The 144,179-nt window shown below is 38.8% G+C and overlaps 1 protein-coding gene across 2 annotated transcripts; it reads left to right on the top strand.

The window, feature by feature from the left end:
* The first annotated feature begins 50,219 nt into the window (after positions 1 to 50,219).
* Positions 50,220 to 113,528, top strand: SoxN (SoxNeuro). Of its 2 annotated transcripts, none has more exons than XM_065228191.1 (3): positions 50,220 to 50,649; positions 64,162 to 64,431; positions 108,776 to 113,528. In XM_065228191.1, exons 1-3 carry the CDS (start codon positions 50,462 to 50,464, stop codon positions 110,184 to 110,186), a joined length of 1,869 nt encoding a protein of 622 aa, XP_065084263.1. In that variant the 5' UTR covers positions 50,220 to 50,461; the 3' UTR covers positions 110,187 to 113,528. The 2 variants fall into 2 exon arrangements, with proteins under 2 accessions (XP_065084263.1, XP_065084264.1); XM_065228192.1 differs by having other exon boundaries at positions 50,222 to 50,649; positions 64,165 to 64,431.
* Positions 113,529 to 144,179: the final 30,651 nt, after the last annotated feature.

The following is a 144,179-nucleotide window of genomic DNA, read 5'->3' as shown; positions in this document are numbered from 1 at the left end:
GCAACTCGTCACTGTTCATGGATGTATCGCTCCCTCACATCAGCAGACGGTTCCGCTAGTTTTCATTCCGATCACAACAAAAACAAAATCGTTGTTTCGAAAAGTCTGGGAGGAAATTCTGGAAGCAGCAGGTATGTTTTTTGTTATTGAATGAAAAACCACATAATTCACCATTCTACATTTCATGAGCTGTTCTTTGGCATCATCTTTTATTCAAACTTAGCAGTTTAATTTTTGTGATTGAATGAAAAATCACAGAATTCAGCGTTCTGTACTTCATGAGCTGTTCTTTGGCATAGTCTTTTATTCAACCAACAGCTATGGTTTTGTTATTGAATGAAAAATCACAGAATTCACCATTCTTTATTACATGAGCTGTTCTTTGAGGAAAACCTTTTATTCTTTGACAATTGCAATATGTGTTTAAGAATATATTACAACAAATGTGTGATTTCTTTATTTCTAGATGCGATTTATTTCAAGATATAGTTCAAAACTATGCTGAGTTTTCATTGCCAGATTACTTAACCGCTATCGCTACTAATCTTGGATCTAAGTAATTATGTAGCTGCGTCACTTATGATATGATAAATAATGGATTCCAAACTGTGCTTATTAAATAAACTATATTTGTTAAACTTGTATCATTTTTTATTCAACGCTTAGCCTAATTCAAGCATTGTTTACCTTGCTCAAAACAAGTTTCTAGAGTTGCACAGCAGCAAAGTATTTTATGCCTAACGTCCATTATGCCTAACGTATATTATGCCTAACGTCCATTATGCCTAATGACTTTATGCCTAACGTCCATTATGCCTAACGTCCGTATGCCTAACGTCCATATGCCTAACGTCCGTATGCCTAATGGGGTACACTCGTTGCCAATACTGTACTGAATTCGGTATTGATTTGAGGAAGGATAGATTTCGCTCAATGCACTGCTCCATGAATAAGGTGGTCCTTATGGTTGACACGTGACAAGTTTGCAGTCCCCGTGCACTAAAAAGTGCATTGCAAGCCTTCGGAAACTCTAAGCGAAGAATTTTCATTGTCATATACAACAAATATTGTGGTTTGGCCACACGCCTGTCTTGACGACGAGTTTCACTAGATGCCAACAAGAAACATGTCACCCGAACCCCTGGCGTGGTGCGACATAGTGGAAGCGTGTGAGCATAGTTGGAGCATATACCCTATATCATTTAAAAATCAGCTAGGGAACTGACTTCAAAATGAAGCATTTGTTATCTGGGTCGAGCTAAGATGTAATAAATAGGTATTGGCCAAAATCAAAAGTACTTGGAACACGTTCAATTTTAGATTACAAGCGCAAGTACAGGTACTTAATAAAGCATGGGTTATGATTGATTAGGTGAATTAGAGCTTTTAATAATTTATTAAATTAGACTAATGAGATATCATAATCATCAAATGAACTTAATTAAGAAACTTTAGAAAGTCTAATTACATTGAGCAGATTAACAAAAGAATTCCCGCCGGGATGTTCTGAGGCATAACATCTCTGATCACGCCTTCCTTCGGATGGGAAGTAAAGCCGTTGGTCCCGGGTTCATGAGTTGATGGGTCGATAGGTAGGGTCCAGGTGTGGGAGCTGCCTTCCTGGCACGTCGGTAGCATTGGTGCTCAGCACGGAAAACAAGATCGACGGAAAAAACAAACCAAGGAAAAAAAAACAAAAGAATTAGGATGCGGGGGTTCGCTTAGAGAGGCAACTAACCTTTAAAGTTGTAGAATAAATCTTCTTATTTAGTCTTGAACTTTAATAAAAAAAACGCAAGCAGACCTATAGCATTAAGCAGATTAACAAGGAGAGGAATAGTTTAGGAAATAAGTAAAAGTAGAGGTTTGTGAAACTTTTAAACTTTTGGAGATATTGTATTCCTCTGAGTTTGTTGTACTCGATTACTATATTACTCTCGCAATACGCGAAATCTCTTAAATATGCGATTAAAGAATTTGAGTTAACTTATTTCTTAGTGATCAAGTACTTACATTTGTAAACAGCAGTCAATGTTAATCTATGAACTAAACCCTACGTAAAATCGATCTTTCCTTATGTGGTTGTTGAAACTGATTTCTTTGAGCGTCCCGTAAAAGTCGAAGTTTGTTGGGAACAGCTTTAGCTGTAATTTAAGTTTTATTTTTAGTAATATTATCAATTTAATAATATCAATTACCTACAATTTTTCAGTTTATCTTCCGACTAACTTCCTATAATGACTACAAATGTTAGGTTAGGTGTTCTGCTATAAGGAACAAATTTATCATTGTTATTAATATTAACTTCAACATTTACTTTATTATTTACTTGCAGTTTATCGAACTGAACACTTATTTACTATTTTTTTACCTTTTAAATATTATAACTAGCTTTAATTAAATTAACTGCCTGCATAAACATGACTTGCACTTGACGAACTTTTTACTGTCAATGTTTACATTTTGTTTCTTTCGCCTGATCTTCCGTGTCAAACCGCGATGACATTTCTTCGTTACAGCGGGTTCGGCAATGGTCATCGATGCGCGTAGCTACCCTCTGGTAACTAGCGATCGTTACGCGCCGAGGGGTACTCGTCGTCACAATCCCCCGCCCGTAAACCATTATGTTCGGCTTCCGGTTTACCACCATCTACGACGTCGAGTAACGCCAGCTTTACCACTGGTCTCCGTATTGTTCCGTTCGCCGTCTGCACCCACGCCTGCCGAACCCGTCCATCCTTTCCTTGAATGACCTTATCCACCTTCCCTCTGATCCACTGATTTCGTACCGTATCGTCCACGATCAGCACCAGATCTCCTTCCGCTATCTCCTTCACTTCCTCGAACCACTTCGACCTTCTCGAAATCACAATGGGCAAGCTTCCATCCACTGTTCAAAGTTGCACGATAATCCACGGGCATCGTTGGACGTTGTTTCACTCCACTTGAGCTCCCCAAGAGAAAATGGTTAGGGGTCAAGGCTTCCTGATCGGCTGACTCTAACGGAATGTACGTGAGCGGTCTCGTGTTGATCATCGCCTCAGGTTCAATCATTACCGTTTCCAGAACCTCGTCATCCGGCCGTCGTTGCGCTTCCAAAATGGTTCCATTCGCTCCCACACACCACCCATATGTGGTGCGGATGGCGGGTTGAACGACCAACGAGTCGCAGAGTTGGTGAAGGTTGTAGCCAGATGATTGTTGCGTTCCTCCATCTCCCGTTTCAGCTGATTGTTCGCACCGTGAAAATTCGTCCCGTTGTCGCTAAATATCTCAGCCGGTGAACCTCGTCGTGATATGAATCTTCTTACAGCCATGACGCAGGATTCCTTCGATAGACTGTGAACAACCTCCAGGTGAACAGCGCGGATAGTCAAGCAGGTGAACAGTGCTATCCACCGTTTAACGTTGCTGCGACCAACCTTGACCAGTACTGGGCCAAAATAATCTACGCCTACGTATGTGAACGGCCGTACATACGGAGTTAGCCGGACCTTCGGCAGCGGCGCCATCGGCGGCGAGCGTGGATAAGCGCGAAGAACTCTACACCAGATACAGCTTTCGGAGGCTTTCGTAACCAGTGATCTCAGTTTTGCAATCTCGTAGAGCTGCCTTATCTCGTTGACAACTGTTTCACGATTGCAGTGACGGAAACGGCGATGGAATGAGTCGACGGGGAGAAATGTGATTGGATGCTTGCTGGACAGAATTACCGGGTACTTGGTTCCGTACGGTATCCATTCAGCATTCCCCAATCGGTTACGTTTGCGTATCACTCCATTCTTGTCCATGAACGGCCACAGCTTGTATATTGTACTAGACTTCGGCAGTATTCCATGTCGAGCTTCCGGTTCTCCCATCGTCGTTTTAAGAATTTCTATTTCCAATGGGAAGATGTCCATCTGCGCTAGTTTCCACAACGAATTTTCGGCACGTGTCAATTCGTCCTGTGTTAGAACTCCTTGAACCAGTACTTCTCTCCGCTGCTTACTTACTTACTTAAGTGTCCTGAGCGCCATCCCTGGCGCAAAGGGCCAACGTGAAAGATCTCCATCCTGGGCGATTGTTTGCTTTCGCCTTGACCTGGGCCCAGGTCAAATTCCGGTCGACTTGCTTAATCTCCTTGTTTAGGCTTCGCCGCCATGAGCCCCTGGGTCTGCCTCTGCTGCGATGTCCGGCTGGATTCCAATCCAGCGCTTGTTTGCAGATTTCATTTCCGCTCTTCCGTAGAGTGTGGCCAACCCACCTCCACTTACGTTCCCGAATTTCTGTCGATATCGGCTTCTGGTGACACCGTCGATGGAGCTCGGCATTCGAAATCCAGTTGTGAGGCCACCAAGCACGAATTATATACCGCAGGCATCGGTTGATGAACACCTGCAGCTTCTGTGTGATCTCCGCTGATACGCACCATGTTTCGCTAGCGTACAGCAGTACAGATTTCACGTTAGAGTTGAAAATTCGGATCTTCGTGCGGAGACTAATCTGATTTGACTTCCAGATGTTTCGTAAACTCGCAAAAGCAGCCCTTGCCTTCTTGATCCGTGCACCTATGTCACTCTTGGTTCCGCCGTCCGACGCTATCTGGCTGCCAAGATATTGGAAACTTTCAACCTTCTCCACTTCCTGACCAGCTACCGTAAAATTGGATGGATTTCCCGTGTTGATATCCAACGATTTAGTCTTGCTGACGTTGATGTTGAGACCTGCCGCTGAGGAGCGTTCGGCGAGATCGTCGAGCTTACTCTGCATGTCAGAACGCCGTTGTGATACTAAAGCAACGTCATCCGCCAAATCTAGGTCGTTTAGATGCTCCATTGTAATAGGCTGCCAGAGCAACCCACGGTTCGGCACACGGTCGATCGCACCAACCATTATCTCGTCGATTACGATGAGGAACAGTAGCGGTGATAGAATACATCCTTGCCTCACTCCAGCGACTACCCGAATAGGGTCAGATAGGGCTCCGTTGTGCAGCACCCTGCACGTGAAAGCCTCATACTGAGCTTCGATGAGGTTGACGATTTTATCCGGAACTCCCTTGCGCCTTAGGGCGCCCCACAGGTTTTCGTGGTTGAGTCGGTCGAAAGCTTTTTCGTAGTCAATGAAAACCAAGTAAAGGGACTCCTGAATTCGTTGACCTGCTCCAAGATTATGCGGAGCGAGACAATATGGTCCACACAGGATCTTCCAGCACGGAATCCCGCCTGCTGCCGTCGGAGAGTCGCGTCGATCTTCTCCTGTATCCGGTTGAGGATAACTTTGCATAGAACTTTGAGAACACAACACAGTAACATAATGCCACGCCAGTTATCGCATACAGTTGGGTCCCCCTTCTTTGGGACCTTCACTAAGACGCCCTGCATCCAGTCAGCCGGAAAAGTCGTGGTGTCCCAGATATTGCAGAATAGTTGATGCAACATTTGTGCAGATAGCATGGGGTCAGCTTTGAGCATCTCTGCTGATATGCGATCGACCCCGGGAGCCTTGTTGGATTTCATGGTTCGGATAGCAGCTTCGATCTCCGGTAGGGATGGCGCCTCAGAATTGACGCGAGTGATGCGTCGCACTCTTGGCGGTTCATGCCGAGATGTTGATGGCTGGTTGACCGACGAAACTTGTAGAAGCTGTTCGAAGTGTTCAAACCAGCGTTTCAGCTGATCAGTGGGGTCGGTGAGCAACTGACCAGTCGCGTCCTTCACTGGCATCCTAGGATTCATCCTTGCTCCACTCAGGCGTCGTGAGATATCGTAGAGGAGACGGATATCGCCTGTTGCTGCGGCTTTCTCACCTTCATCGGCTAGGGAGTCCACCCACGCTCGCTTATCCCGCCTACACGAGCGCTTCACTTCCTTCTCGAGAGCCGAATACAGTTGGCGGGCCTGGTTCTTCGCTCCTCTGGTTCTCGCCCGCTCTATCGCGGCTTTTGCATTTCTCCGCTCCTCTATCTTCCTCCAGGTGTCATCCGTGATCCACTCCTTTCTCTGAGCGCGCAGCTCGCCCAGGTTGTTTTCACTCGTTTCAGTAAAGGCATCCTTGATCGCCGTCCATTGCTCTTCTACGCTGCCACCATCAGGAATATCCGCAGCTCTGGTCTCCAGTTCCTCGACGAATGACCTTTTTACTGCTGGATCTTCCAATCGGCGTGTGTTGAATCGCCGTCCGAGCCGCTCCTCCCGCCGCTGGACCCGCGCGATACGAAGGCGGATCTCTCCAACGAGGAGATGGTGGTCAGACGCGATGTCGGCACTGCGTTTGTTCCGAACGTCAAGAAGGCTCCTTCTCCATTTTCGGCTGATGCAGATGTGGTCGATTTGATTTTCGGTATGTCCATCACGGGAAACCCACGTGACTTTGTGCACTGGTCGATGGGGGAAGAGCGAACCCCCGATCACCATGTCGTTATTGCCACAAAACTCTGCCAACAGCTCACCGTTTTCGCTCATTTCGCCAAGACCATGGCGCCCCATGACACGCTCATAATCCGTGTTGTCGGAGCCGATCTTCGCATTGAAGTCGCCGATGTAGATCTTGATGTCACCTCTCGGAATTTTATCCACGACTGCATTCAGTTGACTGTAAAAGTTCTCTTTGTCCTGTAACTCGGCAGCATCGGTTGGCGCATAACATTGGATTATGGTTAGGTTACGAACCCGCGTTCTGAATCTGGCAACGATTATCCTCTCATTGATAGGTTCCCACTTGATGAGCGCCGCATTTGCTTGGGCGCTAAGCAGGAAACCAACTCCACGGTGGCGGGGAGCGTTTTCACCTCGAATACCAGAATAGAGTAGTACCTGTCCCGACGGCAGCTTGTGTTCTCCAAAGTTTGGCCAACGGACTTCGCTTAGTCCCAGGATTTCGAGCTTCATGCGTCGAGCCTCGCTGGCGAGTTGTGCCAGCTTCCCCTGTTGGGCTAGCGTTAGTACATTCCATGTTCCAATTCTTGTCCGTTGTTTTGCGCTAAAAGTCGTTGCCGTAATATCAGTCCGTGATCTTTCTCTATTGGTTTCTGTAACAGTTGTAAAGTTTCGGGGACAGTAGGTAGTTAGCCTAAGGTCTCCTATCCGCCGTGATGGGGCTGCCATCTTGGGTATAGCTTTCGGGGATAAGCATTTCTTGTTTCAGCCGCTGGATGCCAGGCAGACGCTGTTTGAGCCGCACCTCCATGGTGGACAGACGCTCAGTTATTGTGTAGATGGGGCTGCCATCTTAGATTTAGCTGACACAATACAGCATTTCTTATTCAGCCGCTGGATGCCAGTCAGACGCTGTTTGAGCCGCACCTCCATGGTGAACAGACGCTCAGGCCGTGTAGGCCGAACCCGCTAGGGGCCCCCTTCCCTGTCAGCATATGACCAAAGCTCCCACCGGGGTTGGTTACCCGATCTTCGCTAAGGTTGCTCATATCCCAGGAGACACCACGAGGAGGTAGGGATAGGAGTTACTGGGTAAGAGGCTAATGGACCACTAATGGGGTCTATTTTATCCTTCAAGTACTCGCGGTACTGGTGGTACGCATTACCCAGTCGTTTGCCCCGCTGGCCAATGGCCAGCGGTGATGAAAAGAATATGATACTTTTACATCATCCCATCTCTCCGCTGCGACCGCTGAATATTATTGATGAATCGATGCACGAACGCCATAGTTCTGTGTAGCTTCGTCCACTTACTGAACCTATTTGTATTAATCAGCAACTCCGGTACATAACGATGCACATTGCAAGCAATTAGCTCTTCTTCAGTGGGATTTATCGGTTCATCACTGCCTGGCCAAGATTCTTCCGGTTGCCTTAGAAAATCTGGCCCACGAAACCATCGGCTGTCAGAGCTGATATTTGGACCGGAACCCCATTTGGTTGCATCATCCGATACGTTCAATACCGATCCAATCTTCCTCCATTCGCTGACATCTGTCGTGGATAATATCTCCCCGATCCGGAACCCCACGTACTGGTGATAGCGGCGTTGGTCTGACCTAATCCATGCGAGAACGGTGCTGGAATCTGAACATAGTACACGCTTCGTTACAGGGAGAGCGTGCATGTCTACGATGCTGTTGAGAAGGCGTGATCCTAGAACAGCTGCTTGAAGTTCGAGTCGTGGAACCGTCAGCATCTTCAACGGAGCTACTTTTGATCTCGCTGCTACAAGACTAACCTCAAGACCCTGTGTAGTTTCGACCCGGAAATACGCAGCACATGCATATGCAGATCTGCTTGCGTCTACGAATACGTGGACTTGCAAAGATGAATACGTTTTCTCAACAGCGTCTGGAAAATAGCATCTCGGGATTCGCAGAGTGTCCAGGTTTGGAACGAGATTGATCCAGTCCCTCCACTGCAATCTCAGCTTCTCGTTGATTTGATCATCCCAACCAATACCTGCCGCCCATACATCCTGCATCAGTATTCTTCCGTGGATCAGGAAAAACGCAATTAATCCCATTGGATCGAAGAAGCTCATTACTGTGCGTAAGACTTCTCGTTTCGTTGGGATATAAGACTCATCCAGAACATGCTTCAGGTTGTCTCGCAAGGAAACCGTATAGGTAAAGGTATCACTGCTCGGTATCCACTTCATGCCTAATACCGACTCGATTCGTTCATCTTTTTCCGCTCGGATATCCTTCTCCGCTGTCGTTGATTCATCTCCCACTTGCGCTGCAATCGCTGGATTGTTGGATAAGAAGTTACGGATCTCAAACCCTCCTTTGGCGTGAATTTTCTTGACCTCGCTGCCAATCTTCATTGCTTCCTCCACAGTTCCGAAACTATCCAGGTAATCATCCACGTAATGGCGATGGATAATGGCCGCTGATGCTCGTGGAAAATCCGCTTCGAACTCTTTTGCGTTCAAATTTTTGATGTACTGAGCGCAGCTCGGCGAGCACGAAGCCCCAAAGATAGCTACGTTCATGACGTAGATCACCGGATTTTGACCTGAACGGTCTCTGAACAGGAATCTCAGAAACTGACGATCCTGAATCCGTATGAAGAACCGATGGAACATTTCCTTAATGTCACCGGTTAGAGCAAAACGGTACAGTCGAAAGTTGCCAATGACCGACGGAAGAGATGTCAGGAAATCAGGACCCTTCAGCAATGCCGAGTTGAGTGAAACACCATCGACCGTAGCAGCTGCATCCCAAATAATCCTCAACTTGTTCGGTTTCTTCGGGTTCAGGACAATGTCCAGTGGCAAGTACCAGCATTGATCTGGATCGGTAGTTGACAATTCATAATCCGTAGCCTTGTGCGCATACCCCTTTGCTTCGTAGTCTCGTATCTGCTGCCGAACTCGATCATACAGAACAGGATCTTTATTGAGGCGCCTCTCGAGTGAGCACATTCGTTTGTACGCCATTCTATAGCTGCTTGGAAACCGCAAGTTGTCCCACTTCCAAAGCAAACCCGTTTCGAAACCTCCGTCGACTCTTCGGGTAGTAGATTCCAGAAGCATCCTTGCTCGCTTGTCTTCATCGGATTCCAGCGGAGTAGAAGGGTGTGATACGCCGATGTTGTCCAGTGTGATGTAATCACGAACTAGTTGGTTTAGTTCTTGCTCTGGATCGGTCCATCCTCCAACATGAAACCCACAGACAACTGTTGATTGCGGCTCTGACGTACATCCGTAGATGCTCCACCCAATGCGACTCTTAGCGGCAATTGGTTCTTCCCAACTTCCTTCTCTGATTTTCAGCAGCACGGTGAGTTTCAGGTTGTCAAGACCGATCAAGAGTTTTGAGAACACCTTCTTATAGTTCTGTAGTGGTAAACCACGCAGATGAGGATATTTTCTAGATATTTCGATGTAGTCCATATTTTGCGAGGGAAGCAACAATCCGCCGACGGTACGCGCATTAACCAGTATGTACTGCTTCGAAAATCCACTACCGGAAATCTGAGCACTGATCCGCCTTGAATTTGGTTCGCTGCGCTTGATGTTACCAGTCCATTGTAAGTTCAGCGGCTCCGTAGTTCCCTCTATTTTAAGTTGATCTGCAACCGAATCCTCCAGCAAAGTTATCTGCGACCCTTCATCGACGAAAGCATAGATGTCCACCTTGCAGTTCTTCCCATATAACGTAACATGAACGATTCTGAAAAGCGGTCCTCTTAACGTCTTCAACTCACTAAGTTGACTTGTTGATACGGCAGCCTGCACGATTGTGCTTGAGGAATGTAAGAGAGAATGGTGTTTGAGTCGGCAATCGTTGATACCGCATTCCTTTGCTGTCTTGCATGGCCATTTTCCATGGTAATTCAAACACGACCTGCAAAGACCGCTCTCATGTACCGCCTTCAATCTTCCGTCGATATTCATCGATTTGCCGCATTCCGAAACCCGGTGTCCTTCCGCTTTGCACACCACGCACGGTTTCTTCGGTGTTCGCCTACCTGCTGAAGTATTGCTGCCGATTGGTTTGTTCTTGGACGACGATTCTGGCTCTGCGTGTGTCTGGACAAATGAACGCTCCTTGACTTTCGACTTTTGTGGCTTCGCACATGGGAAGTCATCTGCTACATCGTAAGCAAGTTCTACCAAATTTGACATGAATATTCCAAACGTACTCAAGTCCACATCTTGATTCCTGCATTTGAAGGCTGACCATTTGAGCCGATAATCAACAGGCAATTTGCCCACCATGTCATGTAACAGTGATGGGTTGGATAGATGTGCCTGATGTCCCACATTCTCAAGATGCTGAACCAAATTATCCACCGCCAGTCCAAATTCGATGATACTCTCCACATCATTTGCCTTCAGCGGTGGTAAATGCCGAACTCGCTCTGTCATGCAACGAATGAGTGTTTCTGGTCGTTCGTACCGCATCTCCAAGGTTTTAATGACGTGTGGTACGCTTGTGGGACAAAGTAGTCGACTGCGCACTGCTTCAAGGGCTGAACCCTTTAGACAGCGTTGAAGGCGGATGAGATTTTCGTCGTCGGAGAAACCGCAAGTTGTAGTAGACCGCTGGAAGTTACTGATCCATATTGGCCATTCTTCCGGATTACCCGAAAACATCGGTAAATCCTTCCCCATCACCTGCCTAGCAGCCAGCTGTCGATTTGTCGGGCCATCTGTGTAATCTTCTTCTTTATCGCTCCTTTGATTGGTACGCACATTACTACACGACACCGGTTGTCCATTTCTGCTACCAACTCCTGTCTCGCTTTGGCCGTTTGCCGTCTGATTGCCCCGAAATTAAACCGGATGCACTGGAATGTTTCGTTGTTCGTTTCTGTCGGTAATAGGAATCAACACTTCACCCATATTCAACGAACGACTTCCATGACCCGCTCCATCAAGTACACGAGTGTGTGTGTGAAGACGATTTTCTGACACACCCACGTTGGGGTCGTCAGCAGAAGCTTGTAATCTCGAATCTTCTCCCATATTTAGTTGGCCAAACTTATCAGCGAAATGTCGATTATCGAAAGCATTCGCGTGAGCTTGCTGCCCTTTATCCGCCTGGCTAACAAAAGGTTGTATGTGGGGAGATTTTGTGTTGGAGGCAACTTTATTTTGTATTGTTAGAGGGGGAAGATCTAAGCTCCTATCTGTCCTAATATTGGCTGATGATTGATGGTTAGTATTTTGTTCAAGGGGTACCTGTGTTGGACCACCGCTAGAGTCAAGTGCTGACGTGAACTCCTTTATCGGTCCCGCTGTCTGCTGCGTCGACTTCTTTAGCCAATCCTCCACTTTGTCCTTCGAATCGGTATCAGTACCAATCAAACTACTTCTGCTGCTGCCATACTCGGACGCCTGCCGAATTAGCTTAGCCTTCTGCTCCGCCGATTGCCTCCTAATCGCCATCTGCTGCTTCTTGTATTCCCGCTCATCCGCAATCTTCTGTCGTAAAGCGGCCTTAGCTTCGGCGATCCGCTTGGTTTCGATCGCAAACTCCTTCTCCTGCATTTCCTCTTCGAGCTTCCGTTCGAGGTCTTTCAGTTCTTTCTCGGCAGCCAACTCTTCTTCCTGGATCTTCTGCTGTTCTTCAACCGCCTTCAGCTCAAGTTCCAATCGAGCCCGTATGCTGGACGAAGCACTTTCACCAACCGTTTTCTTCAACTTCCTGGTGACTTTACTACCGGCCGAAGACTTCGCCGTCATCTTCTTCGGGACTTCAAGATTCTCCGATTGTTTCACCGGTACTTTCGGCTTGGCACCTTTTGCGTCCGATTTCTTGGCAACCGATTCGTTAAAACCTTTTGCCGTACCGGACTTACCTCCATCGGATCCGTATTGCTTAGGATTAGGATTATCATTCTTCTCCGGAACATCGTCTGTTCCTTCCTTACACAGGGGTCCGCAGGTGGGACAGTACCATTTCCGATCCTGAACACTGGCACTGACCTTCGCACAAGAGTAATGGTGCCACAACTGGCAGGAATCGCACGCCACCATGTCGTCATGTTCGTCGGGATTGGTACATAAAGCGCAATTGCGTTGCACTTGCGAATCATCCCCATTATTCTCCATCGTCCGGAAAATGTTCGGTGAAAAATTCTAAAAGAATGTTGAAACTGATTTCTTTGAGCGTCCCGTAAAAGTCGAAGTTTGTTGGGAACAGCTTTAGCTGTAATTTAAGTTTTATTTTTAGTAATATTATCAATTTAACAATATCAATTACCTACAATTTTTCAGTTTTTCTTCCGACTAACTTCCTTTAGTGACTACAAATGTTAGGTTAGGTGTTCTGCTATAAGGAACAAATTTATCATTGTAATTAATATTAACTTCAACATTTACTTTATTATTTACTTGCAGTTTATCGAACTGAACACTTATTTACTATTTTTTTACCTTTTAAATATTATAACTAGCTTTAATTAAATTAACTGCCTGCATAAACATGACTTGCACTTGACGAACTTTTTACTGTCAATGTTTACATTTTGTTTCTTTCGCCTGATCTTCAGTGATGCCACATTTTTTGGATTTTCAATCTGTATTTTCATCGCAAAAAATCTTTTTAATCTGTATCTTCTCTGACAAAAATCTGTAAACAAATCTGTAAAATTTCTTTATTATGGTCTTAGTGCAGCTTTACATAAATCTCCATTGAGTTAATTCATAGTTCAGAAGGACTTTGTTCAAAGTTTAGAATCTTGAAAAATTACTAATGGTTGCTTTCTAAAGAATTTGTCTATTTGAAAAATCCCCAAATCCTACAAAATTTTTGCTAAGCAATGTGTATCTTTTCTATAGATTGAAAATATAAACATTAAGTTCCAGTTGTCAGAGGCGAATCTGTTTCCGGCTGAAGATTTTCTTAATGAAGTAACTATCACAATTTCTTGAATTTTATTTTTTGTATGTCTGTAATTACGAAAACCTTTATCTGGACATTTGCTTTTTTTCAACTCCGTAATTTTTCAATAAGTTTTAACACAAAACTTTTACTGAAAGTTTAGTTGAATTGTATGCAATATTCCAAGGGGTGTTCAACTCGGCACACCTTAATTCGTGCCGAGTTATTAGTTGTGTCAAAAGCTGTGGCAAGCGCTCTGCCGAACGTACCTATCAAGGACAATTAAAGTATGCTTATCAAGGTGTTTGGCAACCATGAAAGTTATGACTTTTGTAATTTTGTTTACATTCTCAATTTCTCTGATGGATCATGGTAGACATTCACCTCCATTCTCATTAGATCGTTAGCGGGTCGGGAGGTGGAAGAGGAACTGCAAACCATCAAACCAATACGGTGTTCAAGCATAGTTCAATCTCACGCTTGGAGCAACATCGTCGAACCAGTTTTAAATCATCTGATCGACTCAGAAGTGCGTGTCCTCAAAGATATAACCCAAGTCTATCGTATCGCTCGTAAGATGCTTTCCCCTGAAGAACTGTCATACGTTGAAAATAGGACCACAGACTTCAGCGGAAGCACTTTATCATGCGCCTTAGATCTGTATAGAACTCGAGAAGATACCGCCCAATCCAGTCAGCTCCACACAGATGACAAACGTGGGCGATTCGTGATTTAAGAGGATGTAGCATTACAGATACACCTTTCAATATTCTATGGACATCGCTTTAAAGTCCTGTGGTTGTCCTATCAAAGACCACACCAATTAAGACTAATGACTGACAAGAATATCCGTGGAAAAATGCAGGAGAAAATGTGAAAATTTCCGTCCCGAAGATACTCGGCAAGACCGGGAGGCAAATCTGGCCGCCCCTAGGATAGTTTGTTTTCTTATTTATTGGTCATTATGCATAACAAAATTGTTGATGTACCTCAACTCTCGCAGAAGATATTGCTCTGATCCTTTGTTGTACGCTTCGAGATTGCATACACACGACAGTATCAATCGTCTTGACTGCCGTATCGACAAGACGCTCTGGGCCGGCCATGGTATACATAGATGAACTCGACTGAAGTGAGGCCCCGATAGAAGCTGTTCTAGATGAAAACACGATCCGCTGTGATTTTTGCTGTGATTCGGAAGAGACGGGCTTAGTTTTGTTAGGTTTGAAGAGGTTCACGATTCAGACAATACTTACAGAATTTTTCGAATGATCCCCAACACCGGTGGGTATCCGTTTGTCGTTTACAACTTCTTGATTGAATCCTTGTATCACCAGTATTATGTATGACATTCTCTCACTAGTTTCGTTTGTGAGTAGTTCGAGTAGTAAACCTTAAAAACGATTGGCAAAATGTTAACGCTCAACAGTGGTGCCGTTTTATATTATATTGTTTGTGTCTTCCTTATCAAATTGTTCCTTAATGCGCCTAACAATGTGTCCTGCTGTGTTTCGGCACAGTGTGCAGATTTGATTGCCCCTTGCAATATTCTTTATTTCTGAAATTTTGTTAATCAAATATCAATATACCTAGTTGACTCTTCGACAAATAGAAAGGGAAACTACTATTTCTTCCAACGAGAAATCAGAGCACCTGAACATCAGAGGTCCACTCAAAAGATACCAAGTCCATTTGAAGCTAAAACAATGATTATTTATTTAGTGAAAAAGACGATTTGGGTTTGATGCTCAGATTGAATTCAAGCTGTTCAAAAGTAATAAAAGATTATTATTCGTATTTAAAAAATATAAAAAATAGTAAAACATATCTTCCCTTTATTTGAAAAATCTGAAAAATCTGTATATTTTTGAAAAATCTGTAATCTGTATATACAGATATCTGTATCAAAATATTGACAAAAATCTGTATTATTACAGATAAATCTGTATATGTGGCATCACTGCTGATCTTCCGTGTCAAACCGCGATGACATTTCTTCGTTACAGCGGGTTCGGCAATGGTCATCGATGCGCGCAGCTACCCTCTGGTAACTAGCGATCGTTACGCGCCGAGGGGTACTCGTCGTCACAGTGGTATTGATGCATGTTTAACTTTTCGCGGCTGTCGGAATCAACGCGCCTACGTTTACGGAGCTTACGCAGAAGTGATTCGCAATGCGGTAGAGCTCACCAAAAGTTTTTTTGAGCTTCTGTAGTATAGAATTTGTTCGCACCGGTGCGGTCGCAAAATTTTGAAATGATTGATACGTGCGGTAAAATAACTAAAATGAAACAAAGCTCAACAGTAAAATAAGTAGAATATTAAGGGAAGAAACCAAAATTAATCAACTTGCCAAATAGGCTATAACATTTATTTTGATGGCACTCTTTAAGTGATAATAAGCTGTTTTTTCTCTACGGTTGTGGTACGGCGTTCACAATTTGCGCGATTTTCGTATCTTACGTAATTTAGATGTTTAGCTCTAAATGGTTTTACTGAATCGAGGTCGTTCCTTAAGCTGTGTTGGTACAGGTTAAACCTTTGCCGACTGTCGGATTCAACGCGCCTACGTCTACGGAGCTTACGCAGAAGTGATACGCAATTCGGAGAGCTTGTCAAACGCTTTTGAGCTTATGTAGTATAGAATTTGTTCGGTGCGGTCGCGAAATCTTGAAATGATTGATACGTTCTTTAAATTAACTAATTTGATGCAGAGCTCAGTAGTAAAAAAGTAGAATATCTAGGGAGGAAACCAAAATTAATCAACTTGCCAACATAGGCTATCACATTTATTTTGGTGGCACTCTTTAAATAATAATAAGCCTTTTTTTCTCGCTTCGGTTGTCTCGCACGACTTTCGGAATCCGCGCGGTTTTCGTAACTTACATAATTTAGATACTTCGTTCGAAACGGATTTACTTATTCAATCGGTTTACTACGCGGATGTATCTACGCGCACACGTCACAGCATTTCTTCCATAACTATCTTGAAACAATACACACGGAATCCAGTGTTCAAGCGGCCAACATAGGATAGTCCTTCTGCTGTTTTGTCAAAGATAGAAGCAAAATTTATTCAAATGGGTCAAGTCTTGAAAACTAAGCTGTCACGCAGCTCCAGCTTGATACCCAATAAAAAAAGGAAGAATTTTTTAATTTACTGTGGAAAATATCTGGAGCACTGGAGGAAAACTTTAATGAAATAGCAAACAAAAGTTTCGCATTTCACGATAAAATCCACTTTCAAGTTCCATAAAGTTTATAAAAAGTAACAACAGAACGTGTTGACTGCTTAAGGGGGTATTCCCAATCTTTTGCCTTTTTTCGGCCTGTTTTTCAATTAATTTTTTTTCAAGGAAAATGAATAGTAATGCGCCTAACTCTTTGGGATTCTTGTTTATTGAACATTAAAGTTTACAAATAAATTTTTTTCGACATAAAAAAAGACATTATTGACGTCACAAAATGGTGGCAAACAGACCCCTGTTCGCCGCAAACGCCTGGACGGGCGAAGACTTTTCTCTGGAACGGCTTCATCTGAAACAGATTTCGTGATGAAATTATAATCTGCATAAGATTCTCTGGAGCTTCTCCCGTTGGCAGCAAAAAATCTTGCAAATTAACAAAATGGCGGCCATATGAAAAAACAGGCGATTTTTAGCCCGCTTTTTTGCAGCTTTAAGGTGCTTCAAACAATGTTAAATGTTAATATTTTTGGCTGAAAGTGGGAGAAGCTCCAAAGAATTTAATAAGGAACAAAATGCGCAAAGATTCAAGTCAATATCTCTTATAGTTTCTGAGAAAAATCTTCGCCCGATAAAAAAAATGTGGTTTCGAGAAAAACGCGTTTAAAGTTTTGACTTTAGTTAAAACCATTTGGGGGTTCTTACCATTAGTCAGCTATGCCTGGACACCGAATTCGCTGATCGGAAAACGGCTTGGGGGGATGAAAGTATATAGTCTAAAGTACAAAAAAACGTGAAAAAAAAATTTGATTTTTTGAAAAAAAAAGATCGGGAATACCCCCTTAAGAAGCTAAATAAAGCACAAGAGGAACTTCAGGCTCCAAAAAGTACCGATGCGTGCTCTTAGCAACTTGAAGTTAAAAAAATAAACAGTTCCATAAAGCACCACTAAGCACTTCTTAGGAACTGCAAGCAAGGCTGCAAACATGGCCGCAACAAATTTCCGAACGAATTCCCTACGGAACTTCTTAGCAACTTTAAAGTGGGCTTTTATCAGGACTTTTGGTTACTTGGGAATCCCAAGATAATCTAGGGAGATCTGAATAGCGCTCTGTGCAAATTATGGGGAGATATTTCTGGATTTATAAAGTTTTAACCGTGGATTCATAGTAAACTATACCCAGATTTGGATTTACAAATCTATCCCGATCTACTACGATTTGCCTTAAATTTCTCAGCTGGGTGTGGAATCCAACATTACAAGTTTTCCTAGAAAATAAATATAATCTGACAACACATTTGGCCCTCGGCGATTGCAGCTATCAAAAAATAAATCGACTTTGACTCAACTTCCACTAATAATGTTCATGTTCAGATTCTCCACTCGCATTGCACATATATACGAAACTTGCCAACTTTAATAATTCTCACTAAAACAAAGCGAAAAACTTTGTCGAAAAGTAGAAATTGACAGCAGCACCTAAAAGTTTTGGGCCCTCAACATGTTACGAAACGAGCACAGAAAACTACACCTTTGCGCCACCCGTCACAAGCCATACATATAGCGAAAAGTCAAAAACTTTAAGACGTTATAAATTTCCGCCACAATGTGCTATTGCTGGGTTGAGATCTCCGTTAGCCTGCAAACGGTGGTGGCTGCGCACGTGGGAAGCTGCTGGCACTGGGGAGAACGACACACATTTCCATTTTTCTCACAAGAAGCAGGAAACTTCGTCTTGTGGCATAGGATGACGGCATTTCCATTCCGTAACATGCCAAGCGGAGGAGAAAAAAAAAACACCATCATCCTTGCTAGATCCACCCACCTTCCACTTTGAAGCCCGCATCATCTTCTGCTGCTGAACTCTTACCGGTTCCATACGTGTGTGTGCCACCGCCGACCGTCGTCATGCATATAGGTCCGTCCGGTCCTTTACAGCCGATATCAAACCGGAAGTCCTGCCATGCACAACCTCACATCCGTTCGTCTTCCCGTCGTCCGTCGTCGTTTGGTTTTTGGTTGGTGCACGCTACCGTTTGCCACTTCCGTTCCTCCTTCGAAAAATTGAAAAAAAAGGGTAAAAAGAAGGTAAAGCAAAGGTGCTAAAGAAGCGGGCAGATCCATAAATTTTTAGTCTTTCCCCCCGCCTTTTCCTTGCCCACATCGGGCAGTGGTTGGTGCAGCCACTGTTGGTTCCATGGAACAATCGTAGAACAAACTTATGGGATCGTACCGTCTGAAGGTGACAGTTTGGGATATCGCAAGAACAAAACAATATAAATGGATCAACATTTTTCAATTTTCTGACTAGAAATAGATTTCCTTGTGTGGCACAACAGTCCCATTAGCAATTTTGGCAAAAATGAGTTATACATTGGAATTGATTGTCAAGTACCATCACCGAAAAGTTTCATACTTTGTTCAGGATAAATATGACGTGAAAAATGCCAAACTAAGTTGTCTCATCAAAAAAAAAAAAAAAAAACAAAAAAAAATCAACAGCGTTTCTCTCAGCATACTATTTTAATAAATGGGACAGCTATGCTGAAAAGATATTCGGCACTAGCGAAATGTTGTCAAACTTTGAAAATAATTTTGACCAATATTGCGTGAAATTTGTCTGTGATATGATGATGATATGATAATGATAGTGGTTTACGACATATTTTAGCACGGAAACTAAGTCCGACAGCAGTGGGCTCTCTACTCTGTTTGTCTTGATCAAGCTTAATAACCTCTGATTGTCCTCAATATGTCGCTGTATGAAGGGCCAAAAACGGATTGGGTAGATTGATAGGCAAAGTCCCCTATAAGCATCTACGTAGCAATAAAGAATCTCCTTCCAGCAGCTTTATCAGCCAATTGGTCAAAAACACAAGCCCCCAGACAGGAAGATGCCCCAATGAATGGGGAGAAGAGCCCACCCTCTATCCACGAAATGTTATCAACAGGGAGTTGGCATTCCCACTCTCCCGTCCAAATCGCTTCAATCGGGTGCCCTGGTGGACCGTCCCTTCCCTTTATATATGTATTTCAATGTATATACGAGTTGATTGTTATGATTATTGTCAATACTCATGTAATACTCATCATCACAGAATCCAACCTTGAATCGTAGACCAGGCCCATCAACAATACACTCGTTCCGAGAAGGGGCTCATGGTTATCTTCTTCTTCTTCAGGTTCACTCACCACCCGGAATGAAGGCTCGGTGCAGTTAGTAATATCAAACAGTGTTACATGCAAACGAAAAAGAGATACAACCAGGATTAGTTTTTTAAAGTCATAGTCATCTGCATAACCAACTAACCATATCTCAGTGACATTGTCTCACTCTGAACCTACATTAAAAGTTATTTTGTGATTATATGGTTACTTTGGTACTCACATGAAATGTTGTGCAAGTACCACAAGTTCAACAACGCCCAATTATGGACAACTGAATGTTAATACCATTTACTTTTTAAATCAGCGTACATCAACATGATAATCTTCTAAGAATGTATAGAGATAAAGCTCAAAATACAGTTTATAAACATCAAACTGTCCAATATTGGACCCTGCCAACACACGGCGCCTGCACGGTAATGTGGGCCGTCAGAATGGTTCATCGGTTGCGAAGTAAAGTGCTTCTCAAACTGAAGCGATACATTTCTCAATTTTTCAACGTTATCCTAACGTAAACCTAAACTTAATATCACCCATATGTCCACGCCCGAAACCCATCCACCACACAAAATCAAATAAAAATGTTTCTGTATGACAAACACGTCCACACATAAACGAGAATATGGGTGTATATCTTCACTGTAACAACTACGGGTAATCATCGAAAGTACTTGCATTTTACTCAGGCACTTTTGAGCAAACTGCAATCACTCTCTCATACTCAAAATGTACCACGACCAAATTGGCACAACGACGCCCTATACGCTATCTGATCAAAGCGCAGGGTGCGTGAAATTTGTTAGTGATAGTGACAAAACTCAGCGCTTCCGGCAGCCACTGCGATTTTTGGCACAATATATAAAAACTTAAATAATTTCCTCGTTGAATGCTTCTAGATTCATCAAAGTCGGTTAACTATTATTCATGAAACTATGGCATTTTAAAGTTGGACAACATTTTGCCTATCGGAATAAAACTGTGCTTGCAAAAATATAGGCCTTGATGCTAACAGGGAAATAACTTTATCAGACTTCATGAAGTGTCTTACAAAATTGTCTTGAGCATGAGCATTGATGACCTACAATTGCTTCTCCACGGTTTACCATATCTGTGACCAGTGAAATTTGCACAAAGAACCAAACACATTGATTTGGGACTATTAATTCATTCACACAGCGTAAAATCCGGTGAATTAGTGATTTCAAGATCAATAACAGTACCAGCGACGTGCTAACGGTTATCTAGCAGAGGATTTTTATGGAATATGATGCGATCTTTTAAATCTTGATAAGAAAGTAATGTAACTTTATCAACCGAGTAATGTAAAGCGGCCTTGGATCAAAACCATGGTCTTCTAGACAGTAACCAAAAACGGTAACCATTAGGCCACCAAGCCCCGTACATCACAGAAACCACTGCAACCAACGATCGCTTAAGCCCGGTGACATAAATACAGCTGTGCTTTTGAACAATTTTACCTGTTGTTGTTACCTGTTGTCTCACTTTCCGGCAAATTTAATATTTTGTAATCGTAAAATATAAGATATTTGTAGTGCTTTGGCGAACGTTTCAGCTCAATTGATCATAAGTTAACAAAGTTACATCATGTCAAAGTTGACCATTTTGTCTGAAAATCGGCATGCGCTGCTATTTTATCGAACACAACTGTATTTTCAAATGAAAGGCGACCCCGGAAGAATCCAACTATGTTTTTGAACCCGGATAAAACATAAAGGGTTATACGGTCAAAATTTGGTCAATATCAACTTGACGTATTTCTTTCAATTTTGCATTTAAAAAACCTGAACACCCCTCATTTTGAAGGTGTGTGTGTGTAGAATGTTGCTCCTATTTTGATTTTGGAATTCACTCTTCAGTTGTCAAAATGCCGTCCAAGCAAGAAGAGCAGCGTATCAAAATTTTGCTCGCGCATCGCGAAAATCCGAGCTACTCGCACGCAAAGTTGGCAAAATCGCTAAAAGTTGCCAAATCAACCGTTACAAATGTAATTAAAGTGTTTGGGGAACGTTTGTCGACAGCCAGGAAGTCTGGATCGGGGGGAAATCGAAAACCGGAAGCCGCTGAGACGACAAAGAGAGTTGCCGGTAGTTTCAAGCGAAACTCTAACCTCTCTCTCCGAGATGCCGCAAATAAGCTGGGTGTATCGTCTACAACCGTGCATCGAGCCAAAAAACGAGCCGGACTATCGACTTACAAGAAGGTAGTGACTCCAAATCGCGATGATAAACAAAATACGACGGAGTTGGTTGGAAATGCTAACATGAAGCTTTAGTGTGATGATTTATTAGCTAGAGAATGATCTTTAGAAGAGGGTAGGTGGATAGTTCCGTTAGAGTACGGCAGTATGAAAATTGAATAGAAGTTGATGAGGTAGTGATGAAAACGTCGCTAGAACTATTCCACAGCCGCAGTCAGTTTATGAGCAACAAGAGGGACGCACATTTTTGCCTGTGGACTTGGAGACATACTTCAAGTCCCCGCGTACATCGTACGGGCTAGGCAAAAATGTGCGTCTATCTTGAAAACTGTCGCTTTAATGGCCCTTCGCTCATTTTCAACTTCTATTCAATTTTCATACTGCCGTACTCTAACGGAACTATCCACCTACCCTCTTCTAAAGATCATTCTCTAGCTAATAAATCATCACACTAAAGCTTCATGTTAGCATTTACAACCAACTCTGAAAATCGTTAACTTCGCGTATGAAGTAACATAAAAAACACTTTGAATGTTTGAAAATACGACGGCCAAAGCGCGATCCCGGAGGCTGTACACGACGATGCTGACGAAGTTTGACTGCGTGGTAATGGACGACGAAACCTACGTCAAAGCCGACTACAAGCAGCTTCCGGGACAGGAGTTTTATACGGCAAAAGGAAAGGGAAGGTAGCAGATGTTTTCAAGCACATGAAACTGTCAAAGTTCGCAAAGAAATATCTGGTTTGGCAAGTCATCTGTACCTGTGGCTTGAAAAGCAGCATTTTCATAGCTTCCGGGACTGTCAACCAAGAAATTTACGTGAAAGAGTGTTTGAATAAACGTCTGCTGCCTTTCCTGAAGAAACACGGTTGTTCCATACTGTTTTGGCCGGATTTGGCATCTTGCCATTACGGTAAAAAGGCCATGGAGTGGTACGCCGCCAACAACGTGCAGGTGGTTCCCAAGGACAAGAACCCTCCCAACACGCCAGAGCTCCGCCCAATTGAGAAATACTGGGCTATTGTCAAGCGGAACCTAAAGAAGACCAAAAAAACTGCTAAGGGTGAGCAGCAGTTCAAGGCAAACTGGCTTTCTGCGGCGAAGAAGGTGGACAAGGTGGCTGTACAAAATCTGATGGCAGGGGTCAAGCGTAAGGCCCGGCAATTCGGATTTGGAAAAGCGGAAGCCTAACTGAATATTTTTCCTGAATTTTATACTAATTGAACTTGAAAAAGAAATTTAATTTGATTTTTTAAATAAACGATTTCACCGATTTACACGCGTTTTCCCTTGACCAAATTTTGACCGTATCACCCTTTACGTCATAATTTACTAACAAAATATTTTTTTCAGCACAGTTTAGACCAAGTTTTATAAGGTAGTGAGCATGATTGACCGGCCACGGTTGCCACTTCGTTATTACCAGATCAGTTGAAATTTCATCGAGAACCAACAGACATAACATACATCCTCAATGTATACAAACTGGTGATCCCAAACTTTACTATAGACTAGAGATGGGCGATCCGCTCCCGAGCTGTTCAAAGACCCGATTCACTAAAGTGAACTGATGACCCGCGGTTCATTTTATAGGAACCGCAGTTCATTGGCTCACTGGTATCACAAGTCTTAACCATTAAATCGGTCACTTATGGGCTGCTTACACTTATGATAGTTTACTAGCTCAACCAGCTCAACCAACGAGCGCGAATTTCATTTGTTCCTGAAATCTACAGTTCTAGTAAACTAGCGCTTCGGAGCGAAGTACTAGTTGTCTCTATCATTCCAACGCAAATGTTGCTCCGCTTCACTAATGCGCGCTTAGATCTGAATACACCATTAAGAAGGATTCCGTCCTAAGCGATATTTCATGCGCAGGGCGAGATTCTGCGAAGGTACGAAAGACAAAAAAGTACTAGTCATCTCTCATGCCAACGCAAACTGAATACACCATTGGTGATTCCTTGGAGAGTTCAAAGATGACCGTCATTATGGGATATGCTGATATACTCTATCACTTAAGGTGTATTCAGACTTGAGCGAGAGCGAGAGTAGCGGAGCGGACTTCGGGTATTCGGGTGCGCTCGGCTCTCTGAAGATGACTTGATTGCTACCACGCCACAGCGGGCTTCAAAACATACGTTCTCGACGTTATCTTAGAAGCATTATTTAATCTGCAGTTCAATTAGAGATCTCCAACATTATTACTAATCAACCAGAAGAAGTGCCAAAATACCCAGAAAACATTATGCTGGTATTTGATCGATAGCAGGTCTTTGGAATAATGCCTGATCAACCGTCTATCTTGATAGAATATCTTTGATTCGTGATGTCATCTATCAAATTTTTAGAAATCTGCAGAATAATTCCGAATTGCCAAACTATCATGCGAACATTATGCACGTATTTGAACCCTTTAAGGTCTGTGGAATAATTCCTGATCATCCTGCTATTTTTTCGGAATATCTTAGACGCACGATTTGAGCTATTGAACAATATGAGATCTTCAGAATAATTACTTATCAACCAGAAGAGTGCTGATGTACCCTGAGAACATTATGCTGGTATTTGTTGAATTGAAGGTCTTTGGAATAATTACATCTGTGGACTTTAAAACATTCTTGTAATCTTCAGAAGAGTTCAAAACAATTCACTTTAATTTTGTGTATTTCACATGTGTTTTGAAACTTTTTTTTTTAACTCAGCAAACATCATAAATACTCAATAATTGTCAAAAATGCAAACCTTTGAGAAGCTTGTCGAATTGTAAGAAAAATCACATATAAGCAGAACTTCCGAAATCTTTTTAAGAAATTTAGTGTTGCATTGTGAATGTTATTAAATTTTTCTGAAGCTCACGAAGTTCTTTGAAATTTACAGGACTTTGCTAAAATTGTATTTATTTCCTAAATTTCTAAGATCGTCTTTTGAAGTGTACAGAAATGATAAAATAATGTATTATTGAATTATAAGAGACGGTGGGTGACCCGTGCTCCCCCTTGCCCATTAGTAACACACGCGGATGCTAACCTCTTCATAGTAGCATGCAGAAGTAGCTAAGCTGCGCACTCTTCCATCTAAAGGCACCGCAGCTCGAGATGTTTTTATGACAGGTGGGCAGGAACTCACGGTCTCCCAGTGTTGGTGAGTTCTTTGCCGTTAATGTTCACGAAAAGTTCACTATTTTGCCATACAGAAATTCAAAACAAAAAATTGTATGGGCGGATTTGGACAGTTTTCATACGACCGGAAGGTGTATGCTGGTCACAAATGCCGTGCAAAACTGATTTCCTGCGCAATTAATCAACCTTTGATGTGAATTTCGTTAATAAACATGAGGAGCATTTCTTATAGCAAAATTTGCCATAACAAAATGGGCATAGTTCATTTTAGTAAACAAACTAATACTTCTTCCTTGTGTGTCACCTTTCATGCAGATTCTAGATGGCAGTTCATATTCATAACTCAATGAACCTTACTGTTTTGCGCACTGGGTGTAGCTCTCTCGCATATATTTTTGGTGGTTGCTGCATTTGTGGCGTTTTCAATTGAAAAGTAGAGCCATGTTGTAAGCTACGGATTTATTGGTTTAGATAGACTGGGTCTAGTATAAGAGAGAAGTGGTTTCAAAACAAATTGTCTTGGCAACCTATGCCTAGATTATTGCCAGCAACACTACCAATGTAATCAATGTAGGCGCTGCTAGATTGGCTCTGACTTTGATAGTTCGTTTGGCTCTAAACCATTCAGTCCACTCCTCTCTTATACTAGACCTTCTCTAGTTTAGACTACTTTTACGATTTTATGTAGTTTGAAGCTTATATAACTCTATTAGCTATATCTTTTCTGATTTTGAACTTGTCTATAATTTCTATAATTTCAATGTGAGCTGAAGAGCTGTTTAAAAGAATCGACTCCCTTTAGTGAGCTCGATGGGTCGTATCCGCTCAGCCAGATGAGCTGTTTTGACCACATCTACCAAAGACAGTACCAGCAACCGGTGGAACTAACAATTATCCACGGCCCATACAAATTTAAAAAAAAAATTGTATGGACAATTGTCTACGCAGGGGGAGGGGGGGGGTCAAGAATCCCAAAAAATTGTCTACGTAGTTTATGAACAGCAGTGATTCTATCACGTGGCTTGATGCTGTGGATCGAAGCCCGTGGAGCGGAATGCTTGTGGCAGTTACAACACCTAGCCACTGCCACATTGCTGTGGCTGGTCTCTCGTCACGATCTTGACAAGATGTTTGTTCCATTGGTTATTTTGCTGCTTGTTACCATTTCGTTCCGTGGGGTTTGGCTCGAAGGAACCCTTCAAGCTCTGTCCACCTGGTTCGGACTTGCTCTGAAGGCTCTCGTCGCTGCCTGCATCGATTTCGTTACATTGCATGTCTATTCCGGGATGGCGCAGTCCATCGGTTTGTAATAAGGTATGGTTACCTTGAATGCAGAGGTTTTTACATTCGTACACGTAATTTATTTTCACTCAATTTCATTGTGAATCAGTTTTGACCAAACCTATTCAATAAACCGTGTTTAGTTTACCGTAAAAAATAATTTTAAAAAAATCCGTTCAATGTCACCCCATGTCACGGTTCCATACGTGGTTGGATAGCGGAGGATGGTCTTCTTGCCACGAAACTGCTCACGTGTGCCAGTAGTTGCGAGCAAAGGCCAGAGCAGTCATTGAAGTTTAAAGAGCACACCATACCAACTCAGCAGCAGCACGAAAAGTGGAAGGCAAGGGACTGACAAAATATCCCATCTTCATACTCAGCCACTACTACTGCACCTCGACCAGTCGTCGGAATTAGGGCCGGGAACGGACGGTGAAAAGCTGAAAGTTTTCCTCACAAGATAAGAAAATGGGTCTTTGTCGGCCATTTTTCTTGCTGCGAAGCTCTCCTCCCCCTTCCCGACTCCACTAGCTTCTTCCAGTCTTTCTGTTCGATATTTACCCTTCTCTAGCTGCAACCGCCAAGTGGTGGTGGAAGAACTTTTAAGGTCTGTCGTCTTCATTTTCGTTGATCTTTAGCAACTTTTCTTTTTTGTCTCGAACGAGCATCTTGCGAAGGAGCTCGAAAAATTTTGTGACCTTTTGCGCCAACTCCATGGAAAAGGGTGGCTGCCTCTAAAAGGGTTGCAACCATGACCAAGACAGGAAAATACAATCATTTATCCTGATGATTAATAGTTTAATTAGAATAATTTACACTTCTTTCTTGTGCCATTTGTTTTTCGGTCCTTGTCTTGTAACTGGGACGGAACGGGTGTGGTGGTCTTTTCTTTTCCTGCTTTCTTGGAACTCAATTTCTGTGGTTTCAAAGGTGTAGGAAGTGCAAAGTTTGTTGTATAGAGGTTTGGATCCCGCCAGGAACAATTAAGAACAAGAAGTTTGCTGGAATTGAGTGATGAATGGTGGTTGGACCTGTGAGGAATTAAGCGTCCGGTTTGTAACTAATGATAGTTTCCCAGAAGAGCCTTGCTTCTTGAGTATGCCATTAGCATTGCCTACTCGCCCATGACGTACAATTTGAAGCGCTTTATCGGAATCCATTTCAATCAATCCCACGTGCAAAAATTCCAACTCTGGCAATCAATTAACATCCCTCGTTATTTTTCCTCTCCAAATCCATCCTATATGTGACAAAACAATTTCATCCCTCGAGTGCAAAGCCGATAATCCGTAATGAGGTGAAAAAGAACGAATGAACCTGAACCTGCCGTTCCTTCAGCATCGGTGTGAGATCCGATTGGCATGTGATTGACTGCTACAGCAGCATACCAACCGGCAGGGGGAAAAGACCAATGATAGGATATTAAGCAAATCCCAAATCGGTACATAAATGAAAGGATTAAAATATTTATGAAAATTACTTTCTTTGATGTGTTCGCATCCTTTCAAATTCGCCTCACCAGCAAGGCGGTCGATGACGGCAGTAAGGCGCAAATGAACCGCGTCGTCACATCGGGAAATGGGTGTATGGCAGCCGTACCTTTTTCCCATTTTCATCAATTCATCCATGCGCGACATTTTGCACTGCCGAGTGAGCTCATAATATCATCCGCGCCATGGGAGTGCCGCGCCACCGTGGTGACATTTCTAGCCTCAGCAGCTTCAGTCAAATCCTCTAGGAGGAAGAGGTCACGATAGTAGGTTGAGGAGCACAGCGACAGCCGAAATGGAAAAAAATGCTCGGCAAAGGTGCAACGGAGTTAATCCGGGAGCAGATCTAGTTGTGGCCTGCTGTGAGATTATTGGAAACACCTTATGACAGAATTTTCTGCTTCTTTTTTCGACGTCACCTCTACTACTGCTGGGTCTGCTGCACCAGTTGAAAGTGGAAAATTATCCCACTCCGCAGAGTGTTTGCTGGTGTTTATGGAAACGACAATCCTCTTGAGTCTGCGATTATTGGCAATGCCAGACAGCGTGGTTCTTCTACAGCAGCGTGGGGCATTTGTTTTGAGATGAATGTGGAAAATATGTTTTGTACGATATTGATGAAAGAAAAATAGTTATGCTTGAAAGTACAGTGTAGCTCAAAATGGATCGTACACCCTAGAAGATTTTTTTTTAAACATGGTTGATAGACGTATCTTTCTAAATCGGTGCTGGTGATTGAGCAGATGTTTATTTATTTATTGCTATAATTTTGGTCTTTATTTGAGGAGCCTGTATGAAGTAAGATTTATTTTAGTAAAACGCTCGATTTTCAACTTTTTAAACATGCCAAATACTGAACCAGAATTTTGATAAATTTATGCTGAGTCAGCTGTCAGAAATTCAGAGATGTATCTTTTTAGCTTATGCTTTTAGAGCCGTTTTTTATAAAATTTAAGTGCTGCTGTACGATAAATTTTGAGATACACTGTATGTCAGATGACACTGGTTTACTATTTATTCACTAATTTTAAGTGGTTTGTTGGCTGAAATCGAACGGAATAGGCCGCTCTCCTGGGATGTGTAAATCTTGTGCTATCATAATGTAGCGCATCTGATATAGCAAGTATGATATATTCGGTATGATATGTACTACCGAAGCCTAGTGCTAACTATTTCAAACTAGGGAAACAAGATTTTTTTTTCGTAATCAAAGGAACGAATCTTTGTGGAGATTTACAGTTTCATGGATGGGGAGAGGGAGAAGGTGGTTTGAAATATGATTTACGATATAAATATTTCATTATTCCTAAAACATGAACTTATTCCTATCTTTTAAATCTGTCATCAATTGTCCTTTTATGAAGAGCTTTGAGTGTTGGTTTATTTCCCTTTAATTCCGTTATAATTTCTTATTTTTTGACAGATACGCGTATTTCGTCTACTACTTGCAGACTTCATCAGTGCAAAGTACTCATCACCACATAAGCCTAGAGCCTCCTTTTTGAAACCTCGTAGTATATAGTCACATCGGCATTATGAACAGAGCTCCAATTTCCTGGTTAAACCAAGTGAAATATTTTGGATTGAAATTGACCAAAAATTAACTTTAAATATCACACTGAGGGCATTCAAGCCTAATTTAACAAATATATAAAATGTTTGTATCATTAAGAAATCCATAATTTGCCTAAAGAATAAACTTCTAATATTTAAACAAGTGTTTAGACTGGCCATGGTTTATGCTGTTTCAATACGGTCTAGTTGTTGCACTACCAGGAAAAAAGCATTTCAAAGAATGAAGATGATTTTTAAGTTACCTCCCTGGTACAGTACTACCGAGGTACATAGAATGTCCAATGTTGTCTAACAAAATAATTAATAATTTCAGGCAACAATCGTTTCAATGCTCAATTGCAACAATTAATTCCCTTTATACTTAGATAAGATTTAGTTTTAATACTGACATGCAGGTTTAAAATACTGAATTGCCAAGGCAGGAACAATATAAAAACACTATTGGTATTCATATCATAACAATTAAGGCTAATAAGTTACTATAGTAGCTTGAACACCTTGAAAAAACATAAATGTAACTTAATTTGAATTTAGAACAAATGAAGGGCTTTTAGAAACCCATATTTTCAGGTATTTGACAGTTTTCCAAAAACTGGAAGTCACCGTCTTGAATTCCAAAATGTCATCAATCATCTATTTCCGGCCTCTAGACATTGTCCTCGTTCCTAAAATTTCCTTATGGTGATATATTTGAAAAAAAAATCACTATCCGGAAGTCACCATCTTAGATTCCAAAATGGCGTCAAGCATCTACTTTCAACCTCTTCACGTCATCTCCGCTTCGAAAATATCCAAATTGTGGGATTTGGCACAAAGTCATGTGAACACTAGAGCCGCGTAGTGAGAAAATTATGAACTAATATGGCCAACATCCGTAAGAACATGGTCACTTGAACAACTTTGCTTAAGACAGTAACCTTCCACAGCCACACTACACTACACGATCTATTTCGCAGCCGCAGACAGTATATGAGCAAGTCAGAAATACCTCAAAACATTGTGCATTGTTCATTTGATTAGTATCGTCGCATTAATGGCCCTTCGATCAATTTCAACTTCTGTTCAAGAATTACTCTGCCGTACGCTAATGGAACAAAATCAAAAAATACAATCTTCAAAACTTTTTCTAGCTATTAAATGATCACACTAAAGCTTTATGTTGATATTAGAATAGCACTTACTCCCAACTCTTATGCTACGTGGACTCCATATAGGGTGTCCCAGAATGTCTAAAAAATTTAAAAAAAACAATAAAGTAACTCTGTTTACAGCAAATTTGATTTTTATTTCGTGTTCATGTCCTCTATAGTATTCTCTTACAGTTTAATGTAGAAAATCCGAGATCCGATCAGTCGTAAGGCATGAAGCGGATTTTGATCCCTCGCTTCTCATTAGCTTCAGCACAGATGCCTTTCCAACAATTTTGGATACATTTTCCCAGTCTTTCGCAAACTTTGTAACGGAATCCGCTGCCTTTACATGTTTCCGCAAATATGCTTTGGTCAGGGCCCAAAAAGTTTCGATTGGCCTGGTTTGGGGACAGTTTGGCAGATTCATCTCCTTGGGTACGAATTGGACCTTGTTGACTTTATAACAGGCTACCGTGTCCTTGTAATAATGAACCGACGCCAAATCCGGCCAAAACAGTACTGGGGCGTCGTGTTTGCGGATCATGGATAACAGACGCTTTTATAAACTCCCACGCACGTAAACATAGGTTGTCATTGTCTCCGATGTCACAAACGGTTTGGAAAGCATACCACACTTACAAATGGCTTGCCAAACCATAGCCTTATTGCCGATTTTTTCGGTAAAAATCGACTTATCAGCGTCGTCAACACTTTGGCCATCACTGATCACCAGGAAGTTTTGCAATTAAATTTAACGTATGATTCATCGTCCATAATCACGCACACCGATTTTCCGCACAGCAATTGGTCGTATAACTTCCGAGCCCTCGGTTTGACGGATGCGGCTTGTTTTTCACTCCGTTTTGGCTTCTTTTGCTTCTTATACGTCTTTAAAACTATTCTTGCCTTGGCCCGCTGGACGTTACTCTTCGAGGATTCCACTTTTTAGCCACATCTCGAACTGAAGCGCTTTTCTTGCGAGTGAAAGCTTGCACGATTTTCCGGTCAACAGGGTTCGGTTCACGTCCAGATTTTTGCTTGTCCTGGAAAGTTGTTTCATCACCATACTTCCAAATCGCGTGTCGAATGACTCCGATGCTTACACCTTCCAATTTCGCTAATTGACTCAGAGAAATTTTAGGGACAGTACACCATTTGTGCACGATCTGTTAACGCTTTTCCAGAGAAATGCTTCGTCACGGAAATGTAAATAACCAACACTTGCGATACACGAAACTGTTGGTCGAAATGTGAACAAAAATTCAGCGTGATAATCAGCTGTTTAAACGTCATCTGAAACAAGTAGCGGTGTTCCAAAGTCGGGCTTAGACATTCTGGTACACCCTATATATGCGGTGTCCTTATATGCGGGCCGTATCATGCGCGTATATTCTAGATAGAGCTGGAATGATGGCGTAACAGCTTTTGTAAGCAATGACTTCTCTTGATGATTTCTAGACAGTCAAGGCTCGTCTACGCAAATCAACATTCCCATCGGATAGGAGAAGACTTCCCCTACCCGATGGTTTAGTCATTACTACCCAACAAACAATTTTAGCTGCAGATTAGCTTATACAGCCAAAATTTGCCTTATGCAGCTAATTTTTGCCTGTATAAGCTAAGCTGCAGCTAAAATTGTTTGTTGGGTATGCCCTGCACACAAGAATACTATAGAGATTAGCGACGTTTAATGCACGCACACTAGCGGGAGCATCGCCGTGTACAGTTGTTTATTATTTTCCTCTGGCTAACCTAGAAAATGTGTGAAATTAGATCTTTCAAAAAGAGTTTGACAGTGATTTGTTATGTAATTTCCTCAGATTTTCACTAACACGCTCTCACATATCGCACCAATACAACCGGACGTGCAAATCTCAATTGTCTAGCATTCTGAGGACTTTTATCACCTGAACAACTTTCTCTAAGATAGCATTTTCGTACACAGTTAGGATGTTAAGATATAGCAACTTATGCAGAAAGATCATATGGACGCTAGCGTCACCTAGTGCGATAATTATGAACAAATCTGCATAACATCCGGAAGACCTTGGTCACATGAAAAATTTAACTTGAAACGGTACTATCAACGGGTGGAAACTAACGATTTTAAATTGGCTCACTACTTGACTAGCCTATTGGTCCCAAGGGAATCGATTAAAGTACCCCATTCTAGTCGAAATTCTATTACTACACTATGTTTGTTTTGATTCGCTATAAAAGTTTGACAGATAAATTGAGGGGTTCGTGGATTTTCCTATGTTTTGAGAGGTGCATCGATTAGCTTGGGACCAAAGATAGTACTAGAGCTGAGCCAAAAAGTTGAGCACTTCGGGACCTTCTAGTCTAAGAGTTACCTCTATGGTACTATGCTATACGACCATGTTCACGAGATATCTCACACTGGAAATATCATGAACATGTACTACTTTTGCTCGCCACGTTTTCCGTTTTACGGTAAATTGTTTTGCATTAAAAGTGGTACTTGTTCATCAGGCATAACATTTTTGCAGTTTTTCAGGCAAATTTCGTTATTTTTTTAGGGATCACATTTATTTAACTCTTCTGCAAAACATTTATACAATTTAGATAAGAAAATTTAATAGACAGATTTTATTATTAGAGTATTTTAAATAACAGCTTCTCCTGTAAAACATTTTCTCTCGCTACACAGCAAAAAATGAATTTTAAAGGGTGTCCCACATCAAATTGCATCACGGATAAAAACGCTGTAGAAAATTACCTATTGGGTTTAAAGTGTATTATTTACACTGTATTCTCGCTGTCAGTTTTTCTAAAGTTGAAAAAATGGCGTCACCCGAAAAGCATCGTCGCGAATTGATTTTGCGCAAGCACCTGAAAAATCCTCAACTCTCTCATCGGGACATCTGAAAACAACTCGGAATCGTGCAGTCAACGGTGAGTCGTGTGATTAAACGTTACTACAAAACTCTGAGCATCGAACGGAAGGAGAAATGCGGTCAGAATGGATGTTCTATTAGTGATCAGGATCACAAGTGTGTCGTGAAAGCGTTCAAGCGGAATCCCAGTGTTTCGGTCAGGGATGTGGCCAAAAAGTTGTTCAGAGATCCAAGGACAGGGAGGGAATGCATACGCACAAAGGGCAGAAGGCTCCAAGACGGACTTCCGGCAGCTTCCGGGGCTACTGTTCTTCACCGCCCAGCACAAGTTTGATGTTCCGGAGGAAGTAAGGAAGCAGAAACTTTCAACGATTGCCAAGAAATACATGATTTGGCAAGCGATCTGCTCATGTGACAAAGAGTGTCCACAGAAGCGTCTACTTCCTCTGTTGAAGCAGAAAAGAGGCCCTACGATCTTCTGGCCGGATCTAGCTTCGTGTCACTATTCAAATGTTGCCATGGAGTGGTACGAAGCTAACGGGTTCACTTTCGTACCCAAGGACATGAACCCCTCTCCCCCCCAACGCACCGCAACTAAGGCCCATCGAAAAATACTGGGCTATTATGAAGCAGGCACTACGGAAGCATCCCAACGAGGTCAAATCTGAGGAGCATGAGCATGAGCATGAGCATGATTGACCGCCCACGGTTGCTACTCTGTTATTGCCAGATCAGCTGTACTTACACAGAGAACCATGCTAGGGACTAGCAATCATCCTCAATGTGTAAAAACTGGTGATCTCAAACTAGACAATACCAGCGCCGGCCGCGCCCGAACGCAGGTCAATAAAGGAATGGGTAGGAATGTGTTGACGTGACACTCGCTTTGATGGAAGCCGAGAAATCCTCTGCACTTCCACGAGAAATCGCTGGGATGTTGGATAAGAGGGTAGGGTTTGCAGCAGGGTTCGTTTTGGTAAACGATAAGCTGAATTGACGTCCAAACGATAGGGAGGGGCTACTGTATAAATAAATAAAAAGGAATGATCTCACTCCAATAATAACCAAGTGGAGCTGCACCAACAGCAACTGGCCTCTTCGTGGACTTTCTTCGACCCATCTCAGGTATCTTCTTAAAACACAGACGTCAAAATTCCGGATCCATCTCGTCGATATATAATTAATAAAATATAACAAAATACCAACAACCTCGATTTTAGTCACTCAATTTCTCTAAACTCAAGCTATATATGCATATTTTAATTGCATGGTATGATTGAACTCAACTTTGCCTATTTAATGAATTCATAATTTAAGTAAAGAATCAATTTGCTAAATTATCGAGGTTATTTGAGCATACAAGAGTTATAAAAACAAGTATCCATGAATAATTCTGCAAAGGAAAAACAATTTAAAAACATTGGCTTAATGTATGATGATATTCAATTTATTCTCTGGATAATCCAAATTCTGAAAACCATAGATAATATTATATTATAATAAAATAAAATATTAATAACAATGATTTGCTATTTGCTGGTTCTTCAGGATCTGCAGGACAATTATTTTCTGTAAATAAAATTTATAGTTATAATGATATAATGGGATTTTAAATATGTGAAATAAAAGTAATTTACTAATCATGCAATATATAAAATATAATGAATAAGAAATAAACAAGTATTATAAAATTCGAATAAGCTCGATTTTAGTTAACTTCAGTACATTCAACTGATTTCAACTGTTGATATTTTATTGAAATAGAAACAAACACTTTATTATGCACCATGGAATTGTTTACCGCAATATGGAATGCTTTTAAAAATATTGGTAAGCTTTAAGAATGAAACAATAGTCAGAAAAATCGAGGTTATTTGGACAGTTAGCAGTTTTCATGCACTTGTTATCATGCATTACAATGTTTTTTGTATTTTCCTGAACGAAGGCTGAAAAAAGTGAACCATTATAATATTATTCTAAAAATGTTCCATAATCGAAGAACTGAAAATAAACTTAAAGATTTAAATCAGTAAATCCAGCCTAAACGGAGGACTCGCGAACACAATAAGCTTCCTCATCAATCATGTTCCGAATTTGATTAAATAAGTGTTTACAAGAATACAAATAATTATATCAACAAGTAATGTAATTTTTTCCCTCCTAGAAAGGAAAAATAAAATGGTTAATTGCACTGTCATATAAACGTTAAACATACATTAGAGAAAATCAAACAATGTTACGTTGCTTCTTCCAGTTGTGTTTTGGTCCTGTTATAAATATTTATTATTGAATATATAATAATAAAATAATAGGACCTGGGTTTTATTCAAACTCAAACACAACGGTGGTGCCCTTTACACAAGAATAAACCTCTACTACCGGTGATCTTTTAAACCTGGAGACAAAAAAGATACGAAAAAGCGCTTATGCCTTCATTAATTTCTACTCGTAAGCGACGTTAATAAAAAATAATAAGATTCTCTTGAATTGGTCGCGTCACGTTGGCAATTATGCACGGCCCATACAAATTTAAAAAATTGTATGGACAATTGTCTACGCAGGGGGAGGGGAAGGTGGTCAATAATCCCAAAATCATGTCTACGTAGTTAATGAACAGCCCCTAAGAACAATCTTCAACTGGAACGTACTCACCAAATCAATATATCCGGGAGCACATTCCCGATGCTTATTTTCCTCTCGCAAATCCGTCGTTGTCGACGGGAACTCGGTGAGCAATTTTGTGATACGGAATTTTCACTAAAAAAAAACCGCGAATTCACGAATTTCACACTCAACTGTGAAACACGTTCAGAAGCACTTTTGGTACACTTTCGATATCAATTTCGTACGAAAACACGTATTTTTTTTTGCAAAAATAATTGCAAGTGAACCAACATCAACACTGATTGTACCGAGCTCTTTCACGCACACTATCACTCGCGATGCCACTAATTTCTGGTCCGGGAGAAAAAATCAAACAACCCCCAACGAGGTCAAATCTGAGGAAGAGATGAAGAAAAAGTGGGTTTCCGTACAGAAGAAGCTGCAGCCAGATGTTGTATAGAACCTAATGAGTGGAGTTAAGCGGAAGGTGTGAGCGTACGGTTATGGTATTGAAGTTGAGTGAAATAAATAAGCCAAAAGCTTACAAATGGGTTATACTTTATTGTCTGAAAGTTTGAAAAGGATCGGTCAATTAGGTTATTTTCTACAGCGTTTTTTCCGTGATGCAATTTGATGTGGAACACCCTTTAATATTACATCCAAGAGGATGCACTTCAATCATGTCGAAAATCTAATGCAATTTTTATGACCACAAACATAAACAAATGCAGTAAAAGCGGCGTAATGTCAGTTCATGCACTGTAGTAATGTTAATTTTGTCCTTTATGACAAGTAATATTACACCATATTTTTTTACACGATTGAAGTGCATCCACTTTGATGTGATATCAAAATTATTTTGTTTTACTGTGGACGGTTCATATGATAATAGCACTCGATAGGTGATTTTGTTTTTGTATTTTATATCTATACCCTAAGAGTTATTGCTCTGCAAGATTAAAACTCGCATGATTATAAATAAGACTCCACTCTACTACTCATGAGAAGCCTGAGACCACCCTTCTGAAAAAACAGAAGGAACTTTTATTTCGAATGACTCGTGAAAAAGTTCACGCACTTGCATTTTCTCACCCATCTTCACTTGCGGGCTCGAAGGGTGCTACTTCATCGCTCAATAAACAATGTTTGATTTATTGCTGTCGAAGTTTGCCAAAAAAAATAACGGGAGCAAAAAACGTTCTGTAGAAACAGAAAAAAAAAATCTTGAAGCAAATCAGGAAAACAAGAACAAAGAAGAAAGAGCGAAGACTTGTCCCCTGAAAACCACACATGAATCGTTATTATTTATGACGAATTTTCAGTATTCCCAAGTTTTTCCTCTTTTCGGGTTTTGGCATAAATTTTACGAGGATCAGCGTGTGCTTTTATTACCGCATCGATGCTCGGAGCGGAGTCAAGCACTCCCTGAGCGTCAATGCGTTAAAGATCCTTGAAATATGGTACCAAACTTTTCTAGTACTTATATAGCTCCATTCCGGTGCTATCGTAAAAACATAAATAAAAACTCAACTCGACCGTTTGCCAGCATCCATCAGTAACCCATGGCGTCAGGGTTAATGTATGGATTCAAGTCCGAATTTTTGGTTGGGTCAAATTTGATATTTGTCGTAGTAGGTACATGAGGAATGTTACAGGATGCAGATGTTTCTCGGTGAGACATACTATTATCAGTAACGCAAACATATAGAAATCGCAACTGTCTTAAATCGTTTAATTGGATTACCTGTTTGCTTTTCATAATACGCCCGACGAACTGAGTGAACATCATTTAACCTTGTATTTTTTTCACAAAAAAATAAGAACGATAAAATACATCGCCGGCGTTTCAACCGTTCAATCTTAAACCTACCAGGAAAGCTTTTGCTGACTATGCATTCTAGCTGAATTCATTTGTCCACCCGCTCTGGATTTCCTTAATTTTCACCATCGCCACTGTCTCAATTTGAACTTCGTTAGACCTTCAGCACCCGAGGTTCACCTCACGTAGATTGAATGTATTGCAAATAATTGGAAAATTGGCGTCGTTTACAGTGTCCCGAGTTGCAGAATAAAAGGATAAATTGTCTCATCGGCGGCGTGCTGATTAAATTAGAGCTGACTAAGTATTTTATTCCGTCCCGTCTTCATCATCCAACGTTCAAGAATACTTATGCTGCCATGCGGTAGAAATCAAATAAAGAAGGAACATAAGAAATTGCCAGTAGTGGAAAGAATTTCCACCCTACCACCCCGGGGTAAATCCACGTTGTCCACATCGCTGAGTAAGCGTCATAAATCGGGACTCTAATTGAAACCAGCCAAATTAGCTCCCACTCTGGGCTAAATTGATATTGATGCGCTTTATTTCCCGACGACGACGATGGATTCTGTGTGATTCACAACCACCTCCACCCGGGGCTGGGTTGGATTTTATGGGAGTTAATATTCGTGTGAGACATACACTCAATTTGTCAAATCTGATCACTGCGGCGCGTTGGCTGGGGCAGGATGCAATTACTTTAGATGATTGTAGAAATAACTGCGCCGTCAGCTTTTCTAGAAGGTACAAGTTTGCGGAAGATAGCAACTTTGAAGAGAAACGTTTGCGACATAAAAACGTAATTTCAAAGTAGCGTATTTAATAAAGTAAGAAGACGACGTCAAAAAGTAAATTTTTATCATCTCGTATCCTTTAACATTCCAAATGAATTTTTACGCCTGCCCTTGAGAGGCATTGGGTGATTAGACAGCATTATTTCCACCAAATTCAAATATATTCAATCAAGATTAGACAAACACATCTTAAATCTCCATATACTGAACGCAATATGAATGGACATCACTTCACCTACCTAATCAAAAATATACCACAGGTAGATAGTTGAAAGAGATTTCAATAGCAGGGCTGGTAGCGATCAATGTTGTCAAACATAGTGATTTTAGTGACCATGTTGAAGAAATAAGTGACCAAATAGTGATTTATAGTTGTAAAAATGTGACCTAAGGGAAGAAAATTAGTCGTTCTGATGGCATACCAAATAAATGTTGGATGTTTTAGACTTATTCACTTAGATTCTCATAAACACTTAAATATGTACGATAGAAACCTTAAAGCGAAAGATTCAATAGAATGTTTATGACTAAACCTCCAAGCTTCTACTACCTGAAAAACATGAAAAACCGGGAACTCGCAGGGAATTTAATTTTTCCTGCAAATACCTGGAAGTATCAGGAAATCTTATCATTTCTCAGGAAATTTAATAATTTTCTAATGCATTTTAAATGAAAACATTTTATATTCCTAGATATTTTCATTCACACATTGAACTTTATAGATCCAGAATGGATTAATTTTCAGTAACGAACACATAAATTTATAAATTCTGAACTAAAAAGTTATGATACTTCAAGAAATTTTCATGAATCTGGAGTCAAATTCCTTGCACAGTTTTAAGGCTAAGTTCCCTAAATATTCCTGAATTAATTAAACTGCCTAGAAATTCTTTTATAGTTTGAGAAACTAGCCTGATGCTCGCAATACTTCTCATAATTTATTTTAACTTCTCTAAACTTTTTCGGACTTCCTAAAGTTTCCACAATTTTCCCAACGATCATGAATCTTTCCTAAAGTGTTAACAATTCACTGAATTTCTCGAAACTTTTAAAAAATTTATGTAATTTCCCTGCTGTGGAATATCTCTGATCTGAGGATATCTGTTCTTTCTGGAAGTTTTTTTTTTGTTTAGAGCTTTATTAGCGAGATCAATATCTTTCTCGAAGTTCTCGAAACTTCTCTAAAGTGTTTGCAGTTCTCATGAAGCTTGTTATACTACCATGAATTTAATTGAACTGTTCAAAAAATGTTTAAGCTTGCGTGAACTTTTGAACTTATACAAACCTCAATAATTTTCTTAACATCTCTAAAGTTCTCTGAAAATCTGGTAAATTCTTCTTGAAACTTCCCGCTAATTTAGTGAAACTAATTGAACTAATCTCCCCTGAAATTCCCTTTGTTTTTTAAGCTTTACTAAACTTATTTTAAAATACTCCCGAAATGTCCATAAAAGTTCCTGAAGTTCTCGGAGCTTCTCTTAAGTTCTATAGTTTTTTTTATGAAGTTCTCGAAATGTTTCTGAAGATCTCTGTACTTCTGTGAAATTTTCGAAGTTATTCTGAAATTTCAGGAACTCCATTAGGCTTGCGCTCCACAGCGAAATAATTAATATAGTTCTATGATTCACTGAAATTCTCAAGATTTGTCTGAAGTTTAAATTATTGAAACTAATTCATAACTTATTATATAGTCTAGAGTTTCCTGTTGTTTTCAAAACTGTCCAATATATTTCTCAATTGCCTAAAAATTCTCTAGACTGCCCTGCCTTTAAGTTCTACAATTTTCTTTAAGTTTTATAAAGTTTATTAACGCTCCCGGAACTTTGCCTTAAATCACTTATTCTCCCTGCAAAGTTTTCTATGCTAACCTTAATTTCTCTAAATTGATCAAATGTTCGGGTAAATTTTGATATTTATTTATAATTTTCTAAAGCTTCTAAAGTTTTCGGATCAATCATACAATTCTCGGAATATCCCATAATTCCAAGGAACTCATTGTAAATCACTGCAAATTTCTTTAAGTTAATGGGATTTTTCTGATGTTATCTAATCGTCCTCGAAGTACTCGGAACTTCCCTAAATATAATGAAATAATCAAAAATATCCTAATTTCTTAGAATTTCTCTGGAATTTCTTGAAAATACCGGTGCTTGCTAAAAGTTCTCGCCTTTTTTAAATTAATGGTACATTGTTGATGTTCTCTAATCAACTTAGTCAATTTTTTTAATTTTCTATAGATCTTGAAATTTCCATGATATAACACCCTTGAATTAATCTCACATTTTCCGGATGTTCATATAATTTTATTGAGGTCCAGAAGCTTTATCTGAGCAAACCGAAGTTTCCGGAAATTTCGGTTTCTGCAATTTTCTTGAAAGTTTTTGAACTACCTTTAATTCTATGATCTGTCTTCATGTTCTCGGAGCGTCCATTAAACTATCAACCCTAATGAAGATCTCAGTTCTGCTTTAAAATGAATGGAATTCTCGTAAACAACTTTAAACTTCCCTCGAATTCACTGAATTTCTGTGAAGTTCCTGAAATATATCTGAAGTTTTCATAAATTTTATAAAGGTCTCTATACTGAATCACTCAGAACATCTTAAGGGTTGTCGATTTTATGTCAGCACCTCATGGAACTGTCCTGAATTTGTCTAAACTCTCTTTTATAGATTTTTAAACCAATTCATTAGTCTGGGCTAAAGTTTCGAGGACTTCCCTTTAAGATCTCTAGATCTAGCTTTTCTGAGATCAATAGAACTTCATTAAAGTTTCCACAGTTTTGATAGTACAAAACGTCAAGACATTAAAAATGTTGTGATCTTAGACTTACTAAAATGAAGTAAGTGTTCAACTTCAACATTTAATGGATTTGAGCTAAAGCTGTTTCTTTAAAACTGATTGTCAGGTCTTAAAAACGTTTGCGTTTAAAACATATTTTTAAAGCATTTCATAAATAGCTTTCTTATTATAAACCTGGAAATTATCCACCAAAGTTATGGAAAAAGCTGTAAAACTCAGGAAACTTTATTTAGTCAAATGAGTGGACACCCTGTAGAGAGAGAAGAACGATGAAACGTAAAAAAAAACTCTATACCAGGTCGTCAACACAAGGCCTATCCAGAAGAATGATCAATCTTGAAATAAATTTACATTTAAAAAAGTTTGAAATAGTGACTTATGACAATAAAAAGTGTCTTTAGTGACTTTACCTTAAAAAAGAGACTTTTTAGTGACTGGCTTGAAAAAAGTGACCAAGTCACTAAAAAGTGACTAGCTACACAAGCAAAGTTAGAGAAAAATTTGAAATCAGAATTTGCTGTTATGATGTAGCTTATTTTGAATACTACATTTGATCTTATTTTGGTTGACTTAACGGTTAACACTGCAAAAATGAGAGCATCATTTTACACTGTTGAAGCAAACGCAAAACTAATGCTGCTTTCAATGAAATCAATTTGATTACCGATTTTGCATTCATAATGTTTAACTGAATACGGGCCTGGCGTTAATGGTTAGCATCCATGCTTTTCACGCTGAAAGACTTGATATCAAATCTCACCTCGGTTTAGTCACGAATGGTCTAAAATGTATTAAACAAAACAAATAAACAATAATCGTTAGTTCAACGACAGATGAACTTAAATCAAATTTTTAACAAGAAATTAACAGCAGAACTTCAAGTTAAGTTGCTTTGATTTAGGATGTCTTGACTGCATAATGAAAGCACAATATGAAATCAGACTTCTGTCGCGACAATTGAAATCAAAATGAGTTTTCATTATGATAGGAACTGCAAACTTTAATATCGATTTGTTTTCATTTTGTTAACCAACTTTGCTCGGGTAAAGAAATTTGCAAAACGAAATTTTCTAAGAAACGCTGGATTAAAGCGAAATGAAATAGGAGAGACTGGACACAATTGATCCCCTGTTTTAAATTTGACCTCACCCTAGCAGCACACTTGTCACTGAACAATTAAAACATGGTACGGTTTTTGCAATGGCTTTCTGGAAAAAATCTTATGTAACTTTACAAATACTCTAATGCATCCAAAGAGTTGTATACATTCCTAACAGTACGCTTATTCTGAAATATGTCTAATAAAGCATCTAAAAAAAGTAGGGGCGAATAGATCCCTCTTTGATAACATTCATTTTTATAAAGTAAAGTGGACTCAGGAACCATTCTTATGAATAACCTCTCCAAACTTCCTGTGTATCATTTAAAACCATGACTACACCCAACCGGGGGAAGTAAGATTCGCTTACAATTATGTGCGATTCATCATCAGAGGATGTAAGTGGAGACCGCATGAACCGAGGATGCGATATACCTAGCTGCGGTCCAATGCAAGAAAATTGGAGACCGAAAAATGTGGAGTGTATTAGCAACAATCAATACGAAACTAACGATTTTAAATTGGCTCACTACTTGACTAGCCTATTGGTCCCAAGCAAACGATTAACGTACCCCATTCTAGTCGAAATTCTAGTACTAAGCAATGTTTGTTTTGATTCGCTATGAAAGTTTGACAGATAAAATGAGGGGTTATTGTTTGTTCCTATATTTCGAGGGGTGAATCGATTAGCTTGGGACCGAAGAGAGTACCAGAGCTGAGCCAAAAAGTTGAGCACGTTATTTCTGGACCTTCTAGTCTTAGAGTTACCTCTATGGTATTAGTGAGTGAAATGAATTATGTCGAAAAATATAGGAAAAAGGATGCCGACTGGACTCGAACCACGAACGTTGCGATTATCATACCTGTGCTTTCTCCATGCTTCTGAATATGGATAGCCTAAAAACAAACATGAAGCGCTCATTTCCTCTCATACTCGACTTCGTCTGCTTTTTCTGCTGGAGAGATTCGAGGCAAGTGTGTGTGTCGTTCTTTAATGTTATACATAAAAAGCTTACTGGTATAGTCGAAAGCGTAGATAGAACACGAAATAAAAAAAAGACAAAAACCATTACATCGCCTGCAAGGTCAACTTCTAACATTCGCTGCGATGTTCATGAACAGAGGATGATAGGAAGTGGAACTAACATTCATTGTAATAAATTTTTGGTTTGCGTGTAGCATTTGGTACGCGATACTTAGGCTGTGTTCCATTTGGTGAACTTTCACTTAAATTTGACAGATGGAAATTTTTCAAATAAACCTGCTATTCCAGCAGATTTATTTATGACAGACAAGGAATCAGTTTCTGTTGCTCCTGTTGCTGATGGTTGTGATGTGATGGTTGGAGGTGGAATTTAAATGGACAGATCAGAGGGAAATTACTAAGCATAGAGGTAAATGGAGGCTGGCCATCTCATATGTAAAGTGATAAAGTGATTGATATTTGTTTGATTTTGCCCTCGTCGATAATACGGAGGGCCAACATATTAATTCAATATATTTCTGGAAATAATCAGTAGGAACAGTTAAGGTACAGGTCAAACGAAATGTCTACGAATATGCTATGATAACCAGAAATACAGTTACCAAATTGTCGTTGCTCTTGGTATCATTTTCGAAAAAGGCACGTACTTTGATTTTGGAGTATACGAAACATTCATTTTGATTTTGAGAATCGTTCGTAACGAATGGAAATCATCATCTGTAGCGAGTGTGGTATTTTTAACGAAACTAGCTTTATGCAAAGTACGAATCTATTTCGTAACAGAATACAATGAATTGATTCGTGAATCAAACGAACGATTTCGTTATATGAACTAAGCTTTGTTTTCAGTGTTATTTCATGTCTATCCATCAATTGAATTTGTTTAATAAGTTGAAGTTAAAGTTCTCGATAAGATATGTCTTTATACAATGAAGTTTGAGTTTGGAATGAATAAAAAAATAATAGCAGGTCAATGGTAGGTTGCTGCGATGAACAATGGATGAACTAGGTTGCTTTGTCTTCACCCCCTCTCAATTCGTTAGTCCACTTTTCTTTTTTTTTTTTTTCCTTTGGTTTGTTTTTTCCGTCGATCTTGTTTTCCGTGCTGAGCACCAATGCTACCGACGTGCCAGGAAGGCAGCTCCCACACCTGGACCCTACCTATCGACCCATCAACTCATGAACCGGGGACCAACGGGTTTACTTCCCTTCCGAAGGAAGGCGTGATCATAGATGTTATGCCTCAGAACATCCCGACGGCACCGACTGGGATTGAACCCAGGCCTGCTGGGGTGAGAGGTAATCACGTTTGGGGCTGTCCATAAACTACGTAGACAGTTTAGGGGGGGGGGTTGACAATTATCCACGGTCCATACAAATTTTAAAATTTTTGTATGGTCGATTGTCTACGCATGGGAGGGGGGGGGGGTCAAGAAACCCAAAAAACTGTCTACGTAGTTTATGAACAGGCCCTTTACCACTACACCACCGGCGCCGCTAATTAGTCCACTTTTGTCCAGTCTTTTTCAAATTCTTCGATTGAATTAGCTGCCTTATACCCCGTTCACATTACAGCCTATATCACGTAATATAGGCTGTCTTGCAATGAGCACTCATACATAGGATTTCCAGTGAAAACTAGATGCATGAGTGCTCATTGCAAGACAGCCTATATCACCTGATATACGCTGTAATGTGAACGGGGTATTAAAGTGTTTCCGTAGATAACCCTTGGAAGGGCCCAAAAATGTTCGATTGGTTGGGTCTCCGGACAATTCGAAGGATTCATCTCTCTTGGCACGTATTCCACATAGTTTGCTTTGTACCAAGCTACCGTGTCTTTCGAGTAGTGCATTTACCAGAGGGAACGAAACTGCACTGTACAAGGAACGAGTGGTGTCGATGGATCACTAGGTCTCGGTTAATATTCCCAGCTGTGTTTGGACGGGAATTTGATTTGCAATATTCTGGGCATGACTGACCGCCCACGGTTGCTACTCTGTTATTGACGCATTTCGCGCCAAATCGAATCGAAGCTGGCAACACCCTCTCAGATTTCTATGAAATTTTCTGGATGTGTAGACTTTGACTAAATAAGCTCTTTTGCAAACTCAGTTTTTCCAAAATTTATCTAGACTAACATTTGAGAAGGGCCAAACTTTTTCTGCCGATTTTTTTTTCCAAAAAAAATATTATGGAAAAATGACAATTCCTACAAAAATGTGTTGTATGGATAACTTTTAGAGAATTGTCGAAGATTTCGAAAAAAATACAATTTTTTTTAAATCGACTTCAAATTTTAAAAATCGGTTTTTTCAATGTAGGTGTCTAATGGATTTTTTTTCAGTATTTTTTTTTTTTATAATTTGGACAATTTTCTAAAAGTCATGTATGCAACACATTTTTTATGAGTTGTTATTTTTCCATAATATTTTTTGAATAAAAAAAAATCAACAAGTCCTTCTTAAAGGCTAGCCTAGATAGATTTTGGAAAAACTAAGTATATGCAAAGTGGCTTATTTAGTCAAGGTCCACACATCCAGAAAGTTTCATTGAAATCTGAAAGGGTGCTGCCAGCTCCGAATACGATTTGGCGCGAAATGCGTCTATTGCCAGATCAGCTGTTATTACACAGAGAACCAATAGACGATGCTTGGGACTAGCAATCATCCTCAATGTGTAAAAACTAGTGATCTCAAACTAGGCAATACCAGCGCCGGCCGCGCCCGAACGTGGGTCAAGAAAGGAATGGGTAAGAATGTGTTGACATGACACTCGCTTTGATGGAAGTTGAGAACATCTCTGCACTTCCACGAGGAATCACTGGGATATTTGGTAAGACGGTTGGGTTTGCAGCTGTGTTTGTTTTGGTAAACGATAAGTTGGATTGAACCCACGATCTTCTGCTCAGTAAGCAAAAACGATCGCTCTAAGGTCACCAAATCCCTTCTATCACATCATACCTTTACTCGAGTTGTTGTACCCATTCAAACCCGGCACCGACGACAAGTTTCGTAAAATACACGATAAAAAAGCGATTTGACCATAAATCGACTCAATGTGATAGGACCTGGGACCCCGTTTTTCTGCTCAGTAAGCAAGCTGCTGCAATCGACGAAAACTAAAAGCTACGAAAAACCACAGAGGCCTTCATTACGTTTCACTTTAACGCGTCCTCTTACATCATGCTATGGCCGACGTCAGCAGTCAAAAGCAGTCAATAATGTATCACAAACTGGATCAAGCGTTCACTCTATTGTTCTAAACATTCCGACGCGTTCCGCCCATGATCTAGCAGTTACAATTTTCTTCAATAAAAGCCTGGGATAAGTCGTAATTTATTATCCCCACAAGACTCAACTTTTGCAGTCAGATGCATACCTTACCGACAGCATCGCCTTTCTTATGTTTAATCTTAACCCGCAAAACAGTTCACGCGCGGTCGAGGTCATCCCGCCAGGAAACTAACAGAAAGTTTTAATCTGGAACAAGCTCTCCAAACAAGCGCATAGCCCGGTTTCGAATTCAAAAAAAAGTAAGACGGTGAACACCATTATACCGAACGCAATTCTACTGTATGGATTACTAGGTCGACCGTCGTTTAACCGAAACTGAATTTTCCATCATACTTCGACATATGTCATTGGTATTTTATAATTTGTATTAAAATATAACATGTTTATAAATAATTTATCCAGGGTGCCAGAACCTTTCAAAATTTTAGGGATTGTCTTCAAGTTTCAAGTTTTTCCAAAGTCGTATTAAAATTATGTTAGTTTTAAACATTAGGCAAACATTCATGCATGTAAACTTCCGTTTCACGTAAACTAGCAGCTTGCAAGAAATGTTGCTTACAAAGATGGACAGTTTCATACAATATATGGAATATTTAATGAAATGTCTCATAAATTTACATTTACATTTATGTAAACATACATCATGCTCCATTTATGTGCATCATAGTAACGGAAATTTACACGATTTTTTTAAACTGTGCATGGTGGAAAAGCGATTTTTTTTTATCTTTATTAAGGAGACTTTCAGCCCTGGGTTGGTTCTTCTCCTGACGCGAAAAATTGGTTTTATGAATTGTTCAAGGATTCTAAAGCTTGCAAGAAATTAAGATCCAAAGATTAGATTTTTTAAGGTTATGAACTCATGTTTTACTCGATATCTGAATTTTATTTTCACCAGACAGTAACAGATTTTTAAAATTTGGAGTCTAATATAATTTTAAATTTTTCCTGCTTCGGTAAATGTTGAGCATTTCGAACATTGTTTTTTAACCAAGACTTATAAAAAGATCATTACCTTGTAATAAAAGTCCTTTCAATGTTATCCATACAATCAACTCGAAACTATTAGCATTTAGAAAATTTTACAATGTTTTGTGACTCCGACAATTAAGCAAAGCAAAATAATAAAACATCTTAATTTTCAATAAAAGCCTAATTATGTAGTTGTTGTGCGTTGTTTGCATTAAAAGGATTTTAATATTCTACAATTTGGCGAACGTTCAATACTTAAACAATTCTTATTTTTATTGAAGACATTCCCAATTCCTCATCTCATCTCATCTATATATTTTTTACAGCTTAGAAAATAATGTTTGAAAACTTAGTCTTTGTGGAGATTTACCATTTTATTCGATAACAGTTTTTCAATGATCATCTTATCTTAAACATTTGCTAGAAACATTTTATTTTAGATTTTTTTTAAATTATGGATTAGGATTAGATTAAAAATAACTGGCACTTAGGATTATTTTCAGACCGTTCTGGAATGAAGTTTAACAAAAAAGTCGCCAAAATCGATAATTTTATTATGTTTTCCACCCAATTGTGATGGTTTAAAAAATATATATTCACAAGAATTCCTTTAAAATTTTCACCATCTACTAATATTTTTTTAATTCACTCTTCAGTATTGATGGTATTCTTGTAAAAACTCGCACTTCAGTTTATTCTATGCTTAAAATACTCTTGCTATATAAAACAGCAAAAGGGTTTATCTTCCATTTAATTCCACTTAATTAATTTTGGTATCCATGACAGATACGTATTTCGACTACAATGTGCAGTCTTCATCAGTGTCATTCCCACTAAAGAACTTATCAAAATCTAACCCCCTTAAGTACTCATCCCCTAGGTAAAAAAGTCAAGATCATAGGTATAAAAATGAAACTACAATGTGTTGAATCGGAACCTACCTAACTAATAAAAACCAAAGATTTAAGTAAGCTAAAGGAGAAAAATCTATACAAATCTCTAATAAGGAATGACACTGATGAAGACTGATTATGGCATTTATTGAATGGAATTACCTGATAATACACACTAGACGTAAAACTCACAGTTACTGTTTGAATATTTTATGTTTATTTTAATTGTTTAACAACGTTTTCACAAGTAAATCATGGACCCAACTTTAGGGACACATTTCTTTTCTATGTTCCTAACTTTGGCCCATGAAATTCATTTGACAGCATATAGCAATAAGAGTAACGTCAACAATGTGGTTTGCATTTGGATGATAAGGAACGAACAGGAAGGGAGATTTTTTCTGCCAAATCTGTATAATGAACATCACAATGTTTTGATTTAGATATTCTGCGGTCGAAAGACGATAAGCGAAATTTTTAATTTTTAATTTTTAACTTGAGTGATTTAATGTAGTTTTCGTAAAATTTTCTCTAAGAAATGTTTTGAGGAATGAAGAGTATTAAGTTAACAGTGATAGTGATAAAAAAAAATACATAAGAAAACGTTACCAAGACCGTTTTTTTTGAGAATCAAACAGGATAGGACGAAGTTGCATCCATAAATAGACCCAATTTGGGGACAATAGACCGATATTACATACATTTCCCTGGTGAGTTTTTGTCTTAAAAAAAGTAAGTTTTTCAACTTTTTGCGGTTCCTGATAGCAAACGACATGATAAGCATATCTAAGCATACCATTTAGCAGTAGAATATCGTTTGCAGGTAAATTAATTGATGAGTTATGATTAAAAACGTAATCTATGGCTGCATATTAGACCGAGGTTAGGGACGTATACCCTATTTCATGATTTGGGCGATCGATAAAAACCTCCTTTATCATGCTATGTGGCAAAAATAGTACGAAAACTGTAGCCGTGGTTATCAAAAAAAAAAGTCGATGAAGAGAATCGATAAAAGCAGATAGGCCCTTTTTCCAGCTCTGTATAGAATTATTGATATGAACAGCTTTCCAAATGATAGTTTAGTAATTATGGGTGAACAACTTTTGAATTGATGTTGAAAAAGACATAAACCAACGCAGTTGGTCATATTACCATGGCGCAAATTACCCCACCTTACCCTACAACAATGTCGTTATGTATAACTGCCATTCTAATAAGGTTTTCGAGGTCACCGACTGACCTATCTCACTTCCTTATCCATCAAACAGCTGAGTTGCATACAGAGCCTTTTCAGAACACGCAACAAAGCATGGATCATATTTAAATCCCCATTCAAACGCGCCTCTTTGTTATGCGCTTACTTTCGGATCACTGTTTGAATTTCATTTAAACAAAATCATCGCCAAAACATCGAAACGCATTGTTTGACAGATCGAACAAAAACAGAGGAAGTAAACCGCTCCGCTAGACGCGATGCGACCGACAAACAACGAACACAATACATGCATGCAACGGTCCAATGAATGATGCGAATGCGCTTCTCTCGCGAGCGTCCTCTCCGGTAACGGTACCAGGATCATGTCATCCTTTTTGTTCTACCACGATTCAACCACGCGAGCAATGCTGAGGATTCCTTTCTCTTTTTATCACTCCCAGCAAAAAAATGCTTCGATTAGTCTCCTACAAATGCACCATTTTCTATTCTTCCGCCGCCGGTTGTTGTCGAAGTGGACAAAGGTTAGCGTCTTGTATTCGCGATTCGAGTGTGGTTTTATGCTGCAATTATCTAGAACAAAGTGCTTTTATCTCCACCTTCAACAGTGCGTCGCTCGTCGGATAAACAATTAATCCGAATTATATTGTTCTTGCTTTGTGTCGCCCGGGCCATAGTGATTCGAGTTGAATGAATACCGACGCGCCGCCGTGTTCTAGTGGAAAGGATTCTTCCGGCGAACTATCGGTGAAAGATGAATCGTGTGGTCTCATAGAACTGGATGGGTCTGTAGACGAGTTGCAAGATTCAGTGACCTCCGTGTTTGTTGATGACCAGTGGCCGGGACAGATTTTGGTCGAAGGTGTTGACGAATTTGGGTAAGTTTTAAGGTATTGCGTTTTTGTCTTGATGTTGTGGAACTGTAGCCGCCATTGTAATTGTGGCGTCCATAGACAGCGTCACGTGTTAAAATGTGAGCGATAAAACGATGCTGTGATTATGCTCATTTGGTTGATTTATTGGCGATTTAAGCTGTGAATTAAAACGGACTCTACTAAATGTTCGTAGTGTTTTGAAATATTAATGCTTTAAACGGTTTCCGAGTTGTCACAATTTTACCAATCACATGGTGAAACAAGTTCACTGGCTTGTGACGGATTCTGAGACTCTTCAATTTTTAGATCGTCGGTTTCTTACGAATTACAACACACCCAAGAGCACAGTTTGGCCATCAGATAGTGTAGTTGAATTACGTGGGTCATTCATAATAAATCGACGTCGCCACTTAAGGAGGAAAAGCAGGATACAATGTCCTGAACAGATAGGGTGCGATAATAAGGTAACGGAAATTAATCTTGGCCTTCGGGTCTAATTTATTGGTGCAATTAACTTGGGCTTTGGTGCCTTATCCACGACACAGCTTCTTTAGATTTGCTGGTTCTGTTCCTTTACCCAGGGTGACCACTAAACCGCGAGAACCGAGAATCGGAAACGACCGATCAACACCGTGAAATAAGCGAGAATTTGATTTGAAACTGGGACCTCCCTTAGCCGGTAAAGGCGTAGGCGTCCCTTAGCCGGTGCTGGAGGTGGCTGTGCGAATCCTGGCATGGTCTCAGAATTTTTAGGATTGGAAAATTACTCGACTTCCCTGTTCATAGAGTGTGATTGTACTTGCCACTCAATTATACTAATGCATAAATGGCACAGGCATCGAAAGTTCTAAATTAATATCTAAAGGTGTCCTACTGCCTGTTAAAAATCGGAAAATCAGGGAATTAATTTTTGTACCTAGGAAATCAGGTAATCTCAGGGAATATAATTCACATTCAGGGACATATTTCTTTATAACCTGATTAATAAGTATGACTGACTTCGCTGGTTTCAAACAACTTAATTACTCGGTGAAGTTTGAGTGTGGTTTTTCATTTAGAGTTGCGAACTTGTGGTTGTGCAATGCTTGGTGTTGCATTTTTGCAAGTTGAGCAAAAGTTATTCAAATAAAATGTATTTCAATGATTTTGAACCTATTATAAATTCAGCTCCCATTGGGTGTTGTCACATTCCTGAGTTGAACTGAGTTAACAAAGTCCTGAGTTGTTGCAAAATTTAAGTTGCTAATGGGTATGTGCGTCTCTTAATAGATGTTACACCTAAATGCGTCTGACAAAATTCAACTTTCGAGTAGATTGGTGCGTCTGCTCGATCCAGCTGTGTCCAACAAAAATCAATCCCTTGAGCTCATTGGAGTGCCTTTGAGTAAATGCGAGAATTGTTAAAAGTTAAGCTGGGTTTAGACAAAGCAACTCACCTGCATTCAATTGGCTTGAAGAGTTGAGTCTGGTTCAATCTTTTTCAATTCCAGTGAGTTGATTAAGTCAGTTCAATTGCATGTTTTCAACTAAATTGATCAATTGTCTTGCCTTGTATAAACCTCGGTCTAAACCCAGCTTTAAGAGAAGCTGATGATTTTTTTATTCTGAATAGGTACTTCTTGTTATTGTTCCTTATTGTGTTCTTAACAGCTTGATTAGCTCAGAGAACTAACTAAATAAGAATTTTGGATAAAACTCTTGCTTGGGAGGATTTTTTTTATTGCTTGGAGTAGCACATATATGATTAAATAATGATTCAAATATACGTAGACAAGCATTGCCTTGACAGCATAGAGTGGCTTTATTGAGTACTCTAGGTCTTCATTGGAAATCTGGTTAGCTCGAAAAATTAGCATTTCAGTGAAGTTTTAATATAGTTATGCAATTAACTTACAGAATGTTGGAGGAGAAAGCGCTGTTTTTACGATTCCTCACTGGAGGAATCCTCCCCGCGAATTAGCTTTAGGTTAAGCGTATTATCCGGAATAGTTTTCTTGCGGAGCTGGGTCTCAAATGTGCTCAAGGCAAAACAAATTTAATGGTATTAAAAATAAAGTTTTTCATACGTAAGATGCAGAGTGACCAGTGAACTGGGAAAACCCGAAGAAAGCTGGGAATTTGAAGTCACCGGGAAAAAAAACCGGAAAAATATACCTCGACCTCACTTCGAAAACAATAAGATTTCAAGGCCCTTGGACTGGACTAGATTTTCAGGATATAGTCACTTTGAAGAACTGTTAAGACAATTTTAGAATTTTTTTCCAAAGCAAATTTTAGAATGAAGGTATTTCAGATTATATTTTCTAGGGAGCTGTAGGAAAATCTCTAAGAGAGTTTTTACTATAACTCCCAAGAGTGAAGAGGATTCCAGGAGTCGTGAAAAATACCAATGGAATCGAATTTTGAGGGTACAATTCCAAAACAAATTCTGCGAAGATCTATCAGGATTTTTCGAGGATAATTCCAAGCGGATTTCGAATAGAATTTCTAGAGAATTTTAATGAGAATTCCATGCAATATCCAGAAGAATTTAGAGGAGAACTCTAAGATAATTCTGGGCAAAATTTAAGATAATTTTTCGACGGGAGAATATCCCCTGCCCGATGGTGTTGGCAGGGAAAGGGATTACAAGTTTTGATCATAAAAGCTGATGGGCCCTTTTCAATTGTTGGTCGAGAATTTGAGGAGAATTGCATGGGAACAAGCAAATTAAAAAAAAATAAGGACCAGTGAATTCTTAGAAATAGTTTAAAATTCGAAGAGAATATAAGGACGAATTTTAAATGTTTTTCAGAGTGTTCTACAGAGAATTTTTGTTATACAAACAATTTCAAGGGACTTCCAGTTAGCGGCACCGGTGGTGTAGTGGTAAGTGTGATTACCTCTCACCCCAGCAGGCCTGGGTTCAATCCCAGTCGGCGCCGCCGGGATGTTCTGATGCATAACATCTCTGAAGGGAAGTAAACCCGTTGGTCCCCGGTTCATGACTTGATGGGTCGAAAGGTAGGGTCCAGGTGTGGGAGCTGTGTCTCCCTGACGTCGGTAGCATTGGTGCTCAGCACGGAAAACAAGATCGACGGAAAACAAACGAAAGAAAAAATATTTGAGATAGACTAAAGTAGTATTCTAAAATGTTGTAGAACAATCAATTTGAAGCAACTTTGCTCAAGACATCAAATTTATATCTCTTATCGTTCATGAGCTATGATTATTTTAAACAAGCAGGTTAGGGTGGGCCCTAAAAAATCGGTTTTCTTTGAATATCTTTTCATACGTTTATTTCTCGTAAAAACGTTTTTGTGGACACATTTAGAACGTTTGATGACGCATATTTTTACTGAAGCAACCAGCTTGCTATCTTTTTTGATAAGAAAGTTGAAGGCGATCGTGTTCGAAAAAAATGGTTCTTTTCAATTGTCAAAGGATTACATTTTAATTAAAACAAATTATATTTTTCAGCGAAAACTAGCCATAAATTAAAAAAAAAGATATAACAACTTAGTTGCTTTAGCATAAATATGCGTCATAAAAATTTCTAAAAGCGTTTAGAACAAAATTTCCACGAGAAATGAACGTATAAAACGATATTAAAAAAAAACCGATTTTCTAGGGGCCACCCTAACCTGCTTGTTTCAAATAATCATAACTCATGAAACATAATAGATAGAAATTTGATGTCTTGAACAAGCTTCAAATTTATTGTTCTACAACTTTTTATCTCAAATAATAAAACAAATGTATTTTATATTCACCAATTTTATGGACCACACTAATTTCAGTAACATAAAAAGATCGACCTTGTTCTAGACATAGAACGCATATTTTTGCTGAAGACACCATATTTCTATCTCTTATGGTTCATCATTTATCATTTTTTTAAACAAGCAGGTTTAGGTGGCCCCTAGAAAATCGGCTTTTTTTTAAATATATTTTTATACGTTCATTTCTCGTAACAACTTTGTTATAGACACTTATAAAACTTTTTATTACGTATGTTTTTGCTGAAGCATCTAAGCTGTCATTTCTTTTATTGAAAAGTTTAGCTTAGTTTTCGCTAAAAACATGTCTTTTTTATATTAAATTAAATGCTTTAAACAAAAACCGCTCTCGCATTTTTTTCAGCTTGAATGAAATTGAAATTGAATTGAAAGTTTGAAAATTTGTTCGCTATATTTAGAGATATTGGCAATTGAAAAGAGCAATTTTTTGAAGAAAATCTCTTTCAACTTTCAACAAGAAAACGTTTTTTTAGGGGCCACACCCTAAGCTGCTTGTTTAAAAAATCATAACTCATGAACCTCTCTTGACATTTGGTGTCTTCAGCAGAGCTGATTCGAATTGATTGTTCTACAACTTTTTAGAATATTGGTCTATCTCAAATAATAAAAAAGTTTGTATTTTCAATTCACCAATTTTACGGAACACCCTTATTTGACTAACATAATAAGATCGGCCAAAAAATATGAAGAAACTTTCCCGAAGACACAATATACCTAAAAGTTTGGGCGCAAATATTGTTGTATTCCTAAATACGGCTTTGGGACCATTGTGCATTGTTTCTAAGTCCCATACGGTAATTGAATCCGACTCAATTTTGAGTTCCGTTTACTGATATTTGCAAAAACGCAGGTCGCTCATAGACTGAGTAAAATTTTCTTCGATTGTCCTCAAATATTTGCGTTTTATAAGGAAAATCGAGACAAAATTGACTCAATCTACGAGTATATTCAAAGACTGATGAAAATTTCTTAAATTTTCTTCATATTCGAGCAGAGATGCCAGATTTTTTTTCTGAAGTCTGCGAAAAATGTTTGTGAATTTCAGAAATGTCTGTGAATTTCAAAAATATGTGTAATTGGGCTGCATAAAATTAGCAGAAGTTTTGCGTAAGGGGTCATGAAATAGATGCGAAGTTTTAAATGTCAGTAAAAGTCGTCATGTAGAGTAGGTGAATATGATCGTGATTATACTCAAAGTAAAAAGTACACTGAACCAAAACATCCGCAATACTTCGAATGATTATTGCATTGCTCGAGCCCTTTAACAATATGCATTTGAATTTCGGATGATTTTCTTATGGTTGAATTCGTCGTCAGATGATGAACATCCATATGACTGTGATCCAAATACAGTATGATTTTCGTTTGAAAATTAGCTATAAAACATACGGCACTTAGAGGACAAACATTTAAGAATAGTGTGACATGCAAGTGCTTTTAATTAGATTTATAATTTGATTATCTACATTTATATACTGAAATTATGGTAATAAGCCATTCCATTATGGATACAAAAATTTTTCGTGGTGAAGGAAACCTCCTCAGCTCAGCTTGTCAGCTCAGATCAGCAGATGATATTCGATAGAATTATTTACATCAGCGTTTTGAATGATTTGCGTTATGGGGCTGAACCAATACCATATGCATTTCCATTTAGTATGACAGTCATTCTGCAGAGAGCATTACGCATTTCAACTGAAGGCAAAATCCCTTCTCATAACAATTTTCATCCTGTATTCTAGAGGAAAATCATCTGATTTCAAAACAACCGTCATCCGTTGCAGGTATCATTCAAAAAAGCGATTTCGGTGATTTGTTTTGAATGATCTGAGGTTTCATTCGATCAGAGGATGATGTTTGTGTACAGTGTAGGTAAATGTGAACTGGCCGCTATGTACGTTTTTTCTTATCGTGTATGTTATTGTTTTTGCATCTTCTTTTCCCGCCTTTTTAATATCAGCTGATGGCTTCGACCAGTGCAACCAGAATGACAAATAGGTTCTCTATAGAAGATTTTTAGGTTTATTTACTTCCATTTCTTTGCTGAAAAAAAAAACAAAATTAGTAATTGTTTTCATATTTATTAGTGATGGTTTCTGAATTGAACACAGTTGAAGAACCTTCAAACGCAATAAAAACATTGTTTTTAAACACTTTGTTTCAATTTAATTGACAACACTGGATACGATGATAGATGATTTGTACACACACCTTCGTAATGTGGTGTGTAGAAAAAGGTAAACAAGACAATTTCAGCTTACAAAATTATTCGCGACTCGTGTTTTTAACGATGCAAATCATATTATTTAAGTAAATATCATCTTGAAAAGTGAATAAAATTGACAATGCTTGTAGAAGCATGTGTCGTTATTGTTTTTAGTGTGGTTCTGAAAAGTGGAAGCTAGTGAAAACAGTTATTTAAATTACATGCTCAGAGTAGAACAAAATCGACTGACCGTTCTTTTTCATGCAAATATTGCGAATGCGTGAATGAACTGGTAATATTTTGGTGAGAAAGTGTACAAATATGTATCCGGATCATATTCATACAATTTTGGTCCATTTTTTAAGGTACGTAATTAGTAATTTACTATTTTTTAGGAAGATGTCTTTCGTACGCATACCAAAACACGTTTATTTAATGATTGTGGGGACAGCCATTGTTACATGACGTGCCGTATCACCTTAACGGTCAATTTAAAAGCATCTCAGTTGGTAGTACCAACAATCAATACGAAACTAACGATTTTAAATTGGCTCACCACTTTAGTAGCCTATTGGTCCCAAGCAAACGATTAACGTACCCTATTCTAGTTGAAATTCTATTACTCCACTATGTTTGTTTTGATTCGCTATGAAAGTTTGACAGATAACATCAGGGGTGTGTGTATTCATGCAGAACATGCAGGGGTGAGTGAAATAGCTTGGGACTGCTTGGGACCGTTGTTCTGGTACTGAGTGAGCCAAAAATAATAATGATTTTCTTCGGGACCCAGTGGTCTTAGAGTTACCTCTATGGTAGTACTGCCACCTGTGGCACGCATAGTCAATTTCCTTGCGTTTGACGTTTATACACTACCGCCATCTGTTCAGCGTACTACCCACTGCAGTGTACTCAACAGATGGCGGTAATGTTTTATCGACGATGTTTTACAATGAGAAATATTCAGTGTGTTATGTCTGTTTGTCTGTGCTTCTAGAATGAGTAGATTTTTCGTCGATATTTGTCATATTCGAAAAGATTTATGAGGCTCGGAAAATTTTACTCAGTCTACAAGTAAACCACGTTTTCTAGAGTTTGAGTAAATTAAACTTCAATTTGAGTCGATCTTATATATCATGTAGTGTGGAAATCCGTTAGTTACTCAGTACTGGTCCTTTTGCACGCCAGCAGCAGGGGAACGAGCACATCTTAAGTGGACCCTACACGATTGCTTTTATTGACAATAATCGTATTGTCAATACATTCTATATTGACGTCAATATATCGAGATTGACAATATTTCTGAATTCACATCATCAATATTATTGTCAATAATTCCCCTTCGCGTCAATATATTGATGCGTGTGGGGTTTGCTTTAGAGAGATTCAACATTCCACCACCTAAATATGGAGAAATCGACAATCAAAAGAAAAATTTGTAAGCTTACTATTACGATTCTAAACACTTCGTGCTCAAAAAGTGTTGATAACGGCGCCGGTGGTGTAGTGGTCAGCGTGATTACTTCTCACCCCAGCAGGCCTGGGTTCAATCCCAGTCGGCGCCGCCGGGATGTTCTCTCATCAGAGGCATAACATCTCTGATCACGCCTTCCTTCGGATGGGAAGTAAAGCCGTTGGTCCCCGGTTCATGAGTTGATGGGTCGATAGGTAGGGTCCAGGTGTAGGAGCTGCCTTCCTGGCACGTCGGTAGCATTGGTGCTCAGCACGGAAAACAAGATCGACGAAAAAAAAAGAAAAAAGTGTTTATGAATCAGGATCAGGGTCAGTGCTGACGCTGAGATTTGTCATAGTTATGGTAATTGACAAACCTTCGCGCGATATTAACAAAATTGTTCATCACATAGTCACTGTCAGACTTTATTCTCAAAAAAACCATTCATGTTTTCGTCAATGACAAAGGTTCACCTGGTAACAAAAAGTGTAATTTCGGAGATCTTTGAGATTTGGGCGTAATTGCTTTTGTAAACGAGCACGTCAATCGTCGATTTTTCACGAATAAAAGAACAATCTCTTGAACAAATTATACCATATGATAGAGGAACCATTTATCTACCTGTTTGTGTTATAAGTTTTTGAAATTGAGCTTTAATTCACGTGAAATAGGCAAATGACGTGTTTGTTTACAAAAGCAATTACGCCCTAATCTCGAATTTCTCCGGAATTATGTTGCTCAAGTCATCTAATTTCGTTACAAATTTATTTAATAAAATTAAAGGGTTGTATCCTAGACACGACCGCAGTATGACGTAGAACCTATCTACACGCTATTTCAAAACTACCCAAATTTGGGTAGAATCCACCCAGATCGGTCAAAGCTGAACCTACCCAAAAATGGGTAAACTGTGTTGAGAGTAACGAGTTGACTAATGAACAATATCGTCATGAATCCGATCAACGATCAACACAGTTTACCCATTTTTGGGTAGGTTCAGTTTTGATCGATCTGGGTGGATTCTACCCAAATTTGGGTAGTTTTGAAATAGCGTGTATGTATATCTATCTATGATGCATGATGTATGCATTTAGGTTAACATCCGACGTCCCTCCTTTTTTACATAATTTGCAGAAAAAATACATCCGAAGTCCCTCTTTTTTTACATATTCTGCACAAAACATACTTTCTAAGCCCCACAACTGACAGGATATCCCACATAGAAAAAAAAGTTGTTGAATATTACATCCAAACAGGTGCACAGAGGTCATTCCGCTGGTGGTTTAATATTACGTTGCACGATGTATATCGATTTTTCGAACAAAATTACATCTGTTGATGTAATATTGTATCTGATTTCTGATATTACATCATTATTGCATATATCAGCTTGAATTTATTTATTTATTCGTCAATCAATCAAATCGTAGACTACATATTAACATTAGGACTTATGTTCTATGACTTCGCAGGGTTTTGAAATATATTTTTAATTCTGTTGAGGGTATATTTAGGTCAATCATTTCACAATGATGATTATAAACAGTCATCATCTGATTTACAGGTCCAAATTTAGAGTAATTGGTCCGATGGCGATCTACTGCGAACAACTGTCGATTGCGTAATTGTCGGGAAGGTGCATACCAATTTAACCTTGACAATAGATCAGCTGAGTCAATGCGTTGCGAAATGATATTGTTTAATAAAGAAATCTTTGCGTAATCCCGACGTTCTTTCAATGTTTGAATGCTGATCAGCAAGCAACGTGCTTCATATGACGGGAGAGGAAAAGCCGTGCAACCTAACTTACGTAGTGCATATAATAAAAATTGCTTTTGGATTGACTCTATTCGTTCTTCATGCTTTTTCATATAGAGTGACCAAACAACGCTAGAATATTCTAAAATTGAGTTTTGGAATGCACGAAATGATAGCAATCCCACGATAATTTCGAATATCGGATTTTTTACCTGATTTATATATGGGTACTAGCTGAGTGTGCCCGGTCTTGCTCGGGATTCAATATTAGCTTGAGTTTATGCGCCGATTTAAAAAAAGCATGCTATATTGTACGTTGCCCCCCCCCCTATTATCTAAGGGGCTACCCCCTATGATTATCTCCTTATACCCCACACTCGCCCCCACATGCCTAATTTGGTTCCATTTGCTTGATTAGTTCTCGAGTTATGCAGAAATTTCTGTTTCATTTGTATGGTAGCCCCCCCTTACAGAAGGGGGAGGGGTCTCGAACCATCATAAGAACCTTCCACGGCCCCAAAAACCCCTGTATACAAATTTTCACGCCAATCGGTTCAGTAGTTTCCGAGTCTATAAGGGTCAGACAGACAGACAGACAGACAGAAATTCATTTCTATATATATAGATAGATTAAGTAAGATTTTTTCCATTCCTTCGGGAATATACCGGATTCAAGCGACATGTTAAACAGCCAGAATAAAGGGGTTGTGAGTTCAGTTGCTAAGTTTTTCATTAAAATAGGTGGGATTCCATCTGGTCCTGAACCTTTAGTGGCGCCCAAATCTCGTAGGCCATTCCAAATATCTTGAAGCGAAATGTTATTAACGCCAACAGTAGTTGAAAAGTCAGGAAAATAAGAAAAATATTCATAATCACGATCATTATCTGAAAATTTCGTGTATGTTTCTTGAAAAAAGTGGCGAAAAGATTACATATATCATCAGAATTATTACCTTCCTTTTCATCCAATGTCATTTTTGATGGAAAGCTGCACGATTTAATTTTAGTTTTGACGTAATTTAATTACATTGATCGATATTACATTTTTTTTGCTGTGCACCATTTTATTATGAATGGGGGCGGGGCAGAACGTTTCGTTTGTGCAGAATATGGAAAAAAGGATGGACTTTGGATGGTAATATAATTTCATGTATAGAGGTACCAGATATGTTTTCAGTCAGTTGTGTGTAATTCACCAACATAATATCATCGAATATGTCTTTCAAGCAATTTTTTTTCTCAGATTTGTTGGTGCGGGAAGAAATTAAGGGAAAAACTTCTGTTTTTACTAATAATTGTGGTTTGTTTAAAATTTATTTCACGGTGATCGTCAAAGTCCATGTCTTTTTCGGGTTATTGTTGAGGGAGGGGAAGCGAGAGGTTGTTGTGAAGGGGGGGGGGAGGAAGAGGTTGTTGTGAAGGGGGAGAGGGTTTACGTACATTGTTTTTCCTCATTCCTCATTGTGTCGCATTCTTCATTGTGGTCACGCCGTGATCCACCTTTAGCCACTGACTTAGTCCTGCTTACTGCAGGACTTAGTGCTACGCCGTCCGAAGCGGTAATGAGCAGAGGCAGGAGAGCAGCGCTGATTTATATCTTTTCAGGTTCAAGCAGAATGATGTGCAACCAAGTGGTATTCGTTTATGATGACTGGGTTTGGGAAAAAGGCTTATTTCACGAAAACAGTGATAACATTATTATTTGTACATTTTCAAAAGTTTTATTGCAAAAAAATTGAAAATATATTTATTTCAGCAGGTTTGTAATGTAATATCCTATCGATTGGCGTATTTGGATTTAAATTTCATCTATAAATGACAAAGTTACAAGCGTGAAAAACCTAACATTCCTTCACAACACATATTTTTTGATTTGCACCCCAGTATAGTCGACAAAGACGTAGTTCTACGTCAAAAAAAAATCTACGCATATTCGTCACTGCCTGCATTGTTATTGACAATTGTCATGGTTTGCCTTGACTGGTGACTGTTAGCTCAAATGAGTGACCAAAGCTGAATTGTCAATATTACCGAGTATTGTCGAGATTTTGCAGCACTGATCAGGGTTGCTGAAACGCAACATATTCATTACATTTGGCAAAATTATTACACACCTGGGGGAGAAAAACTTGGCTGAATTTAATACAATTTGCTGATACCAACCTTTTTGCCTTTCTCGTACACCAAGTTGTACCGAAAGGCTTGATATCACTTGAAAAACACAATGTCGTTCCAAGACCCGGAGAGACGAATGGCATATAGCAATAGGCTCACCTCAACGGGATTGGAAAATGTTTCTGTATGTGTGTATATATGTATGTATGTAAGTTCGTTTGAGTGATTTTCGCAGAGATGGCTTGACCAATTTGAGTGGAACAAGTTCCAGAAGATGTCTTTCAGATCCTCATAGATCGCTATTGTTTTTTTTTTCGATCAGAATTATGATTCCCAAGATAAGAACAAAAATGTGAATTCCAGATTCCACTGGGGAATTCGTAAAAGATTGATATATCAAAAATTCACCATGCGACACCTAAATCACATTAGAATTTTAATATAAGATTAATGGTGGACATATTCAGACCCAATGATCACAATGGCTTCTTTCAGATGGGTCCCCCGGGAAGTGGACAGCTTCTGACATGCGCCGAAATGCATGAAATATACCTGATAATTTGAAAAAGTTCGTTATGGGGTTTCCTCTCGGGTTCCCTTTGATTTTTCTCGGTTGTTTCCACATTTATACAACTTTTATTCAGACTGCTTCGTTGGGCACTAATACCCCGTTCACATTACAGCCTATATCACGTGATATACGCTGTCTTGCAATGAGCACTCATACATCTAGTTTTCACTGGAAATCCTATGTATGAGTGCTCGTTGCAAGACAGCCTATATTACGTGATATAGGCTGTAATGTGAACGGGGTATAAAACTGCAGGAAAATAATAAACAACTTTACACGGCGATGCACCCGCTAGTGTGCGTATGATAAACGTCACTAATAGCTCTATAACAGTCACAGCTTGTTCGTGCGGTGGATTTGAAAACGTGCGAATTTCTAATGCGTGTTGTAAAATGCATCGCACGTGTAATTTGATTCAAGATGTAAAACAGTGTAACTAAATAAATTTTAAAATTTTCCCTTTATTTCAAAAGTCTGTAAATATCTGTTAAAAAACTTAAAAGTCTGTAAATGTCTGTAACGAAAAATGTGTCTGTGAAAAAAATTAAAGTCTTTAAATTCACAGACATGTCTGTAAATCTGGCATCTCTGTATTCGAGCAGAGCTTTACCTGTGTGTTTGCAAATTTGATTAACCGGAATTCAAATTTGATCCGGATTCATCAGCCGTGTACAATTATAATTAAAAGTGTGAAATCTTAAAACTCTGAAATCTGTAGAATTAAAAAAAGTTGTCTGTGGCACAGATCTAGAGAATAAGAAGAAGTTCTAACAAAACTATGTCTTAGGTGTATGAAGCTTTGTCTGTCCTTTGTAATATATTGTTTGAAATCCCAGAATGCTCCAAAGTTTTTTTTCTCCTGAGATTGGTAAGTCCCAGTACTATGGCAATTCACAGTGTTTTTATGTTACTTCATACGCGAAGTTTGCGATTTTCAGAGCTGGTTGGAAATGCGAATTTATTAGCTAGAGAATGATCTTAGAAGAGCGTACTCTAACGGAACTATCCACCTACGCTCTTGTAAGATCATTCTCTAGTTAATAAATTATCACACTAAAGCTTCATTCTAGATAGCATTTCCAACCAACTCTGATCATGGAAATACAGGTATACCTCGATATAACGTAATTGTCACTTTTGACTTCTATGTCAATATCTCGCTAATAACAATTGAATCATACAAATTAATAATACCAATTGATGGAGGATTATCTCATCGTCCGATGGTGCTATTACTTTGCGCATTTGAATGATCGTTTACGACAAATCAGCGATGGAAGTCAAAAGTGACAGTTACGTTATATCAAGGTATACTTGTATTTGCGTTTGTGAGATGTGAATTTACCAATTCATTTTTCTATTTCAGCGATCTAAAACTTAAATCCAATAACTAGAATTTAAACGGTTGTACAGCTATTACTATACTCATTGTTGATTAATGTCCCCAATTTTAAAACAGAATAATAAAAAATGAGCATTAGACACGTGCTTACTGAACCTATGCTATTGACAGCGCTCGAGTTTTGCACCCAAACGCTAACATATTCAATTCAAATTTAAAGTAGAGACATCTTTTCAACCGATACATATCCGATTAGCATCTGTTTAACCTTTAATCCTTTGTTGTTATTTTCAGAAGTACGGTAACCTACCTCGCCGACCATTTGAACGTTCACCAGGAAGAGGCGCTGGATGGTCAATCGTCTCCGGTGATAACCGTGATGGATGTCCACCGTTTGGAAGAATCTGACGAAGACGTCCAGAATGCCGTTAATCAGTACTATATGAAGCTGGAGATGCCGGATGGTTCCTCCGGTGAGGACGATGACGGTGCCAATTTGGCTACCGATCCGGATAATACTTTCTTCCGTAAATACATTACGCAGTACAAGATGGAATCAATGAGGTAAGTGAATGAACATTACTTGGGTTGCATGTTGGTTGTGAATGTTTTCGTGTGTTATTGTCGTTTGTGATTTGGATTTTCACTACCTAGTGCGTTTGGTTTCAACGAGCATTATCGGCATCATAGTAAACGTTATTCGAATACATGAAAACATGCTCTAAATCTTCTACGTCATTCGATTTCTGCCACTAATTTGTAACTGTGAAGCGCTGATCGTATAAGCGCAAAAATACTAGTTTATCGCCCAATCCCCATACACATACTGAAGCTAACCATTACCTGCGAGATAGGAATTTAACGGTTTCTCGAGAGAGGATCCACTGTCCACCCAATTTCAAACAGTTATTACCCGTCAGTCAACGTTGCGGCGGAACCAAATCGGTGATGCTGTTGCTGGTTGGCTTTTTTTTTCGGAGTTTGATGTTTACTTTTGCATACGGACGTGGCTGTGGTGGTGTCTCGCGGCGGTTGTCCATTTCAACGGACCAGAATAAACAAGTTCAATTATCTATGATCAAAAAGCGTGAAGATTAGCTTTTGTGTGGAGCTCTAATGGGCTCACGTCGTCGCTGATAATCGATTTTGGAAGTGCAGATTGTTGAAAGGTGGAGTCGGATGATCGGGAAAATTTGCGCCGATGAGATGGTCTAACGGTTTTCTCTGATTACCCGTACAGACTGTCGTTCGCACTGTGGTCTGTTTGGCACTAGCGTGCGCAGAAGGGATGGCAATCAACACCCAAACTGGCACCGTCAGTCATTTTGTTCATTTGAGAGCTGTTGTTGGGCCTTACACGTACGTTATATGATTACTTTTTTTACTTGGTTTGTTTTCCGTCGATCTTGTTTTCCGTACTGAATACCAATGATACCGCCACAAGGGAGGCAGCTCTCACACCTGGACCCTACCTGGTATTGAACCCAGGCCTTTTGGGGTGAGAGGCAATCACGCTTACCACTACACCACCGGCGCCGCTACATACATGGTTACTTCTTTGGATTTGAACTGTTGTTTTTTTTTTCACGGAATTTTTGAAAGTTGTAGCAAAGAATTTACCACAGAAGATTCTGTGGTATACCAAAGACTGTACAAAATGAAAGCCGGTTACCTAAACGTAATTATTTTCAACTAACACGTAACACCTAATAAGGTCCACGTTAAATTTCGGACACTAATATAATGTCGGGAAAAAAATCTACACATAATACAACAAAACCGATTGTTTATTTCAGTAAAGTAGACTTATATCTAAAGCAAACGTAGCTTATTTAAATGTTAATTCGTTTGTCTTTCTTGATCTTTCTGTGGGATACCCGCCATCAGGTTCCGTACAGTATCCTCAGATACCTTAGTGGCGGCGTGCCTCCATCTCCTCTTGAAATCATTGATGCCATTTGCTTTACTCTTTGTTTCGTATAGTTTCCGCTTAACCAGTGCCCAGTACCTTTCTATTGGGCGAAGTTCTGGATAGCTTGGCGGATTGGCTGTTTTTGGCACGTATTTGACCTCTTGTGCATTATACCATTCTAGGACGGATTTTGCATAGTGGCAAGAAGCTAAATCAGGCCAAAACAGAGATGGAGTGTCGTGGCTTCTGTTGAATGGTAGCAACCGCATTTGCAAATCTCGATAACTTTTTCAAAGGTACGTATCAGCTTTTGTAAACAATGCATTTGATCGTCGATTTGGCGTAACTGGTAGCTCGCACACGCTTACTAACACCACTATCAGGTAGAGGAAAATTTCCCCTATCTGATGGCAGTGTTAGCATGCGTGGGCGAGCTACCAGTTACGCCAAATCGACGATCAAATGCATTGTTTACAAAAGCTGATACGTCCCTTTGAAAAAGTTATCGAGAAATATTCATTCTCGTACACATCTTTGTTGATGCCGGTAGAGATGTAACTTTTGGATTTCTGGCCGCAACTACATAAGGCCTGCAAAACCAAATAGTTTATGGGGAATTTCGAATACTTCTTTGTCCAGAAACACTCGACAACGGCATTCCTTTGCATTGTAGTATAAAAAGCCAAATCCAGAAGCTGTTGAAAGTCTTCGAGCACGTATGTTTCGTCGTCCATTATGATAAAAGATTTTTTTTTGGAAAATCTGGGTGAAAAAGTTCCGTGGCACGACTTTTTGCAGTAAAATTTTGCTTATTATTACGATGTGGCATCTTTTTCACTTTGTTCGCCTTCAGCCCGTGCCTCTGCTTCACTTTTTGTACATATTATTTTGATTTTCCAACTTTGCGAGCCACATTACGAACTGAAAGGTTTGACTGTTTCTCAATAATCCATTTGTCAAGAGCATACTTTTCGATTTGTTCCGCTTCCAACCTTCCGATCCACAATTAAGCACTGGTCAAACGGGTTGCACAAACTAAATACGGTACTCTTCGGCAGATTTAGCCTTTTGGCGAGGTCGCGTACCGACATCGTTGGATTTTGCTGCCGTTCGTACAAAATGCGTTTGCGTACTTCCACTTGATTCGGCGCCATTTTACCAGCCGGTGGAAACTAACGATTTAAAATTGGTTCACTACTTGACTAGCCTATTGGTCCCAAGTACATCTACAAGCGTACCACATTCTAGTCGAAATTCTACTACTACACTCAGGGATGGAAAATCATTTACATACATTTCGTGCATTCATTTACATTCTTTTGCCTGCAACTTTTTCCATCAACAGAATACCGTAAAATGGTGTATGAAGCTTTTGTAGCTTTTGATATTAACTACAACTTTTGTAAATAATTAAAACCTGAATCTCTTATGCATGACGAACTAAAGCTGGCAGAACATGTTATTGTTTTTCAGTGAATGCAATTTACATTCACTGAAAAACAACGGTGGGTTGTTATCACTCTGATTCATCATGCATAAGAGATACAGATTTAAGTTGTTTACAAAAGATATAGCTAATATCAAAACCTACAAAAGCTTCAAACACTATTTTACGGAATTCTGTTGATGAAAAAAGTTAGAGGCAAATGAATGTAAATGAATGCATGAAATGAATGTAAATGATTTTCCATCCCTGACTACACTATGTTTTTTTGATTCACTATGAAAGTTTGACAGAGAAACAATGAGGGGTTAGTGAATTTTCCTATGTTTCGATCAGCTTGGGACCGAAGATAGTACCAGAGCTGAGCCAAAAAGTTGAGCACGTTTCTTCGGGACATTATGGTCTTAGAGTTACCTCTATGATTTTACCAAACTGAAGAAGAATGGAAACATGTTGTACCTCGAAATAAAGCGAAAAGCTTCAGCTGTCATATAAGTGAAACATTTCAGCGGTTCGTGAAATATTTCAAAAACTACACTGATAGAAAAGTGTCCGAAATTCAACGTGGATAGGCACTACAACCAATTTTTTCACCAAATCAAAATCAATTCTGGTAGCTTAACTAATGAGTGCCTATATATAACAGGGTCCTAAAAATTTAACAGAAGCTCCATCTGACCAGTATCCTATGAACAGCAAGTAAATTCTTGTATTGCTAAAATCTTAACACTCCGAATACGGTGGGTAAAAAACTTTACGTCGACTACGAAGCGTCCGAAAAACGTGTAACGGCAAGTTTGCAATGGCATAACTTAGCCATTTCTTGATGAATTTCAAAAATTGTTGTACATCTAGGATTCCTAGGGTCTGTAGATTATTTTGATAGTAAAAATAGGGTTGCTTCTTTTTTAAAGTGAAAAAAGTCGTTACACGTTTTTTATGGTTTGTTTATGGGTTAGTGGCTTAAGATCTATAATTTTGATTAATGAGCACAAATGTTAATAATTAGCCAGAATACAGTCATGGTTCCAACGAAACGGTCCTTCGGAAGATCCGGAACATCCGTAAAAATGGTCAATAGATGAATAGACCCAGACGGCCATCAGACCGTCCTCCGGAAGATCCAAAACATCCGAAAAAGTGGTCAATCCATGAAACTGATCCTAGAGCTCTGCAATTTTTGAAAAACACTAGGAACTGTAATTTTTTTTTTCCTTGATTTGTTTTCCGTCGATTTTGTTTTCCGTGCTGAGCACCAATGCTACCGACGCCAGGGAGACAGCTCCCACACCTGGACCCTACCTATCGATCCATCAACTCATGAACCGGGGACCAACGGCTTTACTTTCCGTGGCGTGATCAGAGATGTTATGCCTCAGAACATCCCGGCGGTGCCGACTGGGATTGAACCCAGGCCTGCTGGGGTGAGAGGCAATCACGCTTAACACTACACCACCGGCGCCGCTACTAGGAACTGTGATGATATAATGAATTTGGGGTCGTGACTTAAACATGATCTCTGATGCTCATGGGACCGTCCTCCGGAAAATCCGAAACATCCGTAAAAGTGGTCAATCCACGAAACTGATCTTAGAGCTCCGCAGATTTTTTTTTTCTTGAAAACATTAGGAACTGTGATATAAGAAAGAAGATCGGGAACATTCATAAAAGTAGTCAATCTATGAAACTGATCCTAGAGCTACACTGTTTTTTTTTTCCAAACTTGGCCATCAGGGATCATGTTTATTTCACGACCTCAAATTCATTATTATATCACAGTTCCTAGTGTTTTTCAAAAACTGCGGAGCTCTAGGATCAGTTTCATGGATTGACCGCTTTTACGGATGTTTCGGATCTTTCGAAGGACGCTCCCATTGCCATCCAGGTCCATGTTTATGTCACGACCCCATTTTTTTTCTTATATCACAGTTCCTAATGTAAAAAAAAACACGGATCTCCAGGAACAGTTTCGTGGTTGACCACTTTTACGGTTGTTCCGGATCTTCCGAAGGACCGTTCCGTTGTCTCGAGGGTCCATATTTAGGAATCATGACTATATTCTGGCTAATTTGTGCCCATCAATCTAAATTATAGATCTTAAGCCACTAGCAAAACCCTTTTTATTCTTCCTTGGAGGCTATTCGATATTTAACCTGGAAATCCATAACAGTCTCAGAATTCTGTGCATAATATCTCTTGGAATTCACAATTACCTTCGAATTCTTAATACTTCTCGTGAAAATTTGTTGATAACTTTCCTCAGCATTCCCTTGAAATTCTTTTCAAAGTATCCTTGAGAATATCTCATGAAATTCCCTCAAAATTCTTGTGAATCTTCTTAGGAATTTCCTTGAAACTATCTTCAAACTATAGCTTGAAATTCTGCAACGTCAGCTTTTGTGAACAAAACATGAAAAGTAAGGTCACCATGCATCGCCCATGCTTCCTTCGCCGCTCGCGCATACGTGTTATTATTTACGTACAATTACAACAAATATTAATAGTATAATTACAATAAATATCAATAGTATCGATAATCATCATTTGTTAAATGTTAAAAATAATTATACAGTGAGCGGTGAAGGAAGACTGACTACGTAAGCGGTGGATGGCGATCTTTTGGTAATGTTGTTTTCAAGCGACCGAGGCTCGCCTATGCAAACCAACAACACCATCGGGTAGGTGAAATTCGGTTCGCGCGTTAATTGCATTACAAGTTTTGTTTACTAAAGCCAATAGACCCTCTTCAAATTTTACGCGAGCATTTTGCCCTGAATTTTCCTAGAATGCTCCCAGAAATTGATAATTCTCCCGAATATCCTGCTAAATACACTTTGACTTAAGTAACATTAGGGGGCCACCAACCAACGTTTAATAACTTTTAACTCAAAAAGCAGTATTTTTTTCCCATGAAAGCTAGCGATCGGCTTAATATGTTAAACATTGCTATCACTATGAGATTATATGTGTTTAATTGGAAATAGGAATAACTTTTTGGTCATCAATACAAAACTTTATTTTTCTCGGATCAGTGCGAATGTTACTTTCGACATAATGAAAATTTGCTCTTCAAATGGTATTTTTTTAAATGGATTGTTTTTTTGCCAGAATCACTGATCTGCAAACAATTAATTCTGAAATCACATAAAAAAGGATGCACTTCAATCGTGTAAAAAAGAAATAAACCAAATTATCATTAATGCAGTGCATGAACTGACATTACGTTGCTTTTACTGCATTTGTTTATTTTTGTTTCAATAAAAATTACATTCCATTTTCGAATGATTGAAGTGCATCCTCTTGGATGTAATATTAATTTTTTTTTGCTGTGTAGATTTATCAGACGTTCGTGAAATGTTTAAATGTGAGCTCCTTGGACACCCTGACGTATTTTGACGTGATGAGCGCAAGCAATCAGCAAGAATGGGGTCAGCTCCTTAGACATATGACGTCATATGGCAAACGTTAAAAAAGTCTATTGCTTTGCAAGAAGGATACGAAGAATGCAAAAATATTACTTGAGAATAATTATGTATAACAATTCTGCGAACATAATAAGAAAATTCTTCTAATAACTCCATAATTGAACGATCAATAACCTGCGACTCACGCGTATTTTGTTTTGACACGCGCATTCAGTCATTTCGCTTTCGGCGATTCAGCAAACAACAGCCATCTCTCAACTCGATCAACTCAGCGTTCTCTATATGTACCCGAGTTGGTTTTGGCTTCTTCTCTAGTTTAGTAATTGTTGCTCCCAAAATGTGGCGTGATAAATGGTAAAATGGTGAATAATAGCAGCACCAGTTGTAGCCTTATTATGATTTTAATTCTAGACGAACAATTGAAATAGTCGGAACAACTAAACGAGAACAATGGTTTTAAACGCAAATTTATCGATAATCAAACACACCCACGCAAACTAACAGTACCATTCGATGAAGGAAGTTTTCTCTATTAGATGTTGGTATTAGATTGCGTGGATGTGGTTTGATTTTCGAGAAATTTGCGTTTAAAGCCATTGTTTACGTTTGGTTGTTCCGCTTTTTTTAATTGTAGGTCTAGAATTTACTCGTCAATAATGTTTTGGAGTAAAGCGGGAAGGGAAGTTTGCAAGTTGAAATAACACGTAGCGAACGAGGTGATGATCACAAGGAAATCTCTAACTCATGAGAGTGAGAGGGGCATGCGTGTGAATTTACTCTTTTTGTAACCCCTTTCGTCAATTTGAGCTTCTAAAATTGCTACGGTTGTAATTGAACACTCCATGTGATGTTGGTTCTTTTTTTCATCCCACGTGCTCTCTACGTTCGATTTGTCTGATTGTTGCTTCGTTATCAAAGAGACTCATCTTGTACATTTTTTTTCATTTAACTATGAACTAATCTGATCTAGCACCTCATTACAATGCTGGATTGCTCGGTTTCGGATTGTGGGATAAATTATTCTGGACTTTGTTTTTGTTCAGCCATGCTCTGCTGGAATACTGTGAACGCACTCAGCGAGGATTCTTGCCACAAATCGGTTGTCTACTTTTTTGCACTTGTTTTTTAAGGTCTTAGCTGTGTAATTTGATGTCCATGAGGGGTCTAGATAAAACATATAGGACGCTTGCTTGCTTGCTTGTGGCTTCAGAATTTGATGCCGTATTTGGAAACAGTAGAATTGAAACACGTGAGATCAATGTTAAGCACTGGTGTAATTGTCCAGTTCAGACGGAATAGCCATAAATAAGAAGAAGAACGTTCACGGTGTCCCTGTGACCGTTGTTATCAACAACAAATGTTTATAAATTCTTTGTTCTGTGTATTGGTCATCCTAACTACGTATTTTGAATCTATGACAAAAGGTCGAAACACAAAAAGTTGAAGGACATATGGTCGAAAGGGACAAAAGGTCGAAATCCAAAAAAAATTTTTTTTTAAATAGTGTGTAATTTAAAGATGATTAAATTGTATTGATATTTTATATATATTAATAGATGATTAAATTGTATTGATATTTTATTATATTTTATTGATAATTATACATAATTCTGAGTTAACAAGTCAATTATGCGTTTGATACGCTACTTTAGTTCAAAAGCTACCGATCGAAGTCAATCTGAGCCCGTGATATGAATGTTTACACCATTTTTTTCTCAAAAACAAAAGAAGCGCTCCGATCGAATCAATTTTTATCTTCATCCGAGAGGCCGAAGTGAATTCAATGGCGTTTCAATGCGTCCACAGTTTTATGGTTAGCCGTAGAGCTTCGATTTAATTCAATTAAATTTTCCTTATAGGGAAAAGGGCTTTAATGTTGGCCTATGGATCTAAGATTGGGCCCGTCGCTAAAAATCCGCTATTTTTTTCAATTTTATCTAGACGAACGCATCAGTGCTAATGGATATTTTTGGTCGCTATTGGAAATTAAGTCGATTGCTGAATTTATGTATGGGCCCAAATTAGGGGCATTTAGGCCGACATTACATCCATTTCCCACATACCACTTTTATGATTACTGCACAATACAAGGTTCCGATCATAATGCTAATCCTAGTATAATAGTTTCACTGGTTCGAGGAACGATTGAATGTGTAATTTGTTTGTTTTGTACTCGCGTACATCGACGCTGACCGTGGTGTGGTTTAGTTTTAGCTTGTCGCGTCGGTAACACGGCCTAAATATTATTTTTTAACTTTGTAAACCTCCAATATTCTATCCTACTATAAGCTACATCTAAAAGAATGTAACACGTATGCTTCACGTAATATACATGTATATTTATTGAATTCTATTAATATATTCTATTACCGATATCACGAGTATTTTGCTAAGAATCTTGAATATTTCCTCAAGTTCGGAATTCTTAATTTTTCCTTGGTACGGGATTCCAAAAAATATGTCGGAGATCTAAAACAAAAACTAGGAACGTCCCAAAGCTTCACAAATTGTAAATCTCAAAATCGAGATAATCCCAAGCAACACACATGTTCTTTTTCCGTTTATATAATCGTTATATGACTGATTTTGGTTGTATAGCAGTTTACGCAACATAATTCTATGCATTTGTGTTACTTGGGATATTCCTAAATGATTGAAGTGAGAATCCTAAGAAATGTCTACCGACGCCAGGGAGGCAGTTCCCACACCCGGACCGTACCTATCGACCCATCAACTCATAGACCGGGACCAACGGCTTAACTTGCCTTCCGAAAGACGTGATAAGAGATTTTGTATATCAGAAAATCCCGGCGGCGCCAACTGGGATTGAACCCAGGTCTTTTGGGGTGAGAGGCAATCACGCTTACTACTACAACACCGGCGCTGCCAGCGGCCTTAGACTCAAGATTTTAGGATTCAATGAGTATACCGTATGCGTGATAATGCACCATCGTACAAATAAGGTTCCCGCTTCACCTGTGCATACAATGCTTTGGTTTTCTTCGCATGCACGTAACCTATAGCTCATACCGTAGTAGGCTGTGTATAAAAGAAAATGATTTACTTAGTTTGACAGTTGCACCATGACGAAGTGGCAGCGTATTCGTGATTTGTCCCACGCGCAAATGTCGCAAAAAGACATTTCAATCGCCGTGGGAGTTTCCCGGTGGACCGTCAAAAAGGTTTTAGACCGAGAAAAGAAAGGACAACTATCCGCGAAGGTGGCCACAGATCGTCCGAGGTCAGCTCGGCTTCCGAGGGTTATCACTGTTATCAAAAGAAAGATTCAGGTGAATCCAGTGCTTTTTTTTTTATTAAAGAGATTTTTAGCCATAGGCTAGTTCATCTCTTAAGGGCCACCCACATTAGATCCGTTTGCGTTGCGTTGACGTAAATTTGACAGTTAGACAATAGATTTTGCTGTCACTTTGCCGCAACGCGTCCGATCCGGATCTAATGTGCGTGGGCCTTTACAGTGAATCCAGTGCGTTCAATAAGGAAAATGGCAAAGGAACACGGGATCAGTGACTTTACGGCACGGAAGATCGCAAAGGAAGATTGCGGGGCGAAGTAGAGGGCACGGAAAAAAACTCACATGATTACCAACCGCATCCGGGAGCTACCAGTCGAACTATGCAAGAAAATCTTGAACTTCCTTAAGCGAAAAAATCCGGTAATCCTGTTCACCGACGAGAGCATGTTTACCGTCGATCCCGTATCAAATTCCAGAACCGACCGGTATATTAGTTCTCTTCCGGTAAAAGACGTGGCCGACGAGCACAAGAACGTGTATCTGACAAAGCATTCTGCTAGCGTTATGGTGTTTGGGCTTCCGATGGCAAAAAATGGACCCGGTTTTCATTCCAGAAGGCGACAAGGTCAACACGGAGTTCTACATCGGGATTTTAAGTAAGTATGTTCTTCCTTGGATCAAAGAATAGTACGGTCCGAAGCCAAATGTTGTATTTCAACAAGATGGGGCTCCGTGTCACACCTCGAACCGCACTCAGAAGTGGTTGCAGGAACATCTTCCGTTCTGGGCGAAGGTTATGTGGCCGCCATCCAGCCCCGATCTTAATCCGCTGGATTACTCAATATGGCGCGTCATGAAGGCCAAGGCCTGTTCTAAACGCCACCCGAGTACAGCAAGCCTTAAAACAAACATTGACCTGTACCTGGAGAGAAATGGATCCAGACTACATTATTAGAACCTGCCGTGCATTCCGGAAGCGTGTGGAGGCCGTAATTGCAGCAAGTGGAAACTCGATCGATGATTAACATAGTTTAAGATTCTGAGAAACATCCCCATTTGAATAAATTAAAAAACTCGAAAACGAAATTTTTGAGATTTTTTTTAATTTTGACATTGTTCAATGGTGCAAACATTATCACGCATACGGTACATAAATGGATTGCAATGATCTGGAATCGACAGAACTGGTTCTTCTATGTACCTGGCATATGGACGTTCCAACTGGATATTCGCAATATCATCAAGTGCTGCCAAAAGGATGTCAGGATGATTCAGACATATTTTGGTCAAGTTTAACCCCAATTCAGATGTTCATGCATAACGATCGAAATTAAGTTATGTGGGGTAATCCTATGCCTCCATGTATTCGAATTTATCAAATTCGAATACTTGATATTTATCAAAGAGAGTAAAGAGATAATTCTTGCTACAAACAGTGATGTAGAGAAATAAATGAGTGGATTAACGCCAGTGAAAGTTGAACATTCGAAAGACAAGTTTACACTTGTTGATTTATGATATACGGGAAATGGGAATGGGATGGGATGTCGGCCTAAATGCCCCTAATTTGGGCCCATACATAAATTCAGTAATCGACTAAATTTTCAATAGCGACAAAAAAAACCATTAGTACCGTCCCAATGACGCGTTCATCTAGATAAAATTGATAAATAGCAGATTTTTAGCGATGGGACCAATCTTAGATCCATAGGCCAACATTAGAGCTATGTATATGATAGATAGCATGCCAGTTTAGGAATCGCCTCCCGGAAACTCTTAAAATGTACTCTAAAATTATCCTAGTATTTTTTCAACGATTCTCTTGTAAAGTGACCCTTGGTAATTTACGCTTTGAATACAGTAATGACCCGATTTTGTCAGTCCCCCATTAATTTCCTCGAATTTGTTCTGGTGCTTTCTATATTATTTTTCATAAAATACCAAGCACCTATAATTCCTAAAGAATTATCTAGTAAAATAACAAATAAAATAAAACGTCCGATTTTTTTCTTTTTAGATAACGAAGGAATAAAAAATCATGTGTTTCCAAAAACTGGAAGTTACTGTGTTTTAATATGTCTACAAAATTTCAAATGTCTCCAAAATTAAAACATGCAAACTACTCCGGAGGTATTGAGTTCTAAACTTCCCTCCCACCCAAATCCATCTCCAAAATTCAACACCCTTTCCTGCCACGAAAAGGTTAAAATTAATTATACATCAGCAGCATTCCACCAAACTAATAGGCAATAACGTATGTAGCCACTTTGTTTCACACGGTGTGCGCTTGACACCCCATTCGCTGCTAGCTTATTAGCTGCGGGGCCTGAAATTAACGGCAACAACACAACTGTTCAGCCAACCGAGAGAGTTAGTAAACTCGACACTGCGCTCATTCGTCCCACTAGATCTACACCGTGTGGCAATCTCTGTGCAACTGCGACAAAGACCTAATAAACATATTTCCGTCGAGTCGGCTCTCGTCTCACAATAAGAAGGCAAAGTTTTCCACCATGGTTCCATGATGGTGATGGGATTGACAGCTCGCAATAACTCCCACCGCGGCGCAGCAGCGGCATTTGTCTGCCAGCAGACTAAGAAAAATGGGAAAAAGATACCGGAGAGGGACCACATTTATCACTGCTCGTACATTTGCTTATTAGTTTTTTTTTTCGCGCTGCCGCTTGCTGATCTCGCTGTTGCTACTCTAGGATCTTGGGTCGATGTGACGAAGACCTGCGGACTGAATAACCTTTGGCGTATTAACAAGAGTTAATTTTAAGGCACTGCCCGGTTCTGTTCGATGGAAGTGGCAACCGTTAGCTTAACACACATACACACGTTGATCTCCTATATCGAACCTCGAGCATTCAGTGTAGATCAAATAGCCCATAGACATATTGCTGTTCGTGGACAAAAAAAAACCAAAACAATCCGGCATGTGTGCTTGCAGTGAGACCATCCACACGGCGAGAGAAGTGGAACAGAGTTCATGATGGAATAAAAACGTCATAATCATTAATTTTGGTCACTCCTTTGAGCAAGTAAATAATTGAGAAAACAAACGTGTATACAGCGCGTACGCGCGGCAAGGTCTCATGGATCTCCCGACGAATGGAACGGAAAGCTGATCTACACATCAACGACCACCACTGGCTTGAGTCTCGTGGGCTTTTTTCTATACAGGTACTTACATACTCCATACCTCATACCCGCGTACCTCTATAGGCATGCCAAGATTCCAACCGGGGTACCGTGAAATTGACGAAAGAAAATTACACATGATAAATTATGCTTCTCTCCGCAACTGCTTTACTCGTTTAATTTTATTCACCCGGGAAATAATAATGTCGAAGTAATTTAAAATACTAATTAATCAATCAACGTAATTAACACAACAGGATAATTTTTCATGTCCATGTTCTCCGTTTCGCTGAGAAACAGAGAGAGAGGGAGGTGGTAGAGGTCTCAAGATGGAGCCGACTTCTGGTTTAATAGGATTCTAGGCAAACTGTAGGTACTGCGTATAGTTTTTTAACTTGTCACTTAGCTTGTGTTGATTTGTTTTTCCATCTGCCGGTTAGGTGTGTAACCCTTCTTGCAAATTTGAATTTCGACGGTAGTTCAAATCCACTATGATTGCTCAAAGCTTCACTCGCTAACTCAAGTATCCTGAACACCTCCAGTGCAACAAAAGGCCAACGTGAAAGATTTAATTCTGGGCGGCTACTTGCTTTCCTCTTGACCTGGGCCCTTGGATCTACCTCTAAGACGATTTTTTTTCCTTTGGTTTGTTTTTTTCCGTCGATCTTGTTTTCCGTGCTGAGCACCAATGCTACCGACGTGCCAGGAAGGCAGCTCCCACACCTGGACCCTACCTATCGACCCATCAACTCATGAACCGGTGACCAACGGCTTTACTTCCCATCCGAAGGAAGGCGTGATCAGAGATGTTATGCCTCAGAACATCCCGGCGGCGCCGACTGGGATTGAACCCAGGCCTGCTGGGGTGAGACGATGTCCGTCCAGATTCCAGTTCAAATGCGCTTGCGCTCCCATCTTCATGTGCGGTGTCACAGCATCGACATGCAGTTTGCAGGCTTGATACTCTGACTGTTAACTGCCAATGGTCATGGTCTCGTCGATTTGAGCGACGATAAGGTACATTGGGATAGTGTACATCTTTGTTTCACGTCGGAATCTACCCGGATAGGGTCGGACTAAGCTCCGTTATGCAGGACTTTGCCCGTAGAAACCTCGTAGTGCGTTGCTTTAAATGTAGGGTGACCAGTGCACCGGGAAATCATGAAAACCGGTAAAAGGTCAGGAATTTGACGAAACCGAAAAAAAAACCGTGAATTTCGATGGCAAATCTGGCGAAATATAGGGGAATTTACGTATTCTCGGCAACCTAAGCAGCAACCTTCTTTCTATAGCCTTTTTCTCTAAGGAACGCACACATATGCAGTATTGGTTTGTTTACAATCTTTTGCTGCCAGCTGCTCTAACAATTTCAGTCGAAAGAATTGTCAAAAACTGTTTTGAAACGCTTTTACAAAGCTCCAATCTTCTCTAGTGAGAGCGAGTATTGTCGGCAACCAGTTTTTCTTCGGCAACCGTTCCATTTGAACTGTATGTAAATCTGCTGTTCTATTATCGGCAACTCGAAATCAGCTGCAATTTGTAGTGCGTGTGTTTCATTTCAAGAAAACCTTGCTAGATTGCTTTTTCTCAGTGGTAAAATATAGTCAAATTGAAGCTGAAAGCATAAAGAATCGTTTGCATGCATTCAGCGAAGTGTTTTCGTAAGAAAATCCAGTGAAAATAGTGTTTCAATTTGGGTTGCCGAAAATAGTCTGGCATGCCAAAGCCGTCATTTCCCCTACTTCGTCCTCTCTTCGAAAAAAATAAATAAGATTTTTGACCTAGGGAAAAATTAAGGCCCTTGAACTGGACTAGATTTGCAGGATACTTGTTAACAGTATAATATGGAAAAAAATGCTAGAAGACAATTAACAAATAGTTTGGTTTTCGCATTGTAATTTCCATATGAACTTCAAATGGTTTGTGCCAAGTCAGTTTCTTATCAAATGAGTTTAAACTTTCGGAGGCTAATCAGGACCCGATTTGGAACTGATTGAGCACTGTGGAGCGAACATTTTAAATTTTGCATCAGTCTATTGTTCATAGTTCAATGTAACAGCTATACATTAGCAGGTATTATACTGATTTAAAAAAAAAAATCCCTTGATTTGTTTTTCGTCGATCTTGTTTTCCGTGCTGAGCACCAATGCTACCGACGCCAGAGAGGCAGCTCCCACACCTGGACCCTACCTATCGACCCATCAACTCATGGACCGGGTACCGGGGCGTGATCAGAGATGTTATGCCTCAGAACATCCCGGCGGTGCCGACAGGGATTGAACCCAGGCCTGTTGAAATGAGAGGTAATCACGCTTACCACTCACCATCGGCGCCGCTATTATTATGCTTATTGTAAGACCATTGTCATTGTTGCAGTTTTCCTTCTTACCATAGGCAATTGCTCGAACTTTTCTTCGTACACGGCCTTTCATCTTTTGACGAGTCTCTGTGTCCACTTGTTTTGTTGCCAAATTACATTTCCGCTTGAAATCCTTCAGGTCAATTGCAGTTCCACCTTTTTTCTTCCGTATGTGGTTCATAATTGACCAGTATTCCTCAATTGGCCTTAGGAGTATTGGCCGGATTCATCTTTTTGTAAACCACTGTGACGCCATTTTCGATGTACCACTGTTCTGTGGAATTTGTTTATTTGTCGTCAATCAGTGTAGACCGTTTTACAATAGTGCTGTTGCCTTACATGCTATTTTAAAACATACGTTTCATTTGAAACTATCAATCAATGTAGACTAAATCTACAAATATCTAAGAAATAAAAATTGTTTTAAACTTAACGAGATTAAAGCCCAGCAGTTAGTGTTCTCCTTACTGTATCTTTAGACATAGTTAGATCTATACGCTCACAAAAATTATTATAAACCGTCATAATTCTATTGATTGGTCCAATTTTACCATAATTCGTTCTGTGACAGTTGCAATACATTTCGAGTTCTTAACATTCGTGATGGTACGTAAAAATTTAAGCTTCCTAATATGTTTCTGAATTTACGCGTTGTTAGATAATATCACTAACAAAAGAAATCATAGAAATTTCTCCTCGTTTCTTAAGTGTTTCAATGTTTATCACCATGCAACGGGACTCATAAGAAGGAAGGGGAAAAGAGTTCCATCCTAGTTTCCTAAGAGCAAATAACAAAAACTGGTTTTGAACTGATTCTATACTATTTATATAAGTTTCATGCTATGGAGCCCAAACCACATTGCAATATTCGAGAATTGATATCACGTAAACTGTATAAAGTGTTTTGAAGGTATATGGGTCTTTAAAATGATAACTAAATCTTTTTATGAATCCCAACAGTAGTGTGTAGTGGCAGCTTGCCAAGTCCGGTCAGAATAGGCAATCCACCTTATGCTGCCCCAGAAAAGGCAGTAGTCTCTCCCGTAGGCATTTCTCCTGGTAAATTTGCTGGTTCATGGTCCCAGAAGTAACGAAAGTTTCGCTTTTCAACCCACAACTGCAGATTGCTTGCCAGACAAGGAACTTTTTGGGGAATTTCGAATTCTTATTGATTTTACATTCTTCCGGGTCACTATTTCGGTCAACCGAGGTATAAAATTTGATCGAAAACTGCCAGGAGCGGATAGACCGAGATTTTCGTTTCGAACGTGTAGGATCGACAGAATAGCGACGTGCTTGCTCCGGTGAAGCCATGATGTAAATAAATGAACTTATTCTGACAACCAACGCCCACTGTGATTCTATACTCTCAGTGAAATTATATAATAAAGTATAAAAAAAAAAACTCAATGAAATTTTGGATTTATTTTTGTGTTCAACCTTAAGAATTTTAGAATTTTTTCCAAAGCAATTTTGAGCAGTTTTTTGAATAAATTCTAGATAAAACACCACTGTATTTCAGAGAAAATGACCTACGGAGTTTAGGGATGAACTGTAAGAGTTTTTACTAGAACTCCAAGTCAATTGTGTGAGCTTAGAATATTTGAAGAATTTTAAGTAGCTCTGTGGAACATTCTAAGACGAAAAGAAGGGTTAGGAGTGAGGAGTTTTAAGGAAATTCAGAGGATAATTTCAAGGTTATCTCGAAAAGATTTTCTAGATTTTTTTTAGAAAAATTCCAATTAAACTGTCAGAATAATTTAAAGGATTCCATGATAATACTGAGTATGTGGCGCCGGTGGTGTAGTGGTAAGTGTGATTACCTCTCACCCCAGCAGTCCTGGGTTCAATCCCAGTCGGCGCCGCTGGGATGTTCTGAGGCATAACATCTCTGAAGGGAAGTAAAACCGTTGGGTTCATGAGTTGATGGGTCGATATGTAGGGTCCAGATGTGGGAGCTGCCTCCCTGGCGTCGGTAGCATTGGTGCCCAAAAAAATACTGAGCATAATATAATGACCGTTTTGATGTGAATTGGATGTGAACTCTATTCAAGTGTATTTATATCAAAATGGAAGGAAGCTTCAGTGATTTCCTAGAAAATGTGTAAAATTAAAAAAAAAATGTTCTCCAGAGAATTGCTGGACTGTTATAAAGACATTTTCTAGAAAATTTTATGTTAGAAGAATTCTGAAATGAACTCTAGGAAGGGGAATCGTTTTAAAGGAAATGCTTGAGAACAATCAATTAATATCCTGTTAAGTAAGACCCAAATTCAAGATACAGCAAAAATGTTGCAGTCTTAGTAATGACCCATTTAACCTAGTGATCTCTTCGGTTCAATCGTATTTAGTTTTATGCTTAATATAAATTTATTTCGCACAAACGCGAAAATTTACAAAATTTCGGAAAAAAAACGGGAAATTGTTAATCGGGATTTGAATAATGTATAACGCAAGTCTTGACGCAACTTGACTCTGTAAAGCTTAATGCTATTGAGCCTTAAAACAAAGTAATCTAAAAAAATCAGTTCGTTGTCTTTCTCTGTTGGTTTCTAAAACAATTTGTAGATTTCGGAGAATTTTGGCCTAAGGTCTCCTATGCTCGATATCATTGGTACTCAGTACGGAAAATAAGATCAACGGAAAACAAATCAAGGGAAAAAAAATCCACGACCACATTGGCCAACTCATGGAAATGTTTCGGATCTATAGGTAAATAAATTCTGTTGGAAATTCTATCGATTGGAATAGATGGAGCAGCTGGCAGCACATAAGAGTAAGCAAGCAAACACTGTGTATGTGTGCGTTACGTCGATAAAATGCCACATACATACATCAATTCCCCTATTCAATTCACTAAGTGTTTAGGACACAATAGGTACACACTTCCATCTTTGGCTATCTTACGTCCCTGGGACTTTTGTTGGCTTTTATCTTAGTGTTCTAGATGCACTTCAACAGTTGTTAATTGAGAGCTTTCTAAGCCTGTGCCATTTTTGCATTAGTATAATTGACCACTTTGTCAAGCATTTTTTTATGAAACGCTCAAATGTTGGCTACTTTTCTCGTGTTTCTAGAAGAAAATATCCCAACATAATGTTTTATGTCAAAATTCGAGTAATCGTCATTTTAACTGCTCGAATGAAGTGGTCAATTGTGGGGCAAGTACAATCATACTCTATGCCCAGGGAAGTTGAGAAATTTTTCAACCCGAAAAAAATCTAGACCGGACCGAGAATTGATCCCCACTAGTACACACTTGGAAATAACTAATTCTTACCTTTGACATGAAGGGTGAGACGTAAACAAACATGTCATGTAAAATTAAGTGCTCTGAAACTGAAAAGTTCGTTACTCGACGAAAAGTGCGTTTGATTGAGCTGAACTTCGCGTGTGTTATGTCAAAGTTGACGATCGTATATGTTAGTCTCAGAGCACCTAAATTAATATGAATTTTTCTAAGTGTGTAGCTTCCCGAGCAAAGCTGAAGATCAAATTGAAATCAAAAGTTGCTGTTATGATGAAACTTATTTTGAATACTCCAGTTGATCTCATTTTGGTTGACTTAACGGTTAACACAACAAAAATGAGAGCAAAATTTTACACTGTTGAAGCAAACGGAAAACTAATCCTGCTTTCAATGAAATCAATTTGATTACTGATTTTGCATTCATAATGTTTAACTGAATACGGGCCTGGAGTAAAAGGTTACCATTCATGTTTCTCAAGCTGAAAGACTTGGGCTCCAATCTCACCCCGGACAAGTCACGAATGACCTAAAATGTGTCAAACAAATCAAATACACAATAATCATTAGTTCAACGACAGATGAATTTCAATTAAATTTTGAACAAGACGTAGACAGCAGAACTTCAAGTTAAGTTGCTTTCATTTAAAAAGTCTTGACTGCATAATGAAAGCACAATATGATATCAGACTTATGTCGCAACGTTTGAAATCAAAACGAGTTTTCATTATGATAGGAACTGCACACTTTAATATCGATTTGCTTTCATTTTGTTAACCGACTTTGCTCGGGTTGTAGGCATAGTAATTCATTAGAATTATGATGGTTCGTATTTCACTAGAATTAGCTATGTTAGCTTAAGAGCAAATGGGTTTTAAAACAATACTCGAAAAAAAAAATGAGATTCATTTGTTGGTAACTTATGTGGGTGTTGTAATTTTGCCTAAAACTAGCTTACAGTGTAAAGTCTGGAACGCGCAAAAATGGGTCAACTTCAAATTGGTGTATTTCTGTTTAAAATGCATAAAAAAACGTGAAATGATGCATTTGGAAGTTGAGTGTATATACAATGGTTGCTATGATGAGTTTTCACCGTTTGCTCTCCAGTTTTCAAAATGACGTCCAAGCAAGGGGAGCAGCGTGTCAAAATTTTGCTCGCGCAGCAAGACAATCCGACGTTCTCACACGCCAAAAGTGTCCAGGAAGTGCCTGTCGACCGATAGGAAGCCTGGAAGCGGCGGCAATCGTAATCCGGACGTGGCAGCGACGACGAAGAAGGTGGCGGTGAAATATAAGCGGGACGTCGCTGGCAAGCTCAATGTCTCCCATACTACTGTGCAGCGGGACAAGAAACGAGCCGGGTTGTCGACGTTTAAGAAGATGAAGGTGGCGAACCGAGATTACAAACAAAACACGTCTGCAAAGCAGCGGTCCCGAATGCTGTATACGAATCTGCTCACAAAGTTCGACTGTGTCGTCATGGACGACTTAACTTATGTGAAGGCGGATTTCAAGCAGCTTCCGGGACAAGAGTTTTATACCGCATCAGGGAAAGGGAAGGTGACTGAAATTTTCAAAACCATCAAACTATCGAAGTTCCCGAAAAAATATCTCGTCTGGCAGGCCATATTCACGTGTGGTCTAAAAAGCGGCATTTTTATTACTACGGGAACCATCAATCAAGAGATCGACGTCCAGGATTGCCTGGAAAAGTGGCTGCTACCATTCCTAAAGCAACATAATAAACCTGTGCTGTTCTGGCCGGACTTGACGAGCTGCCATTATGGGAAAAAGGCAATCGAGCGGTACGATGCGAACAACGTGGTTGTGGTACCCAAAGACCACAACCCTCTAAACAGCTCAGAACTCCGTCCTATCGAACGGTATTGGGCCTTGGTCAAATGGAATCTCAACAAAACTAATAAATCCATGGAAAACAAGCAGCACTTTAAATCTAACTGGCGTTCGGCGGCCAATAAGGCCGATGAGACCACTGTGCAAAAAGACCAATAAGACCAAATTTAATGGAAGGGGTTAAGCGGAAGGCACGGCAGTTCGGATTTGGAAAACCAAAAGAATAAACAAACATTGTTTCCTTTAAATATATGAATTGATCTACCAAAAGAAAAATAAGAAGATTTTTGTGATATGCATTTTGAATGAAAGAAACGATTTTTTGCGGACCATTTTTTTGCGAATTCCAGTCTTTAATGTTTACGTCGGCAAAGATTAATCGCAATCGTTCAAGTGTTTACAGTGATGGCGTCGGAACAAGAACAGAAGCGCAAAAAAAAAATTTGTGCGCTTACCTCGAAAATACAAACGCGTTACATTGATGGATCGGAAACACAGATGCTGAGACAGAAGTTCTACGTCACCAAATCCAGGTCAGTCATTCCTGAGACCGTCCGGAAAAAAAGCTGTCAAAATTTTCCTAAAAATGCCTTGTCTGGTAGGCGATCGTGGATGTGGTAAAATGACTCAGTCCTTGCATCACATTAACGGGCAAATTTACAACGATGAATGCCTCCAGAAGCGTCTCCTGCACTTCCAAAAATCCCACGGAGGCTAGATGCTGTTTTGGTAGGTTTTGGCATCTTGCCATTACGCCTAACCAGCTGGTTAGACTGGTACAAAAACTACAATGTTGTTTTTGTACCTGAAGGGGTCAACCCTCGGAACACGCCGGAACTTTGCCCAATCGAGAATTATTAGGTTATCATGAAGGCAAAACTTCGCATAACCCCTAAGATGTTGGAAAATGAACTGGATTTGAAGAAAGAGTGGTTGAAACTGTCGAAACAAGTTTGCTCCACCATTGCCTAAAATCAAGGCAATGATGCGAGCATTTGGAAATGGAGAAGCGGTTCAATAAAGTAATGATGTTGAAACATAACCATAATGTTATACTTCATTTCTTGAAAGTTGGCGACCATTTTTGTGTGTCTCAGATTTTCGAATACAGTCATTAATGTAACATAATTCTTACTTGTTTAGTCCTTTTTGTGTTCTTGTCTTGTTCAACCATAATTTTACATACCGTCGAGGATTCTTTGGATGTTCGCCATCAAATCGCATCCGGAAATATAAACAGACGGGCTAGTTTTGACACATGCTAAATTTTCAATTGTTTTGATAATTAAATGGAGAAAATTAATGGAAGTCACAAACTCCTACCAGAAATGAACAATCTGTACAAAATTTATAAGTCAAATAATTAAAAAAAAAGTTGTACAGAGCTTTTTAGAAAATGACCTATCCAAACAATTTTTGCTTGAAATATACTACAATATGCGGTAATAATAATCACTTAACACCGGATAGGTGCTTTTGATGATTTTTTTTTATAATTACAACAATGATATTCAATTCAAGTTGTTGAAAAGAATTCTTTTTATAGAACTCGCTGCACGGTGACGTTATACGATCGAGTAAGCTATAATCCCAGTAACTAGTTGCAGATAGACATTCAATTGACACTTTCAAATTTGTTCGATCTCACTGGACCTGTAGCCTGTAGATGATCGGCTGCTGATCGTGAGTCGATCACTTTCATCAGTTGGTACCTGCTGCTCCGCTGCTAATAATTCGGCTAGTCGGGCATCGTCCTGAACATTCCCCATTCCGTATTTCTCGGAGTTTACTTCAGTTGTATCAGCCATTTCCAAAGCGGCCACCCTCGTTACCGGACGCCAACATATTCCGGTAGATGTTTCGACATCCGCACTGCGACATCTGTCATCGCGTCCTGGAAACATGCCCAAAGCTTCGTCAAGCCGGAACAGCCGGAACGGAGATGATCTTCCACGATTACCAACCATTAAGTCACCGGACTCGAGCGGTTTAGTTTCAATGAATCACTTCATTCATGTGCTGATGGTGGGAAGATGTTCCTTGATCCAGCGGTTCCAGAATTGATCGTTGGTAGGCTGCAGCAGTGTAGGTTAAAAGTTTATTTGCAGTACGGCTAGAAATAAAGCCGATATAAGGTTTTGGACTAATGCTTATTGTTACTTGGGATGTCCGTGTTGTCAAAGCCAATCCTTTCGACCTTTTGTTCCATAACCGATATAATCGTAACCATCTGATTTTTAGATGCAACACTTATTTTCTTCAGTAGAAGTAGAAGTACACAGTAAAAAGTGTTTCATATAACGTACGAAATAAACTACCATTCATGTAAATTATCATAATAGAGTAACTTTTTACGAAGATTGCTTACAAATTGTAAACAAGATTGATATTTTTTTGAAATGTGAAGTATATTTTGCACTTATTTTACTGTGTACAGCTGTATTGTGTATTACATTTGATTTGTGATGCACATTACGTACAACATTTCTTCGAACTGTGCTGGACTTTAAGAAAATTTCCAACATTTGATCGATTCCAATGATACATACACACGATTTGTGGAAGTAGAAAAGCATTCCTCTTCCATTTCATAACTAAATTTATGCTCCTATGGAAACACGCATCCATATCGCTCCAATCTCATTCACGGGCACACAGCGCTCTGGTACACACTAAAACAAACATGTCCCAAGCCTGGGAGGCATAAATCACTCGAATGCAAAGTTAACCTTTAAGGTCTGACCTCAGCGAGGCAAACTCCATAAATAATTCCACTCCAATTAAACCACTGACAAATGAATCAAACATTGGGCCTATCCAGCTCCTGGCCATCCGACGACGACGACGACGAAGTACCGGTGGAGTCCATTGCGAGATAGCATCGCTCTGACGACGACGGGAGGACGGGTTCGTGAAATATTAAAGCCAAAAATTACATCGTGCGCCTGGCGACCAAAATGCAAACATATTCCCCATGATCGAACAACACAACGATGATGGTAAAGAAGGGTGTGCTACCTCTCTACAATGTGGTGGTGGGGCTGGTGCTAGTAAGGCTACAATTATTTCGAGAGCGTCAGTAAACAAAATTTGCCTGCACTTTCATTGGAGCTACGGTCGACTCCCCAACCCTCTGCTCTGTCTGCGCTGTTACCACGGTAGCAGTGGCGCATCGGACCAACCCGACCGACATCATCATCATTGTCGCCTATGGAGTGATACTGTGCGTACAGGCGTTGTTGGCACGAAAGAGTGTCCACTCGTTACCAAGAGAAACAGGATGTATTCAGTCCAGTCCATTTTATATATTTTGAACTTTCTTCTTGTTGTGTACATCATTAAAGTGGTGCCGATTGACGCAGAATTTGGATACATTAATTAAACAGGTCCAACCTGTAGTGGGGTGCTTTTCTTTAGCTATAATTTGATAGTGATAGGGCTTAGATCTAATTGTTGGCCAACTAAGCACAACCCTCAATTTGCCTCTCTTTTTCGTGCGGATTTTTTTTTTTTTCGCAAAATGGAATGTATCCACTACAGATGACTTCTAAATTTATTTACCCTTCCATTAGGTTTGATGAAGAGTAACACATTGTTGGTATATTGTTAAAAATCTTGCTTGATTTCAAACTCGGCCTACGGATTCTAATTTCGTACGAACACATAGAAACGCAATTGAATTCCCTTTGGTGTACGGATGTTGATAAAAATGGAATGGAAAATGGATTCGGTCGGGGCGCTTCTTTTGTTTTTGAGAAAAATAGGTGTAAACATTCATAATATGCGTTCTAATAGGTTTTGTTAGCTTGCTTTTAAACTAAAGTATCGTACTGACTTTTCAACTACTGTTGGCGCTAACAATATTTCGGTTCATGATATTTGGAATGGCCTAAGAGATTTGGACACCACTAAAGGTTCAAGACCAGATTGGATCTCACCTATTTTTATGAAAAACTTAGCACCTGAACTCACAGCCCCTTTATTCTGGCTGTTTAATATGTCACTTAAATCCGGTATATTCCCGAAGGAATGGAAAAATCCTACTGAAAACCCATAAATAAATCTAGTAAAAAATCCGAGATTAGAAAGTATCGTGGGATTGCTATCATTTCGTGCATTCCAAAACTCTTCAAATCAATTATAAATAAAAACGTTTTTGGCCAAATAAAACAAAGAATAACTAGTGCACAACACAGCTTTAGCGGCGCCGGTTATGTAGTGGTAAACGTGATTACCTCTCAGCCCAGCAGGCCTGGGTTCAATCCCAGTCGGCACCGTCGGGATGTTCTGAGGCATAACATCTCTGAAGGGAAGTAAAGCCGTTGGTCCCCGTTTCATGAGTTTGATGGGTCGATAGGTAGAGTCCAGGTGTGAGAGCTGCCTCCCTGGCGTCGGTAGCATTGGTGTTCAGCACGGAAAACAAAACATGAAAAAAACACGGCTTTTTTAAAGGCCGTTCAACCACCACAAACCTTTTGGAATTTGTGGATTTGTATTAAATGCAATGGACAGAGGTAACATTATATACGGAGGACAGAGGTAACCTCTATATACGGACAGCAAAACGTTTGACAGAATTGATATCCCAATCAGAGTTAATACGTGCATCCATCCCGCGTGATAGAGACACGCTTTCTGTAAGATCGTAGGTGCCTGGTACATTTCGAGATGTATTATTTCGCGTTTCTTTTTTGTTCCTACGTGCCTCATTCGTATCACATGTGCTGTGTCTCATGAGCTAAGCTCCGCGAGCTCCAGGGAGATCGGCAGCGTACCTACGTCCTGAAAATATGATGAGAAATAAAAAAAGCTGGATTGTAAATTTTGGGATGAATCCAACATATTTGTCACACTCAACGGTCAGTATCTGAATCGAAAACCATGTTTTCAAAATGTTTATTTAGTAGGCTCAATATCTTTGAAAGCTCTGCGGAGCCGAAGGACTAAACAAATATTACAATAGAGATCTAAACCGATTTCCTGTATTTTTTTTGTGCTTGCAACGCATCGAATCTCGACAGATCCGCAAACCCTTTCTTCCGAGGATGCTGATGTTCGTTTTTGCATGCTTTATCGGCCTCCTGAGGGCACGTCCATTATCACCACCTCTTCATGCAGCACCTCTACCACTTCCTCTGTTGATTTGCTGGTGCTGTCTGACAATGCACCTACAGCCACTACACCAGGGTATGAACTGCTATCCGAGTTGCAAGGAATTTTGTAGTTCTTCAAGAAACTTCGTGGTACTTCAGGGAACTTTTTAAAAGTTCAGGAAACTTTCTTGAAGTGCAGATTTTTCTTTAAAGTTCAGCTAACTTTGTAGAAGCTCACCGAACTTCAGTGAACTTCGTAGAGTTTCATCGAACTGCTTCGGTAACTCTTCTTCTACGTACCTGAAAAAGTTATAAGAAAACGACAAATTATACACATCGCAGCTCGTAATTGACAGTACGGGCTGAATGAGGCTATTCATACTGTCGCTAATGTGATTAGTAACACTTATGCTTCATTTGACTCTAATGTTCCGTTAACTGTTTCCACTAGAACACTGTCCTGATTTTGAATGTTTCTTTGGTATTATTATTATATTTTGTTTTATGCATTAAGACCAACATATGTCAGATGAATCATGAGCTGAATTTAGTGAAATTATTTGAAGTTCTGAGATCATGGAAAAGTTCAGAAAACTTCGTAGAAGTGGGAACTTTATACAAGTTTAGGTATCTTCGTAGAAGTTTATTGTTTAATGGCAGGGAACCTCTTTATTATTCAGGGACCTTTTTATAACTTCAGAGCTTTGATGAAACCTCATGGACTTGAAATAGTTCAGAGAATTTCGCACAAATTCAGGAAATTTCATGCGTCGAACTTTGCGGAAAATCAACGAGAAACGTAGCTTTGATGAAGTTTTGTGGACTGCGTAATAATTCGAGGAACTGCGTATAACTTCATAGAAGTACAGGGCATTTTGAAAAAGTTCAGGGAATTTCGTAAAGATAGAAGACTTCAGGGATCTTCGTTTCAGTTTAGGGAACTTCATAGCGGTTTGTCAGAGTTCTTAAAAATCTCAATGAAATTCCTGAAGATGAAGATTTTAGACCATCGTTTAATTTCAAGGTACTTTGAAATTTGAGTAAATTTTCTAAAACTTAAGGAAATTTTGTAGATGTTCAAAAAACGTTGCATAAGTAACAGGATATTCTTTCAGATATGCTCCCTAGACAGCCAGGAAGTTTGAAAAGATCAGCATTTGCTGATGTTCTTCTGATCTGAATTAGCGAGTTGCTAAAAAAAAGGATGACTCAAGAATGTGCTTAACTTTTTGAATATCATAATTTTTCAAATGGATAGATCAACTTTCAACACGGTATTTTCCAAATTTAAACCATACACTCTGGCAACCTGGTGGCAACATGGTGATTTGATTGGTTGTTCTGTTGCTGGTTGTAGCAATGGTTGTACCACTTTCTGGTTTGTTGTAGCGAGATGGTAGCGCTTGGTGGAATTGGTGCCGATACTCAGACACTGTTGGTATACAAATGCAAGGTCGCCCATTATCTAACCGAAAAGGTTATTTCTTCTTAGCGATTACGGACATCGACGCGAAAACGATGCCATCGAAACCCGCAGAGCAATGGTCTGCAGAAGCCACCTAGATCGTACCGTGCCAACCAGAAAGCGATTTGAAGGAACGGAACAGAAGGTCGGTCTTGGTGATATTAATAATTGGAATGGTAAATATATCACTGCACTGGTCTACCCGCTCATCTGAGTTAAAGCCAACGATGCCCGCTCATGTCACTATTTTGCTGCAGCTATTTAGCATAGACCGCGCCATCACCCAGTGGGTCACCGCTTCTGTTATATAATTTATCTGAATGCTCGATCACATTAAACACATTAAAAAAATCTTAACATTTTTAAAGTAATGGTAACAAAGTACACGTGAAAGCGTGCGTTCTGCAAAAAATTCTTCCACCCATTGAATTATCATAACATTGCTGCATTCGTAGCATTCCGATATAATCTATTCAAAATACGTAACATCCCATCTAACTATGTATACCAGTTGTGTGGCCGATGAATGGTCAAATTACGTTGAAAATGTGTGAACGTCTTGCAACGGTCAAATCCCCGTACTAAACAATACCGATACACTTTTGTAGAATTTTTGTCCATTCTATATTTTGAAAATAACGTGTCAAAGATGTTAGTCATGCAAGTGCAGCTAGGTGTTGAACCGGAAACAAATAAACAAAGAATATTCTAATTGACCGGCAAACTAATCGCTTTTGCTATTAGAGGATTTCAAGAATTTAAGCACTGCAAATATATGCTACCTTTCCTCTAAAATAGGAATGGTTTGTGCAAACGCAAATGAAATGTCGGTCAAAGCAACCATGTTTCAACAGCCTGTATTTCGCTTACCGACACCTTCCAGATCTTCGAGCTCTGCAGTTCTAGCGTTAATCGTAGCACATGAGATGAGGCGCATGAGATCAGCGCGAGCCTCGCGCACGCCAGGATTTTTGGGTGTCGCATTTGTTTCTCGCTCGGATCTTATTCTCGCGTGTCTCTTTCTCGCTCGTTACATGTTGTTTTCGTTGCAACGGGAGACGGTTTGTTGAGAGTCTCGGCAGCACATTTTTGCACACACGAGGAAAATGTAACTGATCCCAATGCTGATTTTTAAATTAGAAAAAATAAATAAGAATTGAGATGAAGCCCCTCACCTGGATTAAGTCGTATTTAATTGATCGTCAGCAAATTGTAAGATTCAACGAGAAATCATCCAGGGCTGATAGCGGGTCACTTTTTAGTGACTTTGTTACTATTTAGAAGGTGGTGACTAAAAAGTCCAAAAGTTCGACAAAAATTCGCTCGTCAATTTTTCCGCCATTCCCGCTTGAATTGTAAAACGAAAAAGTACGCAGAAGAAACCTAGACGATAAATCACGATTCAACTGTAAAATTAAATAATCAAGGTGACCGGGATAACCGGAAAACATCGCACACTTAGAATATATCACAGATTTCGGTGAAATTTTACCGAAATCTCAACAGCTGAACGTTCGGTAAACAGTTCGGTGATTTTAAAAATCACCGAACAATCTGTAAAATTGCAAGAAAATTTATCTGTCAAAATTACCGACAAGTTCTGTGATTTTTCACAGTTTTTCGGTAATTTTCCACAGATGTACTGTGAATTTTTTGTTAAAATAAAATTACTGAACGATTCGGTAATTTTCACAATAAACTTAGGAGTTATTTCTTTGAATTTGTTTGGTTCTAATGAAATAAATACTGTAAATCTATGTTCTGACTGGTGTCCAAAGGTAAAAAAGTTTGGTGTTAACTTATTTGTGAAAAATTTGTGTTAAAAATTCACTTGAAAACCTTAATTTCGAAAAAGTGCAATCGAAGACAGTATCTCTAAGTAGTTTTCTTAAAACGATTATTTTAATGACGATGAAAACCCTTCACATAACCGGGAACATTGGTGCGGCAGAAAAACAGAATATCGGCAACTAAAATAAAACATAGTGTTAATAATGCATATTTAGCATACTTACGGAACATACCGATGAATTTTTCGTTGTTCTCCTGCAGAGTTTCCAAAATTTCTTCCATATTATTTCATTTTGGATGACGGATGACTTGACACATTGTGTACAAAAAACTACAGAAACTGAAACTGTTTAATATGGAACGCTTTCGAATGTCAATATGGCTGACAACTGTATTTACAAAAGTTCGGTGAAAAACACAGTATTCGGTAAAAAATTGCCACATCACCGTACGATCCGTAATTATTTCACAGATGTTTGTTTTCACCGATCTTTCGGTGAGTTTATGAGAAAATAGTGGAAAACATGTCAATTTTACAGAAAAGTCTGTGATATTTTTGTTTACAGATCAACTTCGGTAATTTTTTTCACAGTATTCTGCGATCTATTCTAAGTGTGCGGGAATTTGATGTCACCGGGATAAACTAGTAAACTTCGATGCCAAATTGAAAAAATGTGCTTCTTCCTCTCTTCTAAAAAAAACTCAAGACTAGATTTTCAGGATACAGCTACTTTGAAGAACTATTAAAAGAACTTTTTTCCAAAGCAGTTTTGAATAGATTTTAGAATAGATTCTAGAGATATGTAATACCAACGAACTTCGGACAAAAAGTTCTAGGCAGTTTATGGATGAACTATACAAGGGTTATGACTAGAGCTCCAAGTCAATTGTGTGAGATCAGTGTTTTTTAAGTAGTGCTGTGAACAATTTCTTGGGTACAACTTGGACTAGGAACGACTTGGAAAGCGTTTCCACATAAAATAGAGGGGAACTCCATGTGCATTTTCAGTAGAACTTAGAGGAGAACTCCAAGACAATTCAGATACAAAATTTATGAGAACTCAGAGGTGAAAAACACATGAATTTCTAGGAGGCGAATTCTTTACATAAGTATATAATTCAAAGAGAATCTAAGGAAGATTTTTTTTATTTTTTTAGTGTTCTGCAGAGAATTTCTGCACTGTTATAAAGAAAATTCAAAGCACTCCCAGCGATAAACTCGAATTTATTTTAGAAGAATTCTGTAAAGAACTCCATAAGGAGAAATTCTTTTGAAAGAAATACTTGAACTTAAATATAATCCTGTAAAGCTCTGTAAAGCTTCTCTGGAACTTTAAATACGGCAAGATGGAATTTAAATGGTTACCCATAACTGAACAGTCTCAAATTCTCATGTCAAATATTTATTTCCTTACAATACATATAAGAAGTTTCTTGTAACTAAAATCAAACACTTCATCAATAGGTAGCATTTGGTTTTATATATACACGAAACGAAAATCAATTATTTTATTCATGTGTTTCACTTATACACTCAGGTCTTTTTTTACACGGGGGATACGGTCCGTGTAAAAAAAAACCGTGTAAAAAAAAACCTACGAGATTTTGATTTTTCGCATGCTTAAATGTTTTTAAAAAATCGGATTTTGAAGGCATTTGTAATTAAAGCATGATATGGTCCATATAGACATATTTTAAAAATTTCTGTATTTACACCAAAAATTGTGATTTTTTTTTAAGTATGCCATTCGATTACAAATAGCTTGAAACGGATAATGTGATTGGAATCAAGTCGATAGGTTGTATCGTCGTCGAGAAATCGTTAAAAACGTACCGTGTAAATCGTGGAAAACCGTGTAAAAAAACCGTGTAAAAAAAACCGCGTAAAAAAAACCGTGTAAAAAAAGACTTCAGTGTACATTTTTGCCAAAACATCAGCCTTATACATTCCATAAGACAAAGGGACATAGGTCCTATAAGAATGCATAAAAGGTATATGTGACCGCTTATGCATTTCATTTGACACATGAAATTAACTTTTTGCAAGGCGTCTGCTTATTAGTTGACTTATACACGTTATGAATAATCAGCAATAGAAATTTGCCAAAAGGTATAAGGAGATTTCTATTTGTGTAGTTAATCTACTGATTGGTTTAAGTTTAATTTGAATCCAGATCTCTAAAATTTAACCAAGTCCTAGAACTCTAGTTCAAGGCAACCTTGAATAGGATTCGATACAAAATTTAATGAAAATTCATAACAACTTTTGACGTTAATTCTTAAGGAATTGTGAGAAATTTGAACGAGAAGGAAGATTTCACCATGATCATTCTGAGGCGAACTTCAAGATAATATAAAAGAGGAATCTAAGGACATTCTGAGGATAATTTAAAGAAGATTTTGGGACAAAAGGAAACCCTTAGCATATTTCCATGTGAGTTTTTCGGAGAATTCATAGGTGGTATATTATGGATTAAATATAAGTATAATTCCTATCGAACCTCAAATGAATTCGGTTAAAAATTCCAAGAGGGTTCTGACAAATTTTGTGGAGATATCTAAGAAGAACTGCAAGTTATTTTTTAGGTGAGTTGGATTCAAAGGAAAGGGGCAACATTCAACGGAAATTCCAAAATATATTCAATGAGAATAATTCAAACGGATTTCTTAGGAATATCCTTAGAAAATTCTGAGCTAAATTTCAAGTGGATTTCGAGGAGTATTCTAATGATATTCCGGTGTTTTCTTTTTCAGATAATTCAAAGGAGAACCCCAGCAGCATTTCGAAGAATTTTTGGGATTTCCTAGCAGAACTAAAAAAATATTCCTAAGATAATTCCATGGGAATTTCAGGATAATATTAAATAAATTCTGAGGTGAACTCCAAGTGAGTTTTCAGGAGAATTCTTCAGGCAGTTCCTAGCAAGAATTATCAATAATGTAATAAGCCTTTTTTAAAGATGTTTTAATATTTTGAACGTTTAAACTCTATGACCCTTTCCTTCCTACGGTAGCACAGGGGATCAATAGGTTTTTGGTCCGTCTTACGATTATCATTACAGCTTGAATTAGTCAGCATTGATGTAAGTTTCTCTTGTGCTCAATATTCGCCTTTATATATTTATCTCACAAGTTTCTAAAAGGTTTATAAAAAAAAATCACTTCGGAACTTATAAATAGAGCTTGGTAACTTCAAAAGTGTGTAAGTCCTGTGTTTGTAAGTTTCCCGCATCTTGCAGTTCTTTTTGTAGAATCATTTTCCTAATATCTTGTGGTTAGAGGTATCGCAAATTAATCGAAGACCTATTTTATTTTAAAAGACAATTGACAATAGAATTTAAAGATTAAAAAGAAAAATAATCTGGAATTTATTAAAACTAAATCCAAAATATATCATATTTCCACAAAGTGCAAAAGCTTGAAAATAATCGAAGAATAATAACAAATCTCCAAAGACAAGACAAAGAGATCTTAACACAAATGGTTCATTCAAGTACTTGTTTTCCTTTCTTTAGTCGGACACCTCTCAAGGTAAAATGTATTGAAAACTTTCTTATTTCCAAAATTTTAGGATTATTTGTCAGGATTAATTTTTTAGGATTAAATGTCAAATGATCCAAAATCTCGTCAGGAGTCTTGTGAATTGAAGTTCAAAAATTTTATGAATTCCTGGTATCTTGAATAAACAATTCTGATCACTCGATATTTGACTCATCAGGATGGTTGTCAGGATAAGTTCATTTGTTTACATCATGGCTTCACCGGAACAAGCACGTCGCGATTCGATCCTGCACGTTCGAAACGAAAATCTCGGTCTATCCGCTCCTGGCAGTTTTCGATCAAATTTTATACCTCGGTTGACCGGAAGAGTGCCCCGGAAGAGTGTAGCGGAAGAATATAAAATCAAAAAGGAAATGAAATCCCCCAAAAAGTTCCTTGTCTGGCAAGCAATGTGCAGTTGTGGGCTGAAAAGCGAAACTGGGACCATGAACCAGCAAATTTACCAGGAGGAGTGCCTAATAAGTGTCTTTTCTGGAGCAGCATGAGGTAGATTGCTTATTCTGGCCGGACTTGGCAAGCTGACACTACTCAAATTCCATTAAACAGTGGTACAGCCAATACTCTCCGGAACTAAGGCCAATTGAGATATACTGGTCAATTATGAAGCACAAACTGTAGAAGACGGGTGGAGCTGCAATTGGCCTGAAAGATTTCAAGCGGAAATGGAATTTGGCAGAAAAGTGGGAACAGGGCTCGTGCAAAAGATGATGGGCCTTGTACAAAGAAAAGTTTGAGAAATGGTCTATGGTAAGAAAGAAGACTGAAACAATGGTCTTACAATATGCATAATGCCTACAAATGTATAGCTGGTACATTGAACTATGAAAAATAAAACGTATTTTTAACCCCTAACAAGATTTTCGTGTCCGGATTTTTTGTGTTCAACCTTTGTAATGGCGCTTTCCCACAGTCGACCTAATGACTCATTCAGCCTTGTTCGGCCCAGTAGAATGCATAGTAGAAGAATGTAGAAGAATTATCCTTTTGTATCAGTAATTCAAAAATTAGATCAGGGTATCTATATTATTTGTGTGGAATATTTTAAAACGCTATCTCGACGCTTCATTCCTCATTTCGGAAATAGTTCTAATAATTACAGGGTGGCAACCGGGAAAACCGTGAAAACCGGGAAATAACCGAGAATTTGAAAAGAAGCCGGGAAAACTGGGAAAAAAGCCGGGAATTTGACGGGAGAACCCGGAAAAATCAATAAAAGTTAAGTTGAATAACAGCTTGAGCTTTATCAAGCAAACACATGTTTCTTCAGCTCAAAAATGGTTGATTCAGCTCTTAATAATCTTAAACCTTTGAAATTATTTGATGTTTCGCAAAACTCTCCTCACAGAAATGCTTTGGAATTATGTGCTGAATTTTCTTGAAACTTTCCTAAGAATGAAATTTAAATTCTTCAGCATTTTTCTTTATTTACCTCAGAACACGATTACCCTGGCATTTTTCTCAGATCTTGCTTAAAGTTCGCTTGTGAATCTTTCTCGGTATTCATTTGAAATTATTATCAGAAAACCCTTTAAATTATGTTTATATTACTTTTTAAATTCTCCTTAAAATTCTCCTCAAAATCCGCAAACAATTCTCTTCAGATTCAACTAGAAACTCTCCTTAAAGTTCTCCTCACAAATCCCTTGTAATTCTTCTAAGAGTTATTCTGAACATAATCGTAGTATTAGTTTGGGATTCTTGTCAGAGTTCCGTTGAATTTTTCTTCGAGTTCTTCTCAGAATCTTGAATTTTCAAAATTCTATAAAAAGTTCTTCAAATTATTAGAACCCTGAAAATTTTTCCAAGCGAGCAAAATCTTCCAGGGACTGTAATTTTTCCAAATTTGGAAGCTCGAAAAAAAAAATTCTAAATTAGGGATCTAGAAACATTTTCAAAATCCCACATTTTGAGTATTTTTCTCAGACTCGTATTGTAGGAAAAAATCTAATCCTGTTTTTTCTTCTTAGGATAAATTTTCAGAAGTCACACATTTCTAAAAAATGGACTCTATAAACATATGTCAAAGCCTCAGAACCTTAGAAATTAAAATTGTTCATAAGGGGAAGCTCCGAAAAAAAAAGTTGAGTTACGAAATTATTGGGAAAATATATCAAAAATCTAAAAAAATCACATTTTTTCGTATATTTTAAAGAAAGTTCACATGCAAAAATATTGTTTGTAATTTATCATAGCATAAAGTTGGACTCAAAAAACCACAAAACATCAACTTTTCGGTTTTGCTGAAAGTCCAATATTTTTTCATGATGAGATAGAAAAACTATTTTTACATGTAAATTTTCTCAAGAATCTAAAGAATATACTGATTTTCTTGGATTTTTGATTTATTTTTCTAATGTTTTTAGAGAAATAAAAACGAGCCGAAAATATTTTTATTTATTTTCGGGGCGGTAATCTTCCCCTTAAGATAACATTTGTTTTTAAGATTTATATTCGTACAGATCACGATACTTCACAAATAAATTTTGCGCCGTCTCGAGCTCAAGATTTTTAAAACCATTTCTTAATTGTATGTCTCCCTCTAAAATTTGGTTTAAGGGGAAGCTCACCGCTTCGAAAAAAATAATTACGTTTTGATTTTTCTAATTGAAAAAAAGTATCAAAAATCTAAAAAAATCACATTTTTTCTAATTTTTTAAAGAAAATTCACGTGCAAAAACCTGTTTTATAAGTCATTATGGCATAAAGTTGGACTCAAAAAAACACAAAACATCAACTTTTCGGTTTTTCTGAGAGTTCAATTTTTTTTCATGATGGGATAGAAAAAAAAATTTTGCATGTAATTTTTGACAAAAATCTAAGGAAGAAACTGATTTTCTTGGATTTTTGATAATTTTTCCCAATATTTTTAGAAAAATAAAAACGTACCGAAAATATTTTTTTATTTTTGGGCCGGTGAGCTTCCTCTGAATGACCCATTCAGCCCGGAAGTGTTCGACTGTGCGACCTTAAAAAATACATGTTTCTAGTACTTCATAAATTCTAGTGTTTTACAATCTTAAGAGGACTGAAGCCTTTTTTCAAATTGATTCTAAGTACCTTGAAAATATCGTGATATTGCAATAATTATTTTTTGCTAAATATTAAAAACCGGGAATATTTTGAAATTTGAACCGGGAAAACCGGGAAAAAATCGGGAATTTTATGATAAAAATTCACTGGCCACCCTATAATTATGCAATGTCTTCTTATTAGGTAACTAAGCAAACGCGGAGCACCTTCGTAATGCAAGTTCACAGATCGCACAAAGATCATCATTGATCATATCTAAAAAGCGTGACGTGTTTGAGAAAAGATTTATTCTGAGTATGAGCATGAGCATGATTGACCGCCCACGGTTGCTACTCTGTTATTGCCAGACCAGCTGTAATTACACAGAGAACCAATAGACGATGCTTGGGACTAGCAATCATCCTCAATGTGTAAAAACTGGTGATCTCAAACTAGGCAATACCAGCGCCGGCCGCGCCCGAACACAGGTCAAGAAAGGAAGGGGTAGGAATGTGTTGACGTGACACTCGCTTTGATGGAAGCCGATAACACCTCTGCACTTCCACGAGGAATCACTGGGATGTTGGGTAAAAGGGTTGGGTTGGGTTTGCCGCAGGGTTAGTTTTGGTAAACGATAAGCTGAATTGATGTCCTAACAATCATATAACGCGAAGGAGCTTGGGATTGAACCCACGGTCTTCTGCTCAGTAAGAAAAAACGTTTGCCACTAGGCAGACGAGCTCCTTTTTAATCATCGAGTTGCTGTTATTACCATGTAGTCATGTTAACAAATAAAACGATTGACGAATCTTGAATGTGAATGTGCTTGAGATTAGACTCATGATGTTCTGCTCAGTAAGCAAAACCGGTTGTGCTAAGGCCACCGAGCCCTTCATATCACATTATAGCGTTACTCAAGTTTTTATGACTATTCAGACCCGGCACCGACGACAACGAAAAGTTTTACAAAATACACGATAAACAAGCGATCTAACCATACATTTTTAATATAAGCAAGCCAATGCAACCGACGATCTTTGAAATCCTTAAACTAAAAGCTACGAAAGAGGCCTTAAAGGCCTCACGCGACGTTAAATGTTTCAATTTTCTCGTTACGCATGGTTCAGGTAATCATTACAAGCTATGACCGACGTGACGATTGTTTAAGACCTAGTTGAACAAGCTATTAAAATGAAATTACGCTCTCGAATTTTACTTGGCATGTAATGAACAACAGAAATACACGATAATTCATATTTTCAGCGGTTGGTTAATTTTAAATATACTAACGGTACTGCCTACGACTACGACGGCGATTACGACAGTGACTACGACGGCGCCTACGACAACGACAACAGCGAATTTGTAACTTACTATTTGTCTAGGATAAACACCTTTGCCAGGCACCTCCACTGGTTCTTCATGTCCGCTATCTGTCACTGTTTACAAAATATCTAATAGCAATTACCTTTCAATACCAATACTTCCTGTATTGTCATGGTCATCTGGGAGGAGGGTCGCATCTAGTGCTTTCCCCAGGAACCGATCACGGCCACCAGCCACTGCCCGTCTAGTCTTGGGCGTATCCAGCGAGGCATCCTTCAGATTACTTACAATCTCCGACACTCAATGCAAATCGCAGGCACACTTACGCTAGTTACAAAAAAAAACACACCCGTGCAAAGAAACGGATCAAATAAACGCCAATATGCTTAATTTTATAAAACGTTTCGGTCTTCTTAAAAAATAAAATCTTTTAACGTTGCTCATGTGAGGTCAATATTAGAATATTGTAGCGTTGTTTAGTCACCTTATTTACATGAGAAAAGCATGAAGAACGAATAGAGTCAATCCAAAAGCAGTTTTTATTAAATGCACAACGTAAGTTAGGTTCGACGGCTTTTCCTCTCCCGTCACATGAAGCACGTTGCTTGTTGATCAGTATTCAAACATTGCAAGAACGTCGGGATTACGCAAATATTTATTTTTTAAACAATATCATTTCGCAACGCATTGACTCAGGTGATCTATTGTCAAGATTAATTTTGTGTGCATCTACCCGACAATTACGCAACCGACACTTGTTCGCAGTAGATTCTGAATTGATCAATTGACTTGCCTTGTCTTAATCCAGCTTTATGAATAGATCAGTGCCAACATTTCAAAGGGGCATAATTGCTTTTGTAAACAATGACTTTAGCCGTCAATTTCTCGCGAATGAAATTTTACCTCTCCAAAATTACAATGCTAGCTGGTAGAGGAAACATTCCTGTACCTGCTGGTGTCATTATTTTTCATGAGTGAGCTTTTATTCGTGAGAAATCGACGGCTAAAGACATTGTTTAAAAATGCAGTTACGCCCCTTTGAAATGTTGCAGTGCCAAGATGATGATTTTTCTGAATACTTCTAGTTATTGTTCCTTATTTTGTTCTTAACAGTAACAGCTCAGAGAACTAACTAAATAAGGGATAAGGATTGGATTGGATAAGGGTCTTGCTTGGGAGGACTTTTTTTTTGATTGAATAATGATTCAAATAAATTGCCTTGACAGCATAAAGTGGCATTATTGAGTATTCTAGGTCTTCATTGGAAACCTGGTTAGCTCGTAAAATTCGCATCTAAGTGAATTTGAGTATTGTAATGTTGCTGCTATTGTAATTTAGATGGAATTGACTTAAAGAATTTTGGAGGTGAAAGCGCTGGTTTTACGGTTTCTCACTGGAGGAATCCATCCGCGAATTAGCTTTTGGTTAAGCGTATTATCCGGAATAATTTTCTTGTGGAGCTTGGTCACAACATGTGCTCAAGGCAAAACAAATATAATGGGATTAATATAATGGGTGCTTCATACGTAAAATGCAGAGTGACCAGTAAACCGAGAAAACCCGAAAAAAGATGGGAATTTGAAGTCACCGGGAAAACCCGAAAGATGGCAAATCTGGAAAAATATACCTCGTCCTCAGGATACAGTCACTTTGAAGTACTATTTAGAGAATTTTAGAATGTTTTTTTTCCGAAACAAATTTGGGCATATTTTAGAGTGAATTCTGGAGATAACACTAAGATATTTCAGATAATATTTTCTAGAGAGCTTTAGGAAAATCTCTAAGAGAGTTTTTTTATAGAACTCCCAAGAGTGAAGAAGTTTCCACAATTCGTGAAAAATACCCAGAAAAGTGAATTTTGAGAGTACAAATCTATAAGGACGATGATTGACGCAGAATTCCATTAAATTTCCAGAAGAATTTAGAGGAGAACTCCAAGATAATTTTGAGGAAAATTTGAAGAAAATTCTCGGATAGGCCCGAGAATCTGAGGTGAAATGCATGGAAACTCTACGGAGAGTTTCAAGCATATTTTAAAAAAATATAAAACTTCAATGAATTATTAGAAAGAGTTTAAAATACGAGGAGAATCTAAGGAGAATCTAAGTAGCGTAGAGAACTACTTCGGCCTAATCGCCCATTTTGGGCCTATCGAGCAGGAAACTTCAAATAAATCCATGATTTCAGAGTTAAGTCAATTATGCGTTTGGTACGATACTTTAGTTAATAAGCTACCGAACGAAGTCAATGAGAACGCGTGACATGACGGTTTGCACCCATTATTCCCAAAAAACAAAAGAAGCGCTCCGACCGAATCAATTTTTGATCTTCATCCGATAGGCCGAAGTGATTTCATTGGTTTTTCAATAACGTTTCAATGCGTTAGGCCGAGTTTAGAATCCGTAGGCCGAGTTTGGCGTCAAAAAGCAGTGTTAGACTTTTGACAATATCTCAACGATTGGTTTCTCTTTATCAAATCTTACGGAAAGGTACATACATTTAGAAGCCATCATAAATAATAACATACCGTTTGGTGCTAAACTGCGCTAGATTAAGAAATACTAATTGCGGGTTGTGTTTAATAAGCCGGAAATAGGGTAGTTAACCCTATGAATTTTAATATTTTTTTAGTGTTTTACAGAGAATTTCTGGACTGTTATAGAAACATTTTCAAGGGACTTCCAGAAAGAATTTCAAATTACTATAATCATATCCACCGGAGGCACGACACAAGGGAAGGCATCTAGGTTTTGAACGCATTGCGCAATCTGATCATCGAACGGGCTTTGGATAGTCGAGCCAAGCAAATACGATGATGCCACATGCTCACTGATCGCATTGTCATCATTTTCGACTCTGAGAAGTGGAACGGGTTTGGGATGAGTTTTCAGGACCTTGGCTAGCTTTCAGAATGGTCTGAAGTGGTCGTTCATTTCGGAGTGAGTCCATTCTCTAAACAATCTGCCTGTTCAGATCGGTCATTTCACTTTTTTTTCAAATTTCCAGTCCTCTGAAACTGGCGTCTAAGAACATTTCTCATCCGAATTAGTAATCGGGTGTGGGAATCAATAGCAACAAACATACCTCTCACAGGAACTTGTTAAACACATGCCTCATCAGCCACGGATATGGCCTGATGGAGTCCTTCCAACGCCCGGTCGATGTCATCGAGCGGTTTCGATGTTTCTGCACACCATTCATTCGAATTGCACCCAGTTGCCATGGTGGTAGACTTTACGCAGGCAGCTTCTAGCTGCAACTACGTTGACACTGACTTCAGGCACCACCAGTTAGAATGATACCCTGAACACATCGTTAAGCAAAATAACCATAAGAAATTTATTAGGATAGTTTTTTTTTTTCCTTTATTTTAGAGATTTTTAGCCATAGGCTAGTTCATCTCTAATTCGAATAGGATAGTCTTATGTTCGACCGGAAAAAGCCCAGGGTGGAGAGATTTCCCGCCGGAGAGATGAAAGTTGGTTCGTCCGGAAACAGCATAGTGTACAGGCCATGTTGTGCGTGGTCGAACAGTAGACATTCGTTCTGGTTCCGCTGGTAGTTCCGCCAAGCTTCATGGCGGGCATTCAGCTCGCCCCCAACGATAAATCAGGAGCTAGTACGAGTGATGGCGGTCAGGTCGTTGAATTGGCTTGCTAATCTGTTGTTGGCGGAACACTGCCGAGTTCAGTAAACAACGATGAGCCTGACATTTCCAGTTGGCAATTCCACCTCCACACCAAGATCCTCGATGATAAAGTGTGAACTTGATTCCTTTCTTGACGACGAACGCAACGCCACCACCCCTGGAGCACCCCCCCCTCCCCCCGCATGATGACCTTACCGAGCACTTGGATCTGCTCTTGCTTTTTTGCGGCACCGGTCACGTTGACGAAGATTTCGGGGTTTTTGTTTTGCGATGTTAGTTGTCTCCAGAATCTGGGGGGGGGGGGGTATTTTTGTCCAGCAAAATCACCGGAAGTTTCTTGATGGGGGCGGGTTGCACCTGAGAATTCGCTTGCCTTTGTTGAGGAGCACGAGAGGCGGGAAATCTTCCGTCCTTGCGTCCTAGTTGATTGTTGGTTACCGCCTGCTTTCGGATGCGTTTAAAGTTCTCGCGTTTGAAGTACTGTCTGTCAGAACCTTGATGACCACCCCCACCGTGCGTCCAAAATTGAGTCACCACTGTGTTATGTCACGATGGCCGCCACGGTATGGCTGCCCGCGTACGATGATGGAATAAGAGTTGTCCAGCAGTGCTCCCATTTTATTTAAATAAACCAATACCTACGAGAATGTAATGTGCCGAGGTTGTGCTGATGATTGTGCCCAATCTGCTGAATCTCACACACTGTGCTGAGTGACAGTGTCCATGGGAAGGACAGTAAATCTGAGTTGCTACACAGTAAAGAAGCGTTCAAAGAGGTTTAATCGTGGTAATGGTACTTTTACAAAGTTGCTAATTTTAACCACCCCTCATATCTATATTTCCGGAATGTGACCCTTATTTCCGGAGCCAAAAACCAATTCCAATCAAAAGTTCGTTCCATTTTCCTCTGTATAATGGAAAGGAATGAATGAGCATTATCGATTTTTTGGTGCGTAGTTTATTTAAATAAAGCGTAAGAAATAATAAATTTTCCGCATGCCGCTCTTCCTGGAAAATATCAAGTCATTTGGTATAATAGAAAAAAGTTATAACTGTTTATGGGTGTGCCATTTCCACGAATACACCTTTTTCAGCCTTAGAATGCATCACATGTTATTTTATTATTTATTGAAAATTACCAAGTTCCCAAAAAATCTAAGTTGAAATGAACTTCCCGAAAGGGTTATAAATGGATCCCAAAATTCTAATTTTCCATCGTCACTCCAAATGTTTGTCTTTGGGCTATGGATGAAATTGCGGTAGAAATGACTGAACTCGTTATTTTACTGTATTGCTTCGTTAGCTCATCTAACATAGGTAGAGCAAACAACTGAAAGCACAAACATAAACTAACTAACTAGCATGGCTAATGTGCAGGTCTATGGTTCACATCTCTTTGTAGAAAACTGCACTTGCTGCCGTTCTTATTGGCAGCAGCACTCGTCCATACCGGAAACTACCTGCTTGGTGTCTAAAAAAATCCATTCCAATAACGATAAAGACCGTAAACTCTGCCCGGTGCAGGAGCACTTTAATCAAAACTTTAAATTAGAATTTGCGTCGCACTTTTATCTCCCTCCTAAAATTCGAACTCCGAAAAAAAAAAACATTCCACCACACAATGAGGTTCTTCTTGCAGGCTTGCCTCGTTTGGTTCCTACATGTCTACATAGGTTTTTCGCTGGTAAATCCTGTTTAGCAGAAGAGGGGACACCGAAACTAGTTCTTTACCGTCGTGATCGCTCCGGTACGGAAAAAACCGGAAAACAGGATTACACCTATCTTCGCTCGTTTGGTTTGCAAACACTCACCGATTTTTTTTTGCCTTCGTCCTTGTCGTCCTTCTACTTCTGTGTCCTGGATGCATTATTTCATTCAATTTGTTTGTCTCATTCTCCCGGTTCCCTCTGAGCTCGCAGGATCTTCAAATGTGTCAGGAAGGCTCAAGGATACGAACCATGCCATACCAACCAACAACAAGGGAGCAAGTATTCTAAATTTAGTTCAAAACACTCGAAATCCTTTCTCTCTCCCTGTGTGTGTGTGCTTGGGCGAGTCGTATATGAACGACGAAAGTCGCGTCTCCTCTGATCCGCTGCTCTCTCCATCGATGCCAATCTACGATTGCAGAACTCCGTCGACAAAGAGGACGGCGGCAGCGGCAGTGGCGACGTTGGCAGGAATGAAATGAATCACAATCAGACAAATACTTCCTCGCCCCGGTTTTCTGGCAATCCGCTTACCTATGAGGACCGGAGAAGGCTGGCGAGGCGGGCTACAAAAGGAGATCCTGGAATCACGTGGACGTTTGGAACCTTATACATACGATGGGACGGGAAGCATACAAAAACTATTATTATTTAAAATAAGTTGAATTTCAAAGTGGAAATTGTATGCGATCCATGGTTGTAAACGGTCCGCGGCAAAGGTTCAAGTAGAAAGTTCAAACAACTAGTTCGATGGCCAGCGTGTTCATAAACGCCACCGCCGCCACCACCGTGTGCCCTCCTGTCCACTAGAGCTGGTCAACTTTTCGGAGTCGCCAGCAGGTCTCCCTTGTCTAGAACACGTGTAGTGGTGTAAGTGGAATCTCCCTTGGTCTGAATTCGCGAACAGGGAAAAGCAAAAAAACCGTACCAGGGCATTAATTCATAAAATGATTTTTCATTCTATCCAAATCTCGCGAAGGGGATGACACAGTCAACGGTGAGAGGAGACGAACATAACATTCCAATCGCAATAAATATATTGGTTTCTATGCCTCTCGATTCGATTCTCGAATGGATCTATGCGCTTTAGGTTCTGATTTTTTTGCTTCATTATGGCACATCGCATTGGGTTGACCTTAAACCATTGGATGCGCGTCGTATTATGGCAAGAGCGGACGGTTGAAATGCGGCAACGTTGCACGGTTGTTTTATGGCATGCGAGCGAGAGCACGATTACCCGAAAGCGGGGGTTGATTTTAGCCACGCCTCTTCTCGTTGTGTGGATGTCTGAGTTTGCGTTACCTCGTCGTGAGAAGCGGAATTCCGAGATTACGGCGAGCCAGTCTGTCTACTACGGCAAACGGGTCCGGTGCGGGTATGTGTGTGTGTGTGTGTGTGCGTGTGATGTTTGTCGAGGCTTGGTTTGCTTCGAAGAGCGTGTAATGGGAGAGAACGCCGACACGGGCAGCATATTAATCAACCCACACATAGGTACATATGCTACGATTGTAGCATAACTACGCATTCCGCTTATGGTGATGTAGGTAGGTAGGTTGGTTGTGATTGGTTCGTTTGGGGTCGACAGGCGCGGCCGCTTCGGGCAATTTACGGTAGTGGGGGTAGATTGGCAGAGTTTGCTTTGGTTGAGCTGTTGGATGCTATCAGGTTTTCCCAAGCGCTCATAGTGAAACAGAAGGGTGCTCAGTTCACAGCTGTATAGAGGCATTTTTGCGGCCGTTCTCGTCGCCAGTTTGTGTAGCGCAGTTTTGAAATCGTTTCCACTCTAGAACCTGAAGTAAAACGGCGGTTCGACGGTTCCACGTTTCGTTCCGTGTATAAGCAAGCACCTAGAAGGGTTTAACAGCGCTTTCTCGGTTTAATCAGTGCAAGGATTTCGATCAGTGCGATGCGTCGGGGTTTCGAATCTCGTTAAGGGAAAACTATCATCTTCGAACACACGTCGGTGCGTCGGTGAAGAGATCGTGAAAGTGAGTGACGTCCGCTCGTAGTGCGCCGAGTGCCGATGGTCAATGAATTGTTCTCCTCTCGTGTGCGTATTGTTGTTGTGTAATGATTATGATTATTTCGGTTTTTGTACTATCGATCAATTGAATTGGCGCACGGACCCGGTCACCGCCGAACGTAGTAGTAGGTGGGGTGTGAGCGTCGAGGTACATAACAATAGAGAGCGAGACAGTGAATCGAAAGTGTGAGTGAGACAGCACGTGGGGCAAAACAAAAGAAAAACTACTAACAATAGATCCCGGCCAATGGTAGTGAAAATCCAAAGGGGGTGAAGGTTTCAATTAACAAAGAAGCAATTGTTTGAATTAAAGTTGCGAGTTTAAAGCCGAGTGTCAGTGACCAGAAGATTCTGGCAACGGAGGGTGAAACAGTTTGGTGTCGGGAGGAGGCGAGCTCTAAATCAAGAATGATGATTATTCGTGGGCGAAGAAGAGCATGTTAAATGTTTGTGGATTTATCTATGTTTGGATGATGTGTGTTGTTTTCTGTGGGGATCAGCGGTACTGAATAATTCAGGAAGACTAACGTTTTCGCGTTGCAGCGGTTACGGCTTATAGGATTAAATCCGTTCGCGGGTGTGTTTGTGTGTATATTTTTTCCCGGTGGCTTTTAACTGAAGACCTTCAAACTGTTTGCGTACAGGCAAAGCACCGCCGACGATATGCTGACCATGGAGTCTGATATGAAAGGCGGCATACTGCACGCCACAATGCCGCCACATCATGCGTCCTCCCTGCACAGCCACTCGACGTCACCGTACGGGGCGTTGGGATCGCTGAGTATGATGAACATCGGACAATCACAGCTGGGTCATCAGGCGCAACATCTCAGTCATCAGCAGCATCTGTCGTCGCATAACAACAACAGTAGCTCGTACGGACAGACCCATACCAATCCGCATGGTTCCCCGTTGCAGCCCGGTTCCGGACTTAGTCCGAATGGGCCATCGCAGGCTTCCCAGCAACAGACACCGCCCACGACGGGACTTGGTAATCATCACATCACCTCAACCGGTCAGACCCATGGTCATATGGGAGTCACTGTCAATCACAATAATAACAACACCAGCAAGGCGGCACAACTGAATGCCGATCGGGTGAAGCGACCGATGAATGCGTTTATGGTGTGGTCACGCGGTCAACGCCGGAAGATGGCTTCAGACAATCCAAAGATGCACAATTCGGAGATTTCCAAACGGTTGGGAGCACAATGGAAGGACCTCTCGGAGACGGAGAAGCGTCCATTCATCGACGAGGCAAAGCGATTGCGGGCGGTCCATATGAAGGAACACCCGGATTACAAGTACCGTCCACGCCGGAAGACGAAGACTCTGACTAAAACCAAGGAGAAGTATCCAATGGGGGTGGGTTCGCTGTTGCAATCGAGCGAAGGCAATACCATTCGGAATAGCAACACAATCTCGGCGGCACAGCAAGCGGCCGTGGCGGCAGCAGCCAATCGTGATATGTACCAAATGCCTCCCAATGGCTACATGCCGAATGGTTACATGATGCACGATGCTTCGGCCGCAGCGTATCAATCACAGTCACACTACATGAGCAATTATCATCGCTACGACATGGGCCAAATGCACAACGCTGCCTCGACGGGATCGCTGAACTCCTACATGAATGCAACCAGCTACGGAATGTACGGCACCGTGTCCGGTGGGCAGACATCTCCCTACGGTCTGCAGCAACCGGGATCACCATACAATACAATCCAGCAGCAGCCAGGATCGCCGTACGGTTTGAACCAACCCGGCAGCCAAATTTCCTGCCAAAGTCATAGTCCCAGTGATTCCAGTGTGAAATCCGAACCCGTGTCACCTAGTCCTACGTCCACCAACAACAACCTAATAATGAAACGCGAGTACGGGCAACCTGCCGGTCCGGATCTGAGCCATCTAATCAACATGTACCACGTGCCAGACATGCAAAGTGCAGAACATCAGCGGAATTTGATGCAACACTACCAGCATAGTGCGTCACCCGAACTACAGGCTCAGCAGCAGCAAGTCCTCCGGACCATGGCACCCATCTCGCACATGTGAGACTTAGCCAGTTCCGTTGGTCTCCAGTCCGTAACCTCATCATCACCGGCAGCGCTGGCACCGCCTTTATCGCCGGTGCTCAATACCGGAACTGGTCCGCCAATGTTCCACAGCCATCCGGGGGCACCGCCCTCGCAGTCGTCCTCATCCTCGTCCTCGTCACCGCTATCGGCCTACCGACATCATCATCACCATCACCACCATCATCATCATCTCAGCAATGGTGGTTCTGGTCTTGGCACCGCCGGTACCGGTGGCTCCAGCAGCAGTTGTAGCAGTCTCAGCCTTGGCCATAACCTCAACGCACCGTCATCGGTGTCACCCACGGGAACCGAAGGCGCCAGTAGTCTAGGACATCATCAGCTTCATCACATCAGCAATTGCGTTAGTACCGATAGAACTAATCATTTAATGGACATATCGCCACTCTAATCCTCACTTTGCCACTCCCTGTACGGTCTGATCGCGATAACGTGAACATTTGACCAAGCTCAAAGTCAATTTCGGTTCACTTTGTCGCGTTTCGACCGATCCCCTTACGATACTGATTTCGCTTCCGAAAACGCGTGTACCTTGTTAAGTTTGAATAATTCCTTTCCGATCAAGTCTCGTCGTCATTGAGGAGGAGATCGCTCTCCCCAAGATTGTGAAATGCAAATTGCAAGAGGAACAAAAACCACTGTGTGATATTAATTCTTTTTTTTCCCTTCTCTATCGATATGAATTTGTGCATTTTTATTTGGATTCTCTATTTAGTAGCAATTAAAAGTTGAATTTTCTATTTACTCTGTACTTTTAATTTTTCCCCGTTCCTATACCTAAGGCTCTTAAGTTTTTCGCCTCGTAGAATCCGTTGTTGTTAGTTGATTAATTTTGTACCTCCGCAAAATAAAGCTTAAATCACCGAAAGTAACAGCAAAACAGAACTGATATAAATCTACTGAGAGCAAGCAGAAACAATCCAATTCATAGCTGTGTTGAGCAGAGAAGTGTCGTGTACATATAGGAGAAAACCAGCCCAGTTAGTCCGCCAGTTTTAGAAGAAGAGTTGCCATAAAGTAATTAGCAGGTCAGTGCAGAGTCTCGTCGTCGGTCGGTAGTGACATAAAATTATGTTGGAACGCCCCTACCACTTGAAAAGGTAACCAAATTTTTCGGATATTTAGCTTTAGGTATAAAAGTGCGTGTGAAATGCACTCTGGCACTCGGCGGTCGGTGCTGACCAGGCAGAATTTTGGTCGAACGAATAAAAAATCGGCCAACAGCTGACAGGTAAATTGAATTAATTGCTATTTGTTCAGCTAAAGACGAACCTGCTGCTGCTGCTGTTGCTGGAGCTGATGGTGGTGGTGGTGGTGGTCTTTTGTTCGCCCATCATCCTGCTGCTGCCTGAGTGTAGTTCGATAAGCGTCAAGGATTTTTTTCGTTTTCTGAAAATCATTCAAAATAATTTGAGAGAGCTCGTCGGAGAGGTGAAACTTTTAATTCTTACGGTTCCCCCTTCGTAGTAACGTGCGCTAGGTTCAGTTTAAGGAGAAATTCGCGGAAAATTGTTTTCGGAAAGTTTTTTTTTTACCCCGTAAGAGGGCATTTAATAATTAATTAGTGGTTGCCCTTGGAAGGTGGCTTCGTTAGCGGCTGGTCCGTGTCAGTGTGAGCTCGCTTCCCGGAGGTGGCCCAACTTTGTACGTTTTCGAGAGCAGTTTCGTGAACTTAATAATAGAACCTGAAAGAACCTGGATTCCGATTACTAAATTTCACTGTAACAGTGAGTCGTAGCTTTTAAATTAATCCCGAGGTTCCGTATTTGAAACCAGCAGCTCACCGGCTACCGGTAGTTAGTTTGCGCAAGCGGGGGAAAGTTATAATCACAGATTTTATGTTGATTTTAATTAAAAAAATTGGTGCGCGAGGCAGGCAGGAGACTTGCGCGACTACCAAAGACAACGAACTTTTTGATTGCAGCACCCAACCGATCGCGCAGTCGGCTTTGGAAGCGGAAAACAACAGGGGAATCGATCCCAAATTTTACGAGTGACAATTTTATGAGCCCATTAACGGCACCTCGCTCGCAAGCGACATATATATGTGTAGGGCCCAATATAGCTCGAGGGGTGAAATTGTTTTGGGAATCTCGTCGTTCAGCGTCATTAAAATTGTCTCGAAATCGGTGTGATTTCTACTTTTTCCATCAAAAACAAAATGCGTCACTTCGCTCGCTCGCTCTCCATCCCTCCGCGCTAGTTCGCGCTCTAATTAATGTGTGAAAGATGTTAGAAATCGATCGGTCGTAAAATTAAACCAGAAATTATTTTAATCCCTTTCGATTGTTGCCCACTGGGCATCGATGCTCGTTCGCTTTTTCCACAAGCGCAATCCACCGGTCGCGATTTGCATCAACCAACAAATTTTATCAAACCATCCGAGAGGGACTGATATTTCTATTTAAAAAAAACTAAGCCATCACCATCATCATCATCATCACTTCATTAGGTCCAAGTGATCTGGTGTTGATTATGGGCTTCTTCGGTTCTCCACACTTGCAGACCAAAAGTAGAAGAAGGCCACTGGAGGAGGGAGAGAGAGAGAGCCTAAGATCATTAAGTGGAAGCTTCTCCCGACCGACCGACCGACCTTCCGACGGTGTGTTCTTGGAGCTAAAGGTAGCTCCCAGCAGCAGCGGCAGCCATGACAAATGAGTGATATTTACCTTTTTCTCACCCATAACTAAGAAGAGAGCTCAACTTGGGCCGTCGGACGGTTTTTTTTTCTCCGGTTGGTCTCGTTCTGGACGGCGGTTCATTAGCAAGCCCCGGCTAGAGAAATGATGACTCTTTCAACTTGGGTCTTAATTCTCATTTTGGGTTGTTGGGAAATTAACGCCCTTTTCGTGGTGTCGGGAGCGGCCGTATGCACCACGGGGTCCAATTCACAGTTTTATTATGGGGAATGTCGTTCGAAATTAATTTTCAATGGTTTCGGCCACTAGTGCTTCAGTGTGATATGTGTTTAAGGAGTCATGCGATAGTTATGTGTACGCAGTTTTTTGGGATTTTAAAAGTTCAGTGCAATGTTTAGAACAAATCTGTCAAAATTAGTTGTCAAAGTTTACAATTCTAGGTAGAGCTGGAATAAGACCGTAAAAGCTTTTGTAAACAATGACTTCTCTCGATAATTTCTAGGAATTCAAGGTACGTCCACACAAACCAACATAACCCTTGGGTAGGGGAAGTCGTCTGTGGGCGAGCATTGACTTTCTAGATATCATCGATGGAAGCCATTGTTTACAAAAGCTGTTACGCCCTAATTCCAGCTCTATCTCCAATTCATTCAGCAATTATTATGTAAATTATGTTATTTTCACTTGATCACCGTTGAAAGATTCGCAACTAAATTTGTCGCACTTCACGTGAAAATGCAGAAAATTGCAAACAACACTTTGACAGCTGTATTTTTTACTGAAGAGATCCGTAAAGATTACCGAGCTTCAGCGATTTTTACTGTGTTCTTCGGTATTTTTAATTTCTTTACTGAAAATCGGTAAAACGTTTACCGAACAGATCAGTATCATGACATTTTATGATTTACAAATTTAATCGGTAAAGCAAATACAAATGTTCAGCAATAGTCACATACGGATAACCGAAAACTTGTAGATATGTTACCGATAGTTGCAAATCGAAACAATTTTGCCGATCATACAGCAAAAAATAAGTTTTCCAGATCAATTACGGAATACCAAATTATGAATTTGTTTATGGTGTACATCATAGATTTTATTTAAATAGTGTTTCGTTTAAAACTTTTCACATTAAATGACTAATCTATTAATTGTGAATCTTTCATAAAATTGAAAGAAACATTATCATAAAATCCGGATAATCCGAGTTCTATTTCAAAGAATCTCAGGAGAGAAGAAAATCGTGGGATTCAGAGATTTCCCAGATTCGTTGTTAAGAGTCACGCAAAGAGAAAATGAGCCAAACAGGCAGCACGGTGTGTGAATGATTTTTCATCACCGTTAACGGAAACCATAGTTTTTCTCTAACATCGAAAGACTTGGATTCAGACGTGAAATATGTCATGTAGGCATGCTGCGTTGATAATAACCTTCATGGGACCGAAGCAATTTCACTCAAAATGCTTGCTAGAACTTATCACTAAATGATCAATCACTTAATGCAAAATAACTGAAATATTTTCAATTCCACCAGAATTCTCTGAATTCTATTTCAGGTTTATTCTAGAATTCTCTGAATTCCAAGTGGGAAATCTCTGGGTCGATGTTAATAAGAGTCACGTAAAGAATTCAACCAGACCCGTGCAAAGTCCAGCATCATAATGACAGCAAATCGAAATCAAATTTTGATATCTACATCAAACTGAAATCACAATTTGATTTCAGTTTGTGCGATTGACATATTTGATGATAAATTTTGTCTTCGTTTTGCTGTACATTTGTTTTCAAAAATTGTCGTTACAGTGTTGTTTTCATTGTCTTTTTTTTTCCTTTGGTTTGTTTTCCGTGCTGAGCACCAATGCTACCGACACCAGGAAGGCAGCTGCCACACCTGGACCCTACCTATCGACCCATCAACTCATGAACCGGGGACCAACGTCTTTACTTCCCTTCCGAAGGAAGGCGTGATCAGAGATGTTATGCCTCAGAACATCCCGGCGGCGCTACTGGGATTGAACCCAGGCCTGCTGTTTTTCATTGTCTTAGCAGAACATAAAATTTAATATTTGTTTTGTTATCACAGGAAAAATGTACTTTAAATTGAGTTTGCAAGTTGCTCTCACTAATATCAGAATGGGTTTTCAATGTGATGTCACAAGAAGATTTGTTTGCTCTAAATTTTTATATTTTTAAGCCGTGAAAACGTTTTGGTCGTAACCTGAGTAATCATCATCAGCGACATCACAACATCAGCTTTAGTTTTCAATTTGATCTCAGACTTTGCTCGGGGAAGAACTAATCGAACTGTCCAGCGAGCCAAACAAAGCAAAGATCAGATCAGAATTAAGATAATACCAGATCGAGATTAAGAGAATCCAAACCAGATTTTACCCACCCGCGTATCAGTCTTTTGTTTTTTTTATGATAGGGGCCAACCACCCTCGTTTCAACCGGGGCTTTTATCATCCTTCGTGTTGATTTTTCTGTAAATCTTTACAAAATACAAAATAGAGTTTAAGCGGGGTGCCAACTTTTCAAACTTGTTACTTACTTTTCGATGCGTCGCCATTTCGCATCCCTATCTAGTCGTTAAGGACTGTATCAACACTCTAAAAAAACTGAAAATTACACGAGCTTGAATTTACGTAAGAATCTGATCTGATTTTATGTGCTCATAGACGCACTTCTAAAAAATAAAGGTTGAAATTCAATAATAAACACATCTAGATGTGAAATAGCGTCTTATGACTGAATATCACGTCAGCTTCTGAAAAATATGTCATGCTTTTAAAATTAGGTGTCAAAAAACATAAAATTACATTACTGGAAACTGAAAAGTAAATTCATGACAGATGTTTATGTCCAAATAGATGTAAAATTACATGATGCTTAAGCTCGGCGATAACGAACCTGAAAGCATTTAGTAATGGTTTGATCGTCATCGGCAATGCACGCCGCAGTTTTATCGTGGTACGGTATCGAAAAAAATGAGTGTCTGGTGCAATATATGTGGTTTGGAAATATATGAATTCGCAATTCTTTAAGTGTCCGTTCCGTTTTTCCTAATATTGTTTGCTCAATAATGTCAAAATATTTGTATTAGTTGACTTGTGTTCCGTATAAAATATGAATAACATTGACAGAACTGTTCTGTAAGTTTGGAGGCCAAAATAAAACATTGAATGCACAATCACTGCGTGATCTATCTTATAAGAAAATCAAACCCCTAGCGGAGTAGATCGTTGCCCTCATCTATAAGTTACAATTATGTAATTTTATCATTCCATTGAGAATCAAATTATTGAGTTGAGAATAATTTAAGATTGAATGAATGGGATGGAAATAAGATTTTCTGGATTTTTTTTATTGACGGCGATATGCAGAATTTTTGGGTATACCTCGGATGTGGATTGAGGATGTCTCCGGACAATACACAAATCTAGCAATTGCAGGATTCATTGGTATGGTGAGTATTCTACTGCAATATTACTATACAACAGACAACTTTTGATGTCTTTCTGAATATAGGCATGAGATGGCTCATTACATTTACTAGCCTTTTAAAGGAAAATTATGTCTAAAACGATGTAAAACTGTAGGTTTTTGAAAATTTATTAAAATCAGTAAAAATTAGTACAGTAACTGAAATTTACGTCACGACATGTAAAAATATGTCTTCAGTTTGTGATTCGAGTAAATTTAAGAAAGGACGTAAATTTAGGTCAAGAAGCGGCTTATTCTTTTGAGTACATCTTAAAAGATTTAAATTTGAATGATGTATAAATAGATCACTGGGCGTAAATGCACAGTTCGAAAAGTAGTGTAAATTTCTGTTCAATATGATGCACACAAATGGAGCGTCATATATCATATAAGTTTACATTATATATCATGTAAAGTTCTAGCACAATTCATGCAATGTAGCAAATATTGTATACAAAAGCCCATCTTTGTAAACAACATTGTTTACAAGTTGCTCGGTTGTGTGAAATTAAATTTAAGTTTACGTGAATGAATGTTTACATCACAATTAAAATTCAGAATTTTTATCTGTGTGGGATATAAGAAAATGATGACAATCCGTCAACAAATATTCTTCTAGGGACTAATATCATCTTAGATTTCGTTCCTATTATGAGATTTCGGCCAGTGTATTTTCGTGTTTTTGATCGACGCATCGTTCCAGTATATTGTTGACTACACACTTAGAAATAACTAATTTTACACGTGACGGAATCCGTCTTTGACATAAAAGATGAGACGTAAACAAACATGTCATGTAATATTAAGTGCTCCAAGACAGAAAAGTTCGTTGCTCGATAAAAAGTACGTTTGATTGAGCTATATTTCGCGTCTGTTATGACTCAAATTTACGTCAAAATTGACGCTCGTATATGTCACTCAGAGCACCTAAATTTACATGATATTTTCTAAGTGTGTATTACAATGTTTTGGAAGTCCTAATATGCTTTTGGAGATGCTCTTTATAATTGCCATTTGGCATCAGCAATATCGGCATTCAATAGGTTGTAGTTGCGAACAAGTTGAATTGAAAATCAAAATTTCTATATTTTTTTTTCACTTTTCAGCAAGAATGACGCCAAAAATTGATGTCAAATTAAACCAAATTTTATGGCAAAATTGTGCGTTTTCCAACCTTTTTGATGCTACGGCTACTAACGTCATGAAGAAGTTAAAAAATATACGATGGGTAACGAAAAGCCTGTTCTGTCACACTGTTCATAATTTATACGAGGAGCAAATTATAATATTACAAAAGTACCTAAAACAATATTAATTTATCTGTTTTGTGAAGTAAATTTCTCTAGAAGGACAGAACATAAATAATTGAACAACCTTTTTTTGATTTTACAATATTTTTTATCTATTTGGAATGAAAAATTTGTCCACAACTTATTTTCCATTCAGTCCTTAGTCCCGGTGTGCGGACTATTAGCTGCTATATGGGGTTTGGAAATAGAGATAGCGACCCGTTTGGGGACTCCCATGGCGATACTCTTAACGAATAGGAAAATCGATGAAAAGAATAGATCCATAGTCTTCTTCAGCTGCATTAGTATTGTATAAACATTGCATATTGCTGTAAAAACTGTCAAAATCCTATGAATTTGCTCACTACATTAGTTTTCGTGAGATTCTGCTTAGACATTTATGTACATTGGACTTTTTGCATTGTTCGGCAGTGTTAAAAAAATCATTCTCAAATGATATCCGTTAAACCTCCCTGAAAGAATAAACTCGTGTGGGAATCTGGCAATCACATCTTTGAGATTCTCATGCATTTCACGCTCTCACACTCCCAAATCATCATTCAGGCTTAATACTCATAAATTCAAAAAACATTCCAGCTTTAAACTCATAAAAAACACTCAAACGTCAATCGCTAGCATGGTTATGCATGTTAAAAAAAACTCTTCGGTGATATTTGCGACGTTGAAATTTGGGAGGCAAAACTCATAGGCGCCTAAACTCATGCACGATATTTAAGTTTTTGAGTTTTTCCGAACACTGCTCATGCATGTTGTGTTACTTTTCCATCCACAATGAATAACGCCAAAATATAAAACAATGCATTTTTGAATCTGCAATCTCATCGGTGATTTTTGCGCAGTTGAATTTAGCAATACAACACTAATAGGCGAATAAACTCACGTATAAGGTTTGAGTTTTTGATTTTTTTACGAACATGGTTCGGGTTGATAAGATCACACGTTAAACTATAAGCTTGGTCTGACGGAGACGTTATGGTTTTCGAACCAATTTAAACTGTTAAATAGAACCATTTATTTTGCTGTTGCTTAAAGTAAATAAATGACTACTTTTGCAGAACTGAACTCTTCTTGTAATTGCGGATCATATTATCGACACTTGCAATACGTAGCAAAACAAAAACAAAGCACTGTTAAATTAGTGAGGTTAATTTCTTACTCACTCTACCCATCCGACAGTTGCTCACCATGCCCCACGCTATGTAAAAAATTGCGAATGATAGTTTTGATATCAAATTGAATACATACTATGTGTAATATGATGCAAACAGTCTGCATATGCTTTGGAAACATGTTTAAGCTAAATAAATACCTACGACGCGGTATTCTGAGTTCTTAAAACCTTATTTAGGATCATCTGATTTTTATATTGCGCAGACAAGATATGGACAATTTTACCTAAAAAAACCTTTTACGACATTTTAAAAAGTTTAAATGCGTTCTATACAATAATTCTCTAGAAATTAATTAAAGTGACGGTATTGAATTCATTTATTTTATTTTCTATTTTGTATAAATAAAAATTTATCGCTAAAATACAGGGTGCTCATTATGTCCCACCTGTTAGTTTTTGATTTTTTACGAACACTGGTGTGGGTTGATAAGATTACTACTACTACTACTGATAAGCTGGGTCTGGCGGAGACATAATTGTTTTCGAACTATTTAAACTACTAAAAAAGAACCAATTTTTTTTGCTGTTGCTTAAAGAAAATAAATGAAAAGTAATGAATTTTATATAATGTAAAAAGTAATGAATAAACATTTTTCACAAATCACTTCAAAATAGTTCCCATGAGCAAATTTAATTTTATTGGCGCATTTGTAGTACATGTACACAATCTTCTCCTAGCCAATGTCTGTTTTTATCATACATACTAAGATGTTTTACAGTATGCTACATTTTTTCGAATATGGAAATGCTGAATATTCGGTAATCTATTCGGTAATATTTATGATTTACAATTCGTTCGGTAAATTTGTCTTCACTCTTGAGCTGTCAAAAGCTACTGGCTTGGACCTGTGAATAATACTGAATGATTGGTAAAGCTGACAATATAAGCGTTCAGTAATGTTTTGACCGAAATATCTGTAAATTATTTTCCTTTCTGGTTATATAAATTAACATAATTTGCTGTTTTTGGTAAATATTTTTGCATTCCTATCTTTCTTCATATGCTGTAACAGTGATCGTAACAACAAAATACATTGCCATAGCAACATTATATTACATTTTTTCAACATTTGGACATGTAGAAGCAAAGTTAGAGCGATATAAGTGATTTTTGAAATTCCTCCATAGTAATTCCCTTACAAATCATTTGCGCGACCTCCATCAATCTTTAAAAAAAATTTGCACAGGTTCATATTTTGGGGCAATGATACGAAGTGGAGGGTGGTCTGTCAGAAATTCAAGGCTTTTTTTTCTAAATGAAGCAACCTAATCATCACACGCAATGAATGCCTAGCGCTCCATCCAGTGTAGATCAATTGCGTTTGTTTTGAAAATCTTTGATGTCACGTACGAGAGAAATGAACTAATGAGTTCATTATCCACCGACGAATACGCCTTAGTTGAGATTCATCCAACCAAACATTATCAAACTCGGAAGCGATCTTCAAATGCAGAAAAATCAATTAAATTTTGACAAAATGATTATGTTGAATATTATCGATCACAGTGTCTAAAACATCGATATTACCATTAATTCAGTATGAAGCAAAAATTTACCATCGATATGAGTGTGAAAAGCAACAAACAAGTTCCACAATGTTATAAAGTCTGTTCCATTTAGAATTTGGCCGCACAAAATAGGTCATTTCTCTAAAGGTATCATTTTGAAAGATTTTCCTTTATCTTTAAGGGAAAAATGCAAAAAATATTATTCGTCAGCTTTTCGGATGAATTTTTGAACTTTTCGCGGAATACCTCTCATCATGTCTTGCACAGTAGTACTGTCAACCTCATCTACCATCCTTTTCCACCACTTCTCCGAATCAGATGGTGTTTTGATTGTTTTGCCACATGTCTTCAATTTTCGCTTGATAATTGCCCAACATTTTTCAATGGGACGAAAATCTGGACAATTTGTTGGATTGATACTTTTATCAATAAAATCGACATTATTCTGCTTATACCATTATATGACATCGCGGCTGTAACGGCAGTTGGCTAAGTCAGGCCAGAACTTTACGGGACCTTCGTGTGATTGAATGAACGGCAAAATTATGTTCTGGAGACACTCCTTCTTGTAAAGTTGTCCATTCATAGTCGCTCCAGTGATTAAAACCTTTGTTTTCTTTTCGCAACTGCAGATGCCTTGTCAAATCATCAACTTGCAAGCGAATTTATATATTATTAATTTATTAACAAAGTAAAAATTTTAGCCCGGGATTTGTCCACACATTTTTACGTAAGTTTCATCGTCCATCAAAATACATCCGTTATACTTGGTCAGAATTTGCTCGTACAGTTTCCTTGCACGGTTTTTGGCAACCAGGTTTCATTTCAGCGTCCTGTTGGGATGTTTGCTGGCATGGTACGACCGGAAACCTTCTCACATACAGATTCGCCGAACTGTACTATGTGCCGCACTGAACCTTTTCGCCAAATCACGACCGGAGATCCCAGGATTCTTTTGGACTCGTAGTTTTCGGTAATATGTTTCACTTCTACGTTTGTTTTGTTTTGCACGATCCAACGTTAGTGTTTTCCAGTAACGTTTAAGCACGGTATTTACAGTCGATTTTGAAAATTTGAGAGCCTTTGCAATCATTCCTCCTGACCACGTTGAATTTTGCACGTGAGTGTGCAGAATTTTTTCACGTCTGTCACGTTCCATATTCGTGAACTTTTGAACAAGTATATGAATCCTGATGAAATTTTCACTACTAAATAAAGAATCCTTCCGGATCAAAACGCTGTCAATAGCTTCAACAACAACTAGAGGCACTACAGTAGTTAAAAAGAAGCGGCCAAATACTAACTGGAACAGACTTTATTTTATTTCGAACCGCTACCTGAAAAGCCAAGCTGCGGATGTCTCGAACAGTTATTGCGTAACAGGACACCTCCAGCTTTTTGGGACCTCCCTTAGCTCAGTCGGTAAAGGCGCAGCTACAAAGCAAGACCATGCTGGAGGTGGCTGGGTTCAATTCCCGGTCCGGTCTAGGAATTTTTCGGGTTGGAAAATTTCTCGACTTCCCTGGGCATAGAAGTATGATTGGACTTGCCACACAATTATACCAATGCGAAAATGGTACAGGCATCGAAAGCTCTCAATTAAAAACTGTGGAAGTGCATCTAGAACACTAAGTTGAGAGCACGCAATAAGCTAATATGCGATATGCAATAAGCTTGAAATGCGAAGAAGAAGAAGAAGAAGCTTTTGGGATATGTCACAACAGTTCGTTTTCCTCAGCGTTCGATAAAACATTAGAGTTACGCAAACTTGGGTTAAGTAAGCGTTTTTAAAAACGAGTTCGGATTAAAACAACCTACTTGATAGATGGTCCAACTAGAACTGATTTATTTATCTCTATAACCCACCATGAACCCATAATGTTTACGTCTACATACTGAAAGGAATTCATAATCTAAACAATAATAAACGTAACACTTGCAATTGTTGCGATATGTCGCCATTGCTGGAATCGGATGATGTTGATAGTGCTGGAACTGGATGGTTGACACGACTCTGGTGATAACTGTAGCAAATGATCCGATATGCTTTTTTTCTGGAATCACCGAAATAACGTAGCGTCCTAGAGTTGCACGTGGAACACAATACTCACGAGCCGTTTAATTCACGGATTCCTCACGATTTACTGCTTCCACTTCCCGTTCCATGTTGTCCTTTGACCACTTTTGCAGAACTGAACTCTTCTTGTAATTGCGGATCATATTACCGACACTTGCGATACGCATCAAAACAAAAACAAAGCACTGCTAAATTAGTGAGGTTAATTTCTTACTCACTCTACCCATCCGACAGTTGCTCACCATGCCCCACGCTATGTAAAAAATTGCGAATGGTAGTTTTGATATCAAATTGAATACATAGGGGGAATGTCTCTAATGTTGACCTATGGATCTAAGATTGGGCCCATCGCTAAAAATCTGCTATTTATCAATTTTATCTAGATGAACGCGTCACTATTACGTTACTAATGGATATTTTTGGTTGCTATTGAAAATTTAGTCGATTGCTGAATTTATGTATGGGCCCAAATTAGGAAAACTTAGGCCGACATTACATGCATTTCCCCTGCTATGTGTAATATGATGCAAACAGTCTGCATAAAGGGTGATACGGTCAAAATTTGGTCAAGGGAAAACGCGTGTAAATCGGTGAAATCGTTTATTTAAAAAATCAAATTAAATTTCTTTTTCAAGTTCAATTAGTATAAAATTCAGGAAAAATATTCAGTTAGGCTTCCGCTTTTCCAAATCCGAATTGCCAGGCCTTACGCTTGACCCCTGCCATCAGATTTTGTACAGCCACCTTGTCCACCTTCTTCGCCGCAGAAAGCCAGTTTGCCTTGAACTGCTGCTCGCCCTTAGCAGTTTTTTTGGTCTTCTTTAGGTTCCGCTTGACAATAGCCCAGTATTTCTCAATTGGGCGGAGCTCTGGCGTGTTGGGAGGGTTCTTGTCCTTGGGAACTACCTGCACGTTCTTGGCGGCGTACCACTCCATGGCCTTTTTACCGTAATGGCAAGATGCCAAATCCGGCCAAAACAGTACGGAACAACCGTGTTTCTTCAGGAAAGGCAGCAGACGTTTATTCAAACACTCTTTCACGTAAATTTCTTGGTTGACAGTCCCGGAAGCTATGAAAATGCTGCTTTTCAAGCCACAGGTACAGATGGCTTGCCAAACCAGATATTTCTTTGCGAACTTTGACAGTTTCATGTGCTTGAAAACATCTGCTACCTTTCCCCTTCCTTTTGCCGTATAAAACTCCTGTCCCGGAAGCTGCTTGTAGTCGGCTTTGACGTAGGTTTCGTCGTCCATTACCACGCAGTCAAACTTCGTCAGCATCGTCGTGTACAGCCTCCGGGATCGCGCTTTGGCCGTCGTATTTTGTTTATCATCGCGATTTGGAGTCACTACCTTCTTGTAAGTCGATAGTCCGGCTCGTTTTTTGGCTCGATGCACGGTTGTAGACGATACACCCAGCTTATTTGCGGCATCTCGGAGAGAGAGGTTAGGGTTTCGCTTGAAACTACCGGCAACTCTCTTTGTCGTCTCAGCGGCTTCCGGTTTTCGATTTCCCCCCGATCCAGACTTCCTGGCTGTCGACAAACGTTCCCCAAACACTTTAATTACATTTGTAACGGTTGATTTGGCAACTTTTAGCGATTTTGCCAACAACGCGAGCAAAATTTTGATACGCTGCTCTTCTTTCTTGGACGGCATTTTGCCAACTGAAGAGTGAATTCCAAAATCAAAATAGGAGCAACATTCTACACACACACACCTTCAAAATGAGGGGTGTTCAGGTTTTTTAAATGCAAAATTGAAAGAAATACGTCAAGTTGAAATTGACCAAATTTTGACCGTATCACCCTTTAGTACCAAGTACTCTAATATCACCACTTATACTCTTAGTCTTAGAGGTTTGATAAAATTAAAGTAGCCGAAGAAAAAGAGACTGCCGACAATAGTCACATTTACTTGAGAAGTTTGGTGCGTTTTCAACCCGCATTTGGACGACCCTATCGATTGGAATGGATAGACTAGCAAGCAGCAGATAAATGTAAACAAACGAACACATCATATGTGTGCGTGAGGTTGAGAAGTTGTTAATAGTAGCAGGGTTGCTTCCACTTACTTGCTATAAAAAAAAATGTTTTTCGGAATTATAAATCCATTACTTGATAAAATGATAATCACAAGAAGGTGTTGTAAAGTATGTGTTTGACGCAAACAACCTGTCAATATTTCTTTCATAGCGTCACAATCAGCAATTTTATGATTCGTTAGCGTTCAGAGTGAGCGCTCACGAATCGTAAAATCGCTGATTGCGGAATCGATAAGTTTTACGAGTCAAACACATTCGTTTCAACCTCTTCTAGTAATTAACAAGTACATTATATCATTATAACATCTAATGATTGCATAATTCCGAAAAACATTTTTTAAAGCAAGTGAGTGGAAGCAACTCTGAATAGAAGTGCGGACGCTGCTTGGATTTACGAGAATTTGTAAATTCACCTATATTATTTCTGAATGTTAAATCTGGATGAAATATTTATATATTTATAATTTAAATTGTTCAAAAGTTGCTGAAATTTGTAATCCAATGTTTAGTATACGAAAATGGGATTACAAAGTTCAGCAACTTTTGAACAATTTAAATTATAAATATATAATTTAAAAACTCTTGACAGAATCTTTATTCTTTTATCCTTCCTAGTACATTGGGGTCATTTTGACCTGGGAACACTGTGTATTTTTTTCATACTGCATTACGTTAAGAAGGTTCAAAAGCGTTCAGTAATAGGACATTTCAAAACCATCTAGGAATTTAAATGCCATTTTTTTTAAATTCATTGGCTATTTTGATGTTTTTAAGGTTGTTATCTGCGAATCTAAAACTATTGTATCACTTTATTTTGTGAGCTATTATAGCGGTTTTAACTAAATATACCGTTGTTAACTCTTCGAGGTTCAAACCAATATCCCAGTTTTCCTCCTATTTTTATAATATGTTCGGTAATTTTAAACGGATTTCTGATGTTTTTGTCATGCTGGAAAGGATATTAGTTCCCCTTTCTTATGTTTCAATTAGTCATTGTTAATTCAATTTCTGGATTTCAAATTTCAAAGCCGCTTAGCAAACTAAAATTGATTAATTTCTGCTGACATATTTTCCCTGACAGCGTATGAAAACATCTAGTAGAATGCTACATAATAGAATTGGAATGGGACTACCGAAAGAGCACTAGCCTCTGGAAAATAAAAATAATAATGTTGACAAAACAAGTAGCGCTACTAACACATTAAAAAGAAGGTGGAGACATAACCTTTTCAACGTTATAAAATGTTTGAAAACAGATCAATAGAATCCAAGATACCTATATAATTTTAAAAATTAAAAAAAAATCAAAGAATTAAGGCCACTTTGGCGGTTTCAAAGCCTTTAGCAGAGCTGGTAAATATCACGGCCGTCATGTGACATTGAGAAAACATGTCCTCTCACTATCACGAGACGAAACAACCTATCATTAGCTTTCTTGTCATTTTCCAATGATCAAGTACTCATAAGAATAATTCTTATGCGTTTTTGACATCAACATTTCTAACTGATTTAGAAGAATTAAAGCAAGCAATCGTATGTAATCGGTAGAGTGAATATATTATTAATATTTCCTCGGTAAAAGTAACTTTAATTGCAATAAACGAGCTAGTAATTATGCTGATCACAACCTTGTCACGTTCTGTCATGACAAAAAACTGTAAATATCACGTGAGTCATTTTGCCAATTTAATGATCCTTTTGGTGTTTTCAAACCATTTTGAATATAAGATCGTTTTTTGTAGTTTTGAAGCCATTTCCTGGCCAACTCTCATGCCATTTTAGCGTCTGCAAGGCCGGTTTGAAGTTTTTCTGGTTGTCGTGGTGTTTTCTTGATTATTTTGAGGGTTTTCCTGCCTGTTTTAGCGGTTTCAAGGTCATTTTGTCTCCGATGGCGCATCCATCAATTTTTGACGTTGAAAGATGCCAACAAACAATTTGAGCTAATTAAAAACCTGATTATCAATTTAAGCTCTTATTCAGCTTTCAATGTTTGTTGGGAAGCGTTTTTTTATAATCATTACATCATTTTGATGTGCAAAGTTTTCTGGTCTTGTTACCATTTTGGTCTGATTTGGTTTTTGGCGTAATTTTGTTGTTGCTACTTGAGATTCTTGGCCATTTTGGCGTTTTACAGCACCATCCACGATTTAAAACTACGTTTGCAAGTTTCATGCAATAATGCAGTTTGAAGCCATTTTTGAGTAATGTAAATGAATGTTTGCCTTGAATATCTGTCCTAAAAATTAATGGGTTGCGGGTTTACGGAATTTCTCAAAGTAGGTCGCATTTAACGAATGTTTGAGAGGGGCTGATAAACTATAGGGATATATTATTTGCATTTATAATTTAAATTGATTTAGGAAACAAAATAACCCACTCTTGTTCTTGCCTACGTCGGTTGACGAAAAAAAAAAGAAACAGAAATTTTCTTACACCACCAGGAAAAAAGAAGAGGATAACAATACTAAACGACGAACCTCATATGCAACTTACGTGGAGGGCTGTAATTTGACCGACAAACCGACATGAATGATCATAGAAGTTACCATGAAATTTCTTCACAAAGCACACTACTGATATCTGGCTTCATTTTTGTGGAAAACGTTTAGCTAATCCACAAACAGATGTGTTACATTTGTATTTATCTAGAGAAACAAAAATCAATGGTTTGATATATTGTATCACTTCATATTTGAATCTGCCGTTGTTCATTTTCAATCAGATTTTAAATTAAAGTTTCATGACGGGTTTTCGGTGATAATTTCGCGCACTTGTGCTATTTTCAACTTTCTTACGGGGGGCGACCCCGGCGTAGTGGTTAACATCCATACCTCTCACGCTAAAGTCACGAGTTCAAATATCACCCCCGGACAAGTCACAAATGACCCATGAGTGTTAAAGTGGCTATAATTAAAAAAAAAAAAAAAAAAAAAAACTCTTACTCAACCATAAATTGACTAAACGTTCTTGTAGATTCGATTCTCAACGTTGCGCCACCGTGCGATAAAGCGCGTTTATTTTTAAGTGTTTTTCATTCAGTAGGGATTCCCGAACCCCATCTTGAAAATCGATGTTCTTGAATGAATGGCAGCTACCTTGAAATTTGTGTTCGAAAGTCGAAAATAGAGTTGATAAAAATTGCGTAAAACTAGAATTGAGTGTAGTGTTTTTTGTGTTTAGAACGTAACTTCCGTGCTTAAAATAGAACATGAAGGAGCATGTTGATGCAGTCGTACACTGAAGTTAAAAAAAACCTAAGAATTTCACTTATAAATTTTAGCCACATGAAATCGGTATGAATTCCATTGATTTGCCTTATGAAAAATAATGCCAACAAAAAAATAATAAAATTGAGCAGACTGGAACCGAACTATGGACGTTGAGACTACAGGACCCGCATGTTGACCACTCGTCTTTCAACGCTTGAGAAAAGGAAATTGTTAAAGTCGTATAAGACGTACCTAATGTTAGACAAAAATAATTCATAAGTCACACTTATGAAATTGATATGTGTTCATAAGTCGAACATTATTGAATTCTTAAGATTATTTGCCTCAGTGTACATCATTAATCATTTGAAAAGTCTTAGGTGTCCAGCTCTAGGAAAAATCTCCTTGAATTTAAGAAATTTGAAAAGAAAAATCGATCAAAGTAACCCGTAAACCTTCATCGATCTTTAGTAAAGTGCTGTAAATTTTCATATCATTCGATTGAAGATGAACCAATACAACCATTCAATCAATTCTGGGTAAACGAATTCTCACATGTCCATAATTTGAAGAGTCCCTTTCTCATTCGAAGCTCATTGTCACTGTCAATTGAGTCACTCACTATTATTTGATATACGACAGTGGAGTGGGGAAGAAACCCAGCAAAATGGTCCCGAACAGACAAGTCGACCCGATGTCGGATCAATGTAAGGCTAATTTAAGGTCGATGTCGACCCAATGTCGTATTGTTGTCGGGTCAATTCTGGGTTTGTGTTGGGTCAATGTCGGATCAACATCGGATTGGGGTTTGGTAGAAGTCAGGTTGGTGTCGGGTTGGCTTAGCTATTTCGCCGGAATGTCGACCAGAGCTCCGTTTATGTGTAGGTTACACTCAATTGAATGGTATCAAGCGTTTCTCAAATGAGAATGATCCATGCCTTCGTCAAATGACTAAGCAACTGATATCACCCATTCGAAGGAGGTCCCCTTTCATAGCGGATAGCTGCTTTTCGCATTTTCATCAAAAATGTTCAAATGATTTTGAGAATTTACAGCACTGATCTTTACCATTTTTTAGCGTAGACTCATATTTTGGACTTACGAATCAAACTGGAGGGTGCTTTTAATGGGGAGCGGGACATTTTGCCGAATGACATTTCATCGAAGGTCATTTCGTAGAATGATTAATTTCCCCTTCTTAAAGCTCAGTAAATTTTGAAATCAGTCTCGAAAAAAGATTAAGAACACACTTAGAAATGATTACCGGCTTTGGTAATTTTTACCGAACGTTCAACAGCTGAGCTTTCGGTAATAATTTCGAATAAAAAAAAAGTGTGAAGGTTTGATTTTTCCTTCTTTTGAACATGAGCAGTTCATTCGAGTTGTACTGATTTCAGAAATTTAAATAATCAATACTTTTTTTGATTTATAGGAATGCTTCTTTCTTTTAAACATGAGCAGTTCCCTCGAATAGTACTAATTAAATTAAATACATTGAAATTTATAATATAAATTATAATAAACATATAGAAACACGCATCTCAATATTTTTAAATTTGTTTTGCTTCATGATACAAAATCTAAGGATATGCCCGAGCAAAGTAGAATAACAACCAGATATCATCTAGATAAAAAGTCTTGTTATCCCAGATATCATTTTGTTTTCAGTTGTTATCTCATAACTTATTTAGTTATCAGCCTTGATCAATTTTGTTATCAGTTATGATAACATGAAAAATTCACTATATATTTATTCACAATGCAAGGTTAGTTAAAAACTTTAAATATTATTCGCATTGCAACAATAAAAAATAGTGCTTTTAATCCCTAACCATATTTCAGTTATCAGCGTAAGGCTTTGATATCAAAATGATAACATGATTTGAAATTTATGGAATAAATTGGTATGGCTTACAGAATTTGTTATCAAGATATTATCAATGATAACAAAATTAGTTATTTTTGTGATATCCAACGAGTAATTTGTTGTTATCATTTTTGTTATGTTGGCTGTTAATTCAACCATAATGATAACATATTCAGTTATCAAAAAGTGATAACCGGGTAATAGAACTTGTTATCAAATTGATATTTTACTTTGCTCGGGTGGGCTATCAACAAAATGTCCTTTTTGACGAAATGACACAGCTCACAGTAGTTTGTGAGAAATCAAAATATTACATATTTAGGAATGCTTTTTTCTTTTGAACATGAGCTGTTCTTTCGAGATTTTAGTATTTTCTTCTAGTTCTAGGTTGAAACTTTCAACCCGCTAGTCATTTGGTCTTTAAGTGCGTTCGAAATTAATGTTAATTGTTTATTGAGTCGTGATTAAAATTCGGCGAAAGGACCAGCCCCGTTTTAATGATTGCACCTTACTGATTCATTTGGCTTCGATTAAAAAGTTGTCGTTCTTTACAATCTTTGTGGACACATTGTTGTACGCACAAAAAAAAACACAGCTTGTTACTTGAGATACACCAAAGTACTTTTTTTTTCATAAACGTGTCTCTTTTCAATTTTACATGTATTTTTTCCTGAAAGATCTAAATTTTCTTAACCTTATTGCCGAATTAATCATAGAACATGCGAAGATATAAGTTAGTCTATGTTGTTTGATGTGTGTTAATCGTTCAAGTTCTAAATTCTAATATTGCAGCAAAGGTATCCGAATCCATGGAATTGGTTGTGGAGATATCGCTTGTCAAATTTGAAAAACCGCCAGGTAGAACTGAGTTGAATGTGTCTTACAATTTCAAGGATTTGAAGTTAATTCATTCCGACTCAAACGAGGCATCCGTGCATTCAACTGTCAAAACATTATGACATTTGGGTAGGGAAATCAATCCAACCGGAATCAAGTTATGCTTAGGTGCATATAACCCTTACGGCACTACCACCGAAAAACGAAACATAAATTCATCATACTTTTCCGGGTCCATTTCGAACCATCTTCCATTAACTTAATCCTTTCGCTGCTAGCTGCAGCGACGCGTTTCGTGTGATTGTTTATTTGCCGTCGGCTTTGCTGGAAACCTTCCAGCAGTAGTTCGCACTCGGCACCACAGCACATTCTCGACCCAAAACTCCGGGCCCGGCTCGCTCGTCGAGCATCCCAAAGCACAACAAAAACCCGTCTAAATAGAGAAATCTATCATCTTTTAAACACTTTTTCTCGCTTCCCATCCGCGGCTTGCTCGCTTGAGCATCGTTCTTCTCCGGCCAGCCACCTTCAACCGCCGGCAACGTTCCAACTCATTTTCGACTGCCGCTCAAAAAAAAAGGTTTAATTTGAGAAATGATTAAGACATCTTCCCATCATCGTTCTCCCGATCCGGTTGCGCTTCTGGTTTAGAACCTCGTCTTGTCGCAGCTCTTCGCGCCATCACGAGATAATTTATCTGAAAGTTTTCTCAGTTTTATTGGAACTTTATTCATCTTTCACACCATGCAAAATCGGGAACGGTAGCTGTAGGAGCTGTATTTAGCATGTTTAAAATTGCTTTAGCCGAACGACGAGACTCTGCCAGATAAGGAAAAACGTACGAGGCAACCTCCACTAATAGGTCCCCGTGAGAGTGTGGGTATGTCTAAACACGCCTAAAAAACAGTGAGTTTTAAAGCCGAAAAATAGAAAAAATCACATGTTTCTTTTAAACATTAAACAAGAAAACAATCAACACACTAGCAAACGTACGAAAAACAAGAAAACAGAGAAAAAGATATATAACACAAACGCAAATAAGGTAAAAAGTAAGTGAAAATAAAATCAAAGACGACAAATTTAGCCAGTGCTCATTTAATTTATAGGTAAACAAAAAGAAAACAAATAAATAAGACACACTGCGAATGTGTGGTTGTAAATTATTATGATTAATTGGTTAGTAACTATAAAACGGCTAAGTGAGAAATCGCACGCCACCAGGCAAGGGGCAAACAATGGGGTGACCGTCGCGCGAAGGGAGGAATCTTAGTGAGAAACTAGTAGAACTTGTACATATATTAATGTTTTTAGTTTTTTTTTACACTAAATCAAATCCTCTTTTTCGTTGGCTGCCTTGTTAGATGGGGAAAAAGCGCAGAAAAACGACAAAACGGAAGAAATTAGCTTTTTCCACGTTTTGTTTATCGACGCAATCGCGTTGGATTCTTCTTGCCTCATTTTATATCTTCCCCGATATTCGGAAGTTGAGATTACCCGCGAACGAGATTTGTTTTTATTTTATTTTTTGGTTGTTTGTGGAGCGCGCGCACACGAGAGAAAGAGAGAGAGAGATAGAGCAAGAGAATGAATGTAGAGAGTAGACAAAAACACGTAACAGTGGAACTTTTTCGTGGAAGGTTCAGTTATAATCATTCCAATTATTTCCCATTATATTGATCTATAGTGATTAGGGCACCCGCGCGCGGAAAACCCGGAACAAAACGAGAACCAATTATTTAATTCATCGTGAAAATAGAATCCTCCGTTTTATGTCTATCTAGTTATTCTTTTTTTTCGATTCGAAAAACCTCACGAGTGCACAAACAAAACAAAACACACGCACTAAATAATGAAATCACAGATAAAGTACAGTACAGAGAGAAAGAACGAAAGCCAGCTACAAACGATGTAATTTGTAAAAAGTTATTATAGTAATTATGAAACAAAGAAACCAAGTATAGTGAAAGTGCATAAAGCAAATTAAACGTCGAGCATCAGCCACGTGTGTGGAGGAAATAATGCATTGACGAACAAAACAACAGGTGATTCTATATGTTTAGTACTTCTGATTACATTGCTATTATTTACACATTCACCGATACGAACAAAAACAAAAAGACTTAACATCAAAGCATATAATACTGAGAGTCACACACACCACAAAACATTAAAAAAAATGACACTGCAACCAGAACAAACACACGTTTATGATTTCAAGTGATGTATCATTATGATTATGATTATTATTATTATTGAGTAAGGTAATGTAAACAACAACACGATGAGATGATAACAGAGAGCAAGAGCGAAACAAATGAAAAACAAATTCGCAGAACAAAACGACAGACATTATCTATAAATATGTATCATATTGAGGAAATAAAATCGATAAAAAAGAAAATTTATTTAATAATATGAAAAAAGTGAATTACTGTGGCTTTTCTTTTCATTTTTTTAATATGACAATTCGAACTTCATGTGGTTTTCCTTCGGAAGGAAGTCTGGAAGGTTTTTCGTCGGTGCTCTTTTTCACTTTTGGTACTCGACTCGATGCTGCGTTGATGAAAATTTGTTGGTACGGAATTTATGAAAAAGTTGGTAAGTATTTTTTTCCTTGATTTGTTTTCCGTGCTGTACCAATGCTACATACGCCAGGGAGGCAGCTCCCACACCTGGACCCTACCTATTGACCCATCAACTCATGAACCGGGGACCAACGGCTTTACGTCCCTTAATCACGCTTAACACTACACCACCGGCGCCGCTTTGGTAAGTATTTGCATGTTCGTAAAATTGTTTTCAGCATTGGCAACGGGTTGAGAGCAAAAGCAAAACCAATGCAAAATAATATCTATTTTTACTTTCAATATAATATGATGTTATTGGTATTTTGTGTGCTATAACATGTTGAAGAGTGTCCCAGAATGTCTAAGCACGACTTTGGAACACCCCTGCTTGTTTCAGATGACGTTTAAACAGCTGATTATCACGCTGAATCATTTTTTATATTTCGGTTCTTTACATTTCCGTGACAATGCGAAGCATTTCTCCGGAAAAGCGCAAACAGATCTTGCACAAATGGTGTACTATCCCAAACATTTCTGAGTCAATTAGTGAAATTGGAAGGTGTAAGCATCGGAGCCGTTTGAAACGCGATGAAGCAACTTTCCAGGACAAGCAAAAATCTGAACGTAAACTGAACCCAGTTGACCGAAATCTGGACCGGGAAATCGTGCGAGCTTCCACTCGCAAGAAAAGTGCTTCGGTTCTAGAAGTGGCTAAAAACAATAAAGGGTTGTGTCCTAGACACGACCGCAGTATGACGTTGAACTACGCAAAATTGATGTGTCATGCATTAAATTTTTCAAGTATTTCAATGTTTCGGTTATGGTTTAAAACTAACGACAATTCATGGTAGCATAATCAAATCACGGTTCATCTTGCGCAATGGTTAAGAATTGACAGAATTTCCCCTACATAACTACCTTGTGTTGATCAATGTTGAGCTATTTTGCTGTGATCAATGTGCACTAAATTCGACATCGGCATCGACTATAATAGGAACTGACACTATTTCTTCACACATTTTTTGTCACATTGCACAGTGGTCCAGAATGCAGATTTAGGTTGAATGATATGTTTTGAGCCTGAAATTGAAACTTTAGACTAAAAGTCTCTTCTACAAAGTTGTTCCTTATAGTAAGGCCCTCATTTTTATGACTATGAATTCTAGGGTGGTTCCAATTATCATTAAAATCAAAAATCTAACTTTTTTGTTTGAATAAATTAAGGTATACATTCTTCGGCAAAGTTATAGCTGAGCTAATTTCAAGCAACTTTGTTGAAAATAACTTTTTTGTATCTCTTAAGTTGGCCGATTTAGAGCTATTTTCTTGAATTGAGTTAGGGTGGCTCTTAAAAAAACAGTTGTTTTGCTCTAGTTTTCTTATTTCGAATTTCTCAGCAAAGGTGTCTTCAAATAACTTTTAGATCATAAGAAAAAATATGCACTTTTCAAATGTTAATATCTCTGGTTGGGGCAAACAAAAAAAAAAGTTTTTTTACGGCATTTGAAAGGGCGTACGTTATTCTCAATAATATGAAAAAATTGGAGGTATTTATTTTTTAAACTCGTATAAAACCAATTTTAAATTGTTCATATTTTTACTATATTTGGGTATATCTTTTTTTATTAGAAGAGATACAGGCAACAAATGCAGCTATAACACATTCATCTTTAAGAGTTGTAAAAGTCTCTAGAAGATGACTTTCATGATAAATTTCAATTAAAAAAGTTATTAGCAAAAGTTGGATTTCATAGGACCACTCTAATGACAAATTTAAATAAAATGTGCTAGTCCATTTGTTTCAATATTTGGACATTTAGTGTCTTCGAAGAAGTTTTTGTTCTTAAAAATTTCCTTCTTTTGGTGTTTGCAAACGTCAGGGTGGTCCTGAAATTAGGGAATTTTAAACTTACTTTTTTGTTTTACAAAATAAAAACATGTGTTGTTTGAAAAAGTTGTAGCTAAATTAATTGCAAGCAACTTTGTCGAAGAAATTTTTTTCTATCTCTTAACGTTCTCATTTAGAGTAATTTTTCGGAGTTGACTTAGGGTGTTCCTGGAAAAAATAGTTTTTTAGCAATAACTTTTTTATTTGAAATTTCTCATGAAAGTCATCTGCTAAAGACTTTTAAAACTCTTTAAGACGAATGATTCATAGCTGGATTTGTTGCCTGTATCTCTTCTAATAAAAAAGATATACCCAAGTTTGGTAAAAAATATGAATAAATTCAAATTGATTTTATACGAGTTTAAAAACTAACATACCTCCAATTTTTTTTTCATATTATTGAGAATAACATACCATCTTTCAAATGCCGTAAAAAAAAACTTTTTTTTTGTTCCCCAACCAAAGATATTAACATTTGAAAAGTGCATATTTTTAGGATAAAAACGTCAATAACTCTTGATCGGCGAAAGATATTGACAAGCAGGGTGGCCAGCAAACCGGGAATACCGGGAAATATCAGGGAATTCGGTGAGAGAACCGGGAAAATAAATTAACCATACCATAGGAACAAATTTGTACACCAGAATTTCAGAATAAATCATTAAAACAGAGTTATCCTTTACCAAATGAATGTCTTGCTCTATTTGCTGCATAATTTTCTTCAGTTTCCCGTGTTATTGTTTTTAGAATTTAATCACTCAGCAATATTGAAAATTGATTTCTGTCGTCTCAATTTCAGTTGTAAAGTGCATGGTCCTTAAAATAAAATATTGAAGATGACGGACTTTCGAAACAAATATTTGTAAAAACCGAAACTGAATTATTCTTTTCCGGGGGTTTAATTTTTCGTTGTTCAAATATTCTCATGAATTCCAGAATTAACTTGGAATTCTGCTCTGAATTATCTTGAAATTGTTCTGAAATAAACCAGAAGACAATCCGCGTAATAATTGCCGTTGAATTCTTTTTGGAATTTCCTTGCAACCCCTTCTAAGAATTTAATTGGAATGCTTCTTAGAATTCCCTTAAACCTATCCGGAAACTTTGATTCCTTTGAAAATATTTTCAAAAATGCCTTTACACCTTATCCAAAACAGCAGAAATCTTTCGAAATTTGATTTAGAAACCCCTGGAGTATTTTAAAGAATTTCTTTCTAATTCTCAGAACTTTTTGCAATAAATTTTGTTGGAGCTCTATGATGAATCTTTCGAACTAGGGTTGACATTATTGCCAGCACAATCTAAGAGCTCTATTTCTTGTTGAATTCTGATCATAATTCTCTTGGAATTCTTCTTAAAATTCATCTCTAATTTTCTTCACGATACCCATACAATTCTCATCAGAATCGCGTAGGAATTTTCCGCAATGTTTTGTTTTTGACAACTCCTTTTTAAATCTTTTAAAATTATCTAACAATTTAATTTAGAATTTGCAATCTTCTCAACAGAAATCCTTCCAAATTCATCTAACAATAACTATTTAACTAATTCATATAACAATATTTGTTTGAAATCAACACTTTGAATTATTTTAAAATTTACTTAAAATTCCAGGGTTTGTCCGCTAGATTCTATAGATTGTTATGTAATTTGTTATAACCTTTAAAATGCTTCCAAGTCTCAGAGCATGACAATTAGGACTCCACGACTCATAAGTATGATATTTATTTAATTTTTCATATCTATGACCTTGAAAATTTTTCAAAATCTCACATTTTAATTATTTTTACTCCAAATCTTGCATCACGTTGCATTGTTATTAATCACAAATTTTGAAGAAAAAAAAGTTCTAGTTTCAGACACTACTCAAATTTTAAAGCCCCAGAATCTTGGGAATCTTGTTAAATCACATTTTTTGTCCTTTCAGTAAATTCCTTGCAGAGCGTTCTTAAAAATGCGATCAATTTGGTTTTTTTTTGTTTAATATTAACAACCGGGATTTTTTAAGATTTAAACCGAGAAAACCGGGAATTTCAAAATGAAAATTCAATGGCCACCCTTCTTCTTCTTCTTTCCTTTATTTAACGTCGGTCTCTGTTCCGCAATCTAGTGCCAATCACCGACGAACATCGATTGCCATCCATTGACGGCAATCGAATGTGCAGGAAGGCAGCTTCCACACTTGCGTAGGATATCGCACCCATTCAACACACATGGGCCGGGACCAACGGCTTTACTTCCCTTCCGAAGGAAGACGTGACCAGATATTTTTATGCCTCAGAAAAATCCCACCGACCTCGGCTAGGATTGAACCCAGACCCATCGGGGTGTTAGAAAGCAGTCACGCTTACCACAACACCACCGGCGCTGGCAACTTTTGTGGATGTAAACCCAGTTTTCTCATCAATTATGCTTGCTTCATAAAATCTACCATCAGGTTTGAGCACACGAAGGTCCATTCTTTAAAATTTCAAAAGATGTGAATCTCCCAAGAACGAGGAACGGATATAAGGGAGCGGAATCTACGTTAAAAGTTAGTTTAATCACTTCAGGAAACCTCAGACTAACATTCAATATAATTCAATCACTCAACAAAAAAGTTTGAACTCCCTAAGGATGGTTTTGAACCACTTCAGAAAAGGTTGGACACCATTTGGAAACTTTAAGCTCAAAAAATTGTCGGTTCTCTTCGGAAAACTTTCTACACTTTCACTAAGCAAGATTGTGTCCTTGCCAAATGCCAAAGCAGTTAACAAAAATCTTGAGCTTACTTAGGAAAATATCAAACCCGGAACGACTAGTTTGGTTTCAGTTCGGAAAAAGTTGAATCAATGCAAGAAACCTTGGACTCATTTAGGAAAAGGATTAATCAGCTAATGTTGCCTCACTTCAGAAAATGCGAAACCAATTCTTTAAAGATTGGATTTGGAATATGTTGAATCACTTCAGGAAAGTTTTGACAACTTTAAAAAGGATTGAATAACATAACAGAAAAGTTTAGACCTAGTTAGAAAAATGTGGATGGCTTATTCGAAAGTTTGAACTCACTTCGAAAAAGTTTAGACTCAGTTCTGAATCTGCTTTGAAAAGTGTCACCTCAGTTAGGAATTTCCTGAATCGTTTCTGATTTGGTCTCACTTCTAAAATTTTTAAACCAATTTTGAAAAGATTGGATTAAGCTCGGAAATTGTTGAATCACTGTAGAAAAGTAGTGAATCATTAAATTTAAAATTGGCAGTAACGTTTTAAATTTTTCATGTTTCTTTTTATTTCCAATATGAACATAGCATTTTTCGTTGTCAAATCATAAACGAATCGTATATATGCGAGAAATTGCCATGTTTACTGGATATTCTAGGTTCTCTAAATCGCCCTGGAGTTCAGTTGATTTGTTCTACTATATCAATCAAGACTGCAATAATGTCTGTAATATCGAATCTTATAATAATATAATAATGCTTAGTATCTATGTGGATCGTGCCCGACCTATTGCTACGAATACAAGATGTTATAGGTTCTAAAATCATTCTGGAGGTCAGATTATTTTTCCACTAGATCACCCAAGACTAATTCAATTTCTTAGTATCGAAATATGTCCAAACAAATTTGCAGTGTCTATGTGGATCATGCCAACCTATTTCTGTGTACGCCAAATGTTCTAGGATTTCAAAAAGATATTTCGATGCTACAGATATTATCCCAGTTTTGTTGATCTAGTAAAATAAATCATATGAAATGCAGGACGATTTGGGGAACCTAGATCATCTGGTATACGTGGAAATAATCATACATTATCCATATAGACACTGTGCATCTTTCTGGAAATATTTCTATACTAAAGACATTGTCCCAATCTCGGTTGATCTAGTAGATCAAATTATCTGAACTACAGGACGATTTGAAGAACCTTGAACATCTGGATTACTCGGAAATAGATCATGCATGATCGACATAGACACTTTGCATCTGATTGGACATTTTTCGCTATTACAGACATAATTGCAGTCTTGGTTGATCTAGTAGAACAAATCAACTGATGTCCTGGACGATTTGCAAAACCTTTAATCTCCGGTATACATAGCAATAAGTCGTGCATGATCCACAAAGTCATATATACGATTCGATTATGATTTGACAACGAAAAGTGCTAGGTTCATATTAAAAATAAAAAAAATCTGAAAATATCTCACCATTGGACAGACCCCAAGGATAATCCGTGTAAATACAGAACCGCGACGAGACCAACAAGTGTGACTTATGAAACTCTGGTAATTTCTCGTGTTCAGGGTGTTTGGTTTGAATCAGTAAAAAAATTCAGAAACCTAGAGCCAAATTAACTACAACATCTAGGACAGCAAAATACGCCAGAGAAGCAAAGGTTAATTTTCAAGAAAATTTGCATTTTGAATGAAAATGCATTAATTTTTAAAAATAATGTTTCATCAAATCTTGGCCGGTATTATTAAATTTAATCTCATAATGTGAGGGTGTTTTATTATGTTCACTAATTACTCAGAATTTATATTATACATAAATAACTTAAGAGTAACCTAATGTTATTTTTATTTTATTTTTTCAAAGATTGCAAACGATACTCCTTTAGCTCAGTCGGTAAAGGCGCAGCTACACAGCAAGTCCATGCTGGAGGCGACTGAGTTCGATTCCCGTCCGGTCTATTTATTTTTCGGGTTGTAAAATTTCTCTACTTCCTTGGGCATAGGATGGTACAGGCATAGAAAGCTCTCAATTAAAATGTGAAAGTACTTCAAAGAACACTAAGTTGAGAGCAGGCAAAAATCTAATATGCTTAGCTTGAAATGCCATGTAGTATTTTTAGGCAATGAAAACAGTTTTTTTTTTTGCTATTTGCATTGAGTGTCGGAGATTGTAAGTAATCTGGATCGCTGGATACGCCCAAGACTGGACGGGCAGTAGCTGGTGGCCGTGAACGGTTCCTGGGGAAAGCACTACATACGACCCTCCTCCCAGATGACCATGGCAATACAGGAAGTATTACAACAAAGGTAATTGCTATTAGATATTTTGCAAACAGTAACAGATAGCGGACATGAAGAAAAAAAAAAAAAAAAAAAAAAAAAAAGAAAAGGTGTTTATCCTAGACAAATGGTAAGTTACAAATTCGCTGTTGTCGTTGTCGTAGGCGCCGTCGTAGTCGTAGGCAGTACCGTTAGTATATTTAAAATCAACCACCAGCTGAAAATATGAATTATCGCGTATTTCTGTTGTTCATTACATGCCAAGTGAAATTCGAGAACGTAATTTCATTTGAATAGCTTGTTTAACCAGGTCTTAAACAATCGTCACGTCGGTCATAGCTTGTTATGATTGCCTGAACCATGCGTAAAGAGAAAATCGAAACATTTAACGTCGCGTGAAAATGGATCTTAATGAAGGCCTCTTTCGTAGCTTTTAGTTCAAGGATTTCAAAGATCGTCGGTTGCAGTGGCTTGCTTACTGAGCAGAAAAACGCGGTCCCAGGTCCTTTCATATTAAAAATGTATGGTAAGATCGCTTGTTTATCGTGTATTTTGTAAAACTTTTCGTTGTCGTCGGTGTAACGCTATAATGTGATATGAGGGGCTCGGTGGCCTTAGAACAACCGGTTTTGCTTACTGAGCAGAACATCATGAGTCTAACCTCAAGCCCATCCACATTCAAGATTCGTCAATCGTTTTATTTGTTAACATGACTACATGGTAATAACAGCAACTCGATGGTTAAAAAGGAGCTCGTCTGCCTAGTGGCAAACGTTTTTTCTTACTGAGCAGAAGACCGTGGGTTCAATCCCAAGGTCCTTCGCGTTATATGATTGTTATGACATCAATTCAGCTTATCGTTTACCAAAACGAACCCTGCTGCTAACCCAACCCTCTTACCCAACATTCCAGTGATTCCTCGTGGAAGTGCAGAGGTGTTATCGGCTTCCATCAAAGCGAGTGTCACGTCAACACATTCCTACCCCTTCCTTTCTTGACCTGTGTTCGGGCGCGGCCGGCGCTGGTATTGCCTAGTTTGAGATCACCAGTTTTTACACATTGAGGATGATTGCTAGTCCCAAGCATCGTCTATTGGTTCTCTGTGTAATTACAGCTGGTCTGGCAATAACAGAGTAGCAACCGTGGGCGGTCAATCATGCTCATGCTCATGCTCATGCAATGAAAACAGTTTTTGTTTTGTGCCGGATTAGTATTTGAAGTCGCGGATTTCGCGGATCAAATTTAGAGAATCTTGTAACAACCCTGGATCTGAGCTTTTTGAAAAGTATCTAAAGCTTGAAAAAAGCTTAAAAATTTAATAAAAGCAATGAAACGAAATTACTGGCGTACTTTTATCGAGGGACTTTCTAGAGAAACCTCGATGACAACGCTTTGGAAAAAGGCTCGCTGTATGCGAAACCACTCATCTTCCAATGAGAGTGAAGAATACTCCACCCAATGGATATTCGGCTTCGCTAAAAACGTTTGTCCAGACTCTGTACCTGCACAACCAACTTTACGGGATACAGCCTGAAGTAACGGTTCTCTGCATGAACGATTCTCAATGCTGGAATTTTCAATGGCACTTCTTTCATCGAATAACTCTGCTCCGGGAAGCGATATGATCAAATTCGACTTTCTAAAAAACCGCCCTTACTGTTTATATCCATTCCATTCCGACTTGATTACAGCAACAGCGAGATTGCCCGGTCGACAAGATTAGTGCCTCATCATTCTTTCTAACACTGCAACAATCCATTTAAGAGATACCAGATAAAACAACAAACGGCTCATTTAAAATATTATAGAGTTAAATTACAGATTTATGCACAATTAATAGAATCAAAGTCAAAACAAATGCACCGAACAAACACGGTCCTACGTCAAGTTTCCGTTCGTACCCCTAGGCACAGACTTTCTACTTTTTTGATTCGTTTGTAACATCTTTCAATTATTGTTTCAACCTGGTGCTAGTATTTTGTTTTGATAAACTAAGGAATATGGTTCTTAAAAACTCAAAAATATCAAATAAGGACACGTTTATTCATTTTATTTTAATCCAAAATTTTAAGGGAAAATGACGGCTTCGGCATGACAGACTATTTTCGGCAACCCAAATTGAGTCGCTAATTTCATTGGATTTTCTCACGTAAAACACTTCCCTGAATGCATTCAAACGATTCTTTAGGCTTTCAGCTTCAATTTGATTATATTTTTACCACTGTGAAAAAGCAATCCAGCAGGGTTTTCTTGAAATGAAACACACGCACTACAAAATGCTGCTGATTTCAAGTTGCCGATCAAAACACAGCTGTTTAACACGCAGCTCAAATAGAAAGGTTGCCGAATAAAAAGGTGTTGCCCACAATAGTCGCTCTCACTAGAGAAGTTTGGAGCTTTGTAAAAGCGTTTTAAAACAGTTTTTGATAATTATTTCGACTGAAATTGTTAGAGCAGCTGACAGCAAAAGATTGTAAACAAACCAATACTGCATATGTGTGCGTTCCTGAGAAAAAAAGGCTTCAGAAAGATGGTCGCTGCTTAGGTTGCCGAGAATACGTAAATTCCCCTACATTCATTCATGTATGGTAGCCATGTTTGAATGTTTTCATTGCAACTAATACATATAAAAATGATGTCAACCTTAGGGTGGCCATCTTACCCCGTCTACTCTACTTTAGTTGTAAATCCAATATATTTTCTATGTCGTGGAATGGTGTCTCTGGAAGAAAAACCTATTTAAAAAGATCAGTATCGTTGAAACACCCACCAGACGAAAGCTTACCCTAGCAGGAACGAAAAATTGGTATCGATTAGCCTGACATGAGAGGTAAAATACCGAAAAATAATACCAATAAAATGATCCCATAATGTCATTTCAATACAAAATTAAGCAAATGCAATACCAAAACAATTCCACACTGGTATTCTTTTGGTATCCATATATCAATTTTTGTTTTTTAGAAGGTGTTATGCATGCAATTTATTGGTATTGTTCTTTTGTATTACACCTCTTGTGTCATGCTGATCAACACAAAAATTTTGTATCGGGAACAGACTTAGGTATTCATAAGTAATTTTGACGTAGTACTACGTCTGTGATTTCTGCATGGGGGTACACTTTATGAAAACCGAAAATGGAACATGTAACAAAATTATGAAAGATTTTGAACATTAAGAACTCAGCTACCCGTGGATCAATTTCCATAATTTAATCCCCAATAGATCAGAAACATTTCCACGCATCAATAGCAATGCTTCCGACTGATGATTTTCAAGAAGAAACTATTGAAAAGTGGTAATGTCAAGCATTGGCCAATGGACAAATAAAAAGTGATAATTTTATTACTGTTTTCATAAAATGAACGTTCTTCTCAAACCCAGTCATCATGATTGAGTACCACTTGGTTGCACATCATTCTGCTTTAACCTGAAAAAAATATAAAAGAGCGCTGCTGTCTAGCCTCAACAGCAATAGCAGCAGTAGAAAGGTGGTGGCTGGTTAGCTAGTCCACTCTTCTACCTAACAACCTAACAACAATGACTTGGAAAAGGTCTTGGTAAAGAAGGCGCCAAGCGTCATCGCAAGGTTCTTCGAGATAACCGCAATCCGTCGTCTGGTTCGCCGTGGTGGTGTCAAACGTATTTCCTGTTTGATCTACGAGTTGTTCGGAAAGTGTTCCTGGAAAATGAGATCCGTGATGCTGTCACCTACACTGAACACGCCAAGCGTAAGCGACCATGGATGCCATCTACGCTTTGAAGCGACAGAGACGCACTCTGTACGGTTTCGGAGGTTAAATCATCACCAACTTTGGCAACAAGCTTATTACAGTAAAGAGTAGGAATATAATTTATCTGCCTGTTTGTCCATATTCAGAACCACACGCCCCCAAAGACCACACAAAATACTATCCAGAGTTGTAATCTTGTAAACAAACTTGGAAGCAGGGGTGCAAATGATTGTGATCGAGTTTCTTCATCAACTTTCTCTTTAAATCGCCACGGCCGAATATTTTCTACCCACAGTTCGATGTAAGAAGCAACAATCTAGCGTCGAATCAACAGCCAACCACACTCGGGGAATCTTGTATCGATATGGTCTTTACGAGGCATATATTTGATCTTACGTGCAAACGATTCATATCCTACTTCTCTTACCACCGGCCGATATTTACTACTTTAGGTATAGTTATAATATTTAGGTAAGTTATAATATTCAGAATTTAATAGCACTGACAAGCTTTAAAATAATAGGTACTAATAATCAATAGTTTTCAGTCAGCTACATGATAGTTGCCCTAAGCGAGCATACTGTTGGTATACACACTTAGAAATAACAAATTTTAAACGT

The sequence above is a fragment of the Ochlerotatus camptorhynchus genome, unplaced genomic scaffold (genome assembly GCF_037179485.1).
Source record: "Ochlerotatus camptorhynchus isolate MF236.1 unplaced genomic scaffold, CSIRO-AGI_Acam_v1.1 ptg000284l, whole genome shotgun sequence".
Classification (NCBI taxonomy): Eukaryota; Metazoa; Arthropoda; class Insecta; order Diptera; family Culicidae; genus Ochlerotatus; species Ochlerotatus camptorhynchus.
This window is presented reverse-complemented; position numbering and strand designations above follow the sequence as displayed.

Bases quoted from the DNA above. Each gene is read 5' to 3' on its own strand.
- SoxN (XM_065228191.1), top strand. From the start codon at position 50,462: ATGAATACCGACGCGCCGCCGTGTTCTAGTGGAAAGGATTCTTCCGGC. The intron at 50,650-64,161 runs GTAAGTTTTAAG...TGTTATTTTCAG, and splicing joins GAAGGTGTTGACGAATTTGG to AAGTACGGTAACCTACCTCG. The intron at 64,432-108,775 runs GTAAGTGAATGA...GTTTGCGTACAG, and splicing joins TACAAGATGGAATCAATGAG to GCAAAGCACCGCCGACGATA.